Source organism: Scyliorhinus torazame, chromosome 24 (genome assembly GCF_047496885.1).
Source record: "Scyliorhinus torazame isolate Kashiwa2021f chromosome 24, sScyTor2.1, whole genome shotgun sequence".
Classification (NCBI taxonomy): domain Eukaryota; kingdom Metazoa; phylum Chordata; class Chondrichthyes; order Carcharhiniformes; family Scyliorhinidae; genus Scyliorhinus; species Scyliorhinus torazame.
Genome location: NC_092730.1, coordinates 54,387,374 through 54,515,617, shown reverse-complemented (window position 1 = coordinate 54,515,617; position 128,244 = coordinate 54,387,374). Strand labels below are relative to the sequence as shown.

Here is a 128,244-nt window from a genome sequence, read left to right as displayed (position 1 = left end):
ACCCAATGTTTTTCCCAGTGTGGCCGAGTGTTCAGGTCGCAGACTTTTCTGAAGGCGTGGGTTCGAATCCCACCCCTAATATTGACTTTTCCTCCGTGAGGCTCCATCCAAACCCGCGGGATCTCTCACCTGGAAACACAAGGGGAGCAGATACAGAGAAACAGCGACCACCTGCAAGTTCCACTCCGAGACACACACCATTCTGGGAAATATATCACCCTTTCTGTGGCCGGCTCACAATCCCGGAACTCCCTCCCTAACAGCACTGTGTGTGTACATACACCACATGGACTTGCAGCGGCTCAAGATTCACGTCACCGCCAAATTCTCAAGGGTAATACATTTTGGACAATAATTGTTGACGGATTCAGCGACACCCACATCCCGTCAAATAACTTTTAAAATATTTTGGAAACCGAGTCCCCTGAACTCAGCTCAGAAAGTTCACTAATCACAAAGCAAATGACTTCAAATGTTGATCATCATAAATAATAAACACAGGAAATGCTGGAATTGCTCAGAATTAAACATCATCTGTGGGGAGAAAACTAGAAGCAGCGTTCCAGCTCTGTGATTGGATCATTTCCTTCTCTCTCAATCTGAAATCCTGGACTCAGCTGATAAACAGCAAGATGCCAATCACCAGTCATCAGTATCAGAAACAATGAACCTTTTGGATAGCGAGGCCGAGCGGTCTGAGGAGATGGGTTTAGGTTTCAGTCTCTCCGAGTATGCGGGTGGAAATCCAACCGCTGCCAACATTTGTAGGAAAAGCGGCAAAGGTGGGAAATGGAAATAAAAGTGAACGATTTTGCAAAACTCTCGCTCTTATCCCAAAAGATCTTTCCGTTACTGACATTGTTGTGTCCTGTGTAAGTAGAGCTGAACTGATTTGGTGCCGCTTGTTCTCACCTTGCAGCCCGTCAGTCTCCGTATTCCAGGGACCATTTATGACATCATCAGAAACACCCTCCCCTGCTCTCCCCATTCACCAGACTGAAGGGACAATCCCCTCTGCGACCGATGCTCCACCGCCAATATCCGCTCACTTTCTATCTGCACCTTTCTTTGCAAGTGCATGAGATGCAACTCCTGCCTTTTTACGTCCTCCCTCTTCATTATCTAGAGCCCGAAACACTCCTTCCAAGTGAACCAGTGAGATACTTGTGCTTTTCATTTTAATCTCCTGTATTTGCTGCCACAATTTGGTCTCATCTACTTCAACAGGCCAGATAACAGACTGTGTGACCGCTTTGATAAATCTCTGTTCAATCCATAATCATGACTCTGAGCTTCCTGCCACTTGTGATTTTAATTCTCCACCTCTCCCACTCTGGCCTTTCTGTCCTTGGTCATCCGTGTTCCAATGGCGATTAACGGAAACTCGAGTAAGACCACCTCAACATTTAATATCCACACACAGAATTCCGCCCTCAACATCGAGCTCAGTAATTTTCGATTGCAAAATCTCTCTCCATTTTTTTGGGAGTGTGTCTTGCCCGTCCGTTTGTTTGTTTTGCTTCTAGTTGCATTCATTCATTTTGCACTTGCACGGCAGAGAGACAGCTGGAGATTTTTCTAGAATGAATTGTCGAGGTAAAGGCTCAGACAGCTGAAGACGCGGCCGCCATTGATGGAACAATGAAAAGTGCAAATGAGCAAGAGGACAAGGATGGATTCAGAAAGAGAAAGGGAAATGTCTGGGACTGGAACCGGAACTCCAGTCTGGTAAGTGAGAAATCTCCCCCTGAACCGCGAATGTTCACACAGCCGCTCATTCAACGTGTCCAGTCGGAAACCTGCCTGAAGCAACATGCAGACTGACAGAGCGCCTGTGATAATCCCCCGCTGTCTGATCAAAAGCTGCAACATGAGCTGTTCATTACAGCTGTGATAAACGTGTTGGTGTTAGCATTCAGTGGTGTCGATTCACATCATCCTTGTTTGGTGCTGTCTGTCAGGAACAGTCTGGGGGAGTTGACTGAACAGTTGCCCGCTGATGTATATGCCCCGTTTGCAATCTGTCTGAGCAGGGAACAGACTCACTGACGCAGCAGCTTTCAAAGGTTGTATTTTTGTCCTGAATGGTTGTTCTGAGAAGGTGAAGGGGTTTCTTCTGTGACGTTGATCTGATGGGAAAGGGGAGAGTGACTGGAGTCACCTTTCAGAAGGAGGTTCGGGGCGCAGTTTCACTTATCTGGGTGCTGAATTTGGTGCTTTTTGAGTGCGATAGTGAGAGTTTGGTGACCGAGGGAGTGCTGAATTTGGTGCTTTTTGAGTGCGATAGTGAGAGTTTGGTGACCGAGGGAGTTAGGTGAGGAGAGGGTAAGGTGCTCCTTTCATTTTGTTTCCGACATTTCCACAAAGAGTGTGAAGAGAGCCAGGAGTTTACAGGAAGTGTAGCTGACTGGGAGCAGAGTCGGAGGGCGGAGATCTAGTTAGTCCACACAGCAGCTATATTCTTTAAGGTAAGAGGGGATGGAGGCTAGGCCAGTAACATGCTCCTCCTGTAGGATGTGGGTGGTGAGGGATACCACCGGTGTCCCCACTGACTATACCTGCGGGAAGTGCACCCAACTTCAGCTCCTCAAAGACCGTGTTAGGGAACTGGGGCTGAAGCTGGATGAACTTCGGATCATCCGGGAGGCAGAGGGGGTGATTGAGAAGAGTTACAGGGAGGTAACCACACCCAAGGTACAGGACAAGAATAGCTGGGTTACAGTCAGGGGGAAAAAAACAAACAGGCAGACAGTGCAGGGATCCCTCGTGGCCGTTCCCCTTCAAAACAAGTATACCGTTTTGGATGCTGTTGTGGGGGATGACCTACCGGGGGAAGGCCCTAGCGGTCAGGTCTCTGGCACGGAGTCTGGCTCTGGGGCTCAGAAGGGAAGGGGGAGAATAGAAAAGCAATAGTTGTAGGAGATTCAATGGTTAGGGGAATAGATAGGAGATTCTGTGGTCGCGAGCGAGACTCCCGGAAGGTATGTTGCCTCCCGGGTGCCAGGGCCAGGGATGTCTCGGATCGTGTCTTCAGGATCCTTAAGGGGGAGGGGGAGCAGCCAGAAGTCGTGGTGCACATTGGTACCAACGACATAGGTAGGAAAAGGGGCGTGGAGGTAATAAACAAGTTTAGGGAGTTAGGCTGGAAGTTGAAAGCCAGGACAGACAGAGTTGTCATCTCTGGTTTGTTGCCGGTGCCACGTGATAGCGAGGCTAGGAATAGGGAGAGAGCGCAGTTGAACACGTGGCTGCAGGAATGGTGTAGGAGGGAGGGCTTCAGGTATTTGGATAATTGGAGCGCATTCTGGGGAAGGTGGGACCTGTACAAGCAGGACGGGTTGCATCTGAACCAGAGGGGCACCAATATCCTGGGAGGGAGGTTTGCTAGTACTCTTCGGGAGGGTTTAAACTAATTCGGCAGGGGAATGGGAACCGGATTTGTAGTCCAGCAACTAAGGTAGCCGATATTCAGGACGCCAAAGCATGTAATGAGGCAGTGGGGAAGGGAACACTGACAAAGGAGAGTATTTGCAGGCACGGAGATGGTTTGAAGTGTGTATACTTCAACGCAAGAAGCATCAGGAATAAGGTGGGTGAACTTAAGTCATGGATCAGTACTTGGGACTACGATGTGGTGGCCATCACGGAAACTTGGATAGAAGAGGGGCAGAAATGGTTGTTGGAGGTCCCTGGTTATAGATGTTTCAATAAGATTAGGGAGGGTGGTAAACGAGGTGGGGGGGGGGGGGTGGCATTATTAATTAGAGATAGTATAACAGCTGCAGAAAGGCAGTTCGAGGAGTGTCACCCTATTGAGGTAGTATGGGTTGAAGTCAGAAATAGGGAAGGAGCAGTCACCTTGTTAGGAGTTTTCTAAAGGCCCCCCAATAGTAACAGACATGTGGAGGAACAGATTGGGAAACAGATTTTGGAAAGGTGCAGAAGTCTAGGGTAGTAGTCATGGGCGACTTTAACTTCCCAAATATTGAGTGGAAACTCTTTAGATCAAAGAGTTTGGATGGGGTGGTGTTTTTGCAGTGTGTCCAGGAAGCTTTTCGAAAACAGTATGTAGATTTTCCGACCAGAGGAGGGGCAATATTGGATTTAGTACTGGGTAGTGAACCAGGGCAAGTGATAGATTTGTTAGTGGGGGAGCATTTTGGAGATAGAGACCACAATTCTGTGACTTTCACTTTAGTATTGGAGAGGGATAGGTACGTGCAACAGGGCAAGGTTTACAATTGGGGGAAGGGTAAATACGATGTTTTCAGACAAGAATTGAAGTGCATAAGTTGGGAACATAGGCTGGCAGGGAAGGACACAAGTGAAATGTGGAACTTGTTCAAGGAACAGGTGCTACGTGTCCTTGATATGTATGTCCCTGTCAGGCAGGGAAGAGATGGTCGAATGAGGGAACCATGGTTGACAAGAGAGGTTAGATGTCTTGTTAAGAGGAAAAAGGTGACTTATGTAAGGCTGAGGAAACAAGGTTCAGACAGGGCATTGGAGGGATACAAGATAGCCAGGAGGGAACTGAAGAAAGGGATTAGGAGAGCTAAGAGAGGGCATGAACAATCTTTGGCGGGTAGGATCAAGGAAAACCCCAAGGCCTTTTACACATATGTGAGAAATATGAGAATGACTAGAGCGAGGGTAGGTCCGATCAAGGACAGTAGCGGGAGATTGTGTATTGAGTCTGAAGAGATAGGAGAGGTCTTGAATGAGTATTTTTCTTCTGTATTTACAAATGAGAGGGGCGATATTGTTGGAGAGGACAGTGTGAAACAGATTGGTAAGCTCGAGGAAATACTTGTCAGGAAGGAAGATGTGTTGGGCATTTTGAAAAACTAGAGGATAGACAAGTCCCCCGGGCCTGACGGGATATATCCAAGGATTCTATGGGAAGCAAGAGATGAAATTGCAGAGCCGTTGGCAATAATCTTTTCGTCCTCACTGTCAACAGGGGTGGTACCAGGGGATTGGAGAGTGGCGAATGTCGTGCCCCTGTTCAAAAAAGGAACTAGGGATAACCCTGGGAATTACAGGCCAGTTAGTCTTACTTCGGTGGTCGGCAAAGTAATGGAAAGGGTACTGAAGGATAGGATTTCTGAGCATCTGGAAAGACACTGCTTGATTAGGGATAGTCAGCACGGATTTGTGAGGGGTAGGTCTTGCCTTACAAATCTTATTGAATTCTTTGAGGAGGTGACCAAGCATGTGGATGAAGGTAAAGCAGTGGATGTAGTGTACATGGATTTTCGTAAGGCATTTGATAAAGTTCCCCATGGTAGGCTTATGCAGAAAGTAAGGAGGCATGGGATAGTGGGAAATTTGGCCAGTTGGATAACGAACTGGCTAACCGATAGAAGTCAGAGAGTGGTGGTGGATGGCAAATATTCAGCCTGGACCCCAGTTACCAGTGGCGTACCGCATGGATCAGTTCTGGGTCCTCTGCTGTTTGTGATTTTCATTAATGACTTGGATGAGGGAGTTGAAGGGTGGGTCAGTAAATTTGCAGACGATACGAAGATTGGTGGAGTTGTGGATAGTAAGGAGGGCTGTTGTCGGCTGCAAAGGGACATAGATAGGATGCAGAGCTGTGCTGAGAAGTGGCAGATGGAGTTTAACCCTGAAAAGTGTGAGGTTGTCCATTTTGGAAGGGCAAATATGATTGCGGAATACAGGGTTAACGGTAGAATTCTTGGCAATGTGGAGGAGCAGAGAGATCTTGGGGTCTATGTTCATACATCTTTGAAAGTTGCCACTCAAGCGGATAGAGCTGTGAAGAAGGCCTATGGTGTGCTCGCGTTCATTAACAGAGGGATTGAATTTAAGAGCCGTGAGGTGATGATACAGCTGTACAAAACTTTGGTAAGGCCACATTTGGAGTACTGTGTCCAGTTCTGGTCGCCTCATTTTAGGAAGGATGTGGAAGCTCTGGAAAAGGTGCAAAGATGATTTACCAGGATGTTGCCTGGAATGGAGAGTAGGTCTTACGAGGAAAGTTTGAGGTTGCTAGGCCTTTTCTCATTAGAGCGGAGAAGGATGAGGGGCGACTTGATAGAGGTTTATAAGATGATCAGGGGAATAGATAGAGTAGACAGTCAGAGACTTTTTCCCCGGGTGGAACACACCATTACAAGGGGACATAAATTTAAGGTGAAAGGTGGAAGATATAGGAGGGATATCAGAGGTAGGTTCTTTACCCAGAGAGTAGTGGGGGCATGGAATGCACTGCCTGTGGAAGTAGTTGAGTCGGAAACATTAGGGACCTTCAAGCAGCTATTGGATAGGTACATGGATGACGGTAAAATGATATAGTGTAGATTTATTTGCTCTTTAGGGCAGCACGGTAGCATTGTGGATAGCACAATTGCTTCACAGCTCCAGGGTCCCAGGTTCAATTCCGGCTTGGGTCACTGTTTGTGCGTTTCGCTCCCACAACCAAAAGATGCGCATGGTCGGTGGATTGTTTGCAAAATTGCCCCTTAGTTGGAAACAATGTTTGGGTACTCATAATTTTTAAAAAATCAGTCTGTGGCAGCCTTCAACAAATTACAGCCCTATTCGGTTCATACAAACATTTCTATAGATGCTCTATACTCCGAGAGAAGAAACTACTCATCATTTCTGGTTGAAATGGGCGGCTACTTACTCTGAGATTATTCCTTCTGGTCCTAGACTCTCCCACATGGTGACCCAGCTTATCAGCATTTATCCTGTCAACCCCCCCCCCCCAGGGTGAATATAGAGGGATGTGGGCTAAATGGGGGCAAGTGGGACTAGCTTAGTGATACAAACTGGGCGGCATGGTCAAGCTGGGCCGAAGGGCCTCTTTCCATGCTGAAACATCTATGACTGTAACCATCTTCCTGAGGACATTAGAATTCCCTCCACAGAATTGTATTGAACCGATTGATACATAATATTTTATTCAATTCTTTATCCAAATCAATCAGATATTGTGGATTCAATCGGCGCTAAACGAAAGACTAAGATGAGAGAGGAGTGAAAACTGGATTGTCAGCAAAAGATCCACCGGATTTCTGTATAAAACGACCGCGGCAGGACTCGAACCTGCAATCGCCTGATATCATTCATAGAATCACCGAAGTCAGACGCCTTATCCATTAGGCCACGCGGCCACCGGCTGTAGCACCTGAGCTGATGTTTAGCCCACGTGAAAAAATACTGCGATTATTTGTGTTTCATTTCTGTTTTTTGATGATCCGCTCTTTCCCAGATCCCAGAAAATACAAGGGAAAGCTCCAGCTGCCGGACATGGTCATTTTCAAAGTGTAAAAGCCCTTCACTCTGTGTGAGCTGTGAAGATTCATGGAGGCTCGGGGACTCTCAGGCTGGCCAAGGCTCTTTATCCGGCTCCATTCACAGGAAAAGTGACTTCAGTTTCCACAATAACATCCGCTCTCACTGAAACCCCCAAACTGAAATTCAGACTCACCGTGAAGGTGAAGACTGCGGACTGCGGTTCCCGCTCCTGCTGTTTAATACAGATCACTATAACTGTCTAGTGAGCAGAAAGAAATTGCTGTTGTTTGTAAACATTTCTGACTGAACTCACTGTCATTCTGCATTAACAGGACGACTTTGAATCTCCTGATATTTGACAAATTTGCTCAAGCGGGTAAATATAAAATATATTATTTGCATCGTGCTTTTGAATGGAGTCATTTCGAGAATAGGACGAGTTTGAATCACCTGCTATTTGACAAATTTGAGGGTGAAGTGAAAAGCTGCGGCTTTTCGCTGTTCTTTGACGGCTTGTGGGTGAATAGTGGAACACTGTCCATATTGAAACCATATTAAAATGATGAGAAAGTTACTTATTTCACTCCCCAATTGCGCCCAAATTCTGAGTTAGAAACTGTTTTTCTTTCTCGGTTTGAAACTCACGAAGTCGCGCAAAATTTCACCTCCAAATTACTACTGCGAAGGCCGGGAACCGAACGCGGGTCAACTGCTTGGAAGGCAGCTATGCTCACCACTATACCACCATCGCTCACTGACGCAGCATGAGTCATTTTGGGACTTCACATTAGTTTATAAAGTGTTCCGTGAAAAGATCCTGCTCTGCGTAGCTTATTTCCCTCCAATTTAAAATGCTCCTGAATGAATGTATCCGTGTCGCACGGCTCCCGTTCAGCCACCAGACGGCACCAGTCCACCATAAATGTATTTCACCAATTTAATTCTGATGTTCTGTGTGTCATCACATCGGACACTTCCTCTGGCCTGAGACCTTACCTTGTCCTTGTGTCCGGATGCTGCCGCTTTCAACATGTTTAAGTTATCACAGAGCCCCTCCAGTGCAAGAGGAGGCTCATCGAGTCGGCTCCGACCCTTGGCCCAATCCCCACTTCACCGGTTGATCACATCAGTGTGTCAGCGTGGCCGGAAAAGAAAATGCTGGAAAATCTCAGTAGGTCCGGAAGCATCTGTAGGGAGAGGAAAGACCTAACGTTTCGAGTCTAATGACCCTTTGTCAAAGCCGAGTCATTGGACTCGAAACGTTCGCTCTTTTCTCTCCCTACAGATGCTGCTCGACTTGCTGAGATTTTCCAGCATTTTCTCTTTCGTTTCAGATTCCAGCATCGGCAGGAATTTGCTGTTACCCAATGTTTTTCCCAGTGTGGCCGAGTGTTCAGGTCGCAGACTTTTCTGAAGGCGTGGGTTCGAATCCCACCCCTAATATTGACTTTTCCTCCGTGAGGCTCCATCCAAACCCGCGGGATCTCTCACCTGGAAACACAAGGGGAGCAGATACAGAGAAACAGCGACCACCTGCAAGTTCCACTCCGAGACACACACCATTCTGGGAAATATATCACCCTTTCTGTGGCCGGCTCACAATCCCGGAACTCCCTCCCTAACAGCACTGTGTGTGTACATACACCACATGGACTTGCAGCGGCTCAAGATTCACGTCACCGCCAAATTCTCAAGGGTAATACATTTTGGACAATAATTGTTGACGGATTCAGCGACACCCACATCCCGTCAAATAACTTTTAAAATATTTTGGAAACCGAGTCCCCTGAACTCAGCTCAGAAAGTTCACTAATCACAAAGCAAATGACTTCAAATGTTGATCATCATAAATAATAAACACAGGAAATGCTGGAATTGCTCAGAATTAAACATCATCTGTGGGGAGAAAACTAGAAGCAGCGTTCCAGCTCTGTGATTGGATCATTTCCTTCTCTCTCAATCTGAAATCCTGGACTCAGCTGATAAACAGCAAGATGCCAATCACCAGTCATCAGTATCAGAAACAATGAACCTTTTGGATAGCGAGGCCGAGCGGTCTGAGGAGATGGGTTTAGGTTTCAGTCTCTCCGAGTATGCGGGTGGAAATCCAACCGCTGCCAACATTTGTAGGAAAAGCGGCAAAGGTGGGAAATGGAAATAAAAGTGAACGATTTTGCAAAACTCTCGCTCTTATCCCAAAAGATCTTTCCGTTACTGACATTGTTGTGTCCTGTGTAAGTAGAGCTGAACTGATTTGGTGCCGCTTGTTCTCACCTTGCAGCCCGTCAGTCTCCGTATTCCAGGGACCATTTATGACATCATCAGAAACACCCTCCCCTGCTCTCCCCATTCACCAGACTGAAGGGACAATCCCCTCTGCGACCGATGCTCCACCGCCAATATCCGCTCACTTTCTATCTGCACCTTTCTTTGCAAGTGCATGAGATGCAACTCCTGCCTTTTTACGTCCTCCCTCTTCATTATCTAGAGCCCGAAACACTCCTTCCAAGTGAACCAGTGAGATACTTGTGCTTTTCATTTTAATCTCCTGTATTTGCTGCCACAATTTGGTCTCATCTACTTCAACAGGCCAGATAACAGACTGTGTGACCGCTTTGATAAATCTCTGTTCAATCCATAATCATGACTCTGAGCTTCCTGCCACTTGTGATTTTAATTCTCCACCTCTCCCACTCTGGCCTTTCTGTCCTTGGTCATCCGTGTTCCAATGGCGATTAACGGAAACTCGAGTAAGACCACCTCAACATTTAATATCCACACACAGAATTCCGCCCTCAACATCGAGCTCAGTAATTTTCGATTGCAAAATCTCTCTCCATTTTTTTGGGAGTGTGTCTTGCCCGTCCGTTTGTTTGTTTTGCTTCTAGTTGCATTCATTCATTTTGCACTTGCACGGCAGAGAGACAGCTGGAGATTTTTCTAGAATGAATTGTCGAGGTAAAGGCTCAGACAGCTGAAGACGCGGCCGCCATTGATGGAACAATGAAAAGTGCAAATGAGCAAGAGGACAAGGATGGATTCAGAAAGAGAAAGGGAAATGTCTGGGACTGGAACCGGAACTCCAGTCTGGTAAGTGAGAAATCTCCCCCTGAACCGCGAATGTTCACACAGCCGCTCATTCAACGTGTCCAGTCGGAAACCTGCCTGAAGCAACATGCAGACTGACAGAGCGCCTGTGATAATCCCCCGCTGTCTGATCAAAAGCTGCAACATGAGCTGTTCATTACAGCTGTGATAAACGTGTTGGTGTTAGCATTCAGTGGTGTCGATTCACATCATCCTTGTTTGGTGCTGTCTGTCAGGAACAGTCTGGGGGAGTTGACTGAACAGTTGCCCGCTGATGTATATGCCCCGTTTGCAATCTGTCTGAGCAGGGAACAGACTCACTGACGCAGCAGCTTTCAAAGGTTGTATTTTTGTCCTGAATGGTTGTTCTGAGAAGGTGAAGGGGTTTCTTCTGTGACGTTGATCTGATGGGAAAGGGGAGAGTGACTGGAGTCACCTTTCAGAAGGAGGTTCGGGGCGCAGTTTCACTTATCTGGGTGCTGAATTTGGTGCTTTTTGAGTGCGATAGTGAGAGTTTGGTGACCGAGGGAGTGCTGAATTTGGTGCTTTTTGAGTGCGATAGTGAGAGTTTGGTGACCGAGGGAGTTAGGTGAGGAGAGGGTAAGGTGCTCCTTTCATTTTGTTTCCGACATTTCCACAAAGAGTGTGAAGAGAGCCAGGAGTTTACAGGAAGTGTAGCTGACTGGGAGCAGAGTCGGAGGGCGGAGATCTAGTTAGTCCACACAGCAGCTATATTCTTTAAGGTAAGAGGGGATGGAGGCTAGGCCAGTAACATGCTCCTCCTGTAGGATGTGGGTGGTGAGGGATACCACCGGTGTCCCCACTGACTATACCTGCGGGAAGTGCACCCAACTTCAGCTCCTCAAAGACCGTGTTAGGGAACTGGGGCTGAAGCTGGATGAACTTCGGATCATCCGGGAGGCAGAGGGGGTGATTGAGAAGAGTTACAGGGAGGTAACCACACCCAAGGTACAGGACAAGAATAGCTGGGTTACAGTCAGGGGGAAAAAAACAAACAGGCAGACAGTGCAGGGATCCCTCGTGGCCGTTCCCCTTCAAAACAAGTATACCGTTTTGGATGCTGTTGTGGGGGATGACCTACCGGGGGAAGGCCCTAGCGGTCAGGTCTCTGGCACGGAGTCTGGCTCTGGGGCTCAGAAGGGAAGGGGGAGAATAGAAAAGCAATAGTTGTAGGAGATTCAATGGTTAGGGGAATAGATAGGAGATTCTGTGGTCGCGAGCGAGACTCCCGGAAGGTATGTTGCCTCCCGGGTGCCAGGGCCAGGGATGTCTCGGATCGTGTCTTCAGGATCCTTAAGGGGGAGGGGGAGCAGCCAGAAGTCGTGGTGCACATTGGTACCAACGACATAGGTAGGAAAAGGGGCGTGGAGGTAATAAACAAGTTTAGGGAGTTAGGCTGGAAGTTGAAAGCCAGGACAGACAGAGTTGTCATCTCTGGTTTGTTGCCGGTGCCACGTGATAGCGAGGCTAGGAATAGGGAGAGAGCGCAGTTGAACACGTGGCTGCAGGAATGGTGTAGGAGGGAGGGCTTCAGGTATTTGGATAATTGGAGCGCATTCTGGGGAAGGTGGGACCTGTACAAGCAGGACGGGTTGCATCTGAACCAGAGGGGCACCAATATCCTGGGAGGGAGGTTTGCTAGTACTCTTCGGGAGGGTTTAAACTAATTCGGCAGGGGAATGGGAACCGGATTTGTAGTCCAGCAACTAAGGTAGCCGATATTCAGGACGCCAAAGCATGTAATGAGGCAGTGGGGAAGGGAACACTGACAAAGGAGAGTATTTGCAGGCACGGAGATGGTTTGAAGTGTGTATACTTCAACGCAAGAAGCATCAGGAATAAGGTGGGTGAACTTAAGGCATGGATTAGTACTTGGGACTACGATGTGGTGGCCATCACGGAAACTTGGATAGAAGAGGGGCAGAAATGGTTGTTGGAGGTCCCTGGTTATAGATGTTTCAATAAGATTAGGGAGGGTGGTAAACGAGGTGGGGGGGGGGGTGGCATTATTAATTAGAGATAGTATAACAGCTGCAGAAAGGCAGTTCGAGGAGTGTCACCCTATTGAGGTAGTATGGGTTGAAGTCAGAAATAGGGAAGGAGCAGTCACCTTGTTAGGAGTTTTCTAAAGGCCCCCCAATAGTAACAGACATGTGGAGGAACAGATTGGGAAACAGATTTTGGAAAGGTGCAGAAGTCTAGGGTAGTAGTCATGGGCGACTTTAACTTCCCAAATATTGAGTGGAAACTCTTTAGATCAAAGAGTTTGGATGGGGTGGTGTTTTTGCAGTGTGTCCAGGAAGCTTTTCGAAAACAGTATGTAGATTTTCCGACCAGAGGAGGGGCAATATTGGATTTAGTACTGGGTAGTGAACCAGGGCAAGTGATAGATTTGTTAGTGGGGGAGCATTTTGGAGATAGAGACCACAATTCTGTGACTTTCACTTTAGTATTGGAGAGGGATAGGTACGTGCAACAGGGCAAGGTTTACAATTGGGGGAAGGGTAAATACGATGTTTTCAGACAAGAATTGAAGTGCATAAGTTGGGAACATAGGCTGGCAGGGAAGGACACAAGTGAAATGTGGAACTTGTTCAAGGAACAGGTGCTACGTGTCCTTGATATGTATGTCCCTGTCAGGCAGGGAAGAGATGGTCGAATGAGGGAACCATGGTTGACAAGAGAGGTTAGATGTCTTGTTAAGAGGAAAAAGGTGACTTATGTAAGGCTGAGGAAACAAGGTTCAGACAGGGCATTGGAGGGATACAAGATAGCCAGGAGGGAACTGAAGAAAGGGATTAGGAGAGCTAAGAGAGGGCATGAACAATCTTTGGCGGGTAGGATCAAGGAAAACCCCAAGGCCTTTTACACATATGTGAGAAATATGAGAATGACTAGAGCGAGGGTAGGTCCGATCAAGGACAGTAGCGGGAGATTGTGTATTGAGTCTGAAGAGATAGGAGAGGTCTTGAATGAGTATTTTTCTTCTGTATTTACAAATGAGAGGGGCGATATTGTTGGAGAGGACAGTGTGAAACAGATTGGTAAGCTCGAGGAAATACTTGTCAGGAAGGAAGATGTGTTGGGCATTTTGAAAAACTAGAGGATAGACAAGTCCCCCGGGCCTGACGGGATATATCCAAGGATTCTATGGGAAGCAAGAGATGAAATTGCAGAGCCGTTGGCAATAATCTTTTCGTCCTCACTGTCAACAGGGGTGGTACCAGGGGATTGGAGAGTGGCGAATGTCGTGCCCCTGTTCAAAAAAGGAACTAGGGATAACCCTGGGAATTACAGGCCAGTTAGTCTTACTTCGGTGGTCGGCAAAGTAATGGAAAGGGTACTGAAGGATAGGATTTCTGAGCATCTGGAAAGACACTGCTTGATTAGGGATAGTCAGCACGGATTTGTGAGGGGTAGGTCTTGCCTTACAAATCTTATTGAATTCTTTGAGGAGGTGACCAAGCATGTGGATGAAGGTAAAGCAGTGGATGTAGTGTACATGGATTTTCGTAAGGCATTTGATAAAGTTCCCCATGGTAGGCTTATGCAGAAAGTAAGGAGGCATGGGATAGTGGGAAATTTGGCCAGTTGGATAACGAACTGGCTAACCGATAGAAGTCAGAGAGTGGTGGTGGATGGCAAATATTCAGCCTGGACCCCAGTTACCAGTGGCGTACCGCATGGATCAGTTCTGGGTCCTCTGCTGTTTGTGATTTTCATTAATGACTTGGATGAGGGAGTTGAAGGGTGGGTCAGTAAATTTGCAGACGATACGAAGATTGGTGGAGTTGTGGATAGTAAGGAGGGCTGTTGTCGGCTGCAAAGGGACATAGATAGGATGCAGAGCTGTGCTGAGAAGTGGCAGATGGAGTTTAACCCTGAAAAGTGTGAGGTTGTCCATTTTGGAAGGGCAAATATGATTGCGGAATACAGGGTTAACGGTAGAGTTCTTGGCAATGTGGAGGAGCAGAGAGATCTTGGGGTCTATGTTCATACATCTTTGAAAGTTGCCAAGCGGATAGAGCTGTGAAGAAGGCCTATGGTGTGCTCGCGTTCATTAACAGAGGGATTGAATTTAAGAGCCGTGAGGTGATGATACAGCTGTACAAAACTTTGGTAAGGCCACATTTGGAGTACTGTGTCCAGTTCTGGTCGCCTCATTTTAGGAAGGATGTGGAAGCTCTGGAAAAGGTGCAAAGATGATTTACCAGGATGTTGCCTGGAATGGAGAGTAGGTCTTACGAGGAAAGTTTGAGGTTGCTAGGCCTTTTCTCATTAGAGCGGAGAAGGATGAGGGGCGACTTGATAGAGGTTTATAAGATGATCAGGGGAATAGATAGAGTAGACAGTCAGAGACTTTTTCCCCGGGTGGAACACACCATTACAAGGGGACATAAATTTAAGGTGAAAGGTGGAAGATATAGGAGGGATATCAGAGGTAGGTTCTTTACCCAGAGAGTAGTGGGGGCATGGAATGCACTGCCTGTGGAAGTAGTTGAGTCGGAAACATTAGGGACCTTCAAGCAGCTATTGGATAGGTACATGGATGACGGTAAAATGATATAGTGTAGATTTATTTGCTCTTTAGGGCAGCACGGTAGCATTGTGGATAGCACAATTGCTTCACAGCTCCAGGGTCCCAGGTTCAATTCCGGCTTGGGTCACTGTTTGTGCGGAGTCTGCACGTCCTCCCCGTGTCTGCGTGGGTTTCCTCCGGGTGCTCCGGTTACCTCCCACAGTCCAAAGATGTGCGGGTTAGGTGAATTGGCCAATGATAAATTGCCCTTAATGTCCAAATTGCCCTTAATGTCCAAATTGCCCTTAATGTCCAAACTGCCCTTGGTGTTGGATGGAGGTGTTGAGTTTGGGTATGGTGCTCTTTCCAAGAGCCGGTGCAGACTCAAAGGGCCGAATGGCCTCCTTCTGCACTGTAAATTCAATGATAATCTATGATTAATCTAGGACAAAGGTTCGGCACAACATCGTGGGCCGAAGGGCCTGTTCTGTGCTGTATTTACTATGTTCTGTGTTGGGGACATTGATAAAACTGTTATTGATTTATTCAAACCTTGCCTAAAATCAGACTCTGGTGGGACTCGAACCCACAACCTTTCAATGTCTCATCACGCCAGCAGCTAGAAAAAACCTACAACCTTTGAATGTCTCATCACGCCAGCAACTAGCAGTCCAATGCGCTATCCGTTGCGCCACAGCGCCACACCTGCTTGCCTAGCCCGATATGAGGGTTGCTCTAGTTGACCAACAGTAATTTGACCAAAAGTTCAGTAATTCGCACAGTGACGACATTTCAAAACTACTTCATTGTCGGGAAATGTTTTGGGCCGTCCTGTGGTTGTGAAAAGCGCTACACAAATTCCAGTAAAACTCCGAAAGGACACAGCCAGGTTGGTGCAAAGGGAGGACATGTAGCAGACAAGGAGTGAAGCGATTTATTTTTGCAGGAAGAGCAGAAGTAGACAATATAAAATAAAGTGTCTATTTAAAAAAAATAGTGCAGGAACAGCGGGAAATGGATGGACATGTGTCCAAATCATTGAAGGTGACAGGGCAGGCTGTAAGAGTCGTTTATAAATCAAACAGTGTCATGACTTTATTAATAGCGGCACAGAGTACAAGATGACAGATGGGTCATCTCTCCATTTTCAGCTCCTGACTGCAGAGGCTTTTCTTGTTAAACCGTTTATTGGAAAACCTCTTTCCCTGGAGGGAGACGGGAGTTTGGAACTCGCTGCCTGAAAGGTTGGTGGACCAGAGACCCTCATAATATCTAAGAAGTGTTTAGATGGGCACTTGCGATCCCAGGGTACACGAGGCTATGTGCCAAATGCTGGGGAATGGATGAGAATGGTTCGGTGGTTGTTTTTGACCGGCACAGATCCGATGGGCTGAAGGGCCATTTCTCTGCTGTCTGATTCGATGACTTTATGAATGAAATGCAACATGTGTTTGCAGCTGCCTCTGTTTATGTCCTGTTGTATTCACAGGAGCAAACAAACTGGGCTGGTCGTTGAGCACCTCGAGACTTTTCTGCCCTACATTTAGATTGAGTAAGGGCTCCGTGTATTTTAACTCCAGCTCCCTGACAGGATTTCAGAAACCCTCCACAAACGGCAGTCTTTTGATTAATAAAGGTCCCAGAGATGGATAATCAGCGACACCCACAACCAGAGAGACCTGCAATATCCTTCAGTGCAGGAAAGACAACTCATTGTCCTTTGACCCAAAAGCAAAATACTGCGGATGCTGAAAACCCGAGACAAAGACAGAAAATGCTGCAAATATTCAGCTGATCCGGCAGCACCTGTGGAGAGAGGAACAGGTCGTTCCAATGAAAGGTCAGGATCTGAAATGTTAACTATTTTTCTTGTCAGAGATACCACAGATCCGTAAAATATTTCAGGCATTCCGTTTTGTTCAGCTGAACATCCTGACACTCTGTAGCTCGATCAATCCCAGCAGAGTGTTATTGCGTTTGACCTGATCTGTGTGATTCAACACTTCCTCCAGAGAGTCACCGGGTCATAGATGTTTACAGCATGGAAACAGGCCCTTCGACCCAGCTTGTCCATGCCGCCCAGTTTCTACCACTGAGTTAGTCCCACTTGCCCACATTTGACCCATATCCCTCTATATCCACCCTGCCCAGGGAAATATCAAACCTGTTTTATAAAGGAAAACATTGTACCGACTCTACACTGCCTCTGGCAGCCCATTTCGGATGCTCACCACCCTCTGTGTGAACGAAAATCCTGTCTGGTCTCTATGGCATCTCTCCACTCTCTCCTTTAACCTATGCCCTTTAGCTACTCTACCAGTGGAAAAATATGTTGACTCTCTGCCTGATCGCTTCTCATTATTTTATGGACCTCTATCAGATCACCTCGAAGCCTCCGACGATCCAGGGAAACAAGTCCAAGCCTATATAGCCTCTCCTTATAACTCAGACCACCAAGTCCTGGTAGCATCCTCGTAAATCTCTTCTGCACTCTTTCTAGTTTAACAATATACTTCCCATAATAGGGTGACTAGAACTGAACATAGTATTTCATGTGTGCTCTTAATGTCTTGTACAACTTCAATAAGGCGTCCCAACTCCTGTATTCAATATGCTGAATGGCTTATTCACACCCTGTCCACATGCGGCTCCGCCTACAAGGAGCTCCGAACTTGTACCCCTAGATCTCTCTGTTCTGTAATTCTCCCCAAGAACATAACAGCGCAAAATCTGTCTTTGTCCAGAATTGCAGGTTTAAATTGTCCTTCACTTTCCAATGGATAATTTACAGACATTTTAACACAAGGACTGAATTCAGTCCAATGGTTAAAGCTTTCGACTAGAAATCAACTGGATTTTCCCCTTTGACTTCAGTCCTGCTCCCAGAGAATCTGTCAGTAGTTAAAATAATGTTTTCTTTTGAATCATTTATTTCCACCGAATGTCGACGTTGACATTCCTCACACTTCTCTCCATTGTTATCTACTCTGCAGGTATTGACTACACCGTCTAATGGAGACATGCTCACAGGGCTGTGGGAGAGGCTTTCTTTCAGGTTTTAGGCCTCTTTTGGTCATGAAGCAGCAACCGGATATCTGCAGAGGAACTCGGAATGCCAAACCTCTCTTCCCTGAATTAACTTAATCAGGGGACAAAATGTTGCTTGAATACAGAATAACAGGGTTGAGGATTTGGGGTGAGATTCCTGGAGTTGTGGGAACAGAGCGATGTTGTTGGGCAATGTGGTAATAGCAGGATACGAGTTTGGGATATTACCCAGTCTGTGTGGGGGGCTGGGGGAAGGAAATTGTCTTGCCTGCCCACCCAAGCTGAATGTTGGGGTTGAGGTGGTGATCAGATTCCGTGCGGAGGGTGAAATCCGTTCACTGAATTTCACGTTTACAGCTCAGGTCCTCGAGGGATCGCTCCTGTATGCCAAGGAGGAGCTTCCATCGAGGACGGGGTTCTCAATAAGAACAAACTGGAGGTGTGGATGTTAGAAACTGTTCAGCACTGATTCACTTTATTCATTGTTGTGTCCTGGAATAAACAAGTGGATTGTAGCTGTCCATTAAAAACACAAATAGAATTCGGAAGTTTCTGGCCAGTAACTTCACAATGTCCACTATTACATCACTCAGCATCCTCAGCTGCATCACACCTGGTCCACATGTCATGTGAACATTGCCTACAGCCAGTCTTTCTCGTACCTCTTCTTTGATAAAAGTTTGATACAAAAGAAAACATTTACGAATGGTCGAAACCTTTGTGATTAAGAAGTGTGATAAAGGAAATTAAAGCAACAATAAGTGGAAGGAATGCGCGGGTTGTTCATGGACTGACTGCAGAATTTGATGATTATTTATTCAATAGAGATTTCAGCCCAAATGTATTTGATGTCGTTAAGGAGATTAACATTGAAGGTGAGGAATTGAACAAACGAATGTGATATAAAATAGTTAGTTCAAATATTAGTTACAGTAATGTGGATGTGATCAGTCTAATAGTAGTGAGTTTACAGACAAAGGATTTCAGATGGCATGGCAAGGAAGGGGAAGGGCTGTCTGGTGGAGGATGGGAAAAGGATGCTGGGTAACAAGAGGCCCAGGGTTACGGAATGAGAAGTGAGCCAATCAGGATATATGGCCAGCTCAGGAGGTGTATAGGATGGCCTGTGGGAAACTTGTATGTGAAGCTTGATGCCATTTGAAAGTATTTATCGAGATTCATTTGTCTCCGATAGCACTCGGTTCCTAGGGTTTCAGAAGACAGCTTGTGTGTTCTGAGGCTCATTGTGAAGCGAGTCAGACTTGCAAGTTAGAATCATAGAAATGTACAGCATGGAAACAGGCCCTTCGGCCCAACCAGTCCATGCCGCCCAGTTTTTTACCATTAAGCTAGTCCCAGTTGCCCGCACTTGGCCCATAACCCTCTATACCCATCTTACCCATGTAACCATCTAAATGCTTTTTGAAAGACACAATTGTACCCGCTTCTACTACTACCTCTGGCAGCCCATTCCAGACACTCACTACCCTCTGAGTGAAGAAATTGCCCCTCTGGGCCCTTCTGAATCTCTCCCTTCTCACCTTAAACCTATGCCCTCTAGTTTTAGACTCCCCTACAGTTGGTTAAAAATAAATAACAGTGTGCCTACAAATCCATCTCGAGTTTTATTAAGGCCAGACTGATGGGTAAAGAACTCAATATTGTCATTTGGTGCCGAAAACCCAGGAATTCTTGAGACGGTCACTGGCCAGCTGCGAAATCAGAATTAGACTGATGTTGGACAAGGAAAGTGGAAACGGGCCCACAATGTGTGTAGCTGGAAAATGACCCACATTGATTTTCCCCTCTTCTCATGGTCTGATTGGTCTGGTCACTCGCGGTTGGTACGGAAAGATCATCTTGACGAAATCAAAGGTCCGTCTGGGGATTAGAAAATTAAACTGATGGGATATCATAATTGATAGTTCAATTTTGGGTTAATTGTGGAACTGCTGGGACATCTGGAAAGATGATTTAGTTCCACGAGTCTTTTTGATGAACTGATGGGACATCGGAAGGATGGTTCAGTTCCAGGAGTGTTTTTAAAACTACAGTTGATTCTACTAAAATTGTCTCCTTGGTCTGTAGTGGCGAGAAACGCAGTCTTGAGGACGAGTTAGAGATTATGGGGAATTGCTTGGATAAATTTCTAAACGAAGACGCATTCATTGAACTGGATGCTGCATGTTAGTTAAAGCAGAAGGCTCTCAAAATGTTAACAGCAGCCAATGTTAAAGACTACAGACAGTGCTTCTCACACGCGCCTTGAGATAACAGCAGCAGCCTGTGGTGTAATCGGATACCTTTCTTTCGAGTCACTGAAACTCCAGCAAAGATACGTTTTGAATCAATTAAAAGAAACCAGTGGGTTTCTAAACCTCTTTGAGAAAAGTTAATTATTTTAGCAAGCAATTGATTGAAATAGCCAGAATCTTAAGTTTGAATTACTTGAAATAATGTTTATTTCATTTTATTTGTGAATTAATAGAAACTTAATGAAACTCACTGACACGATTTTAAAAAGTGTAAATCTGGAGATGACAACCACCGCAGCTAACTGCTTCGTCATTCATAGCAGCCAACATTTTTGTGAATGTAAAAAATAACTTGTGAAAAGAAAAATTGTTAAGAGAAAGAATTAATTAATTTGTAAAAATTATACAAGTTTGTGTTAAGCAAATCGTAAATTCAGTTCTGAATTGAGATCAGAGCTGAGCTTGCAGTTTGCAGTAATTCAATTTGAATTTTCAAACATTTTAAGTTTGAAAAGAACACTGTTAAAACCTTTTAAATAACTTTGCCAAGTAGCAAAAATTGCCATTGGTTATAAATAGGCAAATAAATAAATAAAAAAAGAGCCAAAGTATGAAAGCTAAAGAGTTAATTGGATTATGGAGACAATATTGTCAAGAGGAGAGGGATAGGATCATGTTATCAGTTGGCAAGAAAATGACCTTAAAATGGGGATTCCAATTAGTGAAGGGGGGAACCAGAAAACTCTGGAGATCTTGAAAAAGGAGTGTGCATTCAAAAACACGCGCAAGTAAAGAGAGGGTGGACTGGAGAAAAAAAGAGGGCTACGTAGTTCAATGCCTGGCCTTGCATTGACAGACGCAGATGATGACCTAGAGAATTGGACCATGTCGGCGAGGGTCCCGACTGCACCAGTAGCATTGTCTGCACTAATTCCGGAACCACCAGGGTATCATAATTTATATCCAGTCACTGCTCCCAGATTCAAATCATGCCAGCCTCTCCAGCCCCTTCGTTTAATAGTATGGGCCCTATTTCTGCACCTTCACCATCTGTTAGAGAAGGGGAGCTCTGTTCCACAAGCCCAATTAGCTCTAGGACCCGATCTCGGACAAAGAGAGAGGGGCCTGATCCTATCCAGAAACAATTACGCATACGACCTAGATTCATTAAGACCGATATAGTAGGACAGAAAAGGTAGAGAACAAAGAAAGAGGATGGGAATGGTTCTGAGGAGATGGAACTCCCCTAGTGGAAGAGAAGGACGTCGAGGTCTTTGAAGAGCCAGAGGAATCCGCTAAAGCGCCCCCTAATGAGACTCTGAGACAGTTGCCGCTTAGGAAAATACACAACCCTGATGTTGCAACAGCAGCAGCCCAGCCCACGATAGACGTTTATTTCCCATGGCGACCCAGTGAGATGATGGCTATTCTGGCTGCAATCCCAGACAGGAAGAAATCTCCTGCTGCTTTCGTGGACTATCTGAGAAGTACCATCTCAGTTTATCAAGCTGATTATAGAGACCTCTGGTCCCTAGTCCAGCGGCTTTTAACCCCAGCAGAGCTCCGCCGTTCCCTCAACCACTTGAATTATACTAGCCACGCCGCATTTCAGCAAGCCCATGCCTTGGACGATGATAGGCGAGCACAAATCCTGAATGCGTTGAATGCCACATTTCAAAAGCCCATAAACATCTCTGCTATACTGAAGAGCCAGAGGAATTTCTGGAACCTTTTTAATGAAATCTCCCGTGGGCAGTCAGGTGACATGCTGTCCCAGAGTGATCAGAATTCCCTTCAATATTATGCTGTATTAATGTATTGCCTACCACCTTCCGTGCCTACTGCCGTGAAATGTGGTAACATGAAATGGACAGAGAACGACCCTTCCCAGATGGCCCGGGCAGTCAGATTTTATTGTAAGGAGGGTGTAGACCAGGAAGGAGACTCAGTTACAAAGATTAAGACTGAGTTTATAATGAAAGAGGATGATCTGAGACCCCAACCAGCGGCAGATATAGAGGGAACAATGCAAGTTTTAATTGTGGCCGTACAGATCACTGGCATCAGGAATGCCCCTTTAAAGGACAGGCAGCAGAAGGAGACTACCCGACCCTAAAGGAGGGGGTACCCACCAAGGGGAGGACAGACGAGGTAGACCTTATTATATTATTAGCATTGCGCAAGTCAAGGAGACACAGCCGGAATAAGAGATACAGACAGTGAGAATTTGGTAGTTTGGTGCAGTGAGGTAACCAGGAAATGTAAGTGGTTAATCTAATTGTGCTGTTTTTCAGTTAAAAGTGCAGGATAGATTAGTGTCTGATTGGCTGCAGCTGCCCCCATAATAAACTTAAATTAAACTAATTAATTAATTAGTTATGGCTGGTCAGGTGATGTGCTTGAGCTGCTTGGTGTGCGAGCTGGCTGCTCGAAGAGCTCCGGCTAAGAGTTGATGAGCTGGAGTCTGAGCTTCAAACACTGAGGCACATCCGGGAGGGGGAGACTTACCTGGACACTGTGTTTCAGGAGGCAGTCACGCCTGTCAGAGTAAGTAGTTTAAATCATGCCAGTGGCCAGGGACAGCAGGGTGTGACTGCAAGTCAGGCAGGTAAAGGGAACCAGCAGTCAGGAATTCAGGAGCCTCAGCCCTTGACTCTGTCCAACAGGTATGAGGCACTTGCTCCCTGTGTGGATGGCGAACAGGGTTGCAGGAAGGATGAGTCAGCTGACCAAGGCACCATGGTTCAGCAGGCCATTCAAAGGGAGGGAGTAAATAGGCAAGTCGTAGTTCTGGGGATTCTATTATCAGGGGGATATATAGTTTCCTTTGCGAGCAGGATAAAGAGTCCCGCATGGTATGTTGCCTGCCCGGTGCTAGGGTGTGGGACATCTCTGACCGGCTTGAAAGGATACAGGAGAGGGAGGGGGAGGATCCAGTTGTTGTGGTCCATGTCGGTACCAACAACATAGGCAAGTCTAGGAAAGAGGACCTGTTTAGAGATTATAAAGAGCTAGGATTCAAATTAAAAAACAGGTCCTCAAGGGTCATAACCTCCGGATTACTGCCCGAGCGACGTGCAAATTGGCATAGGGAGGCAAGAATAAAGGAAGTTAACACGTGGCTGAAAGAGTGGTGTGGGAATGAGGGGTTCCTTTTCATGGGACACTGGCATCAGTTTTGGGACAGGGGGGGCCTACACCGTTGGGATGGTCTCCACATGAACCGAGCTGGGACCAGTGTTCTGGCGAACAGAGTCAATAGGGTGGTCAATAGGACTTTAAACTAAAGATTGGGCGGGAAGGGAAAGTCAGGGAACCAAGAGGTGAAGTAATCAGCGGGGAGCGTAGCTGCTTAGGAATACAAAAAAACACGAACAGACAAAACTCAAGAGTGGTTACGATTGTCCCCATCCCACAAAATATGACACAGCGTATGGAAAGGCTCAGTAAACCAAGGTCCACCACACTAAGAAAACAAAAAGGGACGGTCAATAGAGAATTACAGGTGCTATATTTAAATGCGCGCAGTGTACGGAACAAGGTGGATGAGCTTGTGGCCCATACTGGCAGGTATGATGTGGTAGGCATCACAGAGACATGGTTGCAGGGGGTTCAGGACTGGCATTTAAACATCCAGGGATTCACACCCTATCGAAAAGAGAGAGAGGTCGGCAGAGGGGGCGGTGCTGCCTTGTTAATTAGGAATGAAATTAAATCAATAGCACTAAACGACATAGGGTCAGATGATGTGGAGTCTGTGTGGGTAGAGTTGAGGAACCACAAAGGCAAAAAAACCATAATGGGAGTTATGTACAGGCCTCCTAACAGTGGTCAGGACCGGGGGCACAAAATGCACCACGAAAAAGAAAGTGCATGTCAGAAAGGCAAGGTCACAGTGATCATGGGGGACTTCAATATGCAGGTGGACTGGGTAAATAATGCTGCCAGTGGACCGAAGGAAAGGGAATTAATTGAATGTTTACAGGTGGGCTTTTTGGAACAGCTTGTGATGAAGCCCACGAGGGAACAGGCCATTCTGGACTTAGTGTTATGTAATGAGCCAGGCTTGATTAAAGATCTTAAAGTAAGGGAGCACTTAGGAGGCAGTGATCATAATATGATCGAATTCAGTCTCCAATTTGAGAGAAAGAAGGTAGAATCAGACGCAAAGGTGTTACAGTTAAATAAAGGTAACTACAGGGGCATGAGGGAGGAACTCACGAAGATCAACTGGGAGCAGAGCCTAGTGGGAAAGACAGTAGAACAGCAATGCAGGAGTTCCTGGGAGTAATTGAGGACACAGTACAGAGGTTCATCCCAAAGAAAAGAAAGGTTATCAGAGGGGGGATTAGGCAGCCATGGCTGAAAAAGGAAGTTAGGGAATGCATCAAAGCAAAAGAGAAAGCCTATAATGTGGCAAAGAGTAGTGGGAAGTCAGAAGATTGGGAAGATTACAAAAACAAACAGAGGATAACAAAGAGAGAAATAAGGAAAGAGAGGAGCAAATTTGAAGGTAGGCTAGCCAGTAACATTAGGAATGAAGGTAAAAGTTTCTTTAAATACATTAAAAACAAACGGGAGGCAAAGGTTGACATTGGGCCGCTCCAAAATGACGCTGGTTATTTTGTGATGGGAGACAAGGAAATAGCTGCGGCACTGAATAAGTACTTTGCATCAGTCTTCACAGTAGAAGACATGAGTAATATCCCAACAATTCAGGAGAGGCAGGGGGCAGAGTTGAATATGGTAGCCATCACAAAGGAGAAAGTGCTAGAGAAACTAAGATGTCTAAAAAATGATAAATCCCCGGGCCCAGATGGGCTACATCCTAGAGTTCTAAAGGAGATAGCTGAAGAAATAGTGGAGGCGTTAGTTATGATCTTTCAAAAGTCACTGGAGTCAGGGAAAGTCCCAGAGGATTGGAAAATCGCTGTTGTAACCCCCCTGTTGAAGAAGGGAACAAGGAAAAAGATGGAAAATTATAGGCCAATTAGCCTAACCTCGGTTGTTGGCAAGATTCTAGAATCCATTGTTAAGGATGAGATCTCTAAATTCTTGGAAGTGCAGGGTCGGATTAGGACAATTCAGCATGGATTTAGTAAGGGCAGTTCGTGCCTGACAAACCTGTTAGAGTTCTTTGAAGAGACAACAAATAGGTTAGACCAAGGAGAGCCAATGGATGTTATCTATCTTGACTTCTAAAAGGCGTTTGATAAGGTGCCTCACGGGAGACTGCTGAGTAAAATAAGGGCCCATGGTATTCGAGGCAAGGTACTATCATGGATTGACGATTGGCTGTCTGGCAGAAGGCAGAGAGTTGGGATGAAAGGTTCTTTTTCGGAATGGCAACCGGTGTCCCGCAGGGTTCAGTGTTGGGGCCTCAGCTGTTCTCGTTATATATTAACGATCTAGATGACGGGACTGGGGGCATTCTGGCTAAGTTTGCCGATGATACAACGATAGGTGGAGGGGCAGGTAGTCTGGAGGAGGTGGGGAGGCTGCAGAAAGATTTAGACAGTTTAGGAGAGTGGTCCAAGAAATGGCTGATGAAATTCAATGTGGGCAAGTGCGAGGTCTTGCACTTTGGAAAAACGAATAGAGGCGTGGACTATTTTCTAAACGGTGACAAAATTCATAATGCTGAAGTGCAAAGGGACTTGGGAGTCCTAGTCCAGGATTCTGTAAAGGTAAACTTGCAGGTTGAGTCCGTAATTAAGAAAGCAAATGCAATGTTGTCATTCATCTCAAGAGGCTTGGAATATAAAAGCAGGGATGTACTTCTGAAGCTTTATAAAGCATTAGTTAGGCCCCATTTAGAATACTGTGAGCAATTTTGGGCCCCACACCTCAGGAAGGACATACTGGCACTGGAGCGGGTCCAGTGGAGATTCACACGGATGATCCCAGGAATGGTAGGCCTAACATACGGTGAACGTCTGAGGATCCTGGGATTTTCTTCATTGGAGTTTAGGAGGTTGAGGGGAGATCTAATAGAAACGTACAAGATAAGGAATGGCTTAGATAGGGTGGATGTAGGGAAGTTGTTTCCATTAGCAGGGGAGACTAGGGCCCGGGGGCACAGCCTTAGAATAAAAGTGAGTCACTTTAGAACAGAGATGAGGAGAAATTTCTTCAGCCAGAGAGTGGTGGGTCTGTGGAATTCATTGCCACAGAGGGCGGTGGAGGCCGGGACGTTGATAAATTCTTGATTTCTCAAGGAATTAGGGGCTATGGAGAGAGAGCGGGTAAATGGAGTTGTAATCAGCCATGATTGAATGGTGGAGTGGACTCGATGGGCCGAATGGCCTTACTTCCACTCCTATGTCTTATGGTCTTATAGACCGACTTCTCCCAGACAAACCCTTTCCCAACACAAGATTGACTAGCTAATTTAGTCATAAGTAATCTCCAATCGGACAGTGAACCTATTATCTCTCTGCAGACAGGAGATCAACATTACCCATTTGTAATCGACACTGGAGCAGCCATGTCTTCGGTGCAATCAGAACTTCGACTACCACTATCCGACCACATCCAGCATTTGGCGGGGCCCCAAGGACACGTGTGTGAGTATCCTATTTCTGAACCTGTGACAGTCATTTATGAGAATAGGTCTACAGATCATCAGTTTGTGGTGACTACTGGATTCGACTGTAACTTGTTGGCCCGTGATTTACTGTGTATCTTCCAGCTGCAGTGCAGAGACGAAGGGGTAACGGTTCAATCATGGAGGATGAGACAACAGTGCTATATTTCCATCATACCCTAGTGGTGGACGTTAGACATTGAGCATTCACTGCTCCACGTTACCCTGGCCTATGCCAGAACCGGACAGAACAGAGAGTTGGAGGACAAATACCGGACGTTAATTGGGACCGAATGACCAGTAAAGATTACAGCCACAGTCACGGGAAAAGAAGGTACAGCCGATTTTGTTACAATACCACCACATTTATGGGCACAGTCAGCTTCTGTCGGCCCTCATATTACACGTCAGGTCCATGACCAGTACCATGCCAAGGATCTGGGGCCTATGGTAAGGTGGGCAGTGGATCATTCAGATCTAACAGAGTACGCACTTCAAGCCATGCCAGACGGCACTTCCATAAAATATTTTGAGGTCTCTGAAACGATTAACACTCGACTTCAGCTAACCCACAGCTCTGGAAGAATAGGGGATTCCTTACCTCGGCCGGCACGGAAAAGATCCCGCCGGGGTTTAGTTAATGACCTACTGCGGGACCTCCTTATGTCTGCGCAGATTTCCGTCATTAAATGCGCTGCCCATACAAACGGTAAGACCCCAGTTGACGTTGGTAATGAACAAGCAGATTGTGCAGCGCGGACAGCCCTCAAATTCAGTGGTGCCTAAAATGCTAAGTCAGACAAAACGATCTGCTTTAAATAGATCTGCTTCTGACAAGCCAGTGCCAACCATCCAAGACGTCAGAAGGTTACAGCAGGACGCTCCTGAGAGTGATAAACAAATGTGGAAACGGTTAGGTTGTACATATGATTCTGTTTATTCTTTATGGACCACGCCAGCACATCTGACTTGTATGTCTGAGGTACTGGCTTTGTGGGTCATCGAATGTGCACACCTTACAACTCATTGTGGGGCTCGGGGGACTAGTGATTTGTTGCTGGACACTTGGTGGCACACTAAAATGCAGGGGCTGGCCCAGAGTATCAGTAATCGGTGTTTGATTTGTCAGCAATATAACACCGGCAAAGGTATCCCTTGTGGTATGAGGCAAGCCCCATTGCCCAGTGGTCCATTTCAGACGCTCCAAATGGATTACATTGAGTTGGAAAGGTGTTAATGTTGTCAACGTTTTAAATATGTTTTGGTTATTGTGGATGTGTTCAGCAGATGGGTTAAGGTGCATCCGACTACCGAGATTTTGAAAGATCGCGCCCTTGTTTCAGGGGCCGTTCGGAGGAGGAGGAGCAGTCTCTGTCAGGGAGAAAACCTGAGAACATCTAAGACACTCAGAAGGTAAGAAGGTAAGTAAGTGATTTTTATTCATTTTTACTTTTATACCTTTTTCAAACTGTGCGTGTCGGGGGGGGGGGGGGGGACTGAAGTGACATCACAGAAAAGCTGTGACCTGAGTGGCTGGTTGGGAATCTACACTGAATTAAAAAAATTAAGCATTGGTAACTAATTAAACATAATTACTGAATTATAATTTAGAGAGGTATCTAAGCCAGAGATCGGAGAGTACTATATTTAGCTTTCGCATTTATATTAGAAATCTAGTGCTAGGAAACAGATAGTTAACAGTAACTTTAAAAAAATAAAAATAATAATTTAAAAAAAAAACGTTTAATTTTAATTAATTGACGCAATGTCAGTTAGAGGGGTGCAATGCTCTGACTGTGAGATGTGGCAGGTCCGGGAGGCTTCCAGCGTCCCAGATGGCTTCATCTGCAGAAAGTGCACCCAACTGGAGCTCCTCACAGACCGCCTGGTTCGGTTGGAGAAGCAATTGGATGCACTTAGGAGCATGCAGGTGGCGGAAAGCGTCATAGATCGCAGTTATATAAATGTGGTCACACCCAAGGTGCAGGCAGAGAAATGGGTGACCACCAGAAAGGGCAGGCAGTCAGTGCAGGAATCCCCTGTGGTTGTCCCCCTCTCGAACAGGTATACCCCTTTGGATACTGTCGGGGGAGGGGGTGTATCCTATCAGGGAAAAACAGCAGCAGCCAGAGCAGTGGCACCACGGCTGGCTCTGATGTTCAGAAGGGAGGGTCAAAGCGCAGAAGAGCAATAGTAATAGGGGACTCTATAGTCAGGGGCACAGATAGGCGCTTCTGTGGACGTGAAAGAGACTCCAGGATGGTATGTTGCCTCCCTGGTGCCAGGGTCCAGGATGTCTCCGAATGGGTAGAGGGCATCCTGAAGGGGGAGGGCAAACAGGCAGAGGTCGTTGTACATATTGGTACTAACGACATAGGCAGGAAGGGGCATGAGGTCCTGCAGCAGGAGTTCAGGGAGCTAGGCAGAAAGTTAAAAGACAGCACCTCTAGCATTGTAATCTCGGGATTACTCCCTGTGCCACGTGCGAGTGAGGCTAGAAATAGGAAGATAGAGCAGCTAAACACGTGGCTAAACAGCTGGTGTAGGAGGGAGGGTTTCCGTTATCTGACCCACTGGGAGCTCTTCCGGGGCAGGTGTGACCTATATAAGAAGGACGGGTTGCATCTAAACTGGAGAGGCATAAATATCCTGGCCGCGAGGTTTGCTAGTGTCACACGGGAGGGTTTAAACTAGTATGGCAGGGGGGTGGGCACGGGAGCAATATGTCAGAAGGTGAGAGCATTGAGGGAGAACGAGGGAATAGGGACAGTGGGGCTCTGAGGCAGAGCAGACAGGGAGAAGTCGCTGAACACAGTGGGTTTGGTGGCTACCACGATCTTTTTACCCAGAAATCCGTTCACCTGAATGAAACCAAACCACGTTCCCATTCGCTGTCGTTGCTGCTTCTCCTTCTAAACGTTGCAGGAGACGTTATTATTTATTGATTGTTGTTTTGAGTGTGAGCTTCTTTATATATCGTTCAGTTACCAAAAGAAATGGTAAATATCTGACTGAGCTCGATATAGGTTCAAACCGTTCATTTACAATCATTCCGATTCATTCTCGAGTCAGCGGCTTGCGCGGGGAGTTCAGCAAATATTTCGAATCACAGTCGCTGCGAGCAGGGCTCGAGCCTGCGCGGGGAGACCCCATTGGATTTCAAGTCCAACGCCTTAACCACTCGGCTATCGCAGCTGCGTCCAGTGCGTCATTCATTAGTAATTTGGTCGATAGAATACATTCTAAAACCAGCCTGGAATCACTCCAGGAAGTTATTGCATTCAAACGATCAACGGGGCCCCGGTGTTTATGTGATATTGAATCTTCGTGGGAAATGACCATTGGATTTGGAGAGAAGCCTTGAGAGACTCGAACACCTCAGCTCCCTAAACGCACAATTCCACCGATTGAATAGATTGTGGAACAACGTCAGTTACATTGGAAATATATTAGAAATTCAAATGGAGCAGGTACACAGTTTACAGTCTGGAAGAAAATTTAAATGATGAAATCTGGAAATTACAGCACAGAAGGAGACCTGTGCTGGCCGAACGGTCACCTGATGACCTGATGACGCAACTAAAATTATCACTGTCGGGATTCCGGCAGTTCCCCGGATCGCGGTCAGAGCACAAGCCAGGAGGACCTGCTCAATTATTAAGTCAGTTATTTTTTATTACAGCTCCTTGGTCGCCAGTCATTGAGAGACCAGTATTTCTACATGGTGTCATGAATGGGCAGTATGGCAGAAGGACTTCACCGCATCAACCTCCTTGAATCATAGAATCGTAGAATATCCAGCTCAGAAGTAGGCTATTCGGCCCAACAAGTCAGCACTGACCCTCCGAATGAGAACCGCAGCAACTCTCTTCAAGAAGAGGTTTAATTGATACTGCACCAGCAGCCCGGCTAGCTCAGTCGGTAGAGCATGGGACTCTTAATCCTAGGGTCGTGGGTTCGAGCCCCACGTTAGGCGCTTCCTTGTTATTATCCGAAAACATTGGTGCTGAATGAACTGTCTTCATAACAGGAATAAGGTTATGACCCTTGACTGGGAATCCAGAGGGTCGAAACGAACAAAACGAAAATTAACGTGAGAAAACGCCGTCTCATTAACGGCGCAGAAAGGTTCTGCTTCCGACGGATCTTATTTCCACAACTGGGAACACATTGACGCAACGACAGTGAAGATCTGTCACCGGCAGTGTCACGGTTTCACGTCACGGTTCCACGGCAGAGAGAATAGTTACAGAGCAGAGAGCTCAGTTACACAGCAGGATATACATTTACAAACAGGGCTTCTCTGTGTGCAGCAGAAAACACACTTTCCTAAATAACAAGTTTCTCCATCTCGGCGCCTTTTCTGTGTCATTGTGTGTGTCCTGATAGTCTCTTACTGCTTTTTTGTGTTTCTTTCTCTGTCTGTTACAGCAGCGCTGATGTTATGTATTAATCTCGCTTTTCCCAAACAGTAATTGTGATTGATAGATACAGAAAGATTTCCACACTGACATTCAGTACCAATGTCTGATAGAGACTGAAACCCACCCTCACATAAAGTACCAGACATTGACTCATAATAAAGGCATCCTGCTCTCACAACCTGTCCCAGAGACTGAGGTGCAGAGTGTTCCCTCCACTCGCGAATACTACCTGTCATTTACAGATACAGAACAAATCTCAGTCAGGTGAGTAGCAGAGTTTGATGGGTACGACATGTATTCCACAATCACCTTCTCTGCGGCAGATAATCAGATGCAGTCGGCATACGGTGTCTGTGTTGTTTTAACAAGAGTTACACAAGAACCGGAACACATTTACACAATATCAGGGTATAAGACGTAGGAGCACAAGTAGACCATTCAGCCCATCGAATGTGCTCTGTATTTCAATGAGATCATGATTGATCTGATATGATATGACGTGTTATGATCTGGTATGGTGGCACGTTGTCACAGTGCCTACCTCACAGCGCCCGCGATTCCGGTTCAATTCCAGCCTTTGGTCACTGACTGTGTGGAGTTTGCACTTTTTTTCTGTGTCTATGGGTTTCCTCCGGGTGCTTCGATTTCCTCGCACGTCCAAATGTGCGTGGGTTAGGTGGAATGTCCATGCTAAATTGCCCCTTTGTGTTTATAAAGTTGGGTAGTGCGTTACAGGGATGTGGTTGGGGCATAGGGACTGTTTCAGAGGGTCGGTGCGGAGTCGATGGGCCGAATGGCCACCTTTTACATTTTAATGATTTCATGATAATCCTCATGCCCACTTTCCCGGCTATTCATCTCTAGATTTCATGATTAACCTTTAAAACCAATACTCCAATCAAGCCTCAGGTACCAGTAACTCCTCAATGGTCGTAAATTTTCCGTCTGTCAATCATTTGATCAGTCTGAGGAAGTCACATCCTGGAAACATCATACATTGACCCAGTTCGAAAGTAAATTAAGTCGCTTTAGTCCCTGATAACCATAGGCTGCTTTCCCGGTTGACGGTGAGATCTGACTGATGGTGATTTAACCTGAGGATCACGATACCTCAGGCGAGTGGCAAGGCTGCGAAGGCGGGGTTTTCCTGCTTCAGTTCTATTGTAACCGTGTGATCTGAATCTAATTAACCTGGTTCTCACTCTGTTAATATTGTCTCACGCTGAGGTACACCTCGCCGATTGGATAGACGAGTGATCGTTCCTCAGTCTTGTCATGGACGGACCCGCTGAATATTGAAGCACTTTATGGAAAGTTTACCTTTCAACCAGGAATAGTTTCATCGTACCACAATAATTTATCTTTAATCTGCTCCAAGTATACTTTCATGACTCGCTGAAAGAATATAATCCCTATTTCCTGGGGAATGAAGCCAGGCAGGAGTAGAAACCTGTAACTGAATTATCAGAAAATGTCCATCGTGAAGTGTGTGTTCCGATGATCGACGGATTCCTCTGTGAAGCCGGGAACGTTTGTTTTTGCTGTCAAATGATGGTTGAATCCAGTCTTTCAGCGGGGGCCTTTCACACTGTGTGGAAACATCTTGGAAATAATATTGATGTGTTTCCCATCAGTCCATTCACAAAAGTCCCTGAATGTGATGGGAATTCATTTTACTGAAAAAAACTGCATTTCCAACATTGAACACGGGGCTGAAGACAAAGAGGCGGATATTGTCCATCAGTTCACGAATGCAAAACGAATTAAGTCTTTTTGACGCATACACTTGTGTGCTGAGCTGACCGAGTGGTTAAGGCGATGGACTGCTAGTCCATTGCGTTCTATAACGCCGTTCGAATCCCATTATCGTCGATTTTTCATACGCTTTTTTCTCGGAAGTGGGACTCATTTTACGATGATGGATCTGCAATCACTGACGTGCAAATCCATTCCAGGTTGTGAGGCCGGATTGCATCGAGCTGTGTTGGAAAAGCGAGAATTCAAAATTCAGTCTTGGTCTGATTGAGATGAATTGATCGGGTAGTGAGAGAGGAACCACTTTGATTTGACTTATTGTCACATGTACAGTGAAAAGTATTTTTCTGCTTCCAAGGAACATACACATTACATACATAGTGGGCAAAAAAAGAATAATCGACGCAGTGCATTGACAAATGGTACATCGACAAACAGTGATTGGTTACAGTGCGGAACAAGTGAACAAACAAAGTAAATCCATGACCAACAGCAGCATAGGGCGTCGTGAATAGTGTTCTTACAGGGAACAGATCAGTCCGAGGGAGAGTTGTTGAGGAGTCTAGTAGCTGTGGGGAAGAAGCTGTTCCTATGTCTGGATGTGCGGGTCTTCAGACTTCTGTACCTTCTGCCTGATGGAATAATCAGTAAAAAGGTAAAGCCTGGGTGGGAGGGTCTCTGATAATGTTGTCTGCTGTCCTGCGGCAGCGGGAGTTGTAGGCAGAATCACTGTGCGGGTGGCAAGCTTGTGTGATGGGTTGAGCTGAGTTCACCACATTGCAGTTTCTTGCGAAGTTGGACCGAGCAGTTGCCATACCAAGCTGTGATGCAGCCCGATAGGATGCTCTCTATGGCGCATCTGTAGACGTTTGTGAGAGTCGATGCAGACATGACGATTTTATTTTCCTTCCTTAGGAGGTACAAACGATGTTGGGCTTTCTAGATTGTTGCATTAGCGTGAGTGGACCAGGACAGACTGTTGATGATGGTGACCCTCAGAGATGTAAAGCTATCGACCATCTCCACTTCGCACCCATTGATGCAGACGGGTGTGTGTGTTGTGCAACGCTTCATGGCGTCGATGATCAGTTCCTTGGTCTTTCCGACATTTAGAGACAGGCTGTTTTAGGTACTGTTATGGGCGAGGCGTTTTCAGAACCCCAAAATGTATCAGAGAGTTCAACTAATCTCTCCCTTTAATGGATGTGTTGCTTTTCCTGGCACATGGCTTTTTCCCGAGGTGTGGGATTACAATTATGGTCACGTGGGTTTTTAAACAGAAAACACTGTTTATTCCATGAACTCAACTTAACATCCCCTGCAAACGAAGACACTCCCAATCACTTTTCAAACTTGCAGCTCTCTGGAAACACACAGGCACACACAAAGTGCTTTTTGAACTGAAACTAAAAACCTGCAAAATGGCTGACCTAAAGCCCAGTTCCACCCACTCTCTGACATCACTGTTTTGTTAAATGTACATTGCTTAAACATCCATGTCTTAAAGGTACACTCACATGACAGTGCACTATGCAACCATGTGATTTATCTACCTTCTGTATCTGATTCGTCATTGTTTGCGATACGATCTACCGCAGTGGTATCATCCACAAACTTATAGCTTGAGTTGGAGCTAAATCCTGCCACACAGGATATGCCTCCATATTCAGCGGGTCCGACAATGACAAGACTGAAGAACGATCACTCGTCTATCCAATCAGTGAGGTTTGCCTCACTGTGAGACAAGATTAGCAGAAGGAAAACCAAATTAATTAGATTCAGATCACACGGTTATACAAGACCTGAAACATAAAAACCCCGCCATCTCACAATTCCCGTTCCAGCCTCCCCGAACTGGCGCCGGAATGTGGCGACTCGGGGCTTTTCACAGTAACTTCATTGAAGCCTACTTGTGACAATAAGAGATTATTAGTATTATTACTATTATTGCTCCTCGACTGAGGTATGGTGATCCTCAGGTTAAATCACCACCAGTGAGATCTTACCCTCAAAGAGCCTGTGGTCATCAGGGACTAGAGCGACTTAATTTACTTTAGAACTGGATCAATGTATGACATTTCCAGGATGTGACTTCACTCAAGACTGACCAAATGATTGATAGCCGGGACATTAACGACCATTGAGGAGTTACTGCTACTTGAGGCTTGGTTGGTATGTTGGTTTTAAAGATTCATCATGAAATGTATAGAGAAAAAGCCGGGAAAGTGGACATGAGGATTATCATGAAATCATTAAAATGTAAAAGGAGGCCATTCTGCCAATGGATTCTGCAACGATATTCTGAAAGAGCCCCTCTGTCCCCACCACATCCCTGTAACACCACCCAACATTTTGAACACTAAGGAGCAACTTAGCATGGACATCTACGATTCTATGATGCAAGGAGGTTGATGCGTTCAAATGCTTCTGCTATAATGTCCACTCCTGACACCATATAGAAATGCTCGTCTCTGAATGACTGGCAACCAAGGTGTTGTCATAAAAAATAATTGATTTAATAATTGAGCTGCTCCTCCTGGCTTGTGCTCTGACCGGGATCCGGGGAGAATTGCCGGAATCCAGACACGTGATCATTTAGTTGCGTCATCCCGCGACCATTCGGTCTGCACTGGTCTCCCTCTGTGCTCACATTTCTAGATTCATCATTTTAATTTTCTTCCAGACTGGGAAGTGTAGTGCTTCTGCATTTGAGAAGAAACATGAATTTCTAATATTTTTCCAATGTAACTGATGTTGTTGCACAAACTATTTAATCAGTGGAATTGTGCGTTTATGGAACTCAGATTTTCGAATATCTGAAGGCTTCTCTCCAAATCGAATGGTTATTTTCCACAAGATTCAAGCCCTCCTCACATAAATCCCGGGGCCTTTGATCGCTTGAATGCAATGACTTCCTTGTGTGATTCCAGGCTGGTTTTAGAATGTATTCTATCGACCAAATTACTGTTGAATGATGCAGCTGTGATGGCCGAATGGTCAAGGCATTGGACTTCAAATCCAATAGGGTTCCCCCCCCCCCCCCCCCCCCCCCCCGCAGATTCGACTGTGATTCGAAATGTTTGTTCAACTCATCCCGGGAAGCTGCCGGCTCGACAATGAATCGGAATTTCGGTTGGTTGTCTGTTAACGGTATGAACATTTATCGAACGCAGTTTTTTGGAAAAAAGTCCTTTTTGGAAACTAAACGAAACATACAGATAAATAAGGAGATCACACTCAAAGCAACAATCAATAAATAATAACGGTTCCTGCAACGTTTGGAAGGAGAAGCAGCAACGGCAGCGAATGGAAACGTGGTTTGGTTTCATTCAGCTGAATGTATTTCTGGGTAAAAATATCGTGGCAGAAATGGAACATGTTTTTAAAATATTTCCTTGTTCTCTTTCCGTTGTCTCTCTATCTGGTTCTTTGTTTCCTTCTCTCTCCCTCACTCACTGTTTTTGTGCTTCTCCGGGGACTGATTGGATACACAGCGAAACTCAGCCCCATCTCATCCCAACTCTTCTGGACGAATACGTCCTGGTGATGGACGATCGTGAATCAGTGGAAGAATCGACAAACTATTCCATTCTTGCTCTGTACGAAGTTCCATTCCTGGTTGTGAGGTGGCTCTGGGATAAAGGGATCGAGAGAGAACGAGTCTGACTCTTACTCTGAAAACCATTTCGTACTCCATAAACACACCACTGACCACACAAATGATCGGGGCTCTTTGATGGTTTTCATCCAATTTGGCTTTTTCGGGAATGAAAGTAAAACTTTATCACGTCTGGTAATTAGTATTTTTATATAAACTACTCTAAACATATGAAACAATACTTGAGAAATGATAATTAACCAATATTAATCAATATTAGAAAAGTGTTCTGCAACGTTTGGAAGGAAAAGCCCATCCCATCAGGGCAGGATATGTTGGGAATGGACCGGAGTGAAACATTCCCAGACCATGTCCAACATGTTTCTCCTCAGTATGAAAACTCCCTGCGGAAAGACTGAAACAGATACTCATTTGATCACATCATGATTGACATCACTCACACCTTAACCATGAGCCACTGATGAAGTCATGATGGCTTCGAATTTCTCCTAAAATGCCAACTGAACCCACTGGCTGGCAGAATTACATTACCCACGTGATTGGCGAGGCGCATCCACAGGCCGACTTGGCGAGTGGTGCAAACTGACATCATTGCTTCTGGTCAGCTCCAGAACAGAGAGATAAATGTCACATTGTTCATTCATATTTCTGATTTATAATTGTGTGGGGAAACTGATGGGCTTTGGACGCAATTAAAAGTTGCTTTAAGTGAGATCAAATCAGCGGCTGGTTCGTTGGCCGAGGGAGACCTGTGCCACACAAAGCAATAGAGACTGCAGATAGAGAATGAATCGAATATTCACATGTCACACCAGAGAACACGTAGGAGAACAATTCAGCAGTCAAGGGCATTGAGCCTCTGATCTCCGGGTAAGCGTTCTGCAAGGCGGCCTTCAGGACGCGCGACAAGGAAAATCACCGAACAGAAACTTCTAGCCAAGTTCCGCATACATGAGTACGGCCTCAACCGGGACCTTGGATTCATGTCGCATTACATTTATCCCCCACTACCTGGCCTGGGCTTGCGAAATCCTACCAACTGTCCTGGTGTGAGTCAATTCACACCCCTTTAACCTGGGGTTCGCCCTATCTGGTTTAGCACAGGGCTGAATCGCTGGCTTTAAAAGCCGACCGAGTCCGATCAGAAGCACGGCTCAATTCCTGGATCAGCCTCCCCGAACAGGCGACGGAATGTGGCTTTTCACGGTAACTTAATTTGAAACCTACTTGTGACAATAAGCGATTTTCATTTAATCTCTGGATCTGTAAAGACTTAATTACCTGCAAATGCTGGCATTCAAAGCATTGTCTTGCATTTTTGACTTTGCCTATATATATGTTTCCGAAACATACCTCTTCATTCACCTGAGGAACGAGCAGTGCTCCGAAAGCTAGTGTTTGAAACACACCTGTTGGACTTTAACCTGGTGTTGTCAGACTTGTTACTGTGCACAGCAGGGACTGACAGATAAAGATTCAGTCACCACCCAAATGTCTATATGCACCTCCCCCAACACACGCGCATGCCCACTGCCACTGAAAGTCTTGTCATGATTCTGATATGCAGACGTTTTAACGGAAACTGGCAAACAACATAATGATTTTATCCACTCAATAACAATATTAGAGATTGATCATTACAGATTTAGTTCCACCTTCACACAGATTTTCAGAGTATGAAAGATATTAAATGAATGACAGACTCTCATACAGTCCCAGAGACTCTCGCAAAGCGATTTCACTGAATCCCAAAGACAGATTGTTGCAGAAGATCTGTAACAAGCCGAAGAATGATTGGTATATTACAAATATGGAATGAATCTGACTCTGCCATATAGTGTCAGGGACTGAAATATGCAGCAATTGTATTTCAAAATTGATCGCACGTAGCAGGGTGGTAGTGTCAAATAACCGGATGGTGCGAATCCTCAATGTGCAAATGGGACCTTGTCGCCACAAGGACTGTGTAACGGTCACTCTGAACGTCAAGACTATGGGAGACAGAGCTCCACAGACTGACTCCTACTTTCCACAGACCACCACTGACTGAATCATGGTTAATACCAAGAGCTGAATTATGTTGTCAACACTCACATAGAAATGGCACACAGAATAAAATGGCGAGATCGTGGAAAATGTGGACCGTTTTCCATGACCGGAAGCCACCACTGGAAAAAAGCAGTTCCAGCAGATAGGATTCGCCCTCACCTCCAATGTGTCAGCTCAGCCTTCAGCAGATTGAGAAAGAGAATACTTGAAGAGCAGCTTCATGACAGAATCGTTCGGAGTGACCATTGCACAGTGCTTACTCAGCAACGGCAAAGACTGGTCCCGTATGTGTTTTATTCTGTTCGCAGTGGAGGCCAACAAACCAAAAATAACCCAATTTACCCAATGATCCCAGTACGAAAAGCAAGGGACAAAAATTGTTTCTTTTGATTTTATTTCAACAACGAAACAAAATTGAACAGGAATTAAAAAGCGCATTGAGCTGATACGATAGGCTTCGGGACGCAATGATAAGTTGGTTTGAGTGACGTTTGCCTGTCGGTTGGCTCGTTGGTCTAGGGGTCTCGCTTAGGGATTTCCGTTAACGGTAAAATGCGAGAGGTCCCGGGTTCAAATCCCGGACGAGCCCTGTTTATGTTTAATCAGTGCGATCCATGTGTTGTCATTGACTGAAATCGGGAGCAAGTTTGAGCTCCAGAGAATGTGTCAATACAGAACACGCGAAGAAACGAACGCGACATTTAAAGACCGTTTCACCATGGTGGAGGACTCTGAATTTATCCTCAGATATCAAGAAAAACAAACGAACGCTTGCGCATCCAGGTAGTTGGCTGAATGCAATGTTTGTATGTAACCCCAATAAACCTTTGATTTATTTGCTGAATCTCCGCCTTAAAAATAATCAATGTCCCGCTTCCGCCGCCTTCTGAGGCAGAGTTCCAAAGTCGCACAACTCTGGGAGTGAGAAATTTCCACATCTCCATCCGAAAAGGGCGACATCCTTGTTTTTAACTGCCCAGTAGTTAACCTCAAGCAGTGACATCCTTTCCACGTCCACCTTGCCAAGACCATTCAAGATCTGATGTACTTCAATCAAATCAACTGTCACTCTTCACATCTCCATTGGAAACAAGTGCAGTCTGTCTAACCTTTCCTCATTAGAAAACCCGCTCATTTCCGGACCAATCGAGGAAACCTCCTCTGAACCGTATTTACCTAAATAAGGAAACCAAAACTGCACAGAATTAGCGAAATGTGTAGCTCCTGGAATAAAAGGGACAGTAGCAATATGGATATAAATGTGGTTGAATAATCACAAACAGAATATAATGGCCATTAGAGAGTTTTCGGACTGGAAGAAGTTTTGTAGTGTTCGACATGGGTTCCTACTGGAATATGTGCTTTCCCTGGTATATAATAATGTGCTAGATCATGGTGTAGAGGGAACAGTTTCAAAGTTTGATGATGGTACAAACTTGGAAATGTTCTGAACTGATACGTGGACAGTCTAGAACTTCAAACGACGAAAGATGATTTTCAGTCTGGAGACGTGTGAGATGACTGGTTTAGACTAGAAACCAGACAAGGGCTGGTTTAGCACACTGGGGTAAATCGCTGGCTTTTAAAGCAGACCAAGGCAGCACGGTTCAATTCCCGTACCAGCCTCCCCGAACAGGCGCAGGAATGTAGCGACTAGGGGCTTTTCACAGTAACTTAATTTGAAGCCTACTTGTGACAATAAGCGATTTTCATTCATTCATTCATGATGCATTTTTTAAGGGAATATAGAATCATAGAATTTACAGTGCAGAGGTGGCCATTCGTACCATGGAATCTGCACAGGCTCTTCAAATAGCACCCCACTGAAGCCCACGCGTCCACCCTTTCCCCGTATCCCAGCAACCCCATCTAACCTAAGGGTAATTTAGCATGGCCAATCCACCTAAACTGCACATCTTTGGAGTGTGGTAGGAAACCGGAGACCCGGAGGGAACACACGCAGACACAGGGAGAACACAGACAGTGATCCAAGTGGGAATCGAACATGAGACCCGGCGCTGTGAAGCCACAGTGCTAACCACTATTCTACCGTGCTGTCCCTGAATCATGGTGAATACCAAGAGCTGAATTATGTTGTCAACACTCACATAGAAATGGCACACAGAATAAAATGGCGAGATCGTGGAAAATGTGGACCGTTTTCCATGACCGGAAGCCACCACTGGAAAAAGGCAGATCCAGCAGATAGGATTCGCCCTAACCTCCAATGTGTCAGCTCAGCCTTCAGCAGATTGAGAAAGAGAATACTTGAGGAGCAGCTTCATGACAGAATCGTTCATAGTGACCATTGCACAGTGCTTACTCAGCAACGGCAAAGACTGGTCCCGTATGTGTTTTATTCTGTTCGCAGTGGAGGCCAACAAACCAAAAATAACCCAATTTCCCCAATGATCCCAGTACGAAAAGCAAGGGACAAAAATTGTTTCTTTTGATTTTATTTCAACAACGAAACTGCGAGGGCAGCATGGCGGCACAGTGGTCAGCACTACTGCCTCACGGCGCCGAGGTACCAGATTCGATCCCGGCTCTGGGTCACTGTCCGTGTGAAGTTTGCACATTCTCCCGTGTTTGCGTGGGTTTATCCCCCAGAATCCAAAGATGTGCAAGCTAGGTGGATTGGCCACGCTAAATTGCCCCTTAATTGGGAAAAATTAATTGGGTACTCTAAATTATTTTAAAACAAGGTGAAGACTGCGGATCCCGCTCCTGCTGTTTAATACAGATCACTATAACTGGCACAGTGAGCAGAAAGAAATTCGTGTTGTTTGTGTGCATTTCACTCCAATTTAAAACGCTCCTGAATGAAAGTGTCTGTGTCACACGGCTCCCGCTCAGCCAGGAGATGGCACCAGTCCACAATAAATGTATTTATGCAATATATTTATGATGTTCTGTGTGTCATTACATTGGACTCTTACTCTGGTCTGAGACATTACCTTGTCCTTGTGCCCTGATGCTGCCCTTTTCTTCCTGTTTCAGTAATAACTTTTTACTGGTATTAATTATGTAACTTACTTAGTGGTTAATTTATTCAGCCACTAGGAGTGTTTTAAGCTTATTTTGTAAACGGAACTTTGCGTGGCTCGTATTTTTGACCCGTTTAACCCACCTATTTACTATTGTTGCAGACTGAGAACTTAGTTATTAATGTTGAAGATTGTTCGTTTATTTAAACTAAGTTTCCACTCAAAACAAATTGATGCTGGTTATTACATAAGGAACCCATGGATGATGAAAACAATTGGTGAATTTTATTTGAGGAGTGTCCACTCCTTTTCTGTCCTGACCTGCGGTATCTAATTAAATAATTCACCACTGTGATGGGCAGGAACTGAATCTGGGTCAAATGCTGGGACAGTCACCACAATACCACCACCTGTCCCTGGGCAATGTTGCCCCCTCTGTATTTATAGAACGAATACACAAACAATGAAGCGGGTGAATGTATTAATTCAGGGATTCTATATTCTTGTAACCAATATGGCTGTAATGGGAATCTTTCATATTCCCATAGGTCGGGTAGAGCTGGGCAGCTCAGTCAGAAATCAGATATCTGGGGATTTCAAGATGATTACTACAATGATAATATTTAACCATGTTAATGTTCTTTTGCACCAATTGAAATGTGTTACGAATACAGCGTTACCGTGTTCTACAACTCGCGTTCAACCAGGAGATGGCAGCAGTGCGCAATAGTTTGGATATCCTGTTTGTGTCCACAGATCTCGACAGGAATGGAGCTGCTGTTGCACGGGCAGCTGGACAAGCAAGCGGCACAGATATTAACCAACTGCATCCGCTCCAAATAGATTCCCCAAATTATTGAACAAAACAAAAACAAGCACAAATCATATTTTAAGAAAGTATGACAGTGTCTCTGAAAACAATATACCAACACCTCATAAATAATCGGTTTGCCTAAACTAATTCAAGATCAACCGTTTCAATAACAGCCTTACTTCCTTGCCAGTTCTCAGACAGGCGCTGACTGGTTAGAAGATTGCATCACTTTTCAAGGTCCTGCTCAATAAAATCAATCACAGACCCATGATCTGCTTTCCTCCTGTTCTCAGACACATCCACTTTGTACAAGGGCGCACTAACTGGTTTTCAGAGTAAGAGTCAGACTGCAGTCACCTCTTTCTCTCTCGATCCCTTTATCTCAGAGCCACCTCACAACCAGGAATGGAACTTCTCACAGAGCCAAGAATGGAATAGTTTGTCGATTCTTCCACTGATTCAGGACCGTCCATCACCAGGACGTGTTGGTCCAAAAGAGTTGGAATGAGATGGGGCTGAGTTTCGCTGTATCCAATCAGTCCCCGGAGAAGCACAAAAACAATGAGTGAGGGAGAGAGAAAGAAACAAAGAAACAGATGGAGACAAAGGAAAGAGAACAAGAAAATATTTTTAAAAAATGTTCCATTTCTGCCACGATCTTTTTACCCAGAAATACATTCAGCTGAATGAAACCAAACCACGTTTCCATTCGCTGCCGTTGCTGCTTCTCCTTCCGAACGTTGAAGGACATATTATTATTTACTGATTGCTGTTTTGGGTGTGAGTTCCTTATTCATCTGAATATTCATCTGTTAATAACTGACTGAACTTGATTAACGTTCAAACAGCTTATTTACAAACCATCGGAAAACGTATGAATTTTCGAGTCAGCGGCTTGAACAAACATTTCGAAACACAGTCGCTGCGAGCAGGATTCGAGCCTGCGCGGGAAACCCCATTGGATTTCAAGTCCAACGCCTTAACCACTCGGCCATCGCAGCTGCGTTCAATGTGTCATTCATTAGTTATTTGGTCGATGGAATACATTCTAAAACCAGCCTGGAATCACTCCAGGAAGTTATTCCATTCAAGCGACCAATAGTCGGCCGGTGCAGACACGGTGGGCCGAATGGCCTCCTTCTGCACTGTATAATCTATGATTAATCTAGGAAAAAGGTTCGGCACAACATCGTGGGCCGAAGGGCCTGTTCTGTGCTGTATTTTCTATGTTCTAATAGTGTTTATGTGAGGAGGGGTTGATACTTCGTGGAAAATGGCCATTGGATTTGGAGAGAAGCCTTGAGAGACTCGAAAATCTCAACTCCCTAAACGCACAATTCCACTGATTTAATAGTTTGTGTAACAACATCAGTTACATTGGAAATATATTAGAAATTCAAATGGAACAGGACCACACTTCCCAGTCTGGAAGAAAATAAAAATGATGGAATCTAGAAATTACGGCACAGAAGGAGACCTGTACAGGCCGAATGGTCACGTGATGACCTGATGAGGCAACTAACATGATCACGTGTCTGGATTCGAGCAGTTCTCCCCGGATCGCGGTCAGAGCACAAGCCAGGAGGGGCTGCTCAATTATTAATTTAATTATTTTTTATTACAAGACCTTGGTCGCCAGTCATTGAGAGACCAGCATTTCTACATGGTGTCAGGAGTGGGCAGTATGGCAGAAGGACTCCACCGCATCAACCTCCTTGTATCATCGAATCGTAAAATGTCCAGCGCAGAAGGAGGCCATTCGACCCAACGAGTCAACACTGACCCTCCGAATGAGCACCTCCGCTACTCTGCAAGAAGAGGTTTAATAGATAATGCAGCACCATCCCGGCTAGCTCAGTCGGTAGAGCATGGTACTCTTAATTTCAGGGTCGTGGGTTCGAGCCCCATGTTGGGCGTTTCCATATTCGTATCTTAAAATATTCATGCTGAATTAATTGTCTTCATAACAAAAACACAAGGTTATGTCGCTTGACTGGGAATCCAGGGGTGTGAACTAACCTTTGGTGACAAGATTAAATAAATCTGGAATTGAAATTTCGTCTCCGTAATGTCGCAGAAAGGTTCTGCTTCAGACGGATCGATTTCCACAACCGGGAACACATTGACACAACAGGGAATGATTTGACACAACCAAAGAACAAAGAAATGTACAGCACAGGAACAGGCCCTTCGGCCCTCTGAACCCGTGCCGACCATGCTGCCCGATTAAACAACAGTCTTCTACACTTCTTGGGTCCGTATCCCTCTATTCCCATCCTATTCATGTATTTGTCAAGATGCCCCTTAAATGTCACTATCGTCCCTGCTTCCACCACCTCCTCCGGGAGCGAGTACCAGGCACCCACTACCCTCTGCGTAAAAAACTTGCCTCGTACATCTACTCTAAACCTTGCCCCTCTCACCTTAAACCTAGTAATTGACCCCTCGACACTGGGGAAAAGCCTCTGACTATCCACTCTGTCTGTGCCCCTCATAATTTTATAGACCTCTATCAGGTCTCCCCTCAACCTCCTTCGTTCCAGTGAGAACAAACCGAGTTTATTCAACCGCTCCTCATAGCTAATGCCCTCCACACCAGGCAACATTCTGGTAAATCTTTTCTGCACCATCACTAAAGCCTCCACATCCTTCTGGTAGTGTGGCGACCAGAATTGAACACTATACTCCAAGTGTGGCCTAACTAACGTTCTATGCAGCTGCAACATGACTTGCCAATTCTTATACTCAATGCCCCGGCCAATGAAGGCAAGCATGCCGTATGCCTTCTTGACTACCTTCTCCACCTGTGTTGCCCCTTTCAATGACCTGTAGACCTGTACTCCTAGATCTCTTTGACTTTCAATACTCTTGAGGGTTCTACCATTCACTGTATATTCCCTACCTGCATTAGACCTTCCAAAATGCATTACCTCACATTTGTCCGGATTAAACTCCATCTGCCATCTCTCCGTCCAAGTCTCCAAACAATCTAAATCCTGCTGTATCCTCTGACATTCTTCATCGCTATCCACAATTCCACCAACCTTTGTGTCGTCTGCAAACTTACTAAACAGATCAGTTACATTTTCCTCCAAATCATTTATATATACTACAAAGAGCAAAGGTCCCAGCACTGATCCCTGTGGAACACCACTGGTCACAGCCCTCCAATTAGTGCAGTGCAGTGCAGATCTGTCACCGGCAGAGTCATTGTTCCACGACAGAGAGAACAGTCACATAGCAGAGAGCTCAGTTACACAGCTGAGAGCTCAGTTACACATCAGAGAGCACGGTTACACAGCAGGATATACATTTACAAACAGGGCCTCTCTGTGTGCAGCAGAAAACACATTTTCCTAAATACCCAATTTCTCCATCTCAGTATCTTGCTGGTTTGCACTGCACCTTTTCTGTGTGTCACTGTGTGTATCCTGATAGTCTCTTTCTGTGTGACTTTCTCTATCTGTTACAGCCATGCTGATGTTACGTATTCATCTCACGTTTCCCAAACAAGAATTGTGATTGATAAATACAGAAAGATTTCCACACTGACATTCAGTACCAATGTCTGATAGAGACTGAATCCCACCCTCACATACAGTACCAGACATTGACTGAGAGGGAAACCGAGAATGGGAGGCAGTGTCATACTGGACTCGGAACTGTAACTTTCTCTCTCCACAGATGTTGCCAGACCAGCCGAGTTATCCAACATTTTATATTTCTCTTTCAGGATTTTATGAAGAATCTCCATAGCGGCATTGCCCTTGTGCTCGACGCTTCTATTTATAAAGATTGGTCCCGGATGTCTATTGTTCTGTTCGCAGCGGAGGCCAACAAACCAGAAAGAACCAAATTAACCCAATGACCCCGATAAGAAAAGCAAGGGACAAAAAAGAGTTTCTTTCGATTTTACTTTAACAACCAAACCAAATTGAACAGGAATTAAGAAGCCCATTGAGTTGATACAATAAATTTTGCTTGGGAGGTAATGGTAAAATGGTGTCAACGGCACGCTGACCACCGGCTGGCTCGTTGGTCTAGTGGTATGATTCTCGCTTAGGATCTTCTGCTGCCATAAAATGAGAGAGATCCCGGGTTCAGATTGCGGACTGTGCAAATAACTTTTTAAAATCTGTACGATCGATATGGTGCCATTGAATGAACTCGGGAGTAGTTTGGAGGAAAGGGAGGGAGGGAGCGAGGGTCATGTTTAGAGCTTAACCACTTCTTCACGCCAGTTCTTCGGCTGCCAACAGTCCAGTCGAGGTGACCCAGTTGACCTCGTCCAGAATCCTCCTCTGCCGCTTCCACTGGATGAATTTCCTCATGTTTGTCCACTGGAGGGATTCTTCGGTTACTTGTCTGTGAAAGCAGCACCGGAACCAGCTGTGGAGACAGATTCCAATCTCCAGGATGCAACTCTCCAATTGGATACTTCACTTTGATCAGATCTTACACTCTCGTTTAGAGAATCATTGAATAGTTACAGATCAGGCGAAATCCATTTTGCCCACCGTGTCCACGTTGGTCGCCGAGAGCTGGCGGTAGTCCCGTGATAAAAACAGAAAGTGCTGGAAAATCCCAGCAGGCCTGGCAGCATCTGTAGAGAGGGAAACAGAGTATGAGAAGCAGGGTCATACTTGACTCGGAACTGTAACTCTCTTTCTCTCTCCACAGATGTTGCCAGACCAGCCGAGTAATCCAACATTTTCCAATTCTCTTTCAGGATTTTATGAAGAATCTGCATTGTGAAGAATGTGCTCGACGCTCCTATTTATAAAGATTGGTCCCGTGTGTCTATTGTTCTGTTCGCAGTGGAGGCCAACAAACCAGAAAGAACCAAATTGTCCCAACGATCCCAATTAGATAAGCAAGGGACAAAAAATAGTTTATTTGGATTTTACTTTAACAACCAAACCAAATTCAACAGGAATTAAGAAGCCCATTGACTTAATAAAATAAGCTTCGGTTGGGAAGTAATGGTAAGATTGTTTCAGCGGGACGTTGATCACCAGGTGGCTCGTTTGTCTAAGGGTATGATTCTCGCTTTGGCGATTCTCACGTAGGCAATTCTGCTGCGATAAAATGCCTGAGGTCCCGGGTTCCAATCCCGGACGAACCCTGCAAAGCACTTTTTAACATCTGTGCGATCGATATGGTGCCATTGACTGAACGCGGGAGCAGTTTTGAGGAAAAGTAGGGAGGGACGTGTTTGGCGCTTAACCGCTCCTTGACACCTGTTCTTCGGCTGCCCACAGTACAGTCGAGGTGACTCAGTTGACCTCTTCCAGAATCCTCCTCTGCTGCCTCCACTGAATGAAGTTCCTCCTGTTTGTCCACTGGAGGCGTTCTTCACTGAGTTCTGAATTTGGTGCATTTGCGTGCTATAGTGAGAGTTTCGTGACTGAGGGTGTATAAGGGTTAATTTTGATCTAAAGTCTAGTCTTTCTTTTATTTAGTTAATTAACTTAAAAGTTCCTGTTTGGTTGAGAAGGTGAATTTTCATCAAGCTTTAAACAAAGGTTCTACTTGTCGGTACTTGCAGCTGGAGCTTATTAATTAGCTAATTGGATTAGGCCAGTCTCCAGAGGCTAGATTCACAGTATAAAAGTGATCCAGCTACAGTGCACACTTTGTTTCCTCTGAGTGATGAATTTGGTGCATTTGACTGCTACAGTGAGTGTTTGGTGACTGAGGGAGTTAGGTGAGAAGTTAGTAAGGTGCTCCTTTAATTTCATTTCAGCAAAGAGCGAGAACGGAACCAGGAGTTTATAGAGTGTGCAGCTGACTGGGAGCAGAGTCAGAGGCCGGAAGTCCAGTTGATCCACAGGGCAGCTATATTCTGTAAGGTAAGAAGGGTTGGAGGCTAGGGCAGTTACATGCTCATCCTGTAGGATGTGGGTGGTGAGGGATACGGTGTCCACGCTGACTGTACCTGAGGGAAGAGCACCCATCTCTAGCTCCTCAGAGACCGTGTTAGGGAACTGGAGCTGGAGCTGGATGAACTTCGGATCATCCACGAGGCAGAGGGGGTTATAGAGAATAGTTACAGGGAGGTAAGCACACCCAAGGTACAGGACAAGAGTAGCTGGATTACAGTCAGGGGAACGAAAACAAACAGGCAGACAGTGCAGGGATCCCTCGTGGCCGTTCCTCTTCAAAACAAGTATACCGTTTTGGATGCTGTTGAGGGGGGGGGGGGTGACCTACCGGGGGAAGGCCTTAGCGGCCAGCTCTCTGGCACTGAGTCTGGGTCTGGGGCTCAGAAGGGAAGGGGGAGAAGAGAAAAGTAATCGTAATAGGAGATTCAATGGTTAAGGGAATAGATAGGAGATTCTGTGGTCGCGAGCGAGACTCCCAGAAGGTATGCTGCCTTCCGGGTTCCTGTGCCAGGGATGTCTCGTATCGTGTCTTCAGGATCCTTAAGGGGGAGAGTGAGCAGCCAGAAGTCGTGGTGCACATTGCTATCAACGAGGTAGGTAGGAAAAAGGGTGTGGAGGTAATAAACGGAGTTAGGCTGGAAGTTAAAAGCCAGAACAGACAGAGTTGTCATCTCTGGTTTGTTGCCGGTGCCACGTGATAGCGAGGCTAGGAATAGGGAGAGAGTGCAGTTAAACACGTGGCTGCAGGGATGGTGTAGGAGGGAGGGCTTCAGGTATTTGGATAATTGGAGTGCATTCTGGGGGAGGTGGGACCTGTACAAGCAGGATGGGTTGCATCTGAACCAGAGGGACCCAATATCCTGGGAGGGAGGTTTTCTAGTAATCTTCGGGAGGGTATAAACTAATTTGGCAGGGGAATGGGAACCGGATTTGTAGTCCAGCAACTGAGGTAGCCGATATTCAGAACGCCAAAGCGTGTAATGAGGCAGTGGGGAAGGTAACACTGACAAAGGAGAGTACTTGCAGGCACGGAGATGGGTTGAAGTGTGTATACCTCAACGCAAGAAGCATCAGGAATAAGGTGGGTGAACTTAAGGCATGGATCGGTACGTGGGACTACGATGTGGTGGCCATCACAGAAACTTCGATAGAAGAGGGGCAGAAATGGTTGTTGGAGGTCCCTGGTTATAGAAGTTTCAATACGATTAGGGAGGGTGGTAAAAGAGGTGGTGGTGGGGGGGGTGTCATTGCTAATTAGAGATAGTATAACAGCTGCAGACAGACATTTCGAGGAGGATCTGCCTACTGAGGTAGTATGGGTTGAAGTCAGAAATACGAAAGGAGCGGTCACCTTGTTGGGAGATTTCTGTGGGCCCAAATATTAGCAGAGATGTGGAGGAACAGATTGGGAAACAGATTTTGGAAAGGTGCAGAAATCACAGGGTAGTAGTCATGGGTGACTTCAACTTCCCAAACATTGAGTGGAAACTCTTTACAAAGAACAAAGAGCAAAGAAAATTACAGCACAGGAACAGGCCCTTCGGCCCTCCCAGCCTGCGCCGATCCAGATCCTTCACCAAAACCTGTCGCCTATTTTCCAAGGATCTACTTCCCTCTGTTCCCCGCCCATTCATATATCTGTCTAGATGCATCTTAAATGACGCTATCGTGCCCGCCTCTACCAGCTCCGCTGGCAAAGCGTTCCAGGCACCCACCACCCTCTGCGTAAAATACTTTCCACGCACACCTCCCTTAAACTTTCCACCTCTCACCTTGAAATCGTGACCCCTTGTAATTGACACCCCCATTCTTGGAAAAAGCTTGTTGCTATCCACCCTGTATATACCTCTCATAATTTTGTAGACCTCAATCAGGTCCCCCTTCAACCTCCGTCTTTCCAATGAAAACAATCCTAATCTACTCAACCTTCCTTCATAGCTAGCACCCTCCATACCAGGCAACATCCTGGTGAACCTCCTCTGCACCATCTCTAAATCATCCACATCCTTCTGGTAATGTGGCGACCAGAACTGCACGCAGTATTCCAACTGTGGCCTGACCAAAGTTCTAGACAACTGTAACATGACCTGCCGACTCTTGTACTCAATACCCCGTCCGATGAAGGCAAGCATGCTGTATGCTTTTTTGACCACTCTATCGACCTGCGTTGCCACCTTCAGGGTACAATGGACCTGAACTCCCAGATCTCTCTGTACATCAATTTTCCCCAGGACTCTTCCATTGACCGTAAAGTCCGCTCTTGAATTAGATCTTCCAAAATGCATCACCTCGCATTTGCCTGGATTGAACTCCACCTGCCATTTCTCTGCCCAACTCTCCAATCTATTTATATTTCCCGGTATTCTCTGACAGTCCTCCACGGTATCTGCAACTCCACCAATCTTAATATCATCTGCAAACTTGCTAATCAAACCACCTATTCCTTCGTCCAGATCATTTCTGTATATCACAAACAACAGTGCTCCGAGCACGGATCCCTGTGGAACACCACTAGTCACCTTTCTCCGTTTTGAGACACTCCCTTCCACCACTACTCTCTGTCTGCTGTTGCCCAGCCAGTTCTTTATCCATCTAGCTAGTACAGCCTGAACCCCATACGACTTCACTTTTTCCAGCAACCTGCCATGGGAAACTTTATCAAACGCCTTACTGAAGTCCATGTATATGACATCTACAGCCCTTCCCTCATCAATTAACGTTGTCACTTCCTCAAAGAATTCTATTAGGTTTCTAAGTTATGACCTTCCCTGCACAAAACCATGCTGCCTATCACTGATAAGTCTATTTTCTTCCAAATGTGAATAGATCCTATCACGCAGTATCTTCTCCACAGTTTGTGCAGTGTGTCCAGGAAGCTTTTCCAACACAGTATGTAGATTGTCCGACCAGTGGGGAGGCCATATTGGATTTGGTACTTGGTAATGAACCAAGGCAAGCGATAGATTTGTTAGTGGGGGAGCATTTTGGAGATAGTGACCACAATTCTGTGACTTTCACTTTAGTAATGGAGAGGGTTAGGTGCGTGCAACAGGGCAAGGTTTACAATTGGGGGAAGGGTACGATGTTGTCAGGCAAGCATTGAAGTGCATAAGTTGGGAACATAGGCTGGCAGGGAAGGACACAAGTGAAATGTGAAACTTGTTCAAGGAATAGGTACTACGTGTCCTTGATATGTATGTCCCTGTCAGGCAGGGAAGAGATGGTCGAGTGAGGGAACCATGGTTGACAAGAGAGGTTGAATGTCTTGTTAAGAGGAAGAAGGAGACATCTGTAAGGCTGAGGAAACAAGTTTCAATCAGGGCGCTGGAGGGATACAAGATAACCAGGAGGGAACTGAAGAAAGGGATTCGGAGAGCTAAGAGAGGGCAAGGAAAATCTTTGGCGGGTAGGATCCAGGTAAATCCCAAGGCCTTTTACACATATGTGAGAAATATGAGAATGACTAGAGCGAGGGTAGGTCCGATGAAGGACAGTAGCGGGAGATTGTGTATTGTGTCTGAAGAGATAGGAGAGGTCTTGAACGAGTTCTTTTCTTCAGTATTTACAAATGAGAGGGGCCACATTGTTGGAGAGGATAGTGTGAAACAGTAAGCTCGAGGAAATACTTGTTAGGAAGGAAGATGCGTTGGGCATTTTGTAAAAGTTGGGGATAGACAAGTCCTCCGGGCCTGACGGAATATATACAAGAATTCTATGGGAAGCAAGAGATGAAATTGCAGAGCCGTCGGCAATGATCTTTTCGTCCTTACTGTCAGCAGGGGTGGTACCAGGGGATTGGGGAGTGGCGAATGTCGTTCTCCTGTTCAAAAAAGGGAATAGGGATAACCCTGGAAATTACAGTCCAGTCAGTCTTACTTCGGTGGTAGGCAAAGTAATGGAAAGGGCACTGAGCGATAGGATTTCTGAGTATCTAGAAAGACACTGCTTGATTAGGGATAGTCAGCATGGATTTGTGAGAGGTAGGTCTTGCCTAACAAGTCTTATTGAATTCTTTGAGGAGGTGATGAAGCATGTGGATGAAGGTAAAGAAGTGGATGTAGTGTACATGGATTTTACTAAGGCATTTGATAATGATCCCCATGGTAGGCTGATGCAGAAAGTAAGGAGGCATGGGATAGTGGGACATTTGGCCTGTTAGGTAACGAACTGGCTAACCGATAGAAGTCAGAGAGTGGTGATGGATAGCAAATATTCAGCCTGGATCCCAGTTACCAGTGGCGTACCGCAGGGATCAGTTCTGGGTCCTCTGCTGTTTGTGATTTTCAATAATGACTTGGATGAGGGAATTGAAGGGTGGGTCAGTAAATTTGCAGACGATACGAAGATTGGTGGAGCTGTGGATAGTGAGGAGGGCTATTGTCGGTTGCAAAGAGACATAGATAGGATGCAGAGCTGGGCTGAGAAGTGGCAGATGGAGTTTAATCCTGAAAAGTGTGAGGTTGTCCATTTTGGAAGGACAAATATGAATGCGTAATAATGGGTTAACGGTAGGGTTCTTGGCAATTTGGAGGAGCAGAGAGATATTGGGGGCTATGTTCATAGATGTTTGAAAGTTGCCACTCAAGTGGATAGAGCTGTGGAGAAGGCCAATGGTGTGCTAGCGTTCATTAACAGAGGGGTTGCATTTAAGAGCCGTGTGGTGATGATGCAGCTGTACAAAACTTTGGTAAGGCCATATTTGGAGCACTCGGATACAGGACTCTGGCTGGGGTTCAAAAGGAGGAAACGCATGTCTTGTTTGAAATGAAACGACGATGAAGATTGAATTTAAGTCAATTTGTGCACGGAGCTTAGTTTTGACGACGACGCATCAGGATGGCCAGGCGGTCTAAGATGCTGCGTTCAGCTCGCTGTCTCTTTTGGAGACGTGGGTTAGAATCTCTCTCCTGATATTCACTTTTCCTGCACGAGATTTAATTTCTCCAGACAGATTTTCAACCTCAGGAAGATCATTGGACAAGCGTTGGCCTGAGGTCATGGGATTCCTGCTTAAATACGCACAGCAAGACCCCACAGGCAAAAGCCCAGTTAATGACTCGATAATCTGCTTCAGTGACTCTGGTTGAGGAATTCATATTGATCCCAGGACCCCGTGTAAAATTCGTCTTCTCAACTTATAAATAGTGTGGCTGGTTGGATTGTTCACATGCGTCCGAGAGGGGAAGTTGGGAACTCGGTTTCTATTGTGATTTATTGCTCGATAAACCTTATTTCCTTATTGCCTCACTGTGAGGTATTACTGGATATCGTTATATATCTATATTGCCCCTCTGTGGAGTACTACTGGATAACGTTTCCCGTGCAGCTTTGACAAATTGTCACGTGGACTAGAAACGTTAGCTCTTTTCTCTCCCTGCAGATGCTGCCAGGCCTGCTGAGACTTTAAAGCATTTTCTCCGTGGTTCCCTATGTGTGAGCTTTACAATGTTGCACTGTGTCATGCTGTCTCCTTCATTCTTGGGACTAATGTCGGGATGAGACTGCAAGAAATTTCTGATAGGTATTTGCTGCAAAGCAAACAGGAACGTGAGTTCTGTTTACTTTTGGTGCGAGGGAGAATGTAAATAGAAGAGAACAGCCTCGATTCCTCGTCCTCAGGGTAATGGCCCAGCACGGTTTCCCTACCGCACTCTGCTCCTTAAACCAGGAGGTACGTCATTACTGCCCTGCGGCAGCCACACAACTATTCACTTCCTCATTTTTTCTTTCAACAAGAATACACGTTTGAGCACACTGATTCTGGTCAGCATGGTTCAGATAATTCAGTTTCGTGCTGAATGGTTGTTCTGTGAAGGTGACGTGATTTCTTCTGTGACGTTGTTCTGATGGGAAAGTGGGGAATGACTGCAATCACCTTCATAGAATGAAGTTCGGCGCGACAGATTCACCGCTCTGGGAACATTGATCACGTTGTTACTGATTTCTTCAAACTTTACCTCAAGTCTGACCCCGCAAAGAGTCAACCACGAGCAGAGTGGCGCAGCGGCAGCGTGCTGGGCCCATAACCCAGAGGTCAATGGATCGAAACCATTCTCTGCTATTTATTTTCTAATTCACACCAAAAGCAAACAAGTCGCTATTTGTCAGCAACACATCTGCCTTTTTCTTTATTCGTATCAAAGTTTTGCTTTCAGTCTGATCCGCTCCTTGATACCTGTTCTTCAGCGACCCACAGTGCAGCGAGGTGACTAAGCTGACTTCTCCCAGAACACTCTTCTCCCTCTACTGGATGAACGTTCACCTGTTTGGACACTGGAGGATTTCTCTCGGCGACTTGTCTGTGCAAGCAGCACCGGAAGCAGCTGTGGAGAGAAATTCCCGTCGTCAGGATTCAACTCTCCAGTTGGATACTTCACGTCGCTCCGATCATAGACTCTCAGTGCCTTCGTGTGAGGAACGGATAGAGCTGGAATTCGGTCCTTGTTGATCGGAGCAACTGATCAATGCAGCAATGAGAAGCTGCTTAACCCCTAGCGGCTTGGGGAAGGATGGCACTCAGATACAGGACTCTGGCTGGGGTTCAAAAGGAGGAAACGCATGTCTTGTTTGAAATGAAACGACGATGAAGATTGAATTTAAGTCGATTTGTGCACGGAGCTTAGTTTTGACGACGACGCATCAGGATGACCAGGCGGTCTAAGATGCTGCGTTCAGCTCGCAGTCGCTTTTGGAGACGTGGGTTAGAATCCCACTCCTGATATTGACTTTTCCTCCACGAGATTTAATTTCTCCAGCAAGATTTTCAACCTCAGGAATTTCATTGGAAAAGCGTTGGCCTGAGGTCATGAGATTCCTGCTTAAATATGCACAGCAAGACCCCACAGGCAAAAGCCCAGTTAATGACTCGATAACCTGCTTCAGTGACTCTGGTTGAGGAATTCATATTGATCTCAGGACCCCGGGTAAAATTCGTCTTCTCAACTTATAAATAGTGTGGCTGGTTGGATTGTTCACATGCGTCCGAGAGGGGAAGTTGGGAACTCGGTTTCTATTGTGATTTATTGCTCGATAAGCTTTATTTTCTTATTGCCCCACTGTGAGGTATGACTGGATATCGTTATATATCAATATTGCCCCTCTATGGGGTACTACTGGATAACGTTTCCCGTGCAGCTTTGACAAATTGTCACGTGGACTCGAAACGTTAGCTCTTTTCTCTCCCTGCAGATGCTTTCAGACCTGCTGAGACTTTAAAACATTTTCTCCGTGGTTCCCTCTGTGTGAGCTTTACAATGTTGCAATGTTTCATGCTGGACGCTTTGTTTCAGGAGGCAGTCACACCCGGTAGAATAAGTACTGTTAATTCGGACAGTGGTCAGGGACAGAGTGGTGTGACTGCAAGGGAGGCATGTAGGAGGATCCTGAGTTTAGGAGTTGAGGAGCCTCTGCCCTTGACCTTGTCCAACGGGCAGGAGGTACTTACTCCCTGTGTGGATGAGGAAGAGGGCTGTAGGGAGGATGCGTTGACTGACCACTGCACCGTGGTACAGGAAGCCATTCAAGAGTGGCGAGCAAAAAGACAAGTGGTAGTTGTAGGGGATTCTATAATTAGCGGGATTGATGTCATCCTTTGTAAGCCAGATCGAGAGTCCCACATGGTATGTTGCCTGCCCGATGCCAGGGTGAGGGACATCTCTGATCGGCTTGAAATGATTTTGGAGAGGGAGGGGGAGGATCCAGTTGTTGTGGTCCACGTGGGGACTAACAACATAGGTAAGACTAGGAAAGAGCACCTGTTTGGGGATTATCAAACACTAGGGACTAAATTAAAGAACAGGTCTTCCAGGGTTATAATCTCTGGATTACTACCCGAGCCACGTGCCAATTGGCATAGGGTTGAGAAAATTAGAGAAGTTTCCCGCACTAAAGGAGTGGTGCGGTAAAGAGGGATTCCATTTCATGGGGCATTGGCATCAGTAATAGGGCAGGAGGGACCTGTACCGTTGGGACGGACTTCACCTGAACCATTCTGGGACCAGTGTTCTAGCGAATAGGATAAATAGGTTGGTCACAAGGACTTTCAACTAGCAAGTTGGGGGGAAGGGAAATGTAAAGCTATGGACAGTATGATGGTTAATGGAGATTAAGGCAGCAGGTTACGTGACAGGTTATTATGTAGAGATATGGGTTCAAAGACAAGGAAAAATGGGAGAAATGGTAAGAGGAAAAATAAATTGCGAAAAGTTACTGATCAAGGTGTTAGGATTCATAACAAAGACGTAAGAAACAGCATAAGTGTACTTTACCTGAATGCTCGGAGTATACGAAATAAGGTAAATGAGTTGATGGCGCCAATCATCGTGAATGACTATGATTTAGTGGCCATTCCTGAAACATGGTTAAAAGATGGTGACGACTGGGAGTTAAATATTCAAGGGATTCAGACTATACGAAAGGATAGAATGGACGGTAAGGGCGGTGGTGTAGCGTTGTTGTTTAAGGATGGCGTCCGGGCAATCGTAAGAGATGATATTTGTGCTATGGCGGACAAGGTTGAATCAATTTGGGTGGAAATCAGGAATAGTAAGGCGAAAAGGGCTCTGATAGGAGTAGTCTATAGGCCACCAAATAGTAACAGGATGGTAGGGAAGGCAATAAGCAAAGAAATAACAGATGCATGTAGAAATGGTACAGCGGTTATCATGGGAGATTTTAATCTGCATATCGATTGGTTTAACCAGGTTGGTAAAGGCAGCCTTGAGGAGGAGTTTATAGAATGTGCCCGGGATAATTTCCTGGAACAGTATGTAATAGAACCTACAAGGGAACAAGCGGTCCTAGATCTGGTCCTGTGTAATGAGGCAGGATTGATTAATGATCTCATAGTTCGGGATCCTCTTGGAAGGAGCGACCAGAATATGGTGGAAATTAAAATACAGTTGGAGGATGACAAGGTAAAATCAAACACTAGTGTTTTGTGGTTAAACAAAGGCGATTACAATGGGATGAGAGAAGAACTAGCTAAGGTAGACTGGGAGCAAAGACTTCATGGTGAAGCAGTTGAGGAACAGTGGAGAACCTTCCGAGCGATCTTTCACAGTGTTTCGAAAAGGTTCATACCGACAAAAAAGAAAGACGGTAGAAAGGGGAAAAATCGACCGTGGGTATCTAAGGAGGTGAGGGAGAGTATCAAATTGAAGGAAAAACATACAAAGTGTCAAAAATTAGTGGGAGACTAGAGGACTGGGAAGTCTTTAGGGGACAACAGAAAACTACTAAAAAAAGGCATAAAGAAGAGTAAGGTAGACTATGAAAGTAAACTGGCTGAGAACATAAAAGCAGATAGTAACAGCTTCTACAAATATATAAGACAAAAAAGAGTGGCTAAGGTAAATATTGGTCCTTTGGAAGACAAGAAGGGAGATTTAATAATAGGAGATGGGGAAATGGCTGAGGAGCTGAACAGGTTTTTTGGGTCAATCTTCACAGTGGAGGATACAAATAACATGCCAGTGACTGATGGAAATAAAGATATGATTGGTGAGGACCTTTGAGATGATTGTAATCACTAAGGAGGCAGTATTGGGCAAGCTAATGGGGCTAAAGGTAGACAAGTCTCCTGGCCCTGATGGGCTGCATCCCAGAGTGTTAAAAGAGATGGCTAGGGAAATTGTAAACGCACTAGTGCTAATTTACCAAAATTCACTAGACTCTGGGGTGGTCCCAGAGGATTGGAAAGTAGCAAACGTGACACCACTGGTTAAAAAAGGAGGTCGGCAGGAAGCGGGTAATTATAGGCCGGTAAGCTTAACTTCGGTTGTAGGGAAAATGGTGGAATCTATCATTAAGGATGAAATAGCGGGGCACCTGGAGGGAAATTGTCCCATTGGGCAGACGCAGCATGGGTTCGCAAAGGATAGTTCGTGTCTGACTAATTTGGAAGAATTTTTTGAGGACGTTACCAGTGCAGTAGATAACGGGGAGCCAATGGATGTGGTATATCTGGATTTCCAGAAAGCTTTTGACAAGGTGCCGCACAAAAGGTTGCTGCATAAACTAAAGATACATGGCATTGAGGGTAAAGTGGTAGCATGGGTAGAGGATTGGTTAACTAACAGAAAGCAGAGAGTGGGGATCAAAGGGGTGTTTCTCTGGTTGGCAACCTGTAACTAGTGGGGTCCCTCAAGGATCAGCGTTGGGCCCGCAGTTATTCACAATTTACATAGACTATTTGGAGTTGGGGACCAAGTGCAATGTGTCAAAATCTGCAGACGACACTAAGATGAGTGGTAAAGCAAAAAGTGCAGAGAATACCGGAAGTCTGTAGAAGGATTTGGATACGTTAGGTGAATGGGATAGGGTCTGGCAGATGGAGTTCAATGTTGCCAAGTCTGAGGCTATCCATTTTGGGAGGAATAACAGCAGAATGGATTATTATTTAAACGGTAAGATGTTAAAACATGCTGCTGTGGAGAGGGACCTGGGTGTGCTGGTGCACGAGTCGCAAAAAGTTGGTGTGCAGGTGCAACAGGTGATTAAGAAGGCTAATCGAGTTTTGTCTTTCATTGCTAGAGAGATGGAGTTCAAGACTAGTGAGTTTATGCTGCAATTGTATAGGGTGTTGGTGAGGCCGCATCTGGAGTATTGTGTTCAGTTTTGGTCTCCTTACCTGAGAAAGGACATATTGGCACTGGAGGGACTGCAGAGGAGATTCACTAGGTTGATCCCAGAGTTGAGGCGATTAGATTATGACGCGAGGTTGAGCAGACTGGGACTGTACTCATTGGAGTTTAGAAGGATGCGGGGGGGATCTTATTGAGACATATAAAATTATGAAGGGAATAGATAGGATAGATGCGGGCAGGTTGTTTCCACTGGTCGGGGAAAGCAGAATCAGGGGGCATAGCCTCAAAATAAGGGGAGGTAGATTTGGGACGGAGTGTAGGAGGAACTTCGTCACCCAAAGGGTTGTGAATCTCTGGAATTCCTTGCCCAGTGAAGCAGTTGAGGCTCCTTCTTTAAACGTTTTTAAGAAAAAGATTAATGCCTTTCTAAAGAATAAAGGGATTCGGGGATATGGTGAACGGGCCGGAGAGTGGAGCTGAGTCCACAAAGATCAGCCATGATCTCATTAAATGGCGGAGCCGGCTCGAGGGGCCAGATGGCCTACTCCTGTTCCTAGTTCTTATGTTCTTATGTCTTCTTCATTCATGGGACTAATGTCGGGATGAGACTGCAAGAAACATTCTGATAGGTATTTGCTTCAAAGCAAACAGGAACGTGTGTTATGTTTACTTTTGGTGTGAGGGAGAATGTAAATAGCAGAGAACAGCCTCGAATCCTCGACCTCAGGCTAATAACCCAGCACGCTTCCGCTGCGGCACTCTGCTCCTTAAACCAGGAGACACAACATTACTGCCCTGCGGTAGCCACACAACTATTCACTTCCTCATTTATTCTTTCAACAAGAACACACTTTTTAGCACACTGATTCTGGTCAGCATATTTCAGTTAATTTACCTTCGTGCTCAGTGGTTGTTCTGTGAAGGTGATGTGATTTCTTCTGTGACGTTGTTCTGATGGGAAAGTGGGAGTGACTGGAATCACCTTCATAGAATGAAGTTCGGGAACAAAGTTTCACCTCTTTGGGAACGTTGTTCACGTTGTTATTGATTTCTTCAAACTTTGCCTCAAGACCGACGCCGAAGAGCGTTAACCACGAGCAGAGTGGCGCAGCGGAAGCGTGCTGGGCCCATAACCCAGAGGTCGATGGATCGAAACCATCCTCTGCTATTTATATTCTCACTCACACCAAACGGAAACAAGTTGCTATTGGTCAGCAGCACATCTGCGATTTTCTTTATTGGTATCAAAGTTTTGCTTTCAGTCTGATCCGGTCTTGGACACCTGTTCTTCAGCTACCCACACTGCAGTCGATGTGACTAAGTTGACTTCTCCCAGAACACTCTTCTGGCGCCTCTACTGGGTGACCGTTCACCTGTTTGGACACTGGAGGGGTTGTTCGGCTCCATGTCTCTGAAACCAGCACAGGGAGCAGCTTAGGAGAGATATTGCAGTCGCCAGAATGCAACTCTCCAATTGGATACTTCACGTCTCTCAGATCTTAGACATTCAATACCGTCGTGCGAGGAACAGGTTGAGCGGGAATTTGGTCCTTGTTGATTGGAGCAAACTGATGAATGCAGCAATGAGAAGCTCCTTAACCCCCAGCAGTTTGGACAACGATGGCACTCAGATACAGGACTGCCTGGGGTTCAAAATTAGGAAAAGCATATCTTGTTTGAAAGGAAATGACGATGAAGATAGAATTTAAGTCGATTTGTGCACGGATCTTAAATTTGACGCGAGCGCATCAGGATGGCCGAGCGGCTAAGGAGCTACGTTCAGGTCGCAGTCTCTTCTGGAGGCGTGGGTTCCACTCACACCCCTGATTTTGACTTTTCCTCCACGAGGTTAAATTTTTCCAGGAAGATCCAATAGCTCCCTTTCAGTGGAATAACATTGGCCTCAGGGCATCAGATTCCGCTTAAATACGCACAGCAAGACTCCACAGGCAAAAGCGCAGTTAATGACTCTATAACTTGCTTCAGTAAACTGGTTGAGGAATGAATATTGATCCCAGGACTCCGGGACAAATTCGTCTTCATTTCTTGTAAGTAGTCTGGCTGGTTGGATTGTTCACATCCGTCCGAGAGGGAAAATGGGAAATCTGTTTCTATTGTGATTCATTGCTCGATAAAGCTTTATTTCCTTGTTGGCCCCCTGTGAGTTATTACTGGATATCGTTCTATATCTATATTGCCCCTCTGTGGGGTACTGCTCGATAACGTTTCCGTCCAGCTTTGACAAAGGGTCACCTGGACTCGAAACGTTTGCTCTTTTCTCTCCCTTCAGATGCTGTCAGACCGTCTGAGACTTTAAAGAATTTTCTCTGTGGTTCCCTATGTGTGAGCTTTACAATGTTGTAATGTGCCATGCTGCCTCCTTCATTCCTGGGACTAATGTCAGGATGAGACTGCAAAAAGTTTCTGATAGGTATTTGCTGCAAAGCAAACATGAATCTGCGTTATGTTAACTTTTGGTGTGAGGGAGAATGTAAATAGCAGAGAATAGCCTCGATTCCTCTACCTCTGGCTAATGGCCCAGCACGCTTCCACTGCGCACTCTGCTCCTTAAACCAGGAGCTACAACATTACTGCCTTGCGGTAGCCACACAACTATTCACTTCCTTATTTTTTCTTTCAACAGGAACACACTTTTGAACACACTAATACTGGTCAGCATAGTTCAGATAATTTATTTTCGTGCTGAATGGTTGTTCTGTGAAGGTGATGTGATTGATTCTGTGACGTTATTCTGATGGGAAAGTGGGGAGTGACTGGAATCACCTTCATAGAATGAAGTTCGTGACGGAAGTTTCACTCTCTGGGAACATTAATCACGCTGTTACTGATTTCTTCAAATCTTGCCTCAAGTCCGACCCCGAAGAGAGTCAACCACGAGCAGAGTGGCGCAGCGGAAGCGTGCTGGGCCCATAACCCAGAAGTCGATGGATTGAAACCATCCTCTGCTATTCGTGTTCTCACTCACACCAAACGGAAACAAGTTGCTATTGGTCAGCAGCACATCTGCGATTTTCTTTATTGGTATCAAAGTTTTGCTTTCAGTCTGATCCGGTCTTGGACACCTGTTCTTCAGCTACCCACACTGCAGTCGATGTGACTAAGTTGACTTCTCCCAGAACACTCTCCTGGCGCCTCGACTGGATGACCGTTCACCTGTTTGGACACTGGAGGGGTTGTTCGGCTCCATGTCTCTGAAACCAGCACAGGGAGCAGCTGTGGAGAGAGATTGCAGTCGCCAGAATGCAACTCTCCAATTGGATACTTCACGTCTCTCAGATCTTAGACATTCAATACCGTCGTGCGAGGAACAGGATGAGCGGGACTTTGGTCCTTGTTGATTGGAGCAAACTGATGAATGCGGCAATGAGAAGCTCCTTAACCCCCAGCAGTTTGGACAAGGATGGCACTCAGATACAGGACATTGGGTGGGGTTCAAAAGTAGCGAAAGCATATCTTGTTTGAAATGAAATGACGATGAAGATAGAATTTAAGTCGATTTGTACACGGAACGTAGTTTTGACGCCAGCGCGTCAGGATGGCCGAGTGGCTATGGCGCTGCGTTAAGGTCGCAGTCTTCTCTAGAAGCGTGGGTTCGAATCGCACTTTTGACATTAACTTTTCCTCCACGAAATGTTCAACCCCAGGAAGATCCAATACCTCACATTCAATGGGCAAGTGGTGGTACGGACTTTGTAGATTGGAGCAAACTGATCAATGCAGAAATGAGAGCTCCTTAACACACAGCGTCTTGGAGAAGGATGGCACTCAGATACAAGAGTCTGGCTGGCGTTCAAAAATAGTAAAACCTCATCTAGTTTGAAATGAAATGAAGATGAAAATTGAATTAAAATCGATTTGCCCATGGAGCATATCTTTGATCGCAGCGCGTCGGGATGGCCGAGCGGTCGAAGGCGCTGCGTTAAGGTTGCAGTCTCCTCTGGAGGCGTGTGTTCGAATCCCACTTCTGACATTAACTTTTCCTCCACGAGGTTACGTGTTTCCAGCTAAGCGTTCAACACCAGGAAGATCCAATACCTCCAATTCAATTGGGAAGCGGTAGCGTAAGGACATGAGATTCCTGCTCACATTCGCAAAGCAAGGCCCAACAGACAGAAGCCCAGCCCATGACTGGATGATCTGCTCTGTGAGCCTGGTTGAGGAAATAATATTGATCGCAGGACGCCGGGTAACATTTCTCTTCTCTTGTTGTAAATAGTCTGGCTGGTTCGAATGTCGAGGTGTCTCAGTTGACCTCTCCTAGAAACCTATTCTGCCGCCTTTACTGGGTGAACTTCCTGCTGTTTGGACACTTAAGGGTTCTTCGGCTACTTGTCTGTGAAAGCAGCAGCAATGGAGAGTGATTCGAGTCGCCAGAATGCAACTCTCCAATTGGATCCTTCACTCCACTCATATCTTACACTCTCAATACTTCGTGTGAGGAACAGTAAGGCGGCAGTTCGGACTTTCTTGATTAGAGAAAACTGTTCAATGCAGCAATGAGAATTTTCTTAAACACCACCGGCTTGGAGAAGGATGGCACTCAGACAGAAGACTCTGCTGTGGTTCAAAAATATTAAAATCACATCAAGCTTGGAATGTAAAGACAATGAAGATAGAATTTAAATAGATTTGTGCACGGAGCACACATTTTGTCGCAACGTGGCAGGGTGGCCGAGCGGTCGCAGGCGCTGCGCTAAGGTCTCAGTCTTTTCTGGAGGCGTGGGTTCGAATCCCACTTCAGACATTAACTTTTCCTCCACGCAATATTCAACCCCAGGAAGATCCAATACCTCACATTCAATGGGCAAGCGGTGAGCTCAGGACATGGGATTCCTGCTTGAATTCGTACAGCATGACCCGAAAGGCAGAAGCCCAGTTCATGACAGGAGTAGTTTAAATCCTGCCGGTGGCCAGGGACAGCACGGTGCGACTGCAAGTCAGGCAGGTAACGGGAAGCAGCAGTCAGGAACTCAGGAGCCTCAGCACTTGACCCTGTCCAACAGGTATGAGGCACTTGCTCCCTGTGTGAATGGCGAACAGGGCTGCAGGAAGGATGAGTCAGCTGACCAAGGCACCATGGTTCAGCAGGCTATTCAAGGGGAGGGAGTAAATAGGCAAGTTGTAGTTGTAGGGGATTCTATTATCATGGGGATAGATAGTATCCTTTGTGAGCAGGATAAAGGGTCCCACATTATAAGTTGCCTGCCCGGTGCTAGGGTGCGGGGCATCTCTGACCGGCTTGAAAGGATACGGGTGAGGGAGGGGGCGGACCCAGTTGTTGTGGTCCATGTCGATACCAACAACATAGGAAAGTCTAGAAAAGAGGACCTGTTTAGAGATTATAAAGAGCTAGGATTCAAATTAAAAAACAGGTTCTCAAGGGTCATAATCTCCGGATTACTGCCCGAGCCACGTGCAAATTGGCATAGGGAGGCAAGAATAAGGGAAGATAATACGTGACTGAAAGAGTGGTGTGGGAAAGAGGGGTTCCTTTTCATGGGACACTGGCATCAGTTTTAGGACAGGGGGACCTATACCGTTGGGATGGTCTCCACCTGAACCGAGCTGGGACCAGTGTTCTGGCGAAAAAAGTAAATAGGGTGGTCAGTCGGACTTTAAACTAGAGAATGGGGGGGGAGGGGGGCGAGGGGAGTCAGGGAACCATGAGGTGAAGTAATCAGTGGGAAGCGTAGCTGCTTAGGAATACAAAAACGCACGAAAAGACCGAACTCAGGAGAGGTTACGATAGTCCCCGTCCCACAAAATATGACACAGTGTATGGAAAGCCTCAGTAAACCAAGGTCCACCACACTAAGAAAACAAAAAGGGACGGTCAATAGAGAATTAAAGGTGCTATATTTAAATGCGTGCAGTGTACGGAACAAGGTAGATGAGCTTGTGGCCCAGATTGTGACTGGCAGGTATGATGTGGTAGGCATCACAGAGACGTGGTTGCAGGGGGTTCAGGACTGGCATTTAAACCTCCAGGGATTCACAACCTATCGAAGAGACAGAGAGGTGGGCAGAGGGGGCGGGGCTGACTTGTTAATTAGGAATGAAATTAAATCGATAGCACTAAACGACATAGGGTCAGATGATGTGGAGTCTGCGTGGGTAGAGTTGAGGAACCACAAAGGCAAAAAAAACCCATAATGGGTGTTATGTACTGGCCTCCTAACAGTGGTCAGGACCAGGGTCACAAAATGCACCACGAAATAGAAAGTGCGTGTCAGAAAGGCAAGGTCACAGTGATCATGGGGGACTTTAATATGCAGGTGGACAGGGTAGATAATGCTGCCAGTGGACCCAAGGAAAGGGAATTCATTGAATGTTTACAGGAGGGGTCTTTTTGGAACAGCTTGTGATGGAGCCCACGAGGGGACAGACCATTCTGGACTTAGTTATATGTAATGAGCCAGAATTGATTAAAGATCTTAAAGTAAGGGAACACTTAGGAGGCAGTGATCATAACATGGTAGAATTCAATCTCCAATTTGAAAGAAAGAAGATAGAATCAGATGTAAAGGTGTTACAGTTAAATAAAGGTAACTACAGGGGCATGAGGGAGGAACTGACGAAAATCGACTGGGAGCAGAGCCTAGTGGGAAAGACAGTAGAACAGCAATGGCTGGAGTTTCTGGGAGTAATTGAGGGCACAGTACAGATGTCCGTCCCAAAGAAAAGAAAGGTTATCAGAGGGGAGATTAGGCAGCCATGGCTGACAAAGGAAGTTAGGGAATGCATCAAAACAACAGAGAAAGCCTATAATCTGGCAAAGAGTAGTGGGAAGTCAGAAGATTGGGAAGGCTACAAAAACAAACAGGATAACAAAGAGAGAAATAAAGAAAGAGAGGATCAATTATGAAGGTAGGCCAGAAAGTAACATTAGGATTGATAATAAAAGTTTCTTTAAATACATTAAAAACAAACGGGAGGTAAAAGTAGACATTGGGCCGCTCCAAAATGTCCCTGGTAATCTAGTGATGGGAGAGAAGGAAACAGCTGAGGAACTAAATAAGTACTTTGCGTCAGTCTTCACAGTACAAAGAACAAAGAACAAAGAAATGTACAGCACAGGAACAGGCCCTTCGGCCCTCCAAGCCCGTGCCGACCATACTGCCCGACTAAACTACAATCTTCTACACTTCCTGGGTCCGTATCCTTCTATTCCCATCCTATTCATATATTTGTCAAGATGCCCCTTAAATGTCCCTATCGTCCCTGCTTCCACTACCTCCTCCGGTAGCGAGTTCCAGGCACCCACTACCCTCTGCGTAAAAAACTTGCCTCGTACATCTACTCTAAACCTTGCCCCTCTCACCTTAAACCTATGCCCCCTAGTAATTGACCCCTCTACCCTGGGGAAAAGCCTCTGACTATCCACTCTGTCTATGCCCCTCAATATTTTGTATACCTCTATCAGGTCGCCCCTCAACCTCCTTCGTTCCAGTGAGAACAAACCGAGTTTATTCAATCGCTCCTCATAGCTTATGCCCTCCATACCAGGCAACATTCTGGTAAATCTCTTCTGCACCCTCTCTAAAGCCTCCACATCCTTCTGGTAGTGTGGCGACCAGAATTGAACACTATACTCCAAGTGTGGCCTAAGTAGAAGACATGAGTAATATCCCAACAATTCAGGAGAGTCAGGGGGCAGAGTTGAATATGGTATCCATCACAAAGGAGAAAGTGCTAGAGAAACAAAGAGGTCTAAAAATTGATAAATCTCCGGGCCCAGATGGGATACATCCTAGAGTTCTAAAGGAGATATCTGAAGAAATAGTGGAAGCGTTAGTTATGATCTTTCAAAAGTCACTGGAGTCAGGGAAAGTCCCAGAGGATTGGAAAATCGCTGTTGTAACCCCCCTGTTCAAGAAGGGAACAAGGAAAAAGATGGAAAATTATAGGCCAATTAGTCTATCCTCGGTTGTTGGCAAGATTCTAGAATCCATTGTTAAGGATGAGATTTCTAAATTCTTGTCAGTACGGGGTCGGATCAGGACAAGTCAGCATGGATTTAGTAAGGGGAGGTCGTGCCTGACAAACCTGTTAGAGTTCTTTGAAGAGATAACACATAGGTTAGACCAAGGAGAGCCAATGGATGTTATCTATCTTGACTTCCAAAAGGCCTTTGATAAGGTGCCTCACGGGAGACTGCTGAGTAAAATAAGGGCCCATGGTATTCGAGGCAAGGTACTAACATGGATTGACGATTGGCTGTCAGGCAGAAGGCAGAGAGTTGGGATAAAATGTTCTTTTTCGGAATGGCAACCGATGACGAGTGGTGTCCCGCAGGGTTCAGTGTTGGGGCCGCAGCTGTTCTCTTTATATATTAACGATCTAGATGACGGGACTGGGGAAATTCTGGCTAAGTTTGCCGATGATACAAAGATAGGTGGAGGGGCAGGTAGTATGGAGGAGGTGGGGAGGCTGCAGAAAGTTTTAGACAGTTTAGTAAAGTGGTCCAAGAAATGGCTGATGAAATTCAACGTGGGCAAGTGCGAGGTCTTGCACTTTGGAAAAAAGAATAGAGGCATGGACTATTTTCTAAACGGTGACAAAATTCATAATGCTGAAGAGCAAAGGGACTTGGGAGTCCTAGTCCAGGATTCTCTCAAGGTAAACTTGCAGGTTGAGTCCGTAATTAAGAAAGCAAATGCAATGTTGTCATTTATCTCAAGAGGCTTGGAATATAAAAGCAGGGATGTACTTCTGAAGCTTTATAAAGCGTTAGTTAGGCCCCATTTAGAATACTGTGAGAAATGTTGGGCCCCACACCTCAGGAAGGACATACTGGCACTGGAGCGGGTCCAGCGGAGATTAACACGGATAATCCCAGGAATGGTAGGCCTAACATACGATGAACGTCTGAGGATCCTGGGATTATATTCATTGAAGTTTAGGAGGTTGAGGGGATATCTAATAGAAACTTACAAGATAATGAATGGCTTAGATAGGGTGGACGTAGGGAAGTTGTTTCCATGAGCAGGGGAGACTAGGACCCGGGGGCACAGCCTTAGAATAAAAGGGAATCACTTTAGAACAGAGATGAGGAGAAATTTCTTCAGCCAAAGAGTAGTGGGTCTGTGGAATTCATTGCCACAGAGGGCGGTGGAGGCCGGGACGTTGAGTGTCTTTAAGACAGAAGTTGATAAATTCTTGATTTCTCGAGGAATTAAGGGCTATGGAGAGAGAGCGGGTAAATGGAGTTGAAATCAGCCATGATTGAATGGTGGAGTGGACTCGATGGGCCGAATGGCCTTACTTCCGCTCCTATGTCTTATGGTCTTATGGTCCCTCTGTAACTTGTAACATCCTTCCGCACTATCCACAACTCCACCGACTTTAGTGTCATCTGCAAATTTACTCACCCATCCTTTTTTACAGCATTTTCTCTGTGGTTCCCCATTTTTTACCTTTACCTTAGACTCTCAATACCTTCGTGTGAGGAACAGGTCGGCGGGAGTTCGGTCTTTGTTGATTGCAGCAAACTGATCAATGCAGCAATGAGAAGCTCGTTAAACACCAGCGGCTTGGAGAAGGACGGCACTCAGATAGAGGACTCTGGCTGGAGTGCAAAAATAGGAAAAGCACATGAAGTGTGAAAAGAAATTACGATGAATATAGAATTTAAATCGATTTGTGAACGGAGCATATGTTTTGTCACAAAGCGTTAGGATGGCCGAGCGGTCGAAGGCGCTGCGTTAAGTTTGCAGTCTCCTCTGGAAGCGTGCGTTCGAATTCCCTTCTGACATTAACATTTCTTCCACGAAGTTATGTTCCTCAAACAAAATGTTCAACCCCAGGAAGATCCAATACCTCCGGTTCAATTGGGAAGTGGTGGCCTCAGGACATGAGATGAACTTCCTCCTGTGTGGACACAGAAGGGGTTCTTTGGCGACTTGTCTGTGAAAGCGGCACCAGAAGCAGCTGTGGAGAGAGATTCCAGTCGCCAGGATGCAACTGTCTAATTGGAGCTTTCACGCCGCTCAGATCTTAGACTCTCAATACCTTCGCGTGAGGAACAGGTGGGCGGCAGCTCGGTCTTTGTTGATTGGAGCAAACTGATCAATGCAGCAATGAAAAGCTCCTTAACCCCCCAGCGGCTTGGAGAAAGATCGCACTCAGATGCAGGTCTCTGGCTGGGGTTCAAAAATAGGAAAAGCACATCTTGTTTGAAAGGAAATTACGAAGAAGATAGAATTTAAATCGATTTGTGCACGGAGCATATCTGTTGCCACAGCGCGGCAGGGTGGCCGAACGTTCGAAGGCGCTGCTTTAAGGTCCCAGTCGCAGCATTAAGATCGCAGTCTTCTCTGAGGCCTGTGTTCGACTTCCACTTCTGACATTAACTTTTCTTCCACGAGGTTACATTTCTCCAGCAAAATGTTCAACTACCAAACATCCAATACCTCCAATTCAATGGGGAACCGTTGGCCTCAGGACGTGAGATTCCTGCTTAAATTGGCACAGCAATACCCCACTGGCAAAATCCCAGCTAGTGACCGGATAATCTGCTCAGTGACTCTGGTTGAGGAATTAATATGGATCCCAGGACTCCGGGCAAAATTCCTCTTCACTTGTTGTAAATAATCTTGCTGGTTGGATTGTCGAGGTGACTCATTTAACCTCTCACATAATCCTCTTCTGCCGCTTTTACTGCATGAAACTCCTCCTGTTTGGACACTGAAGGTGTTTTTTGGCTACTTGTCTGTGAATGCAGAAGCAGCTGTGGAGAGAGATTCCAGTCGCGAGAATGCAACTCTATAATTGCATGCTTCACGCCGCTCAGATCTTAGACTCTCAATAGCTTCGTGTGAGGAACAGGTCGGCGGCAGTTCGGGTTTTTTGATTGGATCAAACTGATCAATGCATCAATGAGAAGCTTCTTAACCGCCAGAGGCTTGGAGAAGAATGGCACCCAGATACGCGACTCTGGCTGGCGTTCAAAAATAGGAAAAGCACATCTCGTTCGAAATGAAATAACGGTGAAGATCGAACTTAAATCTATTGATGCACGGAGCATACCCTTTGCCACAAAGCGTCAGGATAGCAGAGCGGTTGATGGCGCTGCGTTAAGGTCGCAGTTTCCTCTGGAGGCGTAGGTTTGAATTCAACATCTGACATTAACATTACCTCCACGAGGTTACATTTCTCAAGAAAAATATTCAACCCCAGGATGATCCAATATCTCCCATGCAATGGGAGAGGTGGCCTCGTATCGTGCGATTCGTGCTTAAATTCCCACAGGAAAAAGCCCACTTGATGAATGGATAATCTGCTCAGTGACTCTGGTTGAAGCAGTAATATTAATCCCAGGACTCCGGGTATAATTCCTCTTATCTTGTAAATAATCTGTCTGGTTGGATTGTCGCGGTTACTCAGTTGACTTCTCCCAGAGTCCTCTTCTGCCGCCTTTACTGGATGAACGTCCTCCTGTTTGGACACTGCAGGGGTTCTTTGGCTACTTGTCTGTGAAAGCAGCAAGAGAAGCAGCTGTGGAGAAAGATTCCAGTCGCAAGAATGCAACAGTCTAATTGCATCCTTCACGCCGCTCAGATCTACGACTCTCAATAATGAGGAACAGGTCGGCGGCAGTTTGGTCTTTGTTGATTGGAGCAAACAGGTCAATGCAGCGTTGAGAAGCTCCATAACCCCCAGCGGCTTGGAGAAGGATGCCAGTCGGATGCAAGACTCTGGCTGTGGTTCAAAAATAGGAAAATCACATCGAGTTTAGAATGAAATGATGATTAAGAAAGATCTCAAATCGATTTGTGCACGGAGCAGGGCTTCTGCCAGAGCGCCTCAGGATGGCCGAGCGATCGTAGACACTGCATTCAGGTAGCAGTTTCCTCTGGAGGCGTGTGTTCGAATCCCACTGCTGACATTAACTTTTCGTCCACGAGGTTACATTTCTGCAGCAAAATGTTCAACCTCAGGAAGGTCAAATAACTCAGATACAATGGGGAAGCGGTGGCCTCAGGACATGAGATTCCTGCTTCGATTCGCACAAGAAGACCGTACAGATAGAAACCCAATTCATGGCTGGATGATCTGCTCAGTGACTCTGGTTGAGGAATTAACATTGATCCCAGGACTCCGGGTAAAATTCCTCTTCTCTTGTTGTGAGTAGTTTGGTTGGTTGGATTGTCAAGGTAAACTCAGTTTTTCGAAGAGGTCACAAAGATGATTGATGCAGGTAGGGCAGTGGATGTTATCTATATGGACTTCAGTAAGGCCTTTGACAAGGTCCCTCATGGTAGACCGGCACAAAAATTGAAGTCACACGGGATCAGGGGTGAGCTGGCAAGTTAGATCGAGAACTGGTTAGGTCATAGAAGGCAGAGTGCAGCAATGGAAGGGTGCTTTCCTAATTGGAGGGCTGTGACTAGTGGTGTTCCGCAGGGATCAGTGCTGGGACCTTTGCTGTTCGTAGAAAACATAAATGATTTGGAGGAAAATGTAACTGGTCTGCTAAGTAAGTTTGCAGACGACACACAGGTTGGTGGAATTGCGGATAGAGATGAGGACAGTCAGCGGATGCCGCAGGATTTAGATCGTTTGGAGACGTGGGTGGAGAGATGGCAGATGGCGTTTACTCCGGACAAATGTGAGGTAATGCATTTTGGAAGGTCTAATGGAGGTAGGGAATATACAGTGAATGGTAGAACACTCGAGAGTATTGAAAGTCAGAGAGATCAAGGTGAACAGGTCCACAGGTCATTGAAAGGGACAACACAGGTGGATAAGGTAGTCAGAAAGGCATACGGCATGCTTGCCTTCATTGGCCGGGGCACTAAGTACAAGAATTGGCACGTCACGTTGCAGCTGTATAGAACCTTAGTTTGGCCACACTTTGAGTAGAGTGTTCAATTCTGGTCGCCACACTACCAGAAGTGTGTGGAGGCTTTATGAAGGTGCAGAAGAGATTTAACAGGATGATGCCCGGTATGGAGGGCATTAGTTATGAGGAGCGGTTGAATAAACTCGGTTTGTTCTCACTGGAACGACGGAGGTTGACGGGCGAGCTGATAGTGGTCTACAAAATTATGAGGGGCATCGACACAGTGGATAGTCAGAGACATTTGCCCAGGCTAGGGGTGTTAATTACTGGGCGGCATCGGTTTAAGGTGCGCGGGGCAATGTTTAGAGGAGATGTACGAGGCACGTTTTTTACACAGAGGTTAGTGGGTGCCTGGAACTCGCTGCCGGAGGAGGCGGTGGGACCATGGAGGATAGTAACATGGAAGGGGCATTTTGACAAATACAGGAATAGGATGGGAATAGAGGGATACGGAACAAGGAAGTGTAGAAGATTTTAGTTTAGACGGGCAGCATGGTCGGCACGGGCTTGGAGGGCCGAAGGGCCTGTTCCTGTGCTGTACTTTTCGTTGTTCTTTGTTTTTGTTTGAAATGAAATGACAATGACGATAGAATTTAAATCGATTCGTGCACGGAACACACCGTTTGTCACAGCGCGTACCGATGGCCGAGCGGATGAAGGTGCTGCGTTTCGGTCACAGTCTCCTCTGGAGACGTGTGTTCGAATCTCACTTCAGATATTCAACTTTCATCCGCGCGGATCCATTTCTCCAGCGAAGTGTTGAACCCGAGGATAATCCAATACCTCCGATTCAATGGGGAAGCGGTGGCCTCAGGACGTGAGATTATTGCTTAAATACGCACAGCAAGACCCCGCAGGCAGAAGCCAAGTTCATGACGGGATGTTCTGCTCAGTGACTCTGGTTGAGGAATTAATAATGATCACAGGACTCCTGGTAAATTTTCACTTCCCTTGTTGTAAATAGTCTGGCTGCTTGGATTGACGCAGGTGAATCCGTTGGCTTCTCCCAGAATGTTCTTCTGCTGCCTTTACAGCATGAACTTCCTCGTGTTTGGACACTGGAGGCGTTATTCGGCTGCTTGTCTGTGAAAGCAGCACCAGATGCAGCTGTGGAGAGAGATTACAGTCGCCAGAATGCAACTGTCTAATTGGATCCTTTACGCCGCTCAGATCTTAGACTCTTAATACCTTCGTGTGAGGAACAGGTAGGCGGCAGTATGGAGTTTGTTGATTGGAGCAAACTGATCAATGCAGAAATGAGAGCTCCTTAACACACAGCGCGTTGGAGAACGATCGCACTGAGACACAAGAGTCTGGCTGGCGTTCAGAAATAGTAAAACCACATCTAGTTTGAAATGAAATGAAGACGAAAATTAAATTTAACTCGATTTGCGCATGGAGCATATCTTTGGCGACAGCGCGTCAGGATGGCCGCGCGGTCGAAGGCGCTGCGTTAAGGTCGCACTCTCCTCTGGAGGCGTGAGTTCGAATCCCACTTCTGACATTAAGTTTTCCTCCACGTGGTTACATTTCTCCAGCAAAATGATCAACGCCAGGAAGATCCAATACCTCCCATTAAATGGGGAAGCGTTGTCCTCCGGGAATGAGATTCCTGCGTATATTCGCACAGCGAGACCCCACAGGCAGATGCCCAGTTCATCACTGGATAATTTGCTCATGACTCTATTTGAGGAATTAATAATGATCCGAGGATTCCTGGTAAATGTCTCGTCTCTTGTTGTAAATAGTCTGGCTGGTTGGATTGTCGAGGTGTCTCAGTCGTCATCTCCCAGAAAACTCTTCTGCCGCCTTTACTGGATGAACGTCCTCCTGTTTGGACACTGAAGGGTTTTCTGGCTACTTGTTTGTGAAAGCAGCACCAGAAGCAGCTGTGGAGAGAGATTCCAGTCGCAAGGATGCAACTGTATAATTGGATCCTTCACGCCGCTCAGATCTTAGACTCTCAATGTCTTCATGTGAGGAACAGGTCGGCGGGAGTTCGGTCTTTGTTGATTGCAGCAAACTGATCAATGCAACGACGCGAAGCTCCTTAACCCCCAGCGGCTTGGAGAAGGACGGCACTCAGATACAGGACTCTGGCTGGTGTTCAAAAATAGGAAAAGCACAACTGATTAGAAATGACATGACAATGAAGATAGAATTTAAAGTTCTTCCGTGAGCGATGGTGGTATAATGGTGAGCATAGCTGCCTTCCAAGCAGTTGACCTGGGTTCGATTCCCAGGCATCGCAGAAAAAACTTATTTCGAAATTTTGGGCAGCAAGGTAGCACAGTTGTTTCACAGCTCCAGGGTTCCAGGTTCGATTCCCGGCTTGGGTCACTGTCTGTGCGGAGTCTGCACGTTCTCCCCATGTCTGCGTGAATTTCACCCCGGGTGCTCCGGTTTCCTCCCACGGCATAAAGACGAGCTGGCTAGGGGAATTGGTCATGCGTAATTGCCCTTAGTGTCCTAAAAGGTAGGAAGGATCATTGGGTTGCGGGATGAGGGTGATAGGATGGAATTGAGGTCTTAAGTGGATCGGTGCAGACTCGATGGGCCGAATGGACTCCTTCTGCACTGTATGTTCTATGTCTATTTGTGCACCGAGCATAACAGTTTCTGCAGCTCGTCAGGGTGGCCGAGCGGTCGAAGGCGCGGGTTAAGGACGCAGTCTCCTCTGGAGGCGTGGGTTAGAATCCTACTTCTGACATTGCCTTTTTTTCCACGAGGTTACATTTCTCCAAAAATTGTTCATCCCCAGGAAGATCTCATACCTCCCATTCAATGGGGAAGCGGTGGCCTCGGGACGCGAGATTCGTACTTAAATTCGCACAGCAAGACCCCACAGTCAGAAGCCCAGTTCATGACTGGATGATCTGCTCAGTGACTCTGGTTGAGGAATTAATACTGATCCCAGGACTCCGGGTAAATTTCCACTTCCATTGTTGTAAATAGTCTGGCTGGTTGGATTGTCGGCCGTGAATCAGCTGGCTTCTTCCAGAAAGTTCTTCTGCCGCCTTTACAGCATGAACATCCTCGTGTTTGGCACTGGAGGCGTTATTCGGCTACTTGTCTGTGCAAGCAGCACCAGAAGCAGCTGTGCAGAGAGATTCCAGTCGCCAGGATGCAACTGTCTCATTGGATCCTTCCCGCCACTCAGATCTTAGACTCTTAATACCTTCGTGGAAGGAACAGTTAGACGGCAGTACGGACTTTGTTGATTGGAGCAAACTGATCAATGCAGAAATGAGAGCTCCTTAACACACAGCGCGTTGGAGAACGATCGCATTCAGACGCAAGAGTCTGGCTGGCGTTCAAAAATAGTAAAACCACATCTAGTTTGAAATGAAATGAAGATGAAAATTAAATTTAAATCGATTTGCGCATGGAGCATATCTTTGGCCACAGTGCGTCAGGATGGCCGAGCGGTCGAAGGCGCTGCGTTAAGGTCGCAGTCTCCTCTGGAGGCGTGGGTTCGAATCCCACTTCTGACATTCCCTTTTCCTCCACGTGGTTACGTTTCTCCAGCAATATTTGCAACACCAGGACGATCCAATACCTCCCATTCAATGGGGAAGCGGCGGCCTCCTGGAATGAGATTCCTGCTGATATTCGCACAGCAAGACCCCACAGGCATAAGCCCAGTTCATCACTGGATAATCTGCTCATGACTCTATTTGAGGAATTAATAATGATCCCAGGATTCCTGGTAAATGTCTCGTCTCTTGTTGTAAATAGTCTGGCTGGTTGGATTGTCGAGGTGTCTCAGTCGACATCTCCCAGAAAACTCTTCTGCCGCCTTTACTGGATGAACGTCCTCCTGTTTGGACACTGAAGGGTTTTCTGGCTACTTGTTTGTGAAAGCAGCACCAGAAGCAGCTGTGGAGAGAGATTCCAGTCGCAAGGATGCAACTGTATAATTGGATCCTTCACGCCGCTCAGATCTTAGACTCTCAATATCTTCATGTGAGGAACAGGTCGGCGGGAGTTCGGTCTTTGTTGATTGCAGCAAACTGATCAATGCAACGACGCGAAGCTCCTTAACCCCCAGCGGCTTGGAGAAGGACGGCACTCGGATGCAGGACTCTGGCTGGTGTTCAAAAATAGGAAAAGCACAACTGATTAGAAATGAAATGACAATGAAGATGTAATTTAAAATTCTTCAGTGAGCGATGGTGGTATAATGGTGAGCATAGCGGCTTTCCAAGCAGTTGACCTGGGTTCGATTCCCAGCCATCGCAGAAAAAACTTATTTCGAAATTTTGGGCAGCAAGGTAGCACAGTTGTTTCACAGCTCCAGGGTTCCAGGTTCGATTCCCGGCTTGGGTCACTGTCTGTGCGGAGTCTGCACGTTCTCCCCATGTCTGCGTGAATTTCACCCCGGGTGCTCCGGTTTCCTCCCACGGCATAAAGACGAGCTGGCTCGGGGAATTGGTCATGCGTAATTGCCCTTAGTGTCCAAAAAGGTAGGAAGGATTATTGGGTTGCGGGGTGAGGGTGATAGGATGGAATTGAGGTCTTAAGTGGATCGGTGCAGACTCGATGGGCCGAATGGACTCCTTCTGCACTGTATGTTCTATGTCTATTTGTGCACCGAGCATAACAGTTTCTGCAGCTCGTCAGGGTGGCCGAGCGGTCGAAGATGCGGGTTAAGGACGCAGTCTCCTCTGGAGGCGTGCGTTAGAATCCTACTTCTGACATTGCCTTTTTTTCCACGAGGTTACATTTCTCCAAAAATTGTTGAACCCCAGGAAGATCTCATACCTCCCATTCAATGGGGAAGCGGTGGCCTCGGGACGCGAGATTCGTACTTAAATTCGTACAGCAAGACCCCACAGTCAGAAGCCCAGTTCATGACTGGATGATATGCTCAGTGACTCTGGTTGACGAATTAATACTGATACCAGGACTCCGGGTATATTTCCACTTCCATTGTTGTATATAGTCTGGCTGGTTGGATTGTCGGACGTGAATCAGCTGGCTTCTTCCAGAAAGTTCTTCTGCCGCCTTTACAGCATGAACATCCTCGTGTTTGGCACTGGAGGCGTTATTCGGCTACTTGTCTGTGAAAGCAGCACCAGATGCAGCTGTGCAGAGAGATTCCAGTCGCCAGGATGCAACTGTCTCATTGGATCCTTCCCGCCACTCAGATCTTAGACTCTTAATACCTTCGTGGAAGGAACAGTTAGACGGCAGTACGGACTTTGTTGATTGGAGCAAACTGATCAATGCAGAAATGAGAGCTCCTTAACACACAGCGCGTTGGAGAACGATCGCATTCAGACGCAAGAGTCTGGCTGGCGTTCAAAAATAGTAAAACCACATCTAGTTTGAAATGAAATGAAGATGAAAATTAAATTTAAATCGATTTGCGCATGGAGCATATCTTTGGCCACAGTGCGTCAGGATGGCCGAGCGGTCGAAGGCGCTGCGTTAAGGTCGCAGTCTCCTCTGGAGGCGTGGGTTCGAATCCCACTTCTGACATTCCCTTTTCCTCCACGTGGTTACGTTTCTCCAGCAATATTTGCAACACCAGGACGATCCAATACCTCCCATTCAATGGGGAAGCGGTGGCCTCCTGGAATGAGATTCCTGCTGATATTCGCACAGCAAGACCCCACAGGCATAAGCCCAGTTCATCACTGGATAATCTGCTCATGACTCTATTTGAGGAATTAATAATGATCCCAGGATTCCTGGTAAATGTCTCGTCTCTTGTTGTAAATAGTCTGGCTGGTTGGATTGTCGAGGTGTCTCAGTCGACATCTCCCAGAAAACTCTTCTGCCGCCTTTACTGGATGAACGTCCTCCTGTTTGGACACTGAAGGGTTTTCTGGCTACTTGTTTGTGAAAGCAGCACCAGAAGCAGCTGTGGAGAGAGATTCCAGTCGCAAGGATGCAACTGTATAATTGGATCCTTCACGCCGCTCAGATCTTAGACTCTCAATATCTTCATGTGAGGAACAGGTCGGCGGGAGTTCGGTCTTTGTTGATTGCAGCAAACTGATCAATGCAACGACGCGAAGCTCCTTAACCCCCAGCGGCTTGGAGAAGGACGGCACTCAGATGCAGGACTCTGGCTGGTGTTCAAAAATAGGAAAAGCACAACTGATTAGAAATGAAATGACAATGAAGATAGAATTTAAAATTCTTCAGTGAGCGATGGTGGTATAATGGTGAGCATAGCTGCCTTCCAAGCAGTTGACCTGGGTTCGATTCCCAGCCATCGCAGAAAAAACTTAATTCGAAATTTTGGGCAGCAAGGTAGCACAGTTGTTTCACAGCTCCAGGGTTCCAGGTTCGATTCCCGGCTTGGGTCACTGTCTGTGCGGAGTCTGCACGTTCTCCCCATGTCTGCGTGAATTTCACCCCGGGTGCTCCAGTTTCCTCCCACGGCATAAAGACGAGCTGGCTCGGGGAATTGGTCATGCGTAATTGCCCTTAGTGTCTAAAAAGGTAGGAAGGATTATTGGGTTGCGGGGTGAGGGTGATAGGATGGAATTGAGGTCTTAAGTGGATCGGTGCAGACTCGATGGGCCGAATGGACTCCTTCTGCACTGTATGTTCTATGTCTATTTGTGCACCGAGCACAACAGTTTCTGCAGCTCGTCAGGGTGGCCGAGCGGTCGAAGGCGCGGGTGAAGGACGCAGTCTCCTCTGGAGGCGTGCGTTAGAATCCTACTTCTGACATTGCCTTTTTTTCCACGAGGTTACATTTCTGCAAAAATTGTTGAACCCCAGGAAGATCTCATACCTCCCATTCAATGGGGAAGCGGTGGCCTCGGGACGCGAGATTCGTACTTAAATTCGTACAGCAAGACCCCACAGTCAGAAGCCCAGTTCATGACTGGATGATATGCTCAGTGACTCTGGTTGACGAATTAATACTGATACCAGGACTCCGGGTAAATTTCCACTTCCATTGTTGTAAATAGTCTGGCTGGTTGGATTGTCGGACGTGAATCAGCTGGCTTCTTCCAGAAAGTTCTTCTGCCGCCTTTACAGCATGAACATCCTCGTGTTTGGCACTGGAGGCGTTATTCGGCTACTTGTCTGTGCAAGCAGCACCAGAAGCAGCTGTGCAGAGAGATTCCAGTCGCCAGGATGCAACTGTCTCATTGGATCCTTCCCGCCACTCAGATCTTAGACTCTTAATACCTTCGTGGAAGGAACAGTTAGACGGCAGTACGGACTTTGTTGATTGGAGCAAACTGATCAATGCAGAAATGAGAGCTCCTTAACACACAGCGCGTTGGAGAACGATCGCATTCAGACGCAAGAGTCTGGCTGGCGTTCAAAAATAGTAAAACCACATCTAGTTTGAAATGAAATGAAGATGAATATTAAATTTAAATCGATTTGCGCATGGAGCATATCTTTGGCCACAGTGCGTCAGGATGGCCGAGCGGTCGAAGGCGCTGCGTTAAGGTCGCAGTCTCCTCTGGAGGCGTGGGTTCGAATCCCACTTCTGACATTCCCTTTTCCTCCACGTGGTTACGTTTCTCCAGCAATATTTGCAACACCAGGACGATCCAATACCTCCCATTCAATGGGGAAGCGGTGGCCTCCTGGAATGAGATTCCTGCTGATATTCGCACAGCAAGACCCCACAGGCATAAGCCCAGTTCATCACTGGATAATCTGCTCATGACTCTATTTGAGGAATTAATAATGATCCCAGGATTCCTGGTAAATGTCTCGTCTCTTGTTGTAAATAGTCTGGCTGGTTGGATTGTCGAGGTGTCTCAGTCGACATCTCCCAGAAAACTCTTCTGCCGCCTTTACTGGATGAACGTCCTCCTGTTTGGACACTGAAGGGTTTTCTGGCTACTTGTTTGTGAAAGCAGCACCAGAAGCAGCTGTGGAGAGAGATTCCAGTCGCAAGGATGCAACTGTATAATTGGATCCTTCACGCCGCTCAGATCTTAGACTCTCAATATCTTCATGTGAGGAACAGGTCGGCGGGAGTTCGGTCTTTGTTGATTGCAGCAAACTGATCAATGCAACGACGCGAAGCTCCTTAACCCCCAGCGGCTTGGAGAAGGACGGCACTCAGATGCAGGACTCTGGCTGGTGTTCAAAAATAGGAAAAGCACAACTGATTAGAAATGAAATGACAATGAAGATAGAATTTAAAATTCTTCAGTGAGCGATGGTGGTGTAATGGTGAGCATAGCTGCCTTCCAAGCAGTTGACCTGGGTTCGATTCCCAGCCATCGCAGAAAAAACTTTATTCGAAATTTTGGGCAGCAAGGTAGCACAGTTGTTTCACAGCTCCAGGGTTCCAGGTTCGATTCCCGGCTTGGGTCACTGTCTGTGCGGAGTCTGCACGTTCTCCCCATGTCTGCGTGAATTTCACCCCGGGCGCTCCGGTTTCCTCCCACGGCATAAAGACGAGCTGGCTCGGGGAATTGGTCATGCGTAATTGCCCTTAGTGTCCAAAAAGGTAGGAAGGATTATTGGGTTGCGGGGTGAGGGTGATAGGATGGAATTGAGGTCTTAAGTGGATCGGTGCAGACTCGATGGGCCGAATGGACTCCTTCTGCACTGTATGTTCTATGTCTATTTGTGCACCGAGCATAACAGTTTCTGCAGCTCGTCAGGGTGGCCGAGCGGTCGAAGGCGCGGGTGAAGGACGCAGTCTCCTCTGGAGGCGTGCGTTAGAATCCTACTTCTGACATTGCCTTTTTTTCCACGAGGTTACATTTCTCCAAAAATTGTTGAACCCCAGGAAGATCTCATACCTCCCATTCAATGGGGAAGCGGTGGCCTCGGGACGCGAGATTCGTACTTAAATTCGTACAGCAAGACCCCACAGTCAGAAGCCCAGTTCATGACTGGATGATATGCTCAGTGACTCTGGTTGACGAAATAATACTGATACCAGGACTCCGGGTAAATTTCCACTTCCATTGTTGTAAATAGTCTGGCTGGTTGGATTGTCGGACGTGAATCAGCTGGCTTCTTCCAGAAAGTTCTTCTGCCGCCTTTACAGCATGAACATCCTCGTGTTTGGCACTGGAGGCGTTATTCGGCTACTTGTCTGTGCAAGCAGCACCAGAAGCAGCTGTGCAGAGAGATTCCAGTCGCCAGGATGCAACTGTCTCATTGGATCCTTCCCGCCACTCAGATCTTAGACTCTTAATACCTTCGTGGAAGGAACAGTTAGACGGCAGTACGGACTTTGTTGATTGGAGCAAACTGATCAATGCAGAAATGAGAGCTCCTTAACACACAGCGCGTTGGAGAACGATCGCATTCAGACGCAAGAGCCTGGCTGGCGTTCAAAAATAGTAAAACCACATCTAGTTTGAAATGAAATGAAGATGAAAATTAAATTTAAATCGATTTGCGCATGGAGCATATCTTTGGCCACGGTGCGTCAGGATGGCCGAGCGGTCGAAGGCGCTGCGTTAAGGTCGCAGTCTCCTCTGGAGGCGTGGGTTCGAATCCCACTTCTGACATTCCCTTTTCCTCCACGTGGTTACGTTTCTCCAGCAATATTTGCAACACCAGGACGATCCAATACCTCCCATTCAATGGGGAAGCGGTGGCCTCCTGGAATGAGATTCCTGCTGATATTCGCACAGCAAGACCCCACAGGCAAAAGCCCAGTTCATCACTGGATAATCTGCTCATGACTCTATTTGAGGAATTAATAATGATCCCAGGATTCCTGGTAAATGTCTCGTCTCTTGTTGTAAATAGTCTGGCTGGTTGGATTGTCGAGGTGTCTCAGTCGACATCTCCCAGAAAACTCTTCTGCCGCCTTTACTGGATGAACGTCCTCCTGTTTGGACACTGAAGGGTTTTCTGGCTACTTGTTTGTGAAAGCAGCACCAGAAGCAGCTGTGGAGAGAGATTCCAGTCGCAAGGATGCAACTGTATAATTGGATCCTTCACGCCGCTCAGATCTTAGACTCTCAATATCTTCATGTGAGGAACAGGTCGGCGGGAGTTCGGTCTTTGTTGATTGCAGCAAACTGATCAATGCAACGACGCGAAGCTCCTTAACCCCCAGCGGCTTGGAGAAGGACGGCACTCAGATGCAGGACTCTGGCTGGTGTTCAAAAATAGGAAAAGCACAACTGATTAGAAATGAAATGACAATGAAGATAGAATTTAAAATTCTTCAGTGAGCGATGGTGGTATAATGGTGAGCATAGCTGCCTTCCAAGCAGTTGACCTGGGTTCGATTCCCAGCCATCGCAGAAAAAACTTATTTCGAAATTTTGGGCAGCAAGGTAGCACAGTTGTTTCACAGCTCCAGGGTTCCAGGTTCGATTCCCGGCTTGGGTCACTGTCTGTGCGGAATCTGCACGTTCTCCCCATGTCTGCGTGAATTTCACCCCGGGTGCTCCGGTTTCCTCCCACGGCATAAAGACGAGCTGGCTCGGGGAATTGGTCATGCGTAATTGCCCTTAGTGTCCAAAAAGTTAGGAAGGATTATTGGGTTGCGGGGTGAGGGTGATAGGATGGAATTGAGGTCTTAAGTGGATCGGTGCGGACTCGATGGGCCGAATGGACTCCTTCTGCACTGTATGTTCCATGTCTATTTGTGCACCGAGCATAACAGTTTCTGCAGCTCGTCAGGGTGGCCGAGCGGTCGAAGGCGCGGGTTAAGGACGCAGTCTCCTCTGGAGGCGTGCGTTACAATCCTACTTCTGACATTGCCTTTTTTTCCACGAGGTTACATTTCTCCAAAAATTGTTGAACCCCAGGAAGATCTCATACCTCCCATTCAATGGGGAAGCGGTGGCCTCGGGACGCGAGATTCGTACTTAAATTATTACAGCAAGACCCCACAGTCAGAAGCCCAGTTCATGACTGGATGATATGCTCAGTGACTCTGGTTGACGAATTAATACTGATACCAGGACTCCGGGTATATTTCCACTTCCATTGTTGTATAGAGTCTGGCTGGTTGGATTGTCGGACGTGAATCAGCTGGCTTCTTCCAGAAAGTTCTTCTGCCGCCTTTACAGCATGAACATCCTCGTGTTTGGCACTGGAGGCGTTATTCGGCTACTTGTCTGTGCAAGCAGCACCAGAAGCAGCAGTGCAGAGAGATTCCAGTCGCCAGGATGCAACTGTCTCATTGGATCCTTCCCGCCACTCAGATCTTAGACTCTTAATACCTTCGTGGAAGGAACAGTTAGACGGCAGTACGGACTTTGTTGATTGGAGCAAACTGATCAATGCAGAAATGAGAGCTCCTTAACACACAGCGCGTTGGAGAACGATCGCATTCAGACGCAAGAGTCTGGCTGGCGTTCAAAAATAGTAAAACCACATCTAGTTTGAAATGAAATGAAGATGAAAATTAAATTTTAATCGATTTGCGCATGGAGCATATCTTCGGCCACAGTGCGTCAGGATGGCCGAGCGGTCGAAGGCGCTGCGTTAAGGTCGCAGTCTCCTCTGGAGGCGTGGGTTCGAATCCCACGTCTGACATTCCCTTTTCCTCCACGTGGTTACGTTTCTCCAGCAATATTTGCAACACCAGGACGATCCAATACCTCCCATTCAATGGGGAAGCGGTGGCCTCCTGGAATGAGATTCCTGCTGATATTCGCACAGCAAGACCCCACAGGCAAAAGCCCAGTTCATCACTGGATAATCTGCTCATGACTCTATTTGAGGAATTAATAATGATCCCAGGATTCCTGGTAAATGTCTCGTCTCTTGTTGTAAATAGTCTGGCTGGTTGGATTGTCGAGGTGTCTCAGTCGACATCTCCCAGAAAACTCTTCTGCCGCCTTTACTGGATGAACGTCCTCCTGTTTGGACACTGAAGGGTTTTCTGGCTACTTGTTTGTGAAAGCAGCACCAGAAGCAGCTGTGGAGAGAGATTCCAGTCGCAAGGATGCAACTGTATAATTGGATCCTTCACGCCGCTCAGATCTTAGACTCTCAATATCTTCATGTGAGGAACAGGTCGGCGGGAGTTCGGTCTTTGTTGATTGCAGCAAACTGATCAATGCAACGACGCGAAGCTCCTTAACCCCCAGCGGCTTGGAGAAGGACGGCACTCAGATGCAGGACTCTGGCTGGTGTTCAAAAATAGGAAAAGCACAACTGATTAGAAATGAAATGACAATGAAGATATAATTTAAAATTCTTCAGTGAGCGATGGTGGTATAATGGTGAGCCGAGCTGCCTTCCAAGCAGTTGACCTGGGTTCGATTCCCAGCCATCGCAGAAAAAACTTATTTCGAAATTTTGGGCAGCAAGGTAGCACAGTTGTTTCACAGCTCCAGGGTTCCAGGTTCGATTCCCGGCTTGGGTCACTGTCTGTGCGGAGTCTGCACGTTCTCCCCATCTCTGCGTGAATTTCACCCCGGGTGCTCCGGTTTCCTCCCACGGCATAAAGACGAGCTGGCTAGTGGAATTGGTCATGCGTAATTGCCCTTAGTGTCCAAAAAGGTAGGAAGGATTATTGGGTTCCGGGGTGAGGGTGATAGGATGGAATTGAGGTCTGAAGTGGATCGGTACAGACTCGATGGGCCGAATGGACTCCTTCTGCACTGTATGTTCCATGTCTATTTGTGCACCGAGCATAACAGTTTCTGCAGCTCGTCAGGGTGGCCGAGCGGTCGAAGGCGCGGGTTAAGGACGCAGTCTCCTCTGGAGGCGTGCGTTAGAATCCTACTTCTGACATTGCCTTTTTTCCACGAGGTTACATTTCTCCAAAAATTGTTGAACCCCAGGAAGATCTCATACCTCCCATTCAATGGGGAAGCGGTGGCCTCGGGACGCGAGATTCGTACTTAAATTCGTACAGCAAGACCCCACAGTCAGAAGCCCAGTTCATGACTGGATGATATGCTCAGTGACTCTGGTTGACGAATTAATACTGATACCAGGACTCCGGGTATATTTCCACTTCCATTGTTGTATAGAGTCTGGCTGGTTGGATTGTCGGACGTGAATCAGCTGGCTTCTTCCAGAAAGTTCTTCTGCCGCCTTTACAGCATGAACATCCTCGTGTTTGGCACTGGAGGCGTTATTCGGCTACTTGTCTGTGAAAGCAGCACCAGATGCAGCTGTGCAGAGAGATTCCAGTCGCCAGGATGCAACTGTCTCATTGGATCCTTCCCGCCACTCAGATCTTAGACTCTTCATACCTTCGTGGAAGGAACAGTTAGACGGCAGTACGGACTTTGTTGATTGGAGCAAACTGATCAATGCAGAAATGAGAGCTCCTGAACACACAGCGCGTTGGAGAACGATCGCACTCAGACGCAAGAGTCTGGCTGGCGTTCAAAAATAGTAAAACCACATCTAGTTTGAAATGAAATGAAGATGAAAATTAAATTTAAATCGATTTGCGCATGGAGCATATCTTTGGCCACAGTGCGTCAGGATGGCCGAGCGGTCGAAGGCGCTGCGTTAAGGTCGCAGTCTCCTCTGGAGGGGTGGGTTCGAATCCCACTTCTGACATTCCCTTTTCCTCCACGTGGTTACGTTTCTCCAGCAATATTTGCAACACCAGGACGATCCAATACCTCCCATTCAATGGGGAAGCGGTGGCCTCCTGGAATGAGATTCCTGCTGATATTCGCAGAGCAAGACCCCACAGGCAAAAGCCCAGTTCATCACTGGATAATCTGCTCATGACTCTATTTGAGGAATTAATAATGATCCCAGGATTCCTGGTAAATGTCTCGTCTCTTGTTGTAAATAGTCTGGCTGGTTGGATTGTCGAGGTGTCTCAGTCGACATCTCCCAGAAAACTCTTCTGCCGCCTTTACTGGATGAACGTCCTCCTGTTTGGACACTGAAGGGTTCTCTGGCTACTTGTTTGTGAAAGCAGCACCAGAAGCAGCTGTGGAGAGAGATTCCAGTCGCAAGGATGCAACTGTATAATTGGATCCTTCACGCCGCTCAGATCTTAGACTCTCAATATCTTCATGTGAGAAACAGGTCGGCGGGAGTTCGGTCTTTGTTGATTGCAGCAAACTGATCAATGCAACAATGCGAAGCTCCTTAACCCCCAGCGGCTTGGAGAAGGACGGCACTCAGATGCAGGACTCTGGCTGGTGTTCAAAAATAGGAAAACCACAACTGATGAGAAATGAAATGACAATGAAGATAGAATTTAAAGTTCTTCCGTGAGCGATGGTGGTATAATGGTGAGCATAGCTGCCTTCCAAGCAGTTGACCTGGGTTCGATGCCCGGCCATCGCAGAAAAAACTTATTTCGAAATTTTGGGCAGCAAGGTAGCACAGTTGTTTCACAGCTCCAGGGTTCCAGGTTCGATTCCCGGCTTGGGTCACTGTCTGTGCGGAGTCTGCACGTTCTCCCCATCTCTGCGTGAATTTCACCCCGGGTGCTCCGGTTTCCTCCCACGGCATAAAGACGAGCTGGCTAGTGGAATTGGTCATGCGTAATTGCCCTTAGTGTCCAAAAAGGTAGGAAGGATTATTGGGTTCCGGGGTGAGGGTGATAGGATGGAATTGAGGTCTGAAGTGGATCGGTACAGACTCGATGGGCCGAATGGACTCCTTCTGCACTGTATGTTCCATGTCTATTTGTGCACCGAGCATAACAGTTTCTGCAGCTCGTCAGGGTGGCCGAGCGGTCGAAGGCGCGGGTTAAGGACGCAGTCTCCTCTGGAGGCGTGCGTTAGAATCCTACTTCTGACATTGCCTTTTTTCCACGAGGTTACATTTCTCCAAAAATTGTTGAACCCCAGGAAGATCTCATACCTCCCATTCAATGGGGAAGCGGTGGCCTCGGGACGCGAGATTCGTACTTAAATTCGTACAGCAAGACCCCACAGTCAGAAGCCCAGTTCATGACTGGATGATATGCTCAGTGACTCTGGTTGACGAATTAATACTGATACCAGGACTCCGGGTATATTTCCACTTCCATTGTTGTATAGAGTCTGGCTGGTTGGATTGTCGGACGTGAATCAGCTGGCTTCTTCCAGAAAGTTCTTCTGCCGCCTTTACAGCATGAACATCCTCGTGTTTGGCACTGGAGGCGTTATTCGGCTACTTGTCTGTGAAAGCAGCACCAGATGCAGCTGTGCAGAGAGATTCCAGTCGCCAGGATGCAACTGTCTCATTGGATCCTTCCCGCCACTCAGATCTTAGACTCTTCATACCTTCGTGGAAGGAACAGTTAGACGGCAGTACGGACTTTGTTGATTGGAGCAAACTGATCAATGCAGAAATGAGAGCTCCTGAACACACAGCGCGTTGGAGAACGATCGCACTCAGACGCAAGAGTCTGGCTGGCGTTCAAAAATAGTAAAACCACATCTAGTTTGAAATGAAATGAAGATTAAAATTAAATTTAAATCGATTTGCGCATGGAGCATATCTTTGGCCACAGTGCGTCAGGATGGCCGAGCGGTCGAAGGCGCTGCGTTAAGGTCGCAGTCTCCTCTGGAGGGGTGGGTTCGAATCCCACTTCTGACATTCCCTTTTCCTCCACGTGGTTACGTTTCTCCAGCAATATTTGCAACACCAGGACGATCCAATACCTCCCATTCAATGGGGAAGCGGTGGCCTCCTGGAATGAGATTCCTGCTGATATTCGCAGAGCAAGACCCCACAGGCAAAAGCCCAGTTCATCACTGGATAATCTGCTCATGACTCTATTTGAGGAATTAATAATGATCCCAGGATTCCTGGTAAATGTCTCGTCTCTTGTTGTAAATAGTCTGGCTGGTTGGATTGTCGAGGTGTCTCAGTCGACATCTCCCAGAAAACTCTTCTGCCGCCTTTACTGGATGAACGTCCTCCTGTTTGGACACTGAAGGGTTCTCTGGCTACTTGTTTGTGAAAGCAGCACCAGAAGCAGCTGTGGAGAGAGATTCCAGTCGCAAGGATGCAACTGTATAATTGGATCCTTCACGCCGCTCAGATCTTAGACTCTCAATATCTTCATGTGAGAAACAGGTCGGCGGGAGTTCGGTCTTTGTTGATTGCAGCAAACTGATCAATGCAACAATGCGAAGCTCCTTAACCCCCAGCGGCTTGGAGAAGGACGGCACTCAGATGCAGGACTCTGGCTGGTGTTCAAAAATAGGAAAACCACAACTGATGAGAAATGAAATGACAATGAAGATAGAATTTAAAGTTCTTCCGTGAGCGATGGTGGTATAATGGTGAGCATAGCTGCCTTCCAAGCATTTCATCTAGGTTCGATGCCCGGCCATCGCAGAAAAAACTTATTTCGAAATTTTGGGCAGCAAGGTAGCACATTGTTTCACAGCTCCAGGGTTCCAGGTTCGATTCCCGGCTTGGGTCACTGTCTGTGCGGAGTCTGCACGTTCTCCCCATGTCTGCGTGAATTTCACCCCGGGTGCTCCGGTTTCCTCCCACGGCATAAAGACGAGCAGGCTAGGGGAATTGGTCATGCGTAATTGCCCTTAGTGTCCAAAAAGGTAGGAAGGATTATTGGGTTGAGGGGTGAGGGTGATAGGATGGAATTGAGGTCTTTAGGGGATCGGTGCAGACTCGATGAGCCGAATGGACTCCTTCTGCACTGTATGTTCTATGTCGACTTGTGCACCGAGCATAACAGTTTCTGCAGCTCGTCAGGGTGGCCGAGCGGTCGAAGGCGCGGGTTAAGGACGCAGTCTCCTCTGGAGGCGTGCGTTAGAATCCTACTTCTGACATTGCCTTTTTTTCCACGAGGTTTCATTTCTCCAAAAATTGTTGAACCCCAGGAAGATCTCATACCTCCCATTCAATGGGGAAGCGGTGGCCTCGGGATGCGAGATTCGTACTTAAATTCGTACAGCAAGACCCCACAGTCAGAAGCCCAGTTCATGACTGGATGATATGCTCAGTGACTCTGGTTGACGAATTAATACTGATCCCAGGACTCCGGGTAAATTTCCACTTCCATTGTTGTAAATAGTCTGGCTGGTTGGATTGTCGGACGTGAATCAGCTGGCTTCTTCCAGAAAGTTCTTCTGCCGCCTTTACAGCATGAACATCCTCGTGTTTGGCACTGGAGGCGTTATTCGGCTACTTGTCTGTGCAAGCAGCACCAGAAGCAGCTGTGCAGAGAGATTCCAGTCGCCAGGATGCAACTGTCTCATTGGATCCTTCCCGCCACTCAGATCTTAGACTCTTAATACCTTCGTGGAAGGAACAGTTAGACGGCAGTACGGACTTTGTTGATTGGAGCAAACTGATCAATGCAGAAATGAGAGCTCCTTAACACACAGCGCGTTGGAGAACAATCGCATTCAGACGCAAGAGTCTGGCTGGCGTTCAAAAATAGTAAAACCACATCTAGTTTGAAATGAAATGAAGATGAAAATTAAATTTAAATCGATTTGCGCATGGAGCATATCTTTGGCCGCAGTGCGTCAGGATGGCCGAGCGGTCGAAGGCGCTGCGTTAAGGTCGCAGTCTCCTCTGGAGGCGTGGGTTCGAATCCCACTTCTGACATTCCCTTTTCCTCCACGTGGTTACGTTTCTCCAGCAATATTTGCAACACCAGGACGATCCAATACCTCCCATTCAATGGGGAAGCGGTGGCCTCCTGGAATGAGATTCCTGCTGATATTCGCACAGCAAGACCCCACAGGCAAAAGCCCAGTTCATAACTGGATAATCTGCTCATGACTCTATTTGAGGAATTAATAATGATCCCAGGATTCCGGGTAAATGTCTCGTCTCTTGTTGTAAATAGTCTGGCTGGTTGGATTATTGAGGTGTCTCAGTCGACATCTCCCAGAAAACTCTACTGCAGCCTTTCCTGGATGAACGTCCTCCTGTTTGGACACTGAAGGGTTCTCTGGCTACTTGTTTGTGAAAGCAGCACCAGAAGCAGCTGTGGAGAGAGATTCCAGTCGCAAGGATGCAACTGGAGAATTGGATCCTTCACGCCGCTCAGATCTTAGACTCTCAATACCTTCGTGTGAGGAACAGGCCGGCGGGAGTTCGGTCTTTGTTGATTGCAGCAAACTGATCAATGCAACAATGCGAAGCTCCTTAACCCCCAGCGGCTTGGAGAAGGACGGCACTCAGATACAGGACTCTGGCTGGTGTTCAAAAATAGGAAAAGCACAACTGATTAGAAATGAAAAGTCAATGAAGATAGAATTTAAAGTTCTTCAGTGAGTGATGGTGGTATAGTGGTGAGCATAGCTGCCTTCCAAGCATTTCATCTAGGTTCGATGCCCGGCCATCGCAGAAAAAACTTATTTCGAAATTTTCGGCAGCAAGCTAGCGCTGTGGTTAGCACAGGTGTTTCACAGCTCCAGGGTTCCAGGTTCGATTCCCGGCTTGGGTCACTGTCTGTGCGGAGTCTGCACGTTCTCCCCATGTCTGCGTGAATTTCACCCCGGGTGCTCCGGATTCCTCCCACAGCATGAAGACGCGCTGGCTCGGGGAATTGGTCATGCGTAATTGCCCTTAGTGTCCAAAAAAGTAGGAAGGTTTATTGGGTTGCGGGGTGAGTGTGATAGGATGGAATTGACGTCTTAAGTGGGTCGGTGCAGACTCGATGGGCCGACTGGACTCCTTCTGCTCTGTATGTTCTCTGTCTATGTCTATTTGTGCACGTAGCATAACGTTGTCGCCAGCTCGTCAGGCTGGCCGAGCGGTCGAAGGCGCTGCGTTAAGATCGCATTGTCCTCTGGAAGGCGTGGGTTCGAATCCTACTTCGGACATTGCCTTTTTTTCCACGAGGTTACATTTCTCCAATAAATGTTCAACCCCAGGAAGATCTAATACCTCCCATTCAATGGGGAAGCGGTTGCCTCGGCACGTGAGATTCGCACTTAAATTCGCACAGCAAGACCCCACTGTCAGAAGCCCAGTTCATGACGGGATGATCTGCTCAGTGACTCTGGTTGACGAATTAATACTGACCTCAGGACTCCGGGTAAACTTCCACTTCCCTTGTTGTAAATAGTCTGGCTGGTTGGATTGTCGGACGTGAATCAGTTGGCTTCTTCCAGAAAGTTCTTCTGCCGCCTTTACAGCATGAGGGACCTCCTGTTTTGACACTGAAGGGTTCTTTGGCTACTTGTTTGTGAAAGCAGCACCAGAATCAGCTGTGGAGAGAGTTTCCAGTCGCAAGGATGCAACTGTATAATTGGATCCTTCACGCCGCTCAGATCTTAGACTCTCAATACCGTCGTGTGAGGAACAGGTCGGCGGGAGTTCGGTCTTTGTTGATTGCAGCAAACTGATCAATGCATCAATGCGAAGCTCCTTAGCCCCCAGCGGCTTGGAGAAGGACGGTACTCAGATTCAGGATTATGGCTGGTGTTCAAAAAATAGGAAAAGCACAACTGATTAGAAAGAAAATGCGAATGAAGATATAATTCAAAGCGGGTCTGTGAGCGATGGTGGTACAGTGGTGAGCACAGTTTCCTTCCAAGCAGTTGACCCGTGTTCGATTCTCGGCCATCGCAGAAGAAATTTATTTCGAAATTTTGGACAGCAAGGTAGCATCGTGGTTAGCACAGTTGCTTCACAGCACCAGGGTTCCAGTTTCGATTCCCGGCTTCGGTCACTGTCTGTGCGGAGTCTGCATGTTCTCCCTGTGTCTGCGTGAATTTCACCCCGGGTGCTCCGGTTTCCTCCTCCAGCCCATAGACGTGCAGGCTAGGTGAATTGGCCATGCAAAATTGCCCTTCGTGTCCACAAAGGTAGGAAAGATTATCCGGTTGCGGGATGAGGGTGATAGGGTGGAATTGAGGGCTTAGGTGGGTCGGTGCAGACTCGATGGGCCGAATGGCCTCCTACAGCACTGTATGTTCTATGTCTATGTCGATTTGTGCACGGAGCATAACATTTCACCCAGCTCGTCAGGATGGCCGAACTGTCTTGCTGGAGGCGAGGGTTCGAATGCCACCTCTGACATTAACTTTTCTTCCACGTGCTTACATTTCTCCAGCAAAATGTTCAGGCCCAGGAAGATCCAATACCTCCCATTCAAAGGGGAAGCGGTGGCCTCGGGACGTGAGATTCGTGCTTAAATTCGCACAGCAAGTTCCCACAGGCAGAAGCCAAGTTCATGACGGCATGATCTGCTCAGTAACTCTGGATCAGGAATTAATAATGATCCCAGGACTCCGCGTAAATTTCCACTTCCCTTGTTGTAAATAGTCTGGCATGTTGTATTGGCGGATGTGAATAAGTTGGCTTCTCCCAGAATGTTCTTCTGCCGCCTTTACAGCATGAACATCCTCGTGTTTGGACACTGGAGGGGCTATTAGGCTACTAGCCTGTGAAAGCAGCACCAGAAGCAGCTGTGCAGAGAGATTCCAGTCGCCAAGATGCAACTGTATAATTGGATCCATCACGCCGCTCAGATCTTAGACTCGTAATACCTTCGTGTGAGGAACAGGTAGGCGGCAGTACGGACTTTGTTGAAAAGAGCAAACTGATCAATGCAGAAATGAGAGCTCCTTAACACACAGCGTGTTGGAGAACGATCGCACTCAGATACAAGAGTCTGGCTGGCGTTCAAAAATAGTAAAACCACATCTAGTTTGAAATGAAATGAAGATGAAAATTGAATTTAAATCGATTCGCCGATGGAGCATATCTTTGGTTACAGCGCGTCAGGATGGCCTAGCGGTCGAAGGCACTGCGTTAAGGTTGCAGTCTCCTCTGGAGGGGTGGGTTCGAATCCTACTTCTGACATTAACGTTTCCTCCACGTGGTTACGTTTCTCCAGCAAAATGTGCAACCCCAGGAAGATTCAATGGGTCAGGGAATGAGATTCCTGCTTACATTCGCACAGCAAGACCTCACAGGGAGAAGCCCAGTTCATAACTGGATAATATAAGAACTAGGAGCAGGAGTAGGCCATCTGGCCCCTCGAGCCTGCTCCACCATTCAATGAGATCATGGCTGATCTTTTGTGGACTCAGCTCCACTTTCCGGCCCGAACACCATAACCCTTAATCCCTTTATTCTTCAAAAAACTATCTATCCTTATCTTAAAAACATTTAATGAAGGAGCCTCTACTGCTTCACTGGGCAAGGAATTCCATAGATTCACAACGCTTTGGGTGAAGACGTTCCTTCTAAACTCAGTCCTAAATCTACTTCCCCTTATTTTGAGGCTATGCCCCCTAGTTCTGTTTTCACCCGCCAGTGGAAACAACCTGCCCGCATCTATCCTTTCTATTCCCTTCATAATCTCATATGTTTCTATAAGATCCCCCCCCCCCCCCCTCATCCTTCTAAATTCCAATGAGTACAGTCCCAGTCTACTCAACCTCTCCTCGTAATCCAACCCCTTCAGCTCTGGGATTAACCTAGTGAATCTCCTCTGCACACCCTCCAGTGCCAGTACGTCCTTTCTCAAGCAAGGAGACCAAAACTGAACACAATACTCTAGGTGTGGCCTCACTAACACCTTATACAATTGCAGCAGAACGTCCCCAGTCTTAAACTCCATCCCTCTAGCAATGAAGGACAAAATTCCATTTGCCTTCTTAATCACCTGTTGCACCTGAAAACCAACTTTTTGAGACTCATGCACTAGAACACCCAGGTCTCTCTGCACAGCAGCATGTTTTAATATTTTATCATTTAAATAATAATCTCTTTTGCTGTTATTCCTACCAAAATGGATAACCTCACATTTGTCAACATTGTATTCCATCTGCCAGACCCTAGCCCATTCACTTAGCCTATCCAAATCCCTCTGCAGACTTCCAATATCCTCTGCACTTTTTGCTTTACCACTTATCTTAGTGTCGTATGCAAACTTGGACACATTGCCCTTGGTCCCCAACTCCAAATCATCGATGTAAATTGTGAACAGTTGTGGGCCCAACACTGATCACTGAGGGACACCACTAGCTACTGATTGCCAACCAGAGAAACACCCATTAATCCCCACTCTTTGCTTTCTATTAATTAACCAATCCTCTATCCATGCTACTACTTTCCCCTTAATGCCATGCATCTTTATCTGATGCAACAACCTTTTGTGTGGCACCTTGTCAAAGGCTTTCTGGAAATCCAGATATACCAGATATACCACATCCATTGGCTCCCCGTTATCTACCGCACTGTTAATGTCCTCAAAATATTCCACTAAATTAGTTAGGCGCGACCTGCCCTTTATGAACCCATGCTGCGTCTGTCCAGTGGGACAATTTCCATCCAGATGCCTCGCTATGTCTTCCTTGATGATAGATACCAGCATCTTCCCTACTACCGAAGTTAAGCTCACTGGCCTATAATTACCCGCTTTCTGCCTACCTCCTTTTTTAAACAGTGGTGTCACGTTTGCTAATTTCCAATCCGCCGGGACGGCCCCAGATAATTTTGGTAAATTATCACTAGTGCATTTGCAATTTCCCTAGCCATCCCTTTTAGCACTCTGGGATGCATTCCATCAGGTCCAGGAGACTTGTCTACCTTTAGCCCCATGAGCTTGCCCATCACTACCTCCTTGGTGATAACAATCCTCTCAAGGTCCTCACCTGTCATAGCCTCATTTCCATCAGTCACTGGCATGTTATTTGTGTCTTCCACTGTGAAGACCGACCCAAAAAACCTGTTCAGTTCCTCAGCCATTTCCTCATCTCCCATTACTAAATCTCCCTTCTCATCCTCTAAAGGACAAATATTTACCTTAGCCACTCTTTTTTGTTTTATGTATTTGTCGAAACCTTTACTATCTGTTTTTATATTCTGAGCAAGTTTACTCTCATAATCTATCTTACTCTTCTTTATAGCTTTTTTTAGTAGCTTTCAGTTGCCCCCTAAAGATTTCCCAGTCCTCTAGTCTCCCACTGATCTTTGCTACTTTGTATGTTTTATCCTTCAATTTTATACTCTCCCTTATTCCCTTAGATATCGACGGTCGATTTTCCCTCTTTTTACCGCCCTTCCTTTTTGTTGGTATCTACCTTTGCTGAGCACTGTGAAAAATCACTTGGAAGGTTCTCCACTGTTTCTCAACTGTTTCACAATAAAATATTTGCTCCCAGTCTATCTTAGCTAGTTCTTCTCTCATCCCATTGTAATCTCCTTTGTTTAAGCGCAAAACACTAGTGCTTGATTGTACCTTCTCACCCTCCATCTGTGTTTTAAATTCCATCATATTGTGATCGCTCCTTCCGAAAGGTTCCCTAACTATGAGATCCTGAATCAATCCTGTCTCATTACACAGGACCAGATCTAGGACCGCTTGTTCCCTCGTAGGTTCCACCGAGGAAACTATCGCGGATACATTCTATAAACTCCTCCTCAAGGCTGCCTTGACTGACTTGGTTAAACCAATCAACATGTAGATTAAAATCCCCCATGATAACTGCTGTACCATTTCTACATGCATCTGCTATTTCATTGTTTATTGCCTGCCCCACCATAATGTTACTATTTGGTGGCCTATAGATTACTCCTATCAGTGACTTTTTCGCCTTACTATTCCTGATTTCCACCCAAATGGATTCAACCTTATCCTCCATAGCACCGGTGTCACCCCTTACTGTTGCCCGGATGTCATCCTTAAATAACAGAGCTACACCACCTCCCTTACCATCCACTCTGTCCTTCCGAAAGGTTTGATACCCTCGGATATTTAACTCCCAGTCGTGACCATCCTTTAACCATGTTTCAGTAATGGCCACTAAATCATAGTCATTCACGACGATTTGCGCCATCAACTCATTTACCTTATTCTGAATAATACGAGCATTCAGGTAAAGTACACTTATGTTGGCTTTTTTACCTCTGTTCTGAATCTTAACACCTCGATCAGTAACCTCTCCTAAGTTATATTTCCTCTTAACCTTTCTCCTAATTTTCCTTGTCATCGAACCCATATCTTCCTGTAACAACCTGCCGCGTCGCTTAACATTAATGTTTTCACTTCCCGTTTTATTTCTTTTATTATTCGTGGTCCTATTCACTGAGCTCCCCCTCAGTCACTGTACCTTGTACTGTCGCCCTTTTTGATTTTTGACTATGGCTTCTCTGCCTTACACTTTCCCCATTACTGCCTTTTATTTATGTCCCTGTTTTACAACCTTCCAACTTCCTGCATCGGTTCCCATCCCCCTGCCACATAAGTTCAAACTCTCCCCAACAGCTCTAGCAAACACCCCCCCCCCCCTAGGGCATCAGTTCCAGTCCTGCCCAGGTGCAGACCGTCCGGTTTGTACTGGTCCCACCTCCCCCAGAACCGGTTCCAATGTCCCAGGAATTTGAATCCCTCCCTCTTGCACCATCTCTCGAGCCACGTATTCATCCTCTCTATCCTGACACTCCTACTCTGACTAGCTCGTGGCACTGGTAGCAATCCTGAGATTACTACCTTTGAGGTCCTACTTTTTAGTTTTCCTCCTAGCTCCCTAAATTCAGCTTGTAGGACCTCGTCCCGTTTTTTACCTATATCGTTGGTGCATATGTGCACCACGACAGCTGGCTGTTCACCCTCACCCCCCCCCCCCCTCCAGAATGTCCTGCAGCCGCTCCGAGACATCCTTGACCCTTGCACCAGGGAGGCAACATACCATCCTGGAGTCTCGATTGCGTCCGCAGAACCGCCTGTCTATTCCCCTTACAATTGAGTCCCCTATCACTATAGCCCTGCTATTCTTCTTCCTGCCCAGCTGCGCAGCAGAGCCAGCCACGGTGCCATGAACCTGGCTGCTGCTGCCTTCCCCTGGTGAGCCATCTCCCTCAACAGTATCCAATGCGGTATATCTGTTTTGCAGGGAGATGACCGCAGAGGACCCCTGCACTGCCTTCCTACTCTTGCTCTGTCTTTTGGTCTCCCATTTACTATCTCCCTCAGTACCTTCCACCTGCTACTTGTTTCTAGCTTGAAATTAAATGACGACGAAGATAGAATTTTAATCGATTTTTGCACGCAGCATATCTTTTGCGACAGCGCGTCAGGATGGTCGAGCGTTCGAAGTCACTGCGTTAAGGTCACAGTCTCCTCTGGAGGCATGGGTCCGAATCCCACTGCTGATATTAACTTTTCCTCCACGAGGTTACATTTCTCCAGCAAAATGTTCACCCCAGGAAGATCCAATGCCTCCAATTCACCGGGGAAGAGGCGGCCTCAGGACGTGAGAATCCTGCTTAAATTGGCACAGCAAAACCCAACAGGAAAAGATCAGTTACTGACTGGATAATCAGATCTGTGACTCTGGCACTCAGATACAGGGTTCAAAAATAGTAAAAGCACATCAAGTTTGAAATGAAATGACGATGAATATAGAATTTAAATCGCTTTGTGCATTCCACTGAAACAATTTACCATTTCCTCCGAAGCAAAGCTTATTTTATCAAGTCAATGTGCTTCTTAATTCCTGTTAAATTTTGTTTCCTTGCTGATGTAAAATCAAAAAAAAGACTTTTTGTCCCCTGGTTTTATATCGGGATCACTGGGTCAATTTGGTTCTTTCTGGTTTGGTGGCGTCCACTGCGAACAGAACAATAGACATAAGTGAGCAGTCTTTACAACTAGAAGAGTCGAGCACAAGGGCAATGCCGCTATGCAGATTCTTCATAAAATCCTTAAAGAGAAATAGAAAATGTTGGATATCTTGACTGGTATGGCAACATCTGTGGAGAGAGAAAGACAGTTACAGTTCCGAATCCAGTACGACACTCCCTCCCATTCTCTGTTTCCATCTCCATAGCTGCTGCCAGGCCTGTTAAGGATTTCCAGCATTTTCTGTTTTTATCACGGGATTACACGCCAGCTCTAGGCGGCTGTCATGGGCACGGTGGGCGGAATGGACTCATCCTGATCTGTAACCATTTTTTGATTCTCTAAACAAGAGTTAGCAACGGGAAGTATCCAATTGGAGAGTTACACCCTGGCGTATGTAATCTCCCTCCACAGCTGCTACCGGTGCTACTTTCACAGACATGTAGCCGAAGAACACCTCCAGTGGACAAAACAGAAGGGAATTCATCCAGTGGAGGCGACAGAGAAGGATTGTGGAAGAGGTCAACTGAGTCACCTCGACTGTACTGTGGACAGCCGAAGAACTGATGTCAAGGAGCGGTTAAGCTCCAAACATGACCTTTGCCCCTCCCTCCTTTTCCTCCAAACTGCTCCCGAGTTTAGTCAATGGGACCATATCGATCGAACAGATGTTATAAAGTCCTTGCAGGGCTCGGCGGGGGTTTGAACCCGGGACCAATCGCATTTTGCCGATCAGAAGACGCTAAGCGAGAATCATACTCCTAGATCAACGAACAAGCCGGAGATCCGTATTCCGCTGAAACCATCTTACCATTACCTCCCAAGCAAAGCTTATTTTATCAACTCAACGGACTTAATTCTGTTGAATTTGGTTTGGTTGTTAAAGTAAAATCAAAAGGAAGTCCCTTTTGCCCCTTGCTTTCCTTATTTAGATTATTGGGTAAATTTGTTTTTTTCTGGTTTGTTGGCCTCCACGGGGAACAGAACAATAGACAGAAGGGACAAGTCTTTGTAAATAGAAGCGCCGGGCACAAGGGCAATGCCGCTATGGAGATTCTCCATAAAATCCTGAAAGACAAATAGAAATTGCTGGACAAATCGTCTGGTATGGTAACATCTGTGGAGAGAGGAAGAGAGTTACCATTCTGAATTCAGAATGACCCTGCTTCCCATTCTCTGTTTCGCTCAACACAGCTGCTGCCAGGCATGTTGGGATTTTCCAGCATTTTTTGTTTGTATCACGGTACTATACGCCAGCTCTAGGCGATTGTCAGGAACACGTTGGGCGGAATGGACTCACCCTGATCTGTTACCATTTAATGATTCTCTAAACGAGTGTGAGCAACGTGAAGTATCCAATTGGAGAGTTGCATCCTGGCGATTGGAATCTCTCTCCCCCGCTGTTTACGGTGCAGCCTTCACAGATACTTCGCAGAAGAATCCCTCCAGTGGACAAACAGGAGGAAATTCATCCAGTGGAGGCGGTAGAGGAGGGTTCTGGGAGTGGTCAACTGTGTCACCTCGACTGCACTGTGGGCAGCCAAAGAACTGGTGTCAAAGAGCGGTTAAGCCCCAAACATGACCCTCGCTCCCACACTCCTTTTTCTCCAAACTGCTCCCTCGTTCAGTCAATGACACCATATCGATCGCATAGATATTAAAAAGTGCTTTGCAAGGATCGTCCAGGATTTGAACACGTGACCTCTAGCATTTTATTGCAGCAGAAGACCCCAAGCGAGAATCATACCCCTAGACCAACGAACCAGGTGCGCTCAACGTACCGCTGAAACCACCTTACCATTACGTCCCAAGCAAAGTTTATTTGAGCAACTCAATGGACTTCTTAATTCCCGCTGAATTTGGTTTGGTTGTGAAAGTAAAATCAAAAGAAAGTCTTCTTTGTCCCTTGCTTTTCTTATCGGGATCATTGCGTCAATTTGGTTCTTTCTGGTTCGTTGTCCTCCACTGCGAACAGAACAATAGACATCCGGGACCAATCTTTATAAATAGAAGCGCCGAGCACAAGGGCAATGCCGCTATGGCGATTCTTCATAAAATCCTGAAACAGCAATAGAAAATTGTGGATAACTCGGATGGCCGGGCAACACCTGTGGAGGGAGACAGAGAGTTACAGTTCCGAATCCAGTCTGACCCTCCTTCCCATTCTCTGTTTCCCTCCCCACATCTGCTGCCAGGCCTGTTGAGATTTTACAGCATTTTCTGTCTTCATCACAGGACTACACGCCAGCTCCAGGCGACTGACATGGACACGGTGGGCGGAATGGACTCACGCTGATCTTTAACCATTCTATGATTCTCTAAACGAGCGTGTAAGTTCTGAGCAACGTGAAGTATCCAATTGGAGAATTGCATCCTGGCGACTGGAATCTCTCTCCCCCGCTGCTTCCGGGGCTGCTTTCACAGGCACGTAGCCGAGAAACACCTCCAGTGGACAAACAGGAGGAATTTCACCCAGTGGAGGCGGCAGAGGAGGGTTCTGGGCGAGTGTATCAGTGCCTGTCACTGTCTGTAAGTGTGCGATTGTATCAGTCAGTGTCTGTGACTGTGAGTGTATGAAAATGAAATGAAATGAAAATCGCGTATTGTCACAAGTAAGCTTCAAATGAAGTTACTGTGAAAAGCCCCTAGTCGCCACATTCCGGCGCCTGTTCGGGGAGGCTGTCACGTGAATTGAACTGTGCTGCTGGCCTGCCTTGGTCTGCTTTCAAAGTCAGCGATTTAGCCCTGTGCTAAACAGACACACGCTGATTAGATGTATCAGCGTGTGTAAATGTCTGTGAGTTGTGATTGTAACTGTCAGTATCTGTTAATGCCTGTTTGTGTGTGATTGTAGCTATCAGTGTATTTCAGTGTATGTGAGTTGTGATTGTATCTTTCAGTGTTTGATACTGTGTGTGAATGTACAATTGTATCTGTCAGTGTGGGTTACTGTCTGTAAGTGTCTGACTGTATCTGTCAGTCTCAGTTCTTATCTGTGAGTGTGATTTACCTGTCAGATTGTTACTTTCTGTCAGTCTCTGTTGCTGTCAGTATCTGTCAGTGTCTGAAAATACTGCAAATTGTTATTCGTCCTCTCCATAATGCTCATAATTGAAAACAGACACTTCTCTAATTGTTACAGTGCTCCAGGAGATCCTACACCCAGACTATAGAATTGGTGGATTCTATGGACTACTTCATGCAACATTATTTGTTTGTCTCTGAAATCCATTCTCACTCCTGTACTCGTCCAGATTTCACTTAAAAACATTTCTGCTATTCGTCTTAATTGATCCTCAAGATAAACACTTCCAAATTCTACCACCTCCATTGGGAAATACATGAATATAGATTGTTTAACTTTTACTTACTTCTAACACCTCTCAGTCCTGCCGATCACATTCTATCACCGGTTCTTCATGTTGACCTGTTTCTGCAACACCGACAGTTCATGTGAATCTCCCCCGCTCTGTTGCGGTTCTGTGTCGTGGCCAATAGATGTCAGCACACTCTGGTGGAACGAAGTTCGCAGGTCAGAGTGACACACAACTGATAACAATTGTTTATATTATATTGAACTTGGGACGGTGGGATTTATGAGAACATAATATTTGGTGATGATCTTTTCTTATATTTTGGTTGTGTTGAATCCGGCAACATGTTGTATGTGGGAGTGAGGTGCATTCGCTCTGCCCTTCTCTGGTCCCGTTTGTAAATGGGGGATTCCTGTCACTCTCAGGTAATGAGTGAGAGTGAAAGAGACAATCTGAACCTGTCAGTCTTCGTCACTATATGTGCCGGTGGATACGTTGTCAGTGGAACCGCTCCTTGACACCAGTTCTTCGGCTACCCACAGTACAGTTGAGGTTACCGGGATGACTTCTCCACTAATTCTCTTCAGCCAGCTCTCCAGGATGAACCTCCTCCTGTTTGTAGACGGGAGGGGTTCTTTAGCTACTTGCCTGTAAGAAGATCGCGTATTAAAATTCAATAAAGTAAAGGAGTTGTATCATGTGGTTAATGAGATGCACAATAATCCATTGTACTCTACACACGTGGAATGAAATCCCATCCTCGTCTGTAATGTGTCTGTTGTGTCTCTGTTTGGTCCACTTCATGAGCAAAAAGTAAAAATGCTGTGATTTTTAGCATTTGTTCAAGGGCTTGGAGGGTGGTGAATTCGTCCAACACTGTCCATGTTGATACCACGTTATAAAAAGGTGAGAAAGTTACTTATTTCACTCCCTGCCCTAATTGCGCATAAATCCTGAGTTCGAAATTGCTTCTTCCTCTCAATTTGAAACTCACAAAGTCGCTCAAAAGATAAGTTCATAAGTTATAGGAGCAGAATTAAGCCATTAGACCGATCGAGTCTGCACGCCATTCTATCATGGCTGAGTTGTTCCTCATCTGCTACCTACAAAGTTACAGATGAAGTGGTCGATTGCAATATCAGCCAGAGCACCTCCTCCCGAGAACACACGTCTTCGGAGCGGGAGTAGGCAATTTAGCCTACTGAGCCTAACACCTTCCATGTGATCCTGGCTTATGCCATCCTGGCCTCAACTCCACCATCCTGCCCGTTGTCCATAACCCATCAACTCATTACCAATAAACATCTCTCTAACCCCTCCTTAACTTTACTCACTCTCCCTGTATGCAACGCACCCTGGGGTAACGAATTCCACAGAATCACAACCCTTTGGGAGAAGTAGTTTTTCCTCAAATCTTTTTTAAATTTGCAATCTCTTATTCTAAAACTATGACCTCTCGTTTTAGAATGCCCCATAAGAGGAAGCATCAGCCCCCCGTCTACTTTATCCATACCTTTTGGCATCTTATACCCCTCAATTAGATAATTGCGCATAGATTCTGAGTGAGACTATGGCCAGTCTTCCTCAGTTTGAAACTCATGGTGTCGCGCAAAATCATCCGATACAACTATTACTGCGATGGCCGGGATCCGAACCCGGTACAACTGCTTGGAAGAAAGCTGTGCCACCATCGCTGCATTTCCAAATTTGAACACCAGGTGGAATAGATGGAGGCCGATACTTTCCATCTGTTCATGGATGCAAAACGAGTGAAGATACATTAACTTGCGCGCTTGTGGGCCGCGGTAAAGGTGATCGACTGATAATCTATTGTGCTCTGCACACGTGGGTTCGAATCCCATACTCCTCGAAATTGTATCCACTGTTTCCGCGAAATGTGACTCATTTTTCCAAGGTGGATCCACAATCACTGATGTGACAGTCTATTACAAGTTGTCAGGCCAGAATGCATCCAGTTGGGTTAGAGGAGGGAGGAACGGAGGCAGACGTGTTTGGGGCTGAACAGCTCATTGACACCAGTTCTCCTTCGGCTACCCAGTCTCGTCGAGGTGACCGGGTTGACTTCTCCCACAATTACATTCTGCTACCTCTCCTGGATTAATTTCATTCTGTTTGTCCACTGGAGGAGTGCGTCGGCTGCTTGTCTGTGAGAAAATCGGACATTAATGTTTCATGAAGTAAAGTAGTTGTACCACGTGGTTAAGGGGTTGCACAATAATCCTTTACGCTCTGCGCACGTGGGTTCGAATCCCATCCTCGGCTGAAACGTGTCTGCTGTGTCTCTGTTTGGTCCATGTCACGAGCATAAAGTAAAAATGCTGTGATGTTTAGCTTTTGTTTAAGGGCTTGGGGGTGGTTAATAGTCGAACACTATTCATGTTGAAATCACATTACAAATAGGTGAGAAAGTTACTTATTTAACTCACTGCTCTAATTGCGCATAAATTCTGATTTGGAAACTGTTTCTGCCCCTCAGTTTGAAACTCACGAAGTCGCGCAAAAGTTACGTTCATAAAATATCAGGAGCCGAATTAAGCCATTAGACACATCGAGTCTGCCCCGCCATTCTATCGTGCTGATATGTTCCTCATCTGCTACCGACAATGTTTCAGATGAAGAGGTCGATTGCGCTTTAGCCAGAACACATCCTCTCTGGAAAACAAGACTTCGGAGCTGGAGTCGGCAATTTAGCTTCGTGAGCCTAACACATTTCATGTGATCTTGGCTGATCCCATCCTGGCCTCAACTCCACCGTCTGGCCCGTTCTCCACAACCCTTCAACTCCTCACCAATAAAAATCTCTCTAACACCTCATGAAATTTACTCAGTCTCCCTGCATCCAACACACTCTGGGGTACCGAATTCCACAGACTCACACCCTTTGCGAGAAGTAGTTTCACCTCCACTCTTTTTTAATTTGCGATCTTTTATTCTAAGGTCATGACCTCTCGTTTTAGAATGCGCCACAAGAGGAGGCATCAGCTCCATGTCTACCTTTCCGGACCTTTTGGCATCTGATATACCTCAGTTAGATAATTACACATACATTCAAGTGAGAAACTGTTGACCAGTTTTTCTCAGTTTGAAACTCACGATGTCAAGACATCCGCGCTAGCAATTACTGCGATGGCCGGGAATCGAACCCGAATCAACTGCTTGGAAGGCAACTGTGCTCACCACTATACCACCATCGCTTCATTTCCATCGTTGAACACCAGTTTGAAACGAACGAGGCAGATAATTTCCATCAGTTCATGGATGCAAAACAAATTGAGACGTATTGGCGTCTGAACCTGTGGGACGAAGTGGCTGAGTGATTAAAGCGATGGACTGTTTACCTTTTGTGCTGTGTACACGTGGGTTCGAATCCCGTCCTCTTCGATTTTTCATCCACACATTTTTCGGAAGTGGAATTCAGTTTTCCACGATCGATCTGCAATCACTGATGTGACAATCCTTTCCAGTTTGTCAGGCCAGATTGCATCGAGTTGGATTCAAGGGAGGAATGGAGGCAGACGTGTTTGGGGCTTAACCGCTCATTGCCACCAGTTCTTCGGCTACCCACAGTGCAGTCGAGGTGATCGGATTGACTTCTCCCATAATTCTCTTCTGACGATTCTACTGGATGAACTCCCTCCTGTTTGGACACTGGAGGGGTTCTTCGGCTACTAGTATGTGAAAGTAGCACCGGAAGCAGCTGTGGAGAGAGATTTCAGTCGCCAGGTTGCAACGCTCCATTTGGATGCGTCACGTCGCTCAGATCTTAGACTCTCAATACCTTGGTGTGAGGAACAGGTAGAGTGGGAATTCGCTCCTTGCTGATTGGTGAAAACTGACCAATGCAGCTTTGAGCAGCTCCTTTATGCCCTGCGGCTTGGAGAAGGGTGGCACTCAGATACAGGACTCTGGTGGGGGTTGAGAAATAGGAAAAGCGTCACTGCGCCGAGGTCCCAAGTTCGATCCTGTTCTGGGTAGTTGTCCGCGTAGAGCTTACACATTCGCCCCGTGTTGGTGTGTTGGCATTTGGAGTATTGCGTACAGTTCTGGTCACCGCATTATAGGAAGGACGTGGAGGCTTTGGAGCGGGTGCAGAGGAGATTTACCAGGATGTTGCCTGGTATGGAGGGAAAATCTTATGAGGAAAGGCTGATGGACTTGAGGTTGTTTTCGTTGGAGAGAAGAAGGTTAAGAGGAGACTTAATAGAGGCATACAAAATGATTAGGGGGTTGGATAGGGTGGACAGTGAGAGCCTTCTCCCGCGGATGGAAATGGCTGGCACGAGGGGACATAACTTTAAACTGAGGGGTAATAGATATAGGACAGAGGTCAGAGGTAGGTTCTTTACGCAAAGAGTAGTGAGGCCGTGGAATGCCCTACCAGCTACAGTAGTGAACTCGCCAACATTGAGGGCATTTAAAAATTTATTGGATAAACATATGGATGATAATGGTATAGTGTAGGTTAGATGGCTTTTGTTTCGGTGCAACATCGTGGGCCGAAGGGCCTGTACTGCGCTGTATTGTTCTATGTTCTATTTTCTATGTTCTATCACCCAAAGATGTGCCAAGTAGGTGGATTGAACACGCTAAATTGCCGCTTAGTTGGAAAAAATGAATTAGGTGCTCTAAATTTATTTTAAAAATAAATAAATGGGAAAAGCAGATCTAACTTGAAATGAAATGGCGTTGAAGATATAATTTAAATCGATTTGTATCTTCTATCGCAACGTGTTCTGATGGTTGGGCGGCCAAAGGCGCTGTGTTAAAGTCGAAGCCTACTCTGGTGCTCTGGGTTCGAATTCCACTCCTGATATGGACTTGTGTTCCACGAGGTTACATTTCTCGAGCAAGATTTTCAAACCTGGGAAGATCTAATACCTCCCATTCAAGGGAAATCCTAGGTCTCAGGACATGCCTAACCTGTTGAGATTTTACAGCATTTTCTCCGTGGTTCCCTATGTTGTAATGCTGTCTCCTTCATTCCTGGGACAAATGTCGGGATGATAGGTATTTGCTGCAAAGCCAACAGGAACGTGCGTTATGTTTACTTTTGGTGTGAGTGAGAATGTATACAGCAGAGAACAACCTCGAACTAGGGCTAATGGCCCAGCACGGTTCCGCTGCGGTCCTCTGCTCCTTAAACCAGGAGCTACGGCATTACTGCCCTGCGGTAGCCAGACAACTATGCACTCCCTCATTTTTTCTTTCACCAAGAACACACGTTTGAGCACACTGACTCTGGTCAGCATCGTTCAGATATTTTAGTTTCGTGCTGAATGGTTGGTCTGTGAAGGATCTGTGATTTCTTCTGTGCCGTTGTTCTGATGGGAAAGTGGGAGTGACTGGAATCACCTTCACAGGAGGAAGTTCGTGGCGGCAGTTTCACCTCTCTGGGAACATTGATCAACCTGTTACTGATTTCATCAAACTTTGCCTCAAGTCCGATCACAGACAGACTCAACCACGAGGAGAGTGGCGCAGCGGAAGCGTGCTGGGCCCAGTGTATTCTCACTCACACCAAAAGCAAACAAGTCGCTGTCACCCAGCAGCACATCTGCCGTTTTGTTTATTAGTATCAAAGTTTTGCTTTCAGTCCGATCCGCTCCTTGACACCTGTTCTTCAGCTACCCACAGTACAGTCAAGGTGACTCAGTTGACTTCTCCCAGAATGATCTTCTGCAGCATCTGCTGGATGAAATTCCTCCTGGTTGGACACTGGAGGGGTTCTCCGTCTACTCGTCTGTAAAATCAGCATCAGGAGCAGCTGTGGAGAGAGATTCCAGTCGCCAGGTTTCAACTGTCCAATTGGATACCACACGTTGCTCAGATCTTTGACTCTCAATGCCTTCGTGGGAGGAACAGGTAGAGCAGGAATTCGGTCCTTGTTGATTGGAGCAAACTGATCAATGCAGCGATAAAATGCTCCTTAAACCGCTGCGGCTTGGAGATGCATGGCACTCAGATACAGGACTCTGGCTATGGTACAAAAATAGTAAAAGAACATTTAGTTTCAAATCAAATGACGATGAAGATAGAATTTAAATCGATTTGTGCACGGAGAAATTCTTCGGCCGCAAAGTGTCAGGATGGCCGAGCGATCTAAGGTGCTGCGTTAAGGTCGCCGTCACCTCTGGAGGCGTGGCTTCGGATACCATTCCAGAGATTGAGTTTTCCTCCAAGAGATTACATTTCTCCTGCAAAATGTTCAACTCAAGGAAGATCCAGTACCTCCCATTCAATGGGGAAGTGGTGACCTCAGGACATGAGATTCCTGCTTACATTCGCACAGCATGACGCAACAGGCAAAAGCCCAGTTAATGACTGCATAATCTGCACATAAACTCTGATTGAGGAATAAATATTGATTCCTCGACTCCGGGGAAAAATCGTCTTCTCTTGTGGGAAAATGTCTGGCTGGTTGGAGTGTTCACATCCGTCCAAGAGGGGAAGTTGGGGACTCGGTTTCTATTGTGATTCATTGCTCGATAAAGATGTATTTCCTTATTGGCCCCCTGTGAGGTATTACTGAAAATCGTTGTATATCTATATTGCCCCTCTGTGGGGTACTACTGGAAAGCGCTTCGAGTCCAGCACTGACAAAGGGTCAATGCTGGATCAACTTCCTCCTGCTTGGAGATTTTACATCATGTTCTCTGTGGATCTTTGTTTGTGAACTTTACAGTGTTGTAATGCTGTCTCCTTAATTCCTGGGACAAATGTCGGGATGAGACTGCAAGCAAGATTCTGATAGGTATTTGTTGCAAAGTTAACAGAAACGTGCGCTATGTTTACGTTTTTGTCAGTGTGAATGTAACTGCAGAGAATGGCCTCGATTCCTCGACCTCGGTCTAATGGCCCAGCACGCTTCCGCTGCGGCACTCTGCTCCTTAAACCAGGCGCTACAACATTACTGCCCTGCGGTAGCCACACAACTATTCACTTTCTCATTTTTTCTTTCACCAAGAACACGCGTTTGAGCACACTGACTCTGGTCAGCATCGTTCAGATATTTTACTTTCGTGCTGAATGGTTGTTCTGTGAAGGGGATGTGATTTCTTCTGTGACGTAGTTCTGATGCGGAAGTGGGGAGTGACTGGAAACACCTTCATGGAAGGAAGTTCGTGGCGGCAGTTTCACCTCTCTGGGAATATTGATCAACCTGTTACTAATTTCTTTAAACTTTGCCTCAAGTCCAAGCCCTGAGGCATTCAACGAGGTGCAGAGTGGCGCAGCGGAAGCGTGCTGGGCCCATATCCCAGAGGTCGATGGATTGAAACCATTCTCTGCTATTTATACGTTCACTCATACGAAAAGCCAACAGTTTGGTGTCACCCAGCTGTACTTCTGACTATACCTTTATTAGTATCAAAGTTTTGCTTTCAGTCTGATCCGCTCCTTGACACCTGTTTTTCAGCTACCCACAGTACAGTCGTGGTGACTCAGTTGACTTCTCCCAGAATCATCTGCTGCCGCATCTACTGGATGGAATTTCTCCTGTTTGGACACTGGAGGGCGCCTTCGGCTACTTGTCTGTGAAATCAGCTGTGGAGAGAGATTCCAGTCGCCAGGATGCAACTTTCCTATTGGATCCTTCACGCCGCTTAGATCTTAGACTCTCAATACCTTCGTGTGAGGAACAGGTAGAGCGGGAATTCGGACCTTGTTGATTGGGGCAAACTGATGACTGCAGCAATGAGAAGCTCCTTAACCACCAGCGGCTCGGAATAGGATGGCACTCAGATACAGGCCTCTGGCTGGGGTTCAAAAATCGTAAAAGTACATCTAGTTTGAAATGAAATGACGATGAAGGTGGAATTTAAATCGATTTCTGCACGGAGCATATCTTTTGCCACAACGCGTCAGGATGGCCGAGCGGTCGAAGGTCACAGTCTTCTCTGGTGGCGTGGATCCGAATCCGCCTCCTGATATTGACTTTTCCTCCACGAGGTTACATTTCTCCAGCAAAATGTTCAACCCACGAAGATCAAATGCCTCCCATTCAATGGGGAAGCGGCGATCTCAGCACAAGACATTCCTTCTTAAATTCGCACAGAATGATCCCACAGGTAAAAGCCCAGTGAATGACTGGATAGCCTGTTCAGTGACTCTGGTTGAGGAATTAATAATGATCCCAGGACTCCGGGTAAAATCCTTCTTCCCTTGTTGCATATTGTCTGGCTGGTTGGATTGTCCGCATCCGTCCGAGAGGGGAAGCTGGGCACTCAGTTTCTATTGTGACTTATTCCTCGATAATGTTTTATTTCTTTATTGCTCCCTTGTGACGTATTACTGGTTATCGTTATATATCTATATTGCCCCTCTGTGTGGTACTACTGGATCATGTTTCGTGTCCAGCTTTGACAAAGTGTCACCTGGACTCCAAACGTTAGCTCTTTTCTCTCCCCATAGATGCTGCCAAAGCAGCTGAGATTTAGAACATAGAACATAGAACATTAGAGCGCAGTACAGCCCTTCAGCCCTCGATGTTGCGCCGACCAGTGAAACCACTCTAAAGCCCATTTACACTATTCCCTTATCGTCCGTATGTCTATCCAATGACCATTTGAATACCCTTAGTGTTGGCGAGTCCAATGCTGTTGCAGGCAGGGCATTCCACACGCTTACTACTCTCTGAGTAAAGAACCTACCTCTGACGTCTGTCTTATATCAATCTCCCCTGAATTTAAAGCTATGTCCCCTCGTGCTAGACATCACCATCCGAGGAAAAAGGCTCTCACTGTCCACCCTATCCAATCCTCTGATCATCTTGTATGCCTCAATTAAGTCACCTCTTAACCTTCTTCTCTCGAACGAAAACAGCCTCAAGTCCCTCAGCCTTTCCTCATAAGATCTTCCCTCCATACCAGTCAACATTCTGGTAAATCTCCTGTGTACCCTTTCCAATGCTTCCACATCCTTCCTATAAAGCGGTGACCAGAATTGCACGCAGTACTCTAAATGCAGCCGCACCAGAGTTTTGTTCAGCTGCAACATGACCTCATGGCTCCGAAACTCAATCCCTCTACCAATAAAAACTAACACACCGTACGCCTTCTTAACAACCCTCTCAACCTGAGTGGCAACTTTCAGTGATCTATGTACATGGACACCGAGATCTCTCTGCTCATCCACACTGCCAAGAATCTTACCATTAGCCCAGTACTCTGTCTTCCTGTTATTCCTTCCAAAATGAATCACCTTACACTTTTCTGCATTAAACTCCATTTGCAACCTCTCCGCCCAGAGCTGCAGTCATCTATGTACATGTAAAGGTGTTACAGTTAAAAAAAGCTAACTACAGCGGCATGAGGGAGGAACTGACTAAAATCGACTGGGAGCAGAGCCTAGTGGGAAAGACAGTAGAACAGCAATAACAGGAGTTTCTGGGAGTAATTGAGGACACAGTACAGAGGTTCATCCTAAAGAAAAGAAAGGTTATCAGAGGGGGGGTGGGGGGGGGATTAGGCAGCCATGGCTGACAAAGGAAGTTAGGGAATGCATCAAAGCAAAAGAGAAAGCCTATAATGTGGCAAAGAGTAGTGGGAAGTCAGAAGATTGGGAAGGCTACAAAAACAAACAAAGGATAACAAAGAGAAAAATAAAGAAAGAGAGGATCAAATATGAAGGTAGGCTAGCCAGTAACATTAGGAATGATAGTAAACGTTTCTTTAAATACATTAAAACAAACGGGTGGCAAAAGTAGACATTGGGCCGCTCCAAAATGACGCTGGTAATCTGGTGATGGGAGACAAGGAAATAGCTGAGGAACTAAATAAGTACTTTGCGTCAGTCTTCACAGTAGAAGACATGAGCAATATCCCAACAATTCAGGAGAGTCAGGGGGCAGAGTTGAATATGGTAACCATCACAAAGGAGAAATTGCGAGAGAAACTAAGAGGTCTAAAAATTGATAAATCTCCGGGCCCAGATGGGCTACATCCTAGAGTTCTAAAGGAGATAGCTGAAGAAATAGTGGCGGCATTAGTTATGATCTTTCAAAAGTAACTGGAGTCAGGGAAAGTCCCAGAGGATTGGAAAATCGCTGTTGTAACCCCCCTGTTCAAGAAGGGAACAAGGAAAAAGATGGAAAATTATAGGCCAATTAGCCTAACCTCGGTTGTTGGCAAGATTCTAGAATCCATTGTTAAGGATGAGATTTCTAAATTCTTGGAAGTGCAGGGTCGGATAAGGACAAGTCAGCATGGATTTAGTAAGTGGAGGTCGTGCCTGACAAACGTGTTAGAGTTCTTTGAAGAGATAACAAATAGGTTAGACCAAGGAGAGCCAATGGATGTTCTCTATCTTGACTTCCAAAAGGCCTTTGATAAGGTGCCTCACGGGAGACTGCTGAGTAAAATAAGGGCCCATGGTATTCGAGGCAAGGTACTAACATGGATTGACGATTGGCTGTCAGGCACAAGGCAGAGAGTTGGGATAAAAGGTTCTTTTTCGGAATGGCAACCAGTGACGAGTGGTGTCCCGCAGGGTTCAGTGTTGGGACCACAGCTGTTCTCTTTATATATTAACGATCTAGAGGATGGGACTGGGGGCATTCTGACTAAGTTTGCCGATGATACAAAGATAGGTGGAGGGGCAGGTAGTATGGAGGAGGTGGGGAGGCTGCAGAAAGATTTAGACAGTTTAGGAGAGTGGTCCAAGAAATAGCTGATCAAATTCAACGTGGGCAAGTGCGAGGTCTTGCACTTTGGAAAACAGAATAGAGGCATGGACTATTTTCTAAACGGTGACAAAATTCATAATGCTGAAGTGGAAAGGGACTTGGGAGTCCGAGTCCACGATACTCTAAAGGTAAACTTGCAGGTTGAGTCCGTAATTAAGAAAGCAAATGCAATGTTGTCATTTATCTCAAGAGGCTTAGAATATAAAAGCAGGGATGTACTTCTGAAGCTTTATAAAGCATTAGTTAGGCCCCATTTAGAACACTGTGAGCAATTTTGGGCCCCACATCTCAGGAAGGACATACTGGCACTGGAGCGGGTCCAGCGGAGATTCACACGGATGATCCCAAGAATGGTAGGCCTAACATACGATGAACGTCTGAGGATCCTGGGATTATATTAATTGGAGCTTAGGAGGTTGAGGGGAGATCTAATAGAAACTTACAAGATAATGAATGGCTTAGATAGGGTGGACGTAGGGAAGTAGTTTCCATTAGCAGGGGAGACTAGGACCCGGGGGCACAGCCTTAGAATAAAAGGGAGTCACTTTAGAACAGAGATTAGGAGAAATTTCTTCAGCCAGAGAGTGGTGGGTCTGTGGAATTCATTGCCACAGAGGGCGGTGGAGGCCGGGACGTTGAGTGTCTTTAAGACAGAAGTTGATAAATTCTTGATTTCTCGAGGAATTAAGGGCTATGGAGAGAGAGCGGGTAAATGGAGTTGAAATCAGCCATGATTGAATGGTGGAGTGGACTCGATGGGCCGAATGGCCTTACTTCCGCTCCTATGTCTTATGGTCTTATGGTCCCTCTGTAACTTGTAACATCCTTCCGCACTATCCACAACTCCACCGACTTTAGTGTCATCTGCAAATTTACTCACCCATCCCTTTTTACAGCATTTTCTCTGTGGTTCCCCATTTTTTACCTTTACAATATTGTAATACTGTCTGCTTCATTCCTGGGACAACTGTCGGATGCGACTGCAAGCAGGATTCTGATAGGTTTTTGCTGTAAAGCAAACAGGAACGTTGTTTCTGTTTGCTTTCTTGTGAGGGCGATTGTAAATAGCAGGGAATACCCTCGATTCTTCGTACTCGGGGTAATGGCCCATCATTCCGCTGCAGCACTCTGCTCCTTAAACCAAGAGCTACGACATTACTGCCCTGCGGTTGCCAGTCAACTATTCACTTCCTCAATTTTTCTTTCAACAAGAACTCACGTTTGAGCAGACTGATTCGGGTCAGCATAGTTCACATATTTTACTTTCCTGCTGAATGGTCGTTCTGTGAAGGTGGTGTGGTTTCTTCTGTGACGTTGTTCTGATGAAAAAGTGGGGGAGTGACTGGAGGAACCTTTCTGGAAGGAAGTTCCGGGCGGCAGTCCTCTGGGAACATTGATCAACCCGTGACTGATTTCGTAAAACATTATTTAAAACGTGACTCTCATGGGAATCGAACCCACAACCAATGAACGTCTCACCACGACAGCAACCAGAAGTCCAACGCGCTATTCGTTGCGCCATAGAGCCACACTTGCAGTAACCGCCCATCCCCACATGGGAATTTCCGATGTTGTCCAACAGGCAGTTCAAAAGTTCAGCAATTTGCACAGTTCAAAGAGTACATTTCAAGAGAACATTATTGTGTGAAATGTTTTGGGCCGGCCTGTGGTTGTGAAAAGAGTTCCGGGAATTCTGAACACCGTCGAACACTGAAAGGACATAGACTTGTTGGTGCAACAGGAGAACATGTGGCAGACAAGAAATGAAGTGATTAATTTCTGTACGAAGAACACAAGAAGGCAATATAAAATAAAGGATATAATTCCAAAAGTGTGTGCAGGAACAGCGGGAAATGGATGGACAAGTGTATAAATCATTGAAGCAGGTAGAAAAGGTTGCAAGAGCCGTTAATAAAGCAGACGGTATCCTCTGCTTTATTAATAGGGGCACAGAGGACAAGATAGAACATATAGAACATAGAACAATACAGCGCAGTACAGGCCCTTCGGCCCACGATGTTGCACCGAAACAAAAACCATCTAACCTACACTATGCCATTATCATCCATATGTTTATCCAATAAACTTTTAAATGCCCTCAATGTTGGCGAGTTCACTACTGTAGCAGGTAGGGCATTCCACGGCCTCACTACTCTTTGCGTAAAGAACCTACCTCTGACCTCTGTCCTATATCTATTACCCCTCAGTTTAAAGTTATGTCCCCTCGTGCCAGCCATATCCATCCGCGGGAGAAGGCTCTCACTGTCCACCCTATCCAACCCCCTGATCATTTTGTATGCCTCTATTAAGTCTCCTCTTAACCTTCTTCTCTCCAACGAAAACAACCTCAAGTCCATCAGCCTTTCCTCATAAGATTTTCCCTCCATACCAGGCAACATCCTGGTAAATCTCCTCTGCACCCGCTCCAAAGCCTCCACGTCCTTCCTATAATGCGGTGACCAGAACTGTACGCAATACTCCAAATGCGGCCGTACCAGAGTTCTGTACAGCTGCACCATGACCTCCCGACTCCGGAACTCAATCCCTCTACCAATAAAGGCCAACACTCCATAGGCCTTCTTCACAACCCTATCAACCTGGGTGGCAACTTTCAGGGATCTATGTACATGGACACCTAGATCCCTCTGCTCATCCACACTTTCAAGAACTTTACCATTAGCCAAATATTCCGCATTCCTGTTATTCCTTCCAAAGTGAATCACCTCACACTTCTCTACATTAAACTCCATTTGCCACCTCTCAGCCCAGCTCTGCAGCTTATCTATACCCCTCTGTATCCTGCTACATCCTTCCACACTATCGACAACACCACCGACTTTAGTATCGTCTGCAAATTTACTCACCCACCCTTCTGCGCCTTCCTCTAGGTCATTGATAAAAATGACAAACAGCAACGGCCCCAGAACAGATCCTTGTGGTACTCCACTTGTGACTGTACTCCATTCCGAACATATCCCATCAACCACCACCCTCTGTCTTCTTTCAGCTAGCCAATTTCTGATCCACATCTCTACATCACCCTCAATCCCCAGCCTCCGTATTTTTTGCAATAGCCTACCGTGGGGAACCTTATCAAACGCTTTGCTGAAATCCATATACACTACATCAACTGCTCTACCCTCGTCTACCTGTTCAGTCACCTTCTCAAAGAACTCAATAAGGTTTGTGAGACATGACCTACCCTTCACAAAGCCATGCTGACTATCCCTGATCATATTATTCCTATCTAGATGATTATAAATCTTGTCTCTTATAATCCCCTCCAAGACTTTACCCACTACAGACGTGAGGCTCACCGGTCTATTGTTGCCGGGGTTGTCTCTGCTCCCCTTTTTGAACAAAGGGACCACATTTGCTGTCCTCCAGTCCTCTGGCACTATTCGTGTAGCCAATGATGACATAAAAATCAAAGCCAAAGGTCCAGCAATCTCTTCCCTGGCCTCCCAGAGAATCCTAGGATAAATCCCATCAGGTCCCGGGGACTTATCTATTTTCAGCCTGTCCAGAATTGCCAACACCTCTTCCCTACGTACCTCAATGCCATCTATTCTATTAGCCTGGGGCTCAGCATTCTCCTCCACAACATTATCTTTTTCCTGAGTGAATACTGACGAAAAATATTCATTTAGTATCTCGCCTATCTCTTCAGACTCCACACACAATTTCCCATCCCTGTCCTTGACTGGTCCTACTCTTTCCCTAGTCATTCGCTTATTCCTGACATACCTATAGAAAGCTTTTGGGTTTTCCTTGATCATTCCTGCCAGATGACCTCTCTCCCTTTTCAGATTCTGATTGCAGTGTTTGTTGTGAAATATTTTATTGTGAAAACATGTTTTGCCGCTGCCTGAAAGGATGGTAGAGCAAAGACCCTCATAATATTGAAGTATTTAGATGTGCACTTGCCATAGAACATAGAACATAGAACATAGAACAATACAGCGCAGTACAGGCCCTTCGGCCCACGATGTTGCACCGAAACAAAAGCCATCTAACCTACACTATGCCATTATCATCCATATGTTTATCCAATAAACTTTTAAATGCCCTCAATGTTGGCGAGTTCACTACTGAAGCAGGTAGGGCATTCCACGGCCTCACTACTCTTTGCGTAAAGAACCTACCTCTGACCTCTGTCCTATATCTATTACCCCTCAGTTTAAAGTTATGTCCCCTCGTGCCAGCCATTTCCATCCGCGGGAGAAGGCTCTCACTGTCCACCCTATCCAACCCCCTGATCATTTTGTATGCCTCTATTAAGTCTCCTCTTAGCCTTCTTCTCTCCAACGAAAACAACCTCAAGTCCGTCAGCCTTTCCTCATAAGATTTTCCCTCCATACCAGGCAACATCCTGGTAAATCTCCTCTGCACCCGCTCCAAAGCCTCCACGTCCTTCCTATAATGCGGTGACCAGAACTGTACGCAATACTCCAAATGCGGCCGGACCAGAGTTCTGTACAGCTGCAACATGACCTCTCGACTCCGGAACTCAATCCCTCTACCAATAAAGGCCAACACTCCATAGGCCTTCTTCACAACCCTATCAACCTGGGTGGCAACTTTCAGGGATCTATGTACATGGACACCTAGATCCCTCTGCTCAGCCACACTTTCAAGAACTTTACCATTAGCCAAATATTCCGCATTCCTGTTATTCCTTCCAAAGTGAATCACCTCACACTTCTCTACATTAAACTCAATTTGCCACCTCTCAGCCCAGCTCTGAAGCTTATCTATATCCCTCTGTAACCTGCTACATCCTTCCACACTATCGACAACACCACCGACTTTAGTATCATCTGCAAATTTACTCACCCACCCTTCTGTGCCTTCCTCTAGGTCATTGATAAAAATGACAAACAGCAACGGCCCCAGAACAGATCCTTGTGGTACTCCACTTGTGACTGTACTCCATTCTGAACATTTCCCATCAACCACCACCCTCTGTCTTCTTTCAGCTAGCCAATTTCTGATCCACATCTCTAAATCACCCTCAATCCCCAGCCTCCGTATTTTTTGCAATAGCCTACCGTGGGGAACCTTATCAAACGCTTTGCTGAAATCCATATACACCACATCAACTGCTCTACCCTCGTCTACCTGTTCAGTCACCTTCTCAAAGAACTCAATAAGGTTTGTGAGGCATGACCTACCCTTCACAAAGCCATGCTGACTATCCCTGATCATATCATTCCTATCTAGATGATTATAAATCTTGTCCCTTATAATCCCCTCCAAGACTTTACCCACTACAGACGTGAGGCTCACCGGTCTATAGTTGCCGGGGTTGTCTCTGCTCCCCTTTTTGAACAAAGGGACCACATTTGCTGTCCTCCAGTCCTCTGGCACTATTCCTGTAGCCAATGATGACATAAAAATCAAAGCCAAAGGTCCAGCAATCTCTTCCCTGGCCTCCCATAGAATCCTAGGATAAATCCCATCAGGTCCCGGGGACTTATCTATTTTCAGCCTGTCCAGAATTGCCAACACCTCTTCCCTACGTACCTCAATGCCATCTATTCTATTAGCCTGGGGCTCAGCATTCTCCTCCACATCATTATCTTTTTCCTGAGTGAATACTGACGAAAAATATTCATTTAGTATCTCGCCTATCTCTTCAGACTCCACACACAATTTCCCATCCCTGTCCTTGACTGGTCCTACTCTTTCCCTAGTCATTCGCTTATTCCTGACATACCTATAGAAAGCTTTTGGGTTTTCCTTGATCCTTCCTGCCAAATACTTCTCATGTCCCCTCCTTGCTCGTCTTAGCTCTCTCTTTAGATCCTTCCTCGCTACCTTGTAACTATCCATCGCCCCAACCGAAACTTCACACTTCATCTTCACATAGGCCTCCTTCTTCCTCTTAACAAGAGATTCCACTTCCCTGGTAAACCACGGTTCCCTCGCTCGACGCCTTCCTCCCTGTCTGACCGGTACATACTTATCAAGAACACGCAGTAGCTGATCCTTGAACAAGCCCCACTTATCCAGTGTGCCCAACACTTGCAGCCTACTTCTCCACCTTATCCCCCCCAAGTCACGTCTAATGGCATCATAATTGCCCTTCCCCCAGCTATAACTCTTGCCCTGCGGTGTATACTTATCCCTTTCCATCATTAACGTAAACGTCACCGAATTGTGGTCACTGTCCCCAAAGTGCTCTCCTACCTCCAAATCCAACACCTGGCCTGGTTCATTACCCAAAACCAAATCCAACGTGGCCTCGCCTCTTGTTGGCCTGTCAACATATTGTTTCAGGAAACCCTCCTGCACACACTGTACAAAAAACGACCCATCTATTGTACTCGAACTATATCTTTTCCAGTCAATATTTGGAAAGTTAAAGTCTCCCATAATAACTACCCTGTTACTTTCGCTCATATCCAGAATCATCTTCGCCATCCTTTCCTCTACATCCCTAGAACTATTAGGAGGCCTATAAAAAAACTCCCAACAGGGTGACCTCTCCTTTCCTGTTTCTAACTTCAGCCAATACTACCTCGGAAGAAGAGTCCCCATCTAGCATCCTCTCCGCCACCGTAATACTGCTCTTGACTAGCAGCGCCACACCTCCCCCTCTTTTGCCTCCTTCTCTGAGCTTACTAAAACACCTAAACACCGGAACCTGCAACATCCATTCCTGTCCCTGCTCTATCCATGTCTCCGAAATGGCCACAACATCGAAGTCCCAGGTACCAACCCACGCTGCCAGTTCCCCTACCTTGCCCATCCCAGGGCACACAATGCTTTGGGCCAAGTTCTGGAAAATGGGATGAGAATGGTTAGGTGGTTGTTTTTGAGCAGCACAGACGTGATGGGCCGAAGGGCCTTTTCTGTGCTGTATGGTTCTATGACTCTATGAATGAAATGCAATGTGTGTTTTCAACTGTTTCTCTTGATATTCTGTTGTATTCCCAGGAACAAACAAACTGTGCTGGCCATTCAGCCCCTCGAGACTGTTCCACGCTTTATTTAAATTGAATTAGGGCTCGGCTGCATCTTCACTCCAGCTCCCTTACAGGATTTCAGAAACAATCAGACCAGAGCTGGTTAAAAATATGTGAAATATTCAAAACTATATTATTGACTCTGAGTCTCACTGGCTTGTTCGGCGCGAGTTCCTAATTTCCGTTACCTTTTGTGTGAAGAAACGTCTCTTTACCACATTCAACTCTCATGTTCTGCTTTTCTCATTGTTCTGGAGTGAAGTCCACACTGCAGAAAAACAACCTTCCCTCTGATCCTGTCTCTCGGGCTTTGTATTGAGGGACCGGGTTAGCACAGTAGTCGAAACAGCTGGCTTGTTCTGCAAAACAAAGTCAGCAGCGCGGATTCAATTCCCATTCTGGCCTCCCCGAACAGGTGCCGGAATGTGTCGACTTCACAGTAACTTCAATGAATCCGACTTGTGATAATAAGCGATTATTATTTTTGTTATTTGTCCCATGATGATAATCTAAGTCTGTCTCTGCAATTGCTTTTGTTGCTGGTCACAGGCAGCAGGGGGCTGCAACGAGTGTGACCTGCTCACTGATAGGGAATGCTGCTCCTGAATGCAGTAAATGGGACTAGCTCACGATAAATCGTTCAATGATTCATAAAGATCCCAGAGATGGATAATCAGCGATAATCACATCCAGAGAGACCTGCAATAACCCTCAGAGCAGGAAGGACAACTCATTGTCCTTAGGCCCAAAACCAAAATACTGTGGATGCTGCAAACCCGAAACAAAGACAGAAAATGCTGCAAATATTCAGCTGATCCGGCAGCTTCTGTGGAGAGAGGAACAGGTCGTTCCAATGAAAGGTCAGGATCTGAAATGGTAACTATTTCTCTTTTCACAGATACTACAGATCAGTACAGTATTTCCAGCATTCCCTTGTGATTAGCTCAACATACTCACACACTGTAGTTTAGTACGTTAAAGTGTCTGTTCCCTAAAGAAAAATCTAAATTCAAATCTCAGCCGAGCCTTATTCCCTTTGACCATGTGTAAGAATGAGAACTTCCTCCATAACAGCGGGATATCTGTCTTTTGCAAATTCTCCTTCCCTTTCCTGTAGAATATCAACAGGGATTTTAACACAATTGCTTATGTCAGCTGACGTTATCCAGTTGTTAAATCTTTCGACCAGAAATTCATCGGATATTCCCCATTTGATTTGAGTCCAGCTCCCAGAGGGTCTATTCAGTGTTTTGTTTCAATGTAAATTTAGAGTACCCAATTCATTTTTCCAATTAAGGGGCAATCCACCTGCCCTGCACATCTTTGGGTTGTGGGGATGAAACGCACACAAATATGGGGCGAATATGCAAACTCCACACGGACAGTGACCCAGGGCCGGGATCGAAAGTGGGACCTCTGTGCCGTTAGGTATTCTGCAGGTTGTGACTGCGCCGTCTAATGGAGACATGCTCACAGGACTGTGAGAGAGGCTTTCTTTCAGGGGTTAGGCCTCTTTTGATCCATCAACAGCAGCCGGCTGTCTGCAGGGGATCTCGGAATGTCAAGCCCCTCTTCCCAAGGTGGACTTAATCAGGGACAAGATGTTGGTTGAAGAGAGAATCAAATGTCTGAAGATTTGGTCTGAGATTCCTGATGTTTTGTGAAGAGAACAAGGTGGTGGAGCAAGGTGACAATAGCAGGATACAAGTTTGGGATATTATCCAGTCCTCAGGGAACTAAGGAAATTCGGCATGTCCACATTATCTCTTACCCACTTTTACAGATGCACCATTGAAAGCAATCTATCTGGCTGCATCACAGCCTGTTATGGCAACTGCTCGGTCATGACCGCAAGAAAATTCAGAGAGTCGTAAACACCGCCCAGTCCATAACACGAACCTGCCTCCCCTCCATTGACTCCATCTACACCTTCTGCTGCCTGGGGAAAGCGGGCAGCACAATCAAAGACGCCTCCCACCCGGCTTACTCACTGTTCCAACTTCTTCCAATGGGCAGGAGATACCGAAGTTTGAGATAACGCATGAACAGCTTCTTCCCCGCTGTTAGCGGACTCCTAAACGATCCTCTTATGGACTGACCACATGAACACTACACCCCTGTATGCTTCACCCGATGCCGGTGTTATGGAGTTACATTGTGTAACATGTGTTGCCCTATTATGTATTTTCTTTTATTTCCTTTCCTTTTCATGTACTTAATGATCTGTTGAGCTGCTCGCAGAAGAATACATATCACTGTACCTTGGAGAACGTGACAATATACAAAATAAAATCCAAGGAGACCGTCCGAATATATTAGCCAGAAAACCATGGTCTCTTATCTCATTAAGTTAACTTATGTGTGGCATCTTGTCGAACGCGTTATTGGATATCCAAGTAAATTACACCTTTTGGGTCTCCTTTATTTATCCTGGTGATTAACGCCGCAAAGAATTCCAATTAATCTGTCGTCCATGACGTTCCCTTCATAAAGACGTGCTGAATCTGCTTGATTCTGAGATTCTGATTGAACACCCACACAAACTTTGCCTCCAGCCTGGAGCTCAATGTCTGAAGATAGTGTTTGACTTTCTAATGAAAACGATTGTAGTTTGAACAATTTCCTGTCGTTCCTTTGATTATCTCCAGGCCTGTCGGGAAGTTGCTGGGTGACAGGTACAATATTGTAGTGAGGAAAATGGAAAAGAAAATTGGTGCTATGACGCACCCTTTGTTTGTCTGCAGTTCTTATTGAGCCGGGGTTGAGTTGATTCACTTGGTGAGGATCACTGACTCTATGTGAATGCCGAACAGGCAGAGGATGTGACACATGCCCGTGAGCAGCTAAATTTGAGGATGATGCTCCATGAATCTTCACGGCTCTCAATGTGAAGGACTTTTGCGACATCGAAAATGACCATGTCCGTGTATTTTCTGTGATCTGGGAAAAAGGGTATCATCAAAAACAGAACTGAAATGGAAATATTGACAGTGATTATTGACAGGGTGAAAACATCAGCTTCCTCTTTGCAGCGGATGGAAACGGCGTCTGACGTCGAGGAATTTAACGTTGAGTCCATGTGGTAGACCTGCTGCGGTCACTTCACACAGAAATCTGGTGGAACTTCCTGATAACCCAGTCATCACGTGACCACTCGGTCTGCGCAGGTCTCTTTCTGTGTTGTAAGATTCTTCGATTCCATTACTTTAATTTTGACCGAGACTGGGAAGTTATGTACTGGTCCATTCAAAAAACATCAATTTATCGCATATTTCCTTTGCAACTGATATTGTGACACAAAAGTAGAACAGTGCGTTATGGAAGGTGAGATTTTCGTGCAGCTCAAGGCATTGCCCCAAATCTCATGGTCTCTTTCCATGTTAATTCTACCCTTCCCAGGTAAAGACTGGGACACCGTTCATTGCATTACTGGAATACCTGGAGTGCATTTTACAATGCTTTCGACAAGCGAGCGGTCAGCTGCAATGGCCGAGTGGTTAAGGCGTTGGACTCGAAATCCAATGGGGTTTCCCCGCGTAGGTTCGAATCCTACTCGCAGCGGCTATGATCTGAAATCTTTACTCCGTTTGGAGCAATCTGTTTGCAGAACACGATGTCAGTCTAAGTATCAATTTGAAGTTCTTGTTCATTCAATGTATTCGGATTAAATGTCTGTGTCATGACAGAAGATCCTTCCTTTTTCTCATTCTGCTTTCGCTCTGAATTTTCTTATTTGTCAGGATAGTTTCACAACCTCAGTCACGTTCATATTAACTTCACCGGGCACCAGAATTGTGAAAATCGATGATAACAAAGCTTCAAATTTATTTTTGCCTGTCATTTGTTAGATCTTTTTGTTCTCTTATTTTGAAATTGACCAGCTCGCATAAATTTCTAAATAAATCGGCGCAACAATGGCCGGTAATCGAACGCTGGTTAACCACCGGGAACACGGCGGTGCTCCTCACTATGCCGGTTCAGGCGATGGACTCGAAATCCATTGGGCTTTCCCCGCGGAGGTTCGAATCCTGATGACAACGTGTCTTCCTTTGCTCATGCAATTTACAAATTCACGCAAGTTTCGTTGTCATAAGTTATGCCTTACATGGAAAGCTGTGAGGTGGTGTAAAACACAAAAATGTCAAAGGAACTTTCGTGAAAATGTGTCGAACGGCAAGACTTCTCTGCCGTTCTTAATGGCCGCTGATCTCGCCGACAAATGAGCAAAATGTCTGGATATCATTTTATTGTTCAAATCAAAGGCTAATGGATGAATAGAACGAGGTGCGAGCAGGCAGTGGGACTGCACCGGCTACCTTCCACACTTCAACCATCTGCAGCTTAGTTGGATGGGCCATGTTTACTAGGCCTTTACTTTCCAGACATTAGGTGGAATTATGGGCAGGGCATGGACAGGGTATGAAATGAAATATGAAATATGAAAATCGCTGATTGTCACAAGTAGGCTTCAAATCAAGTTACTGTGAAAAACCCCTAGTGGCCACATTCCGGCGCCTGTTCGGGGAGGCTGGTACGGGAACGGTATGATGCTCGTTCGGAGGGTCGGTCACCACTTAATGGACCGAATAGCCCCACTCTGCCCGCTAGTGAATCGATGTTTCAATTAATTACAGCAGCTCATTGGAGAGATTTGCCCAGACAATGGACTGGAGGAATGAATGTCGCCTCTGATATGACAGCCTGGAAGTTGAGAACGAGAAACTAGTAATCGGATATTTCCACTGACGGTGAATGACTCCGAAACAAGGGTCTCCAATCCCTTTGCTCCTCCAAGGTCTATCGTTTCTCACCATCTGCAAAGTACACCAATTTCCCACTGGTCCTGCAATGTGAGGCTGTTGTGTAACCCCGCACATCTTTACTGACTGCCTCTGCGCCTACTATTCATTGCATTTCCAGCCTGTATTCTACTGGCACATATCAGTTTATTTCGTTCTAGCCGAGGAATTCACATATTCCTTTTTCATATCTCCGCAAATCTAAATTGCAGAATGGATGCGACAAATGACAGAAGAATATAAAATCTTCGAGTTCCTCCCGCTGAAGAACGCACTCCGATGGCATCTTCAACGTAGCTGTTGCAGGTATTGGATAATATCAAGCTCTAAATAAAACAATATTTATGATTACTATTGCGACGTTTGCATTTGAATTTTATGTGTAGGAGCATGATAGTGCGTTGAATAATAGAATAATTGTGTATTTATTTCTGTTATCTCTCAATCTGTTTGTGTTGAGCTGCTTTGTGTATCAATGTGTTTTGACCTGATTGAAAACTGAAGGAAAGATGTTGCCTTTTCTTTTCCTGTCTTTTCTGTGACGCTGTTCCAATTATGGCAATCAATACGTTTGCCCACCTTTCTTTTGATATCTATGTTCTAATGCTCAGAGTCGCCAGGTGTCATCTGATAACACCACAAGGTTCAACCGGCTATTGATCAAAGAGCCAAACACCAGTTAGTTAGTTCAAGGTCAAGGGTACTTTATTTACACACAATTAGTCATGCAACATAAACACTGCTAGTTAACTACACCTATCGACTAAGACAACCTGTACTTAACTTCAGGCACCCGGCTTAGGTCAGAGGAACAGTGGCTGCTGTCCGATTCTGGAACACTCGAGTCTGGAGAAATAAGTGCTGCTCAGCTCGGCTCATCCGTCTGGTAGCGAGCGTTAAACTTGCACTTACTTCTGGTGTTACTGCACTTGGAAATGGTCGTGGCCGGGGCGCCAGGTCCAAGAGAGGACGAATATCTGGCAAACTCTTCTACTTATACTTGGGGGGGGGGGGGGGGGGGGGCTTCGTGTTCTTTTGGCGGTCCTTCAGTTTGGGCCCCACTAATTGGGTGATCCCTGATCACTATGTTCAATTCCTAACTAATAAGTTGGCGAGGACCTGGAATTCTGGCCGTGTTCCAAGCGGTCACTGACCCGGTTGCTTACGCTTCCCCTGAACAGGGAGTGGCGCTGAATTGTCTGGGACTGTACCGGTCGCTCGAGTACCAGTCCTTTGTTTTGGAGAAGATGGGCCATCAAATGCTAATCGGCCGCATCAAAATGCTAATTGGTCGGAGTTTCGATAACGTCTGGATTTCTTGCTTGCAAATATACATCTCAGGCTCTGAGCCTGCCTGAGCCTTGCCTTGTCCGTTTTACCCGCTAGGCTTTGCGCGTTTCTCTGTCCCTAGTTGTAAGTGGCCATTCCAGATGGCTACACTCCGTCCTCTTGATCCTCATCGCGAAGCGTGAAGGATCACAATACTGGGTCTTCTCCTGATCTCTGAAATGCCGGGTACCCTCAATCAAGGACAGGTTCTACCCTACTCTGTGCCACGGGTCGAAAGCATTTACCTAAATCTCCCTGATACAACACGTACCTAAATATTCCTAAGGGGCCTTTTAACATTCAATCCTATATTCCATTCTCCTTATAAATAATATAAAAGGAGAACCTCTAACTGTGTCTCAGTAAACTACCCTCATGCTGCTATTTAACAATCAAAGAACTTATCTTGCAGCACAAAAATCCAATAGCAGTATCACATTTCTTCATATCACTAACATTCATATACAGAAAATTAACTTTATTAACGAAGCAACAACTGCGGAATTTATGAAATAAAAAAGTTCAGAAAGAGTGTGGGGTTTGCTGGAGTCCGAGGATAGGGACTCTAACTGTGTATACTGGAGGGCGGGAGGCTCTCCTTCTCCATTTCCGCAATCTGATTGTCTGGGTGACTCTGCAGAATATGGCTATCACTAGTAAGGCTTCTACTGTTTTTGACAGGGAGGACCATTTAATCAGATTCTCACACCATGTGGGGGTATCGGTGGCTGGGTCTATGTGTGATGTCGTGTCCAGGCTGGGGTTGTTGTGTTGGGTAGTCGTGTTCGGGGCCTTTGTGGTGAGGGAGGTAGAGGTAGGTAACTCGCGCAACTGTATTGTTCTAGCTACGGTCATGATGCAGATCATCAGGGTCGTCTTCATCTTGTTCAGACTTTTCTCCGTCTGTAGGTATCTTCGTATCTTCTTCGGGGAGCAAGCAAAATGTCTGTTATTATCTTGTTGCTTAACATCTCGTTTGTCTGTCTGTTTCTCCTTAACGCCAATTTCCCGTTAGAATCGTCACCATATGTGACTCCCTCATTTTATTTGTATACCAACCATTTGCGGAGACAAGACATCCGAAAAACAAATTCTGTCACAGTGCCAGCAGTCTCGCAGCTGGTGTTTGATGGGCTGAGTGGACGAACAATTTCTCCGTCCTCTGCAAACTCGTTTTTCCAACGAAGTGATTCTGACATGTAAATAGTAGGTGGGGGATAACAACCGAAGGGTTGCCTGAAAGGGGCAAAGTTGTGGCAAAATGCATTCTTTAAACCACAGGAATGAAAAAGAACAGCAAAGAGATTCGAAAATAATTCTCTGAATGGCGTGCGTATGATCTGCGGCAGGGCAAGAATGGGTGGGATCCCCGGGTAGGGTGGTGACAAGTGCCTTTACACCACTCCCCGAGCTTGGCTGACCAAATGTATAAGGGGTCCTCAGGCAGGGCGGCGATAAATGCCGTTACTCTACTGCCCGAGTGACCTTCCAAGAGCGGTACGAATTTGGAAATTTGTTTTCTTAACTGCCATGTGGCGTCAGAAGAGTAGTTATTACTGTATCAGGAAAGTATTCGTGAGGCTGACACAAAATCGTACAAGAGAGAATATACAACATTTAAAAACAAAGTAAAGAACAAAAGCGGACAGGTTCCATCAGAGTATAGGACACCGTAAATCTCAATCGGTTCCTGTCTCTCATCATCTGGACACCTCAAGGTTCCATTCTGAAAAGGGTTTCAAAGGGGTTACCATGGTGGGAGTCAGACATGGAGTCATCAGCATCTCCCAGGTGCCAAACTTGCGTGTAGAGTTTCCGTGCTAACACCGCGTTTGCCGATGTGGGGTCCATTCCATCATTCCGTGTCAGACGACAGGAATGATCGCTTTGCCAGTGTTTCATGTTCCATATGGCGGTCTGGGCAATGTCCCTATCGGCGGGTGGTGGGTCAGTTTCCGGTGTGGGCAAATAAATCGTCACGAAGGGGATGAATGTATCCTGATCGGTGTCTCTGGGGCTGCAAAGACTGGGGTCTGGCCTGTGTGTCCATTGTTCGGTTTTCTCATGGGCTTCAGTTGTGCTGTCGCTGTCAGCAGAATCAAGCGTCAGGGTGAAATTTGATTCGAGGCGCCGGGTCAAGGTTGTGTGTGTGGACGTGCTGCTGCTGCTGGGGGGAGGGGGGATTGGGTTGTCAGTGGGCGGGTCTTCATTGTCTGCCATCGCCGAGGAGAGGTGGTGCGAGTGGCTGCACTGGGTTCCATAAACCTTAAGCTGATTTGCATGGAACCATCCTGATTTTCCGTTCGGCTACGTGATTTCATAAACTGGGGGGCTTACTTTCTCCGAGGTTGAATAGGGACTTGCAAATTTAGGGGAGAGGAATGAGCTGTGGTTGTATAAGGTGACCATTACTTGCTGTCCGACTGTATACTCTGTCGGGAGTACCGTCTTATCAAAGCAGGCTTTACTCTGCTTTCATTTTGCACCTAGTCGAACAGCTGCAGCGACTTGTGCTGCTTTAATATTTTCTACCATGTGCTGGACTGCTTTCTCATGGGTCAGGGTGGGGACTGCGGGGCTGGCCAAATCAAGTCCAAATAAATACTCGGTACACTTCATGGGTCGTCCGGTTATGAGAGTATATGTGGACGTGCGATTTTCTCAGGGTATATCCTGTTGAACTTGACACTGTGTTCCTAACAAACATCAGTGCGAATGGGAGAACTGTGTGCCATGTCGTGTTGTGCTGCTGCACCGTTTTCTTAAGTGTTGCCTTTAGTGTTCGATTCGTGTGTTCCACAATGCCGCTGGACTGCGGGTGATAGGCAATGTGGAACTTTTGCTTTATACCAAAAATGGGCATAACGTTTTTCATAACCCTGCCTGTAAAGTACGAACCTTGGTCCGACACAGTACTACAGGGGAGTCCCCATCTGGTGACAATTTGCTCGGTTAGGATCTTTGCCGTGGGCTTGGCTGTCTTTGTTCTCGAGGGGAAAGTTTCGACACATTTCGTAAATGTATCGCTTACAACCAACACATATTTGTATCCATTTCTGCAGGGTGGGGGGGGGGGGGTGGGTGGAGGGACCCAATATAATCTAGCTGAAGGTTTGTCCACGGGCAATTCACAGGGCGGGTGTGTCGTAGCTGGGCTTTTTTCGCATATCTATCCGGGCTGTTCTGTGCACAAATCAAGCAATTTTCAACCTAATGGGATACGTCGGTTTTCAAATCAGGCCACCAGCAGAGAGGTCTGACGTGGGCAAGGGTGGATTCAATTCCTTGGTGTTCATATCCGTCATGGAAATAACAAAATATTTGGTTCCTGTCCTGGGTGGGGACTACATAAATGCCATCTTTTAAAACGATTCCATCATGGATCGTTAAAGAATTCCTAACATTTTCGCAGGGAGCTGAGAAGTTTCCTTTTAAAATTCCCTTCAATGTCTCGTCTTCCTTCTGGGCCTGGGTTAAGTCTTGGATGTTGGTCTGTGAGACCTGAACTGCGTGTACTGGGGCACTCTCGGGGGGTTGCCAAAAGTGGCCATGTCGTGAGCCTGCCTTCGCTTGGGCATCAGCTTTCATGTTGCCGGGTGGGGAGGAACGATGGTGACTTCTTACTTTTACCGCACCATATTTTCTGCCTCTCGCATTCTGAAGGATATATTTGATCAATGGGGCTGAGGGTAGAGGTTTTCCGTCGTCGGAAATTAATCCTTTAGACTCCCACAGGGATAGGAATTCTGTTAGGCTGTTGCAGACATGCAAACTGTCTGAATATATGTCTGCTGGGGTCGGGAACGAATCAGGGTGCTGGACAATGTAAGCGATGGCTGCTAACTCGGCTGCCTGCGAACCTAAGTGTCCAGGCAACTTTAAAGCAATTTCTTCTGAAGCGCGTCCCTGCGCATCCTCGACATAAATACCACATCCTGTGATCCTTTTTCCATCAAGG

General features: G+C 46.3%; 25 non-coding genes across 25 annotated transcripts; 21 read left to right on the top strand and 4 right to left on the bottom strand.

Annotated features, from left to right (window-relative positions):
- Window positions 1-7,056: 7,056 nt before the first annotated feature.
- On the bottom strand, window positions 7,057-7,145 carry trnar-ucg (transfer RNA arginine (anticodon UCG)). The gene is given in 2 exon segments: window positions 7,057-7,092; window positions 7,109-7,145. It is a non-coding gene; the product is annotated as a tRNA-Arg (tRNA).
- A 22,753-nt stretch (window positions 7,146-29,898) lies between these two features.
- On the bottom strand, window positions 29,899-29,980 carry trnas-uga (transfer RNA serine (anticodon UGA)). Its single transcript has one exon. It is a non-coding gene; the product is annotated as a tRNA-Ser (tRNA).
- A 708-nt stretch (window positions 29,981-30,688) lies between these two features.
- trnak-cuu (transfer RNA lysine (anticodon CUU)) lies at window positions 30,689-30,761 on the top strand. Its single transcript has one exon. It is a non-coding gene; the product is annotated as a tRNA-Lys (tRNA).
- Window positions 30,762-43,353: 12,592 nt separating this feature from the next.
- On the bottom strand, window positions 43,354-43,434 carry trnas-uga (transfer RNA serine (anticodon UGA)). Its single transcript has one exon. It is a non-coding gene; the product is annotated as a tRNA-Ser (tRNA).
- Window positions 43,435-44,276: 842 nt separating this feature from the next.
- On the top strand, window positions 44,277-44,349 carry trnak-cuu (transfer RNA lysine (anticodon CUU)). Its single transcript has one exon. It is a non-coding gene; the product is annotated as a tRNA-Lys (tRNA).
- Window positions 44,350-54,307: 9,958 nt separating this feature from the next.
- On the top strand, window positions 54,308-54,379 carry trnam-cau (transfer RNA methionine (anticodon CAU)). Its single transcript has one exon. It is a non-coding gene; the product is annotated as a tRNA-Met (tRNA).
- Window positions 54,380-60,000: 5,621 nt separating this feature from the next.
- trnam-cau (transfer RNA methionine (anticodon CAU)) lies at window positions 60,001-60,072 on the top strand. The gene has a single exon. It is a non-coding gene; the product is annotated as a tRNA-Met (tRNA).
- A 2,740-nt stretch (window positions 60,073-62,812) lies between these two features.
- Window positions 62,813-62,895, top strand: trnal-aag (transfer RNA leucine (anticodon AAG)). The gene has a single exon. It is a non-coding gene; the product is annotated as a tRNA-Leu (tRNA).
- Window positions 62,896-73,948: 11,053 nt separating this feature from the next.
- trnag-ucc (transfer RNA glycine (anticodon UCC)) lies at window positions 73,949-74,020 on the top strand. The gene has a single exon. It is a non-coding gene; the product is annotated as a tRNA-Gly (tRNA).
- Window positions 74,021-75,180: 1,160 nt separating this feature from the next.
- trnal-aag (transfer RNA leucine (anticodon AAG)) lies at window positions 75,181-75,263 on the top strand. The gene has a single exon. It is a non-coding gene; the product is annotated as a tRNA-Leu (tRNA).
- Window positions 75,264-75,938: 675 nt separating this feature from the next.
- Window positions 75,939-76,010, top strand: trnag-ucc (transfer RNA glycine (anticodon UCC)). The gene has a single exon. It is a non-coding gene; the product is annotated as a tRNA-Gly (tRNA).
- A 1,160-nt stretch (window positions 76,011-77,170) lies between these two features.
- Window positions 77,171-77,253, top strand: trnal-aag (transfer RNA leucine (anticodon AAG)). Its single transcript has one exon. It is a non-coding gene; the product is annotated as a tRNA-Leu (tRNA).
- Window positions 77,254-77,928: 675 nt separating this feature from the next.
- Window positions 77,929-78,000, top strand: trnag-ucc (transfer RNA glycine (anticodon UCC)). Its single transcript has one exon. It is a non-coding gene; the product is annotated as a tRNA-Gly (tRNA).
- A 1,160-nt stretch (window positions 78,001-79,160) lies between these two features.
- On the top strand, window positions 79,161-79,243 carry trnal-aag (transfer RNA leucine (anticodon AAG)). The gene has a single exon. It is a non-coding gene; the product is annotated as a tRNA-Leu (tRNA).
- A 675-nt stretch (window positions 79,244-79,918) lies between these two features.
- trnag-ucc (transfer RNA glycine (anticodon UCC)) lies at window positions 79,919-79,990 on the top strand. Its single transcript has one exon. It is a non-coding gene; the product is annotated as a tRNA-Gly (tRNA).
- A 1,160-nt stretch (window positions 79,991-81,150) lies between these two features.
- On the top strand, window positions 81,151-81,233 carry trnal-aag (transfer RNA leucine (anticodon AAG)). The gene has a single exon. It is a non-coding gene; the product is annotated as a tRNA-Leu (tRNA).
- A 675-nt stretch (window positions 81,234-81,908) lies between these two features.
- trnag-ucc (transfer RNA glycine (anticodon UCC)) lies at window positions 81,909-81,980 on the top strand. The gene has a single exon. It is a non-coding gene; the product is annotated as a tRNA-Gly (tRNA).
- A 1,160-nt stretch (window positions 81,981-83,140) lies between these two features.
- Window positions 83,141-83,223, top strand: trnal-aag (transfer RNA leucine (anticodon AAG)). Its single transcript has one exon. It is a non-coding gene; the product is annotated as a tRNA-Leu (tRNA).
- Window positions 83,224-85,129: 1,906 nt separating this feature from the next.
- On the top strand, window positions 85,130-85,212 carry trnal-aag (transfer RNA leucine (anticodon AAG)). The gene has a single exon. It is a non-coding gene; the product is annotated as a tRNA-Leu (tRNA).
- Window positions 85,213-85,887: 675 nt separating this feature from the next.
- trnag-ucc (transfer RNA glycine (anticodon UCC)) lies at window positions 85,888-85,959 on the top strand. The gene has a single exon. It is a non-coding gene; the product is annotated as a tRNA-Gly (tRNA).
- A 1,159-nt stretch (window positions 85,960-87,118) lies between these two features.
- On the top strand, window positions 87,119-87,201 carry trnal-aag (transfer RNA leucine (anticodon AAG)). The gene has a single exon. It is a non-coding gene; the product is annotated as a tRNA-Leu (tRNA).
- Window positions 87,202-89,107: 1,906 nt separating this feature from the next.
- trnal-aag (transfer RNA leucine (anticodon AAG)) lies at window positions 89,108-89,190 on the top strand. The gene has a single exon. It is a non-coding gene; the product is annotated as a tRNA-Leu (tRNA).
- A 3,130-nt stretch (window positions 89,191-92,320) lies between these two features.
- On the top strand, window positions 92,321-92,403 carry trnal-aag (transfer RNA leucine (anticodon AAG)). The gene has a single exon. It is a non-coding gene; the product is annotated as a tRNA-Leu (tRNA).
- Window positions 92,404-103,628: 11,225 nt separating this feature from the next.
- trnag-ucc (transfer RNA glycine (anticodon UCC)) lies at window positions 103,629-103,700 on the bottom strand. The gene has a single exon. It is a non-coding gene; the product is annotated as a tRNA-Gly (tRNA).
- Window positions 103,701-121,637: 17,937 nt separating this feature from the next.
- trnas-cga (transfer RNA serine (anticodon CGA)) lies at window positions 121,638-121,719 on the top strand. Its single transcript has one exon. It is a non-coding gene; the product is annotated as a tRNA-Ser (tRNA).
- The last annotated feature ends 6,525 nt before the right edge of the window (window positions 121,720-128,244 follow it).